Source organism: Cottoperca gobio, chromosome 14, assembly GCF_900634415.1.
Source record: "Cottoperca gobio chromosome 14, fCotGob3.1, whole genome shotgun sequence".
Lineage (NCBI taxonomy): Eukaryota > Metazoa > Chordata > Actinopteri > Perciformes > Bovichtidae > Cottoperca > Cottoperca gobio.
The window spans coordinates 3117981-3262159 of record NC_041368.1 but is presented as its reverse complement, the minus strand read 5'-3'; the positions used below and the strand labels follow the sequence as shown (position 1 = coordinate 3262159).

The 144179-nt window shown below is 42.9% G+C and overlaps 2 protein-coding genes and 1 long non-coding RNA gene across 6 annotated transcripts in view; 2 read left to right on the top strand and 1 right to left on the bottom strand.

The window, feature by feature from the left end:
- usp25 (ubiquitin specific peptidase 25) overlaps positions 1 to 4591 on the top strand; it is a 34665-nt gene extending 30074 nt beyond the window's left edge. For all 4 annotated transcript variants that reach the window (XM_029447285.1, XM_029447287.1, XM_029447286.1 and 1 more), the window contains 5 exons: positions 411 to 489; positions 642 to 721; positions 1048 to 1171; positions 2661 to 2853; positions 3745 to 4591. In XM_029447285.1, coding sequence (XP_029303145.1) covers positions 411 to 489; positions 642 to 721; positions 1048 to 1171; positions 2661 to 2853; positions 3745 to 3917 — 649 coding nt within the window. In that variant the 3' untranslated portion in view covers positions 3918 to 4591. The remainder of the gene's footprint in view (positions 1 to 410; positions 490 to 641; positions 722 to 1047; positions 1172 to 2660; positions 2854 to 3744) is intronic.
- A 23280-nt stretch (positions 4592 to 27871) lies between these two features.
- On the top strand, positions 27872 to 74272 carry LOC115018935 (uncharacterized). Its single transcript, XR_003833428.1, has 3 exons — positions 27872 to 28318; positions 56551 to 56604; positions 69735 to 74272. It is a non-coding gene; the product is annotated as an uncharacterized LOC115018935 (long non-coding RNA).
- Positions 74273 to 117132: 42860 nt separating this feature from the next.
- Positions 117133 to 133622, bottom strand: wscd1b (WSC domain containing 1b). Its single transcript, XM_029449045.1, has 9 exons — positions 133453 to 133622; positions 131720 to 132352; positions 126646 to 126760; positions 125373 to 125557; positions 123474 to 123595; positions 122895 to 123069; positions 122249 to 122413; positions 121942 to 122142; positions 117133 to 120036 (listed from the first exon to the last, which is right to left on the bottom strand). Exons 2-9 carry the CDS (start codon positions 132108 to 132110, stop codon positions 119684 to 119686), a joined length of 1707 nt encoding a protein of 568 aa, XP_029304905.1. The 5' UTR covers positions 132111 to 132352; positions 133453 to 133622; the 3' UTR covers positions 117133 to 119683.
- Between the last annotated feature and the right edge of the window lie 10557 nt (positions 133623 to 144179).

The following is a 144179-nucleotide window of genomic DNA, read 5'->3' as shown; positions in this document are numbered from 1 at the left end:
AAATCTTAAGAGACTCGTGTCCTATAATGACTTTTTTTTTTTAATACTGATAAAAATATCAAGATCTCTTCCCGATTGACATTGTGACGTTCATCAGGGTGTGTAATACTCTCTCTTAAAACTTTTCAACTATGCTTGTTGGCCTCAATCCATATTCATGAGTGAAAAATTGATTTCTCCCTTCTCCGCTATTTTGAGCAAGATAATTAGATTTATGTGTGCATGTGGCCTCAATAGGAGCCTCCGGAGGAGTGTTTCACTTCTCCTCTCAGCACTAACGAGTGATTCATTAGGCCATGTGAAGGCCTCGGGGCAGGCTGGACTGTTTCATCTCCTGGAGTACCTCACAGTGACTCATCATCTCATCGCTAACACTGGTTCCTCTTCCTGTCTCCCCTCCTCCCCCACAGATGTAAGAGCATTATGAATGTGGCACGTGCCAAACTGGACCTAATTAAGCCCGAGGAGGTGAACATGGATGAATATGAGGTCAGCAACATTGTCTTCTGAGTAGATTTGAGTCTTTCTAGTCTTTTTCTATTCTTTGCTGTGACATAGTTCATCATTAAAATGTAACATGTGGATATTACTTGTTGGATTTGAATTTAAGTGAGCCTACGGTAACTTCTGTTCTCACACAGATGTGGCACCAGGCCTACCGGAATTTCCGTGAGACAACCATCTCCATGATGACCGGCTTGGAGCTCTTTCAGAAGACAGAGTATGATGACACCTTTCTGTGTTTCTATGTGATATTGGAAAACATTTAACTTAATCTCGGACTATTTTGTGAGAGCTTTAACTCGTATGAGTTCAGTGTTGCACAAGGCAATTTATTTTCAATTAATTTCCCTTCTGTAGCGTGCAGCAAATGTTGAAATATCACCTGCAGAGGGCAGCAACTTACCGTCTGTGCAACTCCTAGCTGTGTGGTTGTGCAGGGAGTTCATCAAGTTTGTTCTGTGAAATGGTTTCCTTCATAAGTTCTCAGTACAGCTTTGATACTATTTAATCTGAATGTAACATCTGTTTATCTTCTCTTTCCAGTTACATGGAGGCTCTGATGTATCTGATTTACTCGTACCAGTACAACAAGGAGCTTTTGTCCAAAGGGCTGTACAGAGGGCACGATGAGGAGCTTCTTGGCCATTACCGCCGACAGTGTTTGCTGGTGAGCCAATGCATGAGTCACACAGTGATTTATTTTAAACGACTTGTCAATACTACATTAAAATGAGTGGATAGGTCTCATTTCTTCGTTGAAACAAAGGGCCTTACCTCTCTGCAAGGTCTGTTTGTGTCCCTGTGATCTCTTCTTTGTCACTCCCTTTCCTCTCTATCAAACTTCCTCTGCTAAAGTGACTCAGCAAAACTAACACGTCCAGACATTTCCTCTTCAATACTAAGCTGCGGTACTATAATCAAATTGCTTTTGTTGAGATATTGCTTTGGCTTGCTTGCAGCCCACAAAAGATTCTACTGAGGGTTTTTCATCTGATACTGCCAGATGAAAATCCTTTCTGTGTTGTGATGTGAGCCCCTTTTCATTTCACCCCCACCAGGCTCCAGGCTGTGCTCTGCTATTATTGGTTAGGGCTGAGGGTATTTTAGTCTGATCAGCCATGTACTGGCCTTAAGCAGCCTTCTCGCTGCTGCACTCAGTAACCTTACACCAGCATTGTGCTCATAATGTAATCATTGGAGTGGGAATAGGAAGCAGGAGAGCCAGCAATTGTAAACACATTAGCATGAGACACAAGCGTGTCCTCAGCTAACCTCAAACCTCAGCTCATCTTAGATCTCTGGCCAGAACCTCTGGCTCCGTCCGCTCAGCTGTTTACCTTCAGCTCTTGTTTTAATTGAAAACACTGCTAACATTGACACAGTTAATGTACTTGGATGTTTTTGCAAATCCAGCCTCGCAGTCCCAGATTCCAATCTTGCTTGCAAAAAAAGCGTGTGGTTCCTCAGAGAGGAGGTCGGGGAGTTTGCCTGTGACAGAGAGGAGGTGGTTTTGGCCCAGAACAGGAAGAAAATAAGCTCAGGACTCACTTCAGATTCCAGGCTGGAGGATATTCTGTGATATTAATGATGTCTGTGCGATAACCTCGGCTGTCTAACACTTCTCTATTAGAACAAATAAACAAAAAAAAACTTCACTAGGAAGAAAAAAGTAACGAGAGTGAAATGCATGTAATGTAAATTGTAAAAATGAAAACACATGTTATTGTTTTCACTCCAAACAATCTTAAGATGGATAAAAACAATGATGAAGTCAGCAAAGTGTCTTCTTTGTTATTTCAAATGTTTTTAGCCTTTGTAATAATAATTTCCTTGAACAGGATATTCTGCGCTCTAAAAGCCTCGAGGGATTCTAGATCTGAGGGAGGCACTGTAGTCTCAAAACTTAGAGCATGATTATCCTCCAAATCCAAGTAAGACAAAGAATAATAATAATATAAAACCCATTAATATTAACTTGGTGGGTGTGGGGGGCTTCGGGTCGGGGCTATATATCAGATATACATGGAATTAATGTTGATGACTGTATTACTGAATTGTTTCGTGTGTGTGTGTGTGTGTGTGTGTGTGTGTGTGTGTGTGTGTGTGTGTGTGTGTGTGTGTGTGTGTGTGTGTGTGTGTGTGTGTTTCCGCCACAGAAATTAAACGAGCAAGCGGCTGCCATGTTTGAGTCGGGAGAGGAAGCGGGGGTGAGCACAGGCCTCGGCATCATGAACGAGCTGGTGGTGCCCTGCATCCCTCTGCTGTTGATCCATGACACTGAGCGGGACCTGCTGGCAGTGGAGGACATGAGGAACCGCTGGTGCTCCTACCTGGGCCAAGAGATGGAGCGTGAGTCCCTGAGAGAGAAGCAACAGACGTATTTCTGGAGAGTTGAAGTCTTAGGTTACTAGTACATTCCCTGTACCCCTGCCAAAGATCTCCATAATCAGGCCACTGCTCCGTTCACACATTAGAAAGACATTTCCATCGGGAAATCTAAATGTTTTATCTAGAAAAACACACAGACAAGTTTTCAAAATGAGATGATTTCAGAGCTTCCCTGCCATAATTGCTTTGTCAGTAAAAGTCATACCTCTAGGTCTAACCTACAAGGCATGTTGGCAACACTTTAATAAGTAGTTTACACAAAGATTCAATAGTGTTTATTAAGCTGCAGTATTTTTAACTTCTCATATAAAGACATGTTTTATGTAAGTAGACCTGTTTTATTAGGTTGTTCCAGTTGTTTAGTAATCCTTTTGTAAACACTTACATTTGCTTACAACTACATTATAGTGTGTTATAAACTAGAGCTGCAACAATTACACTATTAATCGATTAGTCGGTGATGGGCCGTAACGATTTGTGTATTCGCACTGAACACTGGGCAAAAAATAAGGAAGTGGAAAAAGGCTTTTCAGTTTTCCAGCGTTCACATTGGACACAAAGCAAATTCTTCGTGCAACATATAACGTCGATGCACAGGCGCACCTTCAGGATTCAGTTTGCCTCAGTATCAGTCCTCAGACAGTTCCTAGCCTCACTTCAGGAAAAGCTGTGTTTTTTCCCTATTTGTTAGTTCTACAATCTGTTTCTGTTGTGGAACATTGTTTCATACGACTTGATAATATTTACCCTGTGATTTCCGTGTTTAAAAATCCGATGTTTAGCACATTGTGATGCAGGGCCCATACAGTTAATCATTTACTATCCTTCTGTCTTTCCTCCTTCCGCTGGCAGCCAACCTCCAGGAAAGGTTGACCGACTTCCTCCCCAAGTTACTGGACTGCTCGACGGAGATCAAAAGCTTCCACGACCCTCCCAAGCTGCCCACCTACTCCTCCCTGGAGCTGAGTGAACGCTTCGGTCGCATCATGGCCGCCCTCGGCAGGGTGCCCACTGAGGGGAGATGAGCTCTGAGGCACGGCCAGACAACTCTCCCTCGTCACAGGCACACATCCATGGACCTCTCTTAACCTATGCCTTCCTTATACATCCAGGGGTCTCTTGCTTCTAGCTGTTATTCCTCTGTTACTCTTTTGCTGCTATAGGTTTTATCATTATAAGTATGATTTCATTTTTATTTTAAGCAAAACACAACGGGAAGTAGGATGGACTGTTGGGAGGGAATGAAGAAATGAGAGTGGAGGATGGAAGAACAGTGGCAGTGCAGTGGTTGAAAGCCAAGCACGTTCTGCTTCAGCTTTGAAGAAAAAAAAAAAAACATGTATGAGGGTTTTTCATAGTTTATTATTGTTGCTGTTGCTGTTTGATTCAAGCTTCCCCAACCGCACTCATAGCCCTTTCTAAAGCCCCCTTCTCCCCTGCTGCTCTGCCTCCAGTTTGGTACAGTATTAACACGTTTTTGTTTTATTTTTCTAAGGAAGTGAGGAAGAGAGCCTTCAGATTTATCAGCGGCTCAGAGTATCTCAGATGGGTCTCATGTCTTTGTGGACTGCACCAGAATGAGATGTTTTAAGTGCTGTGGTAGACGGCCATGGACATCCTGTGGCTTGTTAATAAATCGAGAGAATAACATTTTATTTATGGCCCTTTTAGGCCAAATAAACAAATCTTTTTGCCTGATGTTGATTTGCCCTTTGTTTGCACAACAGTAACTTACTCTCACATTATTATTATTATTATTATTATTATTATTATTATTATTATTATTATTATTGTTATATTGACAATGCACATCTTTTTGAGAAATTAAACATTACCTTTCATTTGCGACATGACATGATGGAGCTCCTGGCAGTTTGCATGGTAAGTCGAGGTTCTGTGTCCCGAACACTCAAACCTGTATGTTCTGCTTTAATCCAGCTGGTGCTCAGCTCTTTAGAATCAGACTTTCATGAACTTGGCCAAAGTAATAAAAAATACTCAATTTTAGCTGCTGTGAAATGGGGTTTTTAATGATGCAATTTTGGACTCATTTCCAGGAACACTGATCACTACAAACAGCCCATGTGATGAAAGCGCCAAGCACATTTCAGAAGCCCCTTTCATAACGTTGCTACCAGCATTGTGCAGATCGTAAATCATAATCATCTTTTAAAATTCCTTTGACTATGCTGTGCCATGTTTGTGTACTCCAAGCTATAAATCTGAACCATGAAAACGTGTCACTCTGGAAGAATCCCCTCCAGTATGTGTTACATGGCACAGCTTTGGTTATGTGCACACATCACATATTCTGAACCTGTCCAGTCATGACACAAACTGATGTGTTACGATGTCAGTCTCTGCACCTAGATGAGACCTGGACCATACAATGCATGTATGTTGTGTCTGTTGACTGAAGGAGGTTGACTTGAGTTTGGAACAACAGCTGTCATCGGATCATAAAATAATAAAACAAACTTTCGCACACTCAAATAACTTTGATTTGGGATGACAAGCTGCTTAACGGTCACCTTCTGTTGACAATTTACAATTGCTTGAGCATTCCTTCACATACCAGTGTCACACCATCAGCTGACGGCTTGTCTGCTACAGTTGTGCCTGCCCACTGGCCTCTTTTAATTGTATATCTATGTGGATGGATGTTGCCTGCACACAAGCTGTTAAAAAAAAAAAAACTAGTATTGTACACATTGTTGAAACCCTGGTACATATTGACTTGATCCTGCATAAGAGCTCTTTTATGTATAAACAATATTACAAAATAAAATATATGTAAAATATTATAGGTAAAGGTCTTGCGTTAAAAATCCTACAATAGTAGAGAAATACAATCATCAAATAGTATCAAAATTAAAAGTACTGTGACTGATATATTATTATATATATTATTAGATTGTTATACTGATACAGAGTCTAAGCAGTATGTTACTGCTGTAGAGGTAGAAATAGTTTTAAATACTTGATGTAAAATGAGGTCATTTAGAACACTTGGTCCCGACCCGAATTCTGCAACAGAAATCTGTTCTAATTATTTAGATTAGACAGAAGTTTTGTTTGTTTTTTTTACATATTGTTGTTATAATTAGTGAAACCCAGTGAGACGTTTAGAGTGGAAATCACTATTGTGGTGTAACTGCTAACAGCAGATGGATGTGTTAGTGGCTCCACACAAGCCAAACATGTTGGACACTGATTCATTCAATAATTTGTCGTATTTTATGAGCTTAAAATATATTTTTTTCGTAATTATTAATTCAAGTATCTTAAAAGTAACTACAACATCACCCTCTCAATTGTAGCTGAGTATAAGATTAAAGTACTTTATTCTTATACTTGACTACAGTACGTAAGTAAATGAAGTTTTAGAATGTTACTTTTCACCACTGCATAACAAAAAAGAGTAAAAGTCCTCACTGACAAAAAGGCATCAGAATCCTCCTGTTACAATGTTTTGTACCACAATGTACCACACTAAGAAATACACAACTGCAAAACCAAAATACAATATCTGTTTGGTTTTCTATGGGAAAGCAAATACACTCAGGATACAGAGGTGTTTTCAACAGTTCCTCATTACTGCCATTTGGAGAGTTACCCTAATGCACATTTACATTGTCACATCTCTCTTTACACCTTGTGAAAAAGCCTCACAATCCTTCCTTAGACACGTTTCAGCAGATTCAACAAACGCATCTTTAGAGTCTATTACTGAGGCAGCAGGCTGGAAGCCTTGTTGACTGACAATGCAATAGTTTGATCCTTCATTGCCTTTGCATCTCTGACACCTGATACACATCACTATCCATGTGCAGAGGAATAACCTCCCTCTCTGTTTATGAGTGTTCAACCTGTCATAAGATCCATGTGCATTGTCCTTGTTTACCAGGGGGGGTGCGTGTGTAACCATCTTTGAGTTGGCCTTCAGAGAGGCTTTCAAGTAGACTTGGTTGCATTGCAAATGTTTATGGGCCAACAATTATCATCGGCAGCGGCATCCCATAATCTTGCTCATTATTTCTATTGACTTGAAGTGGTGCATGAAGCCAAATTAAGTGATGATTATAGAGTAGAAACAGTGGCGGTGTACAGTCCTTGATACTCGTTGAGAACAGGCTTAATGTGTGGTTCCAACAGGACCCACATTTAAACCCCACAGACCCAATTCACGTGCAAAAGAACAAGCCGACTGAATCCTCATGCTGACCACTTTGTACCAGATAAAAATAATACCATGAGTGAATCTTTCCCGAGGCAACAGGCTGTCAGACCTAAACAAATGGCAGCAACACAAACTGACATCAGACCAGTAATAATGCCTAATTCCCAAGCACGAATGAAGCAAGCGACACTTCATGATGCTCAGACAGGACATGAATCATCAGAACCGAGCTGCAACATTAACATCACATTGTGAATAGGATGCAACGATAGAATGACATCACTGCATTGTTGGTTCAGCAAAATCTAGCATCAGCTCTGCCTGCGAGAAATATTCTTGTGTTGGATGATGATCCTCCGTTTCAATCCTTTATTAGAGAGCAGTACACCAGTGGTCAGCCATGAGACCTGCCAGCATTTACCCTCTGGTCAGGAATACCAAAGAGCTAAAGACCTTCTGCTGAACATTTTGGAAATCAGAACACAATATGTTAAAGAACTGCAATCATTTTCTCTATTTATTCGAGGTTTTCCAATTTATACAGCAAATCATGTACATGAATGAGTTGGACATGCCATCTAACCTCAGAAATGTTTTAATGAAAGTTCCTTATAAATTAAGGGGAACATGGAGAAATGTTGCATGTGATCTGCAGGAGCAAAGGGGATGCAGAGCAGTGTTCACTGACCTTGTGACCTTTGTGGAGAAGCAAGTTAAAATTGCGTCTGACAAACATTTTGGTCTTATCTAAGCGTTACAACCCACCAGCCACAGCAAGACCTCTGATGCTAGTAACCCAAAGAAAAGGGAAGCTCTTTTGCCACCAGTGAAATAAGGAAATCAAATCTACACGGACAATAAGAATAAGTCTTCTGCACAAAAGTTTATTTTGTCAACTAAACAGTCACTCACTGGATAAATGCTCACACAAGATACATTTCATAAATTAAATTGTGTAGGGGCCGCTGACAAAGACAATGCCGTCTTCTCCATTGTAGCAGTTCAGGTTAAAAGCTAGATGTATAATAAAGTTGTGCAGACATACGCATTCTTGGATCCTGGGAGTTCAGGTACGTTCTGCACTGTTGATTTGGCAAAGAGACTGGGCCTGAGGGGCAAACCAGCCAACATTTGATTGAAAACGATGGGTCAAAAGAAGATTGTGAATACCACAGTACTGTCTGGTTTGGAAATGTTTGACATGGACATGTACAATTTCCCTCAGTTGCCTAATGTTTTAACTCAAAAGACTTTGCCACTATCAAGGTTGAACATTCCACAGCAAGAGGACGTTGCAAAACAGACTTACCTGAAGAACATAAAGCTTCATGATGGATGTTGATTTGCTCATTGGAACTGATGCACCAAAAGTAATGGAGCCTTTGGGAGCTGATTAACAGCCAAGGTGAAGGACTGAACACAGTCCGAATAAAAGTCAGCTGGGTAATTAATGGACCACTTTGTGGTGGAGACATTACTGCATTGACATTTCAGAGAAGAAGACCCTTTCTTACCAAGTAATGGCAGTGTTGCAGAACAGCGGTTCCAAGGCCTGAAGAGGAAGTTTGATAAAAATGTCATGTTTAAGGAGGAGTACGCCTCATTTGTCCGTGACATGTTGGTCCAAGGCTATGCTGAAATAGTACCCACTGATCAGGTGGAACACGGTGATGGAAAAGTGTGGTATATCCCCCATCACGGAGTACATCACCCCGCCAAAGGAAAAATCTCCCCAACTCTCTTCTCATGCGGTTCAGGAAAGAACCTGTGGCAGTCATGACTGATATCCATGCCATGTTTCATCAGGTACAGGTGCCTGATAAACATGTGAACTTCCTGTGCTTTCTTTGGTTACCTCTTGGCAACACTGACCAGGAACCAGTGGAATACCGAATGTGGGTACTCTTGTTTGGAGCTGTGTCTTCCCCAATTTGCATTAATTATGCCTTGAGGAGAACCGCAGAAGACAATGAATATCATGTTTCCTTCTGAAGGCAACAGCACAGTTAATAATAATAATACATTTTATTTGGAGGCGCCTTTCAAGACACCCAAGGACACCGTACAAAATACAAGAGATAAAAACAGCAGGACATTGGAAGGGAGAGCAAACAAACAATACAAGAGATAAGGTGGAGACACATGAAGAAAGCAATAAAGAGAAAGGGGGGAGGGGAGGAGAGTACAGGATGATTGATACTACAGAGAGTAGGTCAGTTTGAACAGGTGAGTTTTGAGTTGGGACTTGAATTTTGTAACAGTTTCGGACTGTCGGATGTGTGGAGGGACGGAGTTCCAGAGCTTGGGAGCAGTGCAGCTGCACCCATGGTGATGAGGAGTGATGTGGGGATTGTTAGTAGACCAGTTGAGGATGAGCGGAGGGAGGGGGAGGGGGTATACTCCTGAAGGAGGTCACTTAGGTAGGTGGGGTGAGTTTGTGAAGGGCTTTGTAGGTGAGCAGGATGTTTTTGTAGTTGATCTGGGATTGAATAGGGAGCCAGTGAAGTTTCAGGAGAATGGGGGTGATGTGTTCAGAGGATTTGGTGTGGGTCGTGATCCGGGCAGCGGCGTTTTGGATGATTTGAAGTCGGTTGAGCAGTTTGGTTAGAAGGCCAGAGAGAACAGAATTACAGTAGTCGATCCGTGATGTCACAAAAGCGTGGACCAAGACTTCTGTACTGGATTGGGACAGGGACGGGCGGAGTCTGGAGATGTTGTGCAGGTGGAAAAAAGCAATGCGGGTGATGTTCTTTATGTGGGGTACAAAGGAGAGGGTGCTGTCCAGAGTGACACCAAGGCTCTTGACTTGACTGGAGAACGGTACAGAAAAGCCAACGATGATGATGTTTGGGGCAGTGGAAATTTATGCTTTGGATAAAGTGCTTATGGAGCCGATGAGAAGGGCCTCGGTTTTGTCGCCATTGAGTTTCAAGGAGTTCTGGTCATCCAGCTCCGAACGTCTTGTAGGCAGGTGGTGATGGATGTGGGCGGGAGGGCAGTGGTGGGTTTTGTAGAAATGTAGACCTGAGTGTCATTGGCATAACAGTAAAAGTGAACATTGTGGTGGCGGAGGATTGTGCCAAGGGGAAGGAGGTAGATAATGAACAATAGTGGACCCAGTACTGACCCCTGGGGGACACCCTGTGAAACAGCAGAACACCTGGACCTGTGGTTGCTCAGTTATACATATTGTTGTCTGTTGTAGAGATAAGATGAAAACCAGGCAAGTGCTACACCAGAGATCCCAATGTCAGCCAGGCGCTGGATGAGAATCTGGTGGGAGATGGTGTCAAAGGCAGCGGTGAGGTCAAGAAGGATAAGGATGGTGAGTAGTCCAGAGTCCGCTGCACGGAGGAGGTTGTTGGTGAGTTTGACCAGGGCTGTTTCAGTACTGTGGTTGGGGCGGAAACCAGATTGAAAAGGTTCATGGAGGTTGTTTGTGTCGAGGTGCAGCTGAAGTTGAGCAGCAACGACTCGCTCAAGGGTTTTGGAGATGAAGGAGAGGTTGGAGATGGGCCGGTAATGGTTTAGGTCAGCTGGGTCAATACCAGGCTTTTTGAAAACGGGCGTAATTGCAGCTGTTTTGAGGGAGGGGGGTACAGATCCAGTGGTGAGGGAGGAGTTAATTATTCTTGTGATCATGGGGGTGATGGAAGGCAGACAGGCTTTGATGAGGATAGTGGGGAGGGGGTCGAGCTGACAGGTAGTGGGTTTGGATTTAAGGATGAGCTTGGAGATGGTCGATTCTGTTGCTAGTGAGAAGCTAGAGAGGGTGCTGGTGAATGGTTGGCTAGTGGGAGCCATCCAGAGTGGATCACTTGGGGAAGTACAGGATGAGGCCAGCTGATGATGGATGGTGTTGATTTTGGTGTTAAAGAATTGCAGGAAGTCATTGCAATGGTCGGTGGAGACATCTGGAGGGAGAGTTGTAGCAGGCTGAAGTAGGTGGCTGACTGTTGAGAAGAGGGTTCTAGTGTTATTTTTACCAGTGTTGATGAGGTTGGAGTAGTGGGAGGATTTTGCGGTGGAGAGAGCGTTCTTGTAGAGGTGTAGATGTTCAGTGTAAAGTTGGATGTGCACTGAGAGTCCAGTCTTTTTGCACAGCCGCTCGAGTCGACGACCAGTGGTTTTTAGTTGTCGAAGGTCTGCGGTGAACCAGGGAGCGGTGTGAACAAAGGAGACTGTGAGAGTTTTGAGGGGGGCCAGAGCATCCAGGGAAGAGGAGAGACAGTCATTGTAGTGACTCACCAGTTCAGCAGGGGAGAAGGATGGGGGAGGACTGGGGGAGGAGTTAATGAGGGTGGTGAGATCCGTGGGGTTGATGTGTTTAATGTTTCTGAAGGAGATGGTCTGTTGCTTTTTTATGGTAGATAGGGGGGCGTTGACCTTAAAGGACACAACTTTATGGTCAGAGATGGGGAACTCTGTAACAGTGAGGTTAGAGGGAGTAAGACCAGTGCAGCAGATTAAATCCAGTATGTGACCTTTGTTATGTGTTGGGAAGTTAACATGCTGTGTGATACCAAGACATCCCCACAAGTTAACCATAACTTGTATGTGGATGACTGCCTGAAGGCCTCAACCTCAGGGGAAGATGCAGTTCAAATTGTAAAGGTCTTCACTGCAATCTATAACAAAGGCGGATTCAGTCTTCAAAAATGAGTGACGGACAGCCCTTCCATATTGACGTCAATCCCAGGTGACGTCAGAGCAACTTAAATTAAATAACTAGATTTAGAGACCGACCAGGTGCCTATGGAAAGAACGCTTGGACTGCAATGGTGTGTTGAGTCTGACAAATTCCGGTTCAGACCTTCAGTTTGGGAACGGCCACAGAACAGGAGAAGGATTTTGTCCATGGATACAAAGTGGATCGCTACATTAAACCCCAGGACTCTGGAACATCTCTAATGGCACAAATAATTATTATTCTCATGCCAGTCAAGTTGCTTATGGTACAGTGGCTTACCTGAGACTGAAAGATGGTGATAATGTGCATATTTTATTTCTTCTTGTAAAAGCCAGAGTTACGCCTCTGAAGCAAATCACCATTCCTCGTCTGGCGCTCACAGCTGCAGTTCCAATGGATGAAATGCTTCAAAAGGTGCAACGGTGGCAGCTGGAAAAGCAGGGCCGATAGCACTACTGTGCTCAAGTATATCAGTGATGAAACTCAACACTTCCATTCCTTAGTAGCCGACAGAGTATCTAAATCTGACATGGATCCAGTTGGGATTTGCGATGATGACCTAGAGGTCAAAAGAGAAGCAGCAGTGAATGCTATTGACAAGCACTCGGAAGCTTCCACAGAGCACCTCAGCAACCAGTTCTCGTATTGGAGGAAACTTAAATTGTCCGTTGCCTGGTTTCTTAAGCTTAAATAAGTTATTTTGTTTCTCAGCTGAAAAAGAAAAGAGTTCAAAGCTACTGAGAGTGACAAGGAGTTCTGAGTGTGCATCTGAGCTTCAACACCACACAGAGGGAAAAGCTTGACTCAGAATGAAGCAGAAAAGGCAATAATTAGTTTTGTTCAGAAACAGGTTCAAGAGCGAAATTGCCTCACTAAACCTAAACCATGGCCCGGGTAACGTCTCCAAAGACTGCAAGCTAGATCTTATACTGGAGGATGACATACTCAGGGTTGGTGGTCGCTTGCAAGAAATCGGCACTACCACCAGAAACCAAGTATCCTGTTATCCTTTCAGAAGACCTGCATGTTTCCAAGCTTATTTTACGTCATATCGTATAAAGGAAAATGTTTTTTTTTACCAGGGCAAGAGAGGCTGCAGAGGCCATTGTTCTTTGTTTTGTTTGCTTGCTGGAAATGTTCACATAAACCACAGAACGTTGCCTGGACAATGGACTTCTTTCCTGAGTAAGATTCCTTCCCTGGTGCCTCGGTGGCCGTTTGATTTTGAGTTAGTTTTTTGTTTTGTTGTTTTTGTTTGAATCAAATCGCAGCTACATCATCCTGACTCTTTTATTACATACAGTCCAATTTCAAGTTTACACTTGCCTTTTATGTCATATATGAGTTTGTTTGCTCATATGTTGTCTTTTTTCATTGTTCAGATTGTTGTTGTCAAATATCTGACGGTTAGAATAAATGAGCTATGACTGACGGCCTTGTTTCTCACACTCACACAACCCACAAATGTTGCAGGTAGCATCATGCACCCCCACCCCACTGTGCTACTGCAGCAAGCTGTGCAGTGCCAGGCAGTGAAGCATTTAAAGCCGATAGTTGGCAGAAGAAACAGTACACAATCTTTTATCTCCCTCCTCCAAAGTTAAATGACTCATCATTCAGTTGAGTTAGCATTTTGTGGTTGTCAAAGAATTTGTACTTTAGAAATGTGCAAAAAATGAGTGTGTTGTGGGAGCTCACAGCCTTCTGCAGCTGCAGTTGCTGATTCAGGCAAAAGCCTCTCAGAGCACAGACCGTTCCAAGTTCACGCTGTTAGCAATTCGCAGTGATTAGAAAGCAGCGGAGGGCATTCTTTACAAAGCCATTCTGAACACATATTTAACATCTTTGTTCGTGTGGGTCTTTAATCCCCTTGAACTGAATATCAATTAACAAGCACGTCTTTATAGTCAGGTTAGAGAATAGCTGATGGTAAAAAAGGGAATTTTAAATGCCTGCCTGTTCACTTACCACTTAATGGTGCCTTCGTAGAGCCCTGCCCTTGTTGGGCTGTGTTTTATGGTCAGATGAAAGTTGTGCAGGGAGAAAAAAGCCATCTGGGCTCTGTGCCAGGGGCTGGTGTCTCACAGCAGCTACTGCCTCACACCGGGATGTGATGAGAAAGTTGGTGGGAGAAGGGGTCTGAGGTGAGGAGGGGGAGCCTTTCAAAGTGCCACTTCCATGGAGATGCAGCTGGACCAAACAAGACTTCCATCAATAGAACCAAACAAAAGGTGAGATGGCTGTCTGACTGCCTCATTACTGGAAGCCCAGCAGCCGCCATGAAAAAACTGCTGAGATCTGCTTCTTTGGGCCGTCAGTGAAGGCAACGCTAATCTACTTGTGGTGTTAATGAGTGATGTTGAGCATAAATCTTTTCTCATGGGATTGGCTATGTTGTTGCTGTTGTCTCGGTTGCTTGGGAAATAAGCATCCGACTGTGGGCAGAAGGCTGCAGTCTGTGTGCAATTTTCCTCAAATCTTTTTTATACTTTTGAGTTAACGTCACTACTTCCTCCTTTTTCAGTTTAAACACATTTTCTTCCCTCAGCTAAACGTTGTCAGGGAGTTTGAAGACGAGGGGAAGAGAGCCAGTGAGGTCACCTACTTGACCATCCCTCTCACCACTCCTTGTTCTCTCTTTGTTCTCTCTAATCATAGACACTGGGACTCTGAAAAAGCAGAAAGTGCCACCAATCTCCTTTCCAAACACACAGTGTGGCACTGTGTTTATGATCTGCACTCAATCAGCACATGTGGAAAGGACCCGACATGTGTTTGCCCCGATAAGACTGCAACAGGATGAAGTGCTGACATCACAAGATGGTCACAGGAGATTATGGGGTTGTAATAGGTAGTATGTAGAGCATAACCTGGCTCTTCATTTGACCAGTGATGAACACATATTGATATTTTTAATGTGTCATCATTGTGGAGACATCATTTCTGTGTGATGTGATCTAAATAGAGTTATCAGGACAAATACAAACAAGCTTAAGAAAGAGAAAGACAGCTTTGATATTGTGTTTACATGATTTGTTTGATTTTGAGTGTGTGGAAAACTGCAAATGCGTTTCCTACATTTTTATTTTATCACCATTTCTTTCAGGAAATTACTTTTAATACAAATTCAAATAGTGGCAACTGTTACATATTTTTGAAATGACAGTATTTACATAAAAAAAAACTTTTTTAGTGTTTTACAGCTGCAATACAATATATACTTGGTTGTAAGAAGGTCCTGAGTAGTCTCGATGAGGTAACGCTTAAGTGCTATTGAATGCTTTTCTTTCAGAAGCGACAGAAGTAATGTCCTGAACACAGAGTGAAGGAAACGAAGCAGGAGCACTAAGCACTCCCATGAAAAGCACTCCACACATTTAGCATTCAATTTCCCATTTAGGCAAAGTCACAATCTGCAAAAAGAGTGTCTTGGCTTCCAGTTAATGAAGAAAGGGACTGATGCATTTAATATGTGAAGAAGCATTCACTGAAACCCAAGGCCATAAATCATTACCTTAAGCCCTTTCAGGCCAGTTTTCTTCTTTAATTTGGCCTCCCTCCCGCAACTTGTGGGCCAGATCACTGTGAAACTCACTAAGAGCATTGTTCCTTCTGCCAACTCAGTTGGCATATCTAGTTTTATATAGAACCCTCAGGCTGTTTGGCAAGAGGAGAGAATAAGAGGTGTTAAAGGTATTTACGATGTTGTCCTCAAATAACCTTTTTTTGTATCAACAGTTAACACTTAATTTTGGCAGTAACTATGAAGAAGCTGTCAGTATAACTGATTTTGGTTGGAATAACTGCCAGCTAACATGTATTCATTATAGTAGCTTTCAAACAGACTGAATTCCATGAACGACGCACAATGTTTGGGAACTAACTAAATGACCATTCTGTTAAAGGTTCAATGTGTATGAATTTAAACTTAAACCATTAATACAATGAAATATCATTATCATCAGAATATGAAGAGGTAATAGTGTTGACGTTATTTCAGAGACGTCACTGTGTTGTGTTGCAGAGATATCTACTGAAGTTAGCATGCTAACAGTTAGCTGCGCTCCGTCCAGTCTGTAATACCATTTGTTCCTCTAGAGGTGATAGTGAGTCACTGTAGCTGCAGTCTGCTTGACTACAGAGGGAGAACAAGTACAGCTGTCTGACTCGCTTGTAAATATGATGTCCCGTGTCTGTTTTATAGTTTGTTGATGTTTATTGGATTAATCAAAGTGGCAGAAACGAGAAAACTACCCGCACCAAACTGCAGACTCCCTGTTGATGCCGTTACACAAGTCCACCAGGCTGCTGTGACTGCAGGGCTTATTCTAGCTGAGCTCAAGTCTCTTCGGCTGCTGACTGGGGCTCCGTCTGACAGAGGCAGCTGCTAAGGGCCAGCTTGGCTGCTCTCTCTCCTCCCCCAGCGGGCTGCGCCACCACCGGGAAGATGATACGAATATGCAAGTAATTTCCTTGTTTCTAACACTTTGGATTTAGTCCAAACAGTAACGTGACACGGACTGCAGCCCCCGGTTAACATTAGTTCCCAGTAAAAACAGTTGGATCAGCTGTGGAAATTATATATCTTTATTCATACGTCAGTCAGTGCAAGCGCCAGTGCATGCGTTCTTCAGTGCGTGCGTCAGTCAGTGCGTGCGGGCTAGTGAAGAGGTTTAACAAAACGCTGAAGAACATGGTCCGTAAGTTCGTTCACGAGACTAGCCGTAATTGGGACACATGGTTAGACCCTCTGTTGTTAGTAATGCGGGAGGTTCTCCCTTTGAGCTGTTGTTCGGCAGGAAGCCACGGGGTGTTTTGGAGCTGGTTAAAGAAAGCTGGGTGGAGGGTTCGACCACAAGCAAAAATTAAGTTCAGTACTTCATGGACCTGAGAGAAAAACTCCATTCACTGGGACAGTTATCACGGGAGAATTTGCTCCAGGCTCAGGAACGTCAGCAGTGCCTGTATAACAGAGGGTTGCGACGAAGGAAATTTACACCGGGAGATAAAGTGCTTGTATTGCTCCTGTCCGCTAGCTCCAAATTACTCACTAAGTGGCAAGGGCCCTTCACTGTCACATGGCGAGTGGGGGATGTCGTTTACGATGTGGTGTAATCGGACGGGGGGAGCAACACAATTTTACCACCTCAATCTCCTAAAAGCATAGAGAGAGGCTGCCCCGTTGTGCTTGTGTGCAAACCTGATGGGTCAGTGCAGTTCTGCATGGACCTTTGCAGGGTGAATGAGGTGTCCAAATTCGATGCAAACCTGATGTCCCAGGTCGACAAACTCCTGGATTGGCTGGGCACGGCTCGTTTTTTTTTACGACACTGGATTTAGTGCTACTGGCAGATTCCCCTGTCTCCAGAGTCCAACAAAAAAACGGCCTTCTCCACTCCGTATGGATTGTACCAATTTCTGACGCTTCAGTTTGGGTTATTTAGAGCCTCAACTACCTTCCAGGAATTCATGGACCAGCTGCTGCGGCCCCACTCTGCATATACTGCTGCCTACCTGGACCTCAGTGAGACGTGGGAGCATTATATGCAGCAGGTGGGGGTAGTGCTCGAGTCACTGAGGGGAGCGGGGCTCACGGCTAACCCGAAGAAGTGTGCGGTTGGACGGCGGGAGATACGGTATCTGGCGTACTACTTGGGTGGTGGGCAACAGCTACAGCTAGAGAAGACCACAGCCATTTCAGCCTGTCCGGTGCCCAAAACTAAAAAAGAGGTCAGGAAGTATGAAGGGTGCCAATGCCCGGATCACTCGTTAGTATCTGGCGTTACAGCCCTTTAACTTCAGAGTGGTCCACAAGCCGGTTAACCAGATGGTCGTGGCAGACTTCCTCTCTCACTCGGCGGAGAGAGGGGGGGAGTCGGCTTGCGGCCGGTGGAGCCCCGGCCTGAGTCAGGCGGTGGGGTGTGGTCACGGCACCGCCTGCTGGGAAGAGTCGGGAGTGGCTCAGCTGGGGATCAGACTGCTGGACAGAATCAGGTAATCAGCAACACAATATAAGCATGATGGTAACCTGGTTCTGATCTCTTGCAGTAGTCTGAGTCCTGGAGGGCCAATGAGAGGCTCACAGCCACACCACCCTGAAGACACCCAAGCTCTCCCTGTACGGAGAAGTGTTGTTGCAAAATCCATCCAGCTGACACCCTCGCTGTGAGAGTCTTGAAAGATAAGAGACCGAGCAATGCAGGAGAACAAAACAGGATAAATAAAAGACGAGATATAGGGAAGAGTAAAGGAGTGCCGTTACACAAACCGATTGTGAGGACGGAAGAACATCAGTGCATATTGGATGTATGGTCGAGCCACAAGCCTACCGTTCCCGGACACTGACAGCCTCTGAACGAAATGACCATCTCCACTCCAAAAAGCATAACGCACATATTCCGAGATTATCAGTATAAATTGCCTACTTTCACTGTGTTTAGTGATAATAATCCACTTACTTATGTCCTTTCAAGTGCCAAGCTCAATACAACTGGATACAGATGGGTACTAGAGATTGAGACTCAAGACTTCCATTTTACCATACGATATCATTCATGTAAGTCCCTCGCAGCACAGGCAGACACAAGCGGCTTTCTTTCTAGAGGTGTATTTGAGCCAAACGAGACTTGAGCTGAGACTTTAAAATGATACTATTATTTCTACTAAATGAAATAATGTAACTAACAAATGTAACTTAAATACAATCTCAACTATGACATTAATCGTAAAAAGAAAAATTATAATTAAATTACAACATTGTAATGGCTACAATTACCAATTTACACAAATCTTAATGTAGGATTACATAGACAATGGTTGTTCCAAGTAAACACTTCAACTTTTCAAAGACACATTTCCTGTTAATAACAATTTAACATAGAGCAAAACAATAAACGCCTTAGTCTGCCTCAAGCGGAGTAACAACCGTCTGTACTGTTCTGGTTGTTTCCCATTGTTCCCATGTGGTGTCACTAACCAGTAATCTTAGTTTTCTGACCCTACTATCTGATCCTGGATAGACTTCTGTGGTTCTGGCCGGCTTCCATTCATTGCGTGGTTGCCGATCAACTTGTAGAAGGACGATGTCGTTGACTCTTTTTGTGTTGGCTCTCTGTGGGCATGGCCTTTGATGCTTCCTCTTATGACATTTCAAGAAGGTTACTGCTTTTCCTCATTCTGCACACTTCTATGATAGGCTTGTCAGTAATTAATGTATCCTGGGCTTGCTTTATTTATGGTAAATTTGACTATAATTTATGTGTATCAAAATAAAAATGTTGTTAATTCGCCTCATTTGATTCTAGCTACCTTACTTATATTAGCTAGTGAAATATCTAATATACTGAATACTGAAAATACTGTAATAATAATGCATTTGTAGAAATTTGTGTGTGTCACTGTCAGGAAGGTATTAGTTTACTGTGCAACAAGTTAAAGCTATAGTCAGTTGTACACAATGTTATTAGTGCAGGGATGAAACATACATTTTGTAAAGAAAAACACAAAGTTTGGGATCCTTCCTTTCCCTCATTTGGAGCTGACATCACACTAAACCAACAGAGTCAAGCTGCAGTTAGCAAATGAATCTAATTTTTTCCATTCCCTAATTTCACCTCACTAAAAGGAGTATTTTTGTTGATCAAACAGATGAAATGCAGGGGCCTCCTATCTTCTGCTGATGAAATGTGTCTGTTTTGTTTTGTAATAATGAAATCATCTGTAATTTTTAAAATGACAGAATGGAGAAGTAGATAAAGTGGGGCAGCATAGCTCAACATAAAACAATTGTTCATTTTATTACATTGTCCAAATTTGGCAGGCGTGTCGATGATGCTGTATATTGGGAACTGGATTTTGAGCCATCACAAACTTACATCCTGGTGGTTGTTGTTCCTATCCCATTGGATACACTTGCAATAACTAACATATTCTAGATCCTAATAACCCTGAAAACCAAATAAAATACTCACTCACAAATCTACACAAATCTACACTGTAATTGGTCATATCACATGTTAATTTTGATTGATTATAAAAATAATAATGCATAAATATCTTATTATTTAATGTGTATGTTAATAAATTGATTGCTGCATGTTGAATAACACTACCTATATTGCCAAATAAGCCGACTGTGGCATGTGGCCACACTGACAGGTTCAGACATAAACCGGCCCGTCAGCTGGAGCGGTCGGTCGGCTTCAGCCTCTGCGAGCAGCGTTCTTCTAAACGACAAGAGAGCACTGACACCATCAGAGGGAAATGATCAACACACCTGTCTGACAGCGTCACCATCTGTAACCGGTGAGTTACACATGTAAGCACATGTTGAACAGTTAAGTTAAGTTAAGTTAAATTAAGTTAGTTAAAGACTGATGACCACATAACAGTCTTTTTTTAACCGGCTTTGTAAGGTTGCAATGTGTGCAAATGAACTTTGGCTTCACTCCGTGTAACCGGAGCTATTATTTAGAAAAGTACAGACATACAGTATATATGCGTATAACATACTAATAATTATGTAGAATGTTGACGTCACATTGATAAATATAGTAACTTTAGTAGCCCTACTACTAGTAGTAGTAGTAAAAGAGTATAATTATTAGTACAATAACTATTCTTTGTGTGCAAACACGTGACAAAACTGTGTAACGTATGCGTGCGACGCCATGTTGGATGATATACAAATCAAAAATGGCGTCTAAAGCGAACTACTACAACAATACAGCTCCGACTTCTTCAAAGTATTGTGACTCTCTGGAGTCCTCTGCAAAGGCAGGATTCAGAGAAAAAGTCCAAATTTGCGGCCGTGACCCGTACACGCTAAAGCCGTCGGATTATATTGAGGATTTAGATTCATTACCGCCGATTGAATATCCGGATATTGTGAACTACCTTGTGCTACAAACGTCGTGGGCAACCAACGCACAAATGAAGGCATACAAGAGCTTAGATGCTTATAATGTCTTTGTTTCTGGCTGGGTTGGTAGTCTTCTTACCAAACCACTGAAAGATGACAGGGTGCTCGTCCATGCCCGTGTAAATCACTCTCAAAGAGCTCGAGATACATCGCTCAAGCCGTGCTTTGTGAGTGAGAAGAGCGGCGATGTTATCCTCGCTAATGTAAACATAGCTTTAGCATGAGCTCTTACCAGATATAAAGTGGACTCCACACACACGGGTGAATTGTGCTTTGTCTTCTGTTAAATCCTCACGAGTTATGTTGCTAAACCACCGCTTACGGCGTTTGGTAGACAGCAATTCATCCCTCTTTTGTGGATCGTTGTTTTTGATGATTTTAGGAAATCTAAAGAACCGTTTCTCTGGGTCACGAGTAGCGTTATGACCACAATTATACACAATTAAAATGTATTTACACAGATTTCTTACATCCTACTGTTACCTTTTTTTGTATTTTTCATTTTATAGCAGTTACTTAGTTACATTACAACAATACACAGAAAGTAAACCATAGAAAACGTCCTCATCTGTGCATGGTTAAAATATTACAACACTATAGAGGCACATACTGTCACGTACCTGCATTTATGACAAAGGACAGAGAGTAGAATGAGAACTCTTCTTGTCGGGCTTAACAAGTGCAACATGAAAGGTCAGGCGTGGCTCAGTGATCTTCACTATTTTTTACATGAGAGCCACATTGACGGGACAAAGTCAAAAGGAGAGCCACTTTCTTTTCCACTCATAAAAAGCATGTTGCTTATTAATCTGTCATCCCACCCAGAACATACAGTATGCAATGTAGTCAACCAATGCATTAATTAAAAGCAGGATTACCATAATAATAATAATAATAATAATAATAATAATAATAATAATAATTACTAAATTACCTTAATACAATTCTGCTGAAGCCAAAAAGCAGTGTTTCACAATGTCTGAGACTGAGGTTTTTTTGCCCGAGCCAAAATCCATGCGATCTCAAAAGATGCCTCAGTTAATCGTTCAGCTGTATTAGTTGTCCTGTGTATGAACCTTTGTTTTCCAGAAAGAGAAGAAAGCTGCTCTATTTTTTTTACTAATTTCACTTTCAGGTGCGTAAGTTTCGTAGAATTTTGGATGGGTCGTTTAGAAATGCGGCTCCAAATGACTTCTCTTGAAACCAGAGCGGGTTGCACATTAAACACGAAGGGTTCGACTCGTGGAGGAAGTTTAAATATCTTGTTTATAGTCTATATTTCTATATTACATCTTTTATCAATTACTATTATATATTATTATTTGTGTTATTTGTAGGCTAATAGAGCAAACAATTTCAGTGGATTATATGTAATAGCCCTGCTTGTTTTTAGTGTTTTTATGAAATCTGTGTTGACTCCATAATCATATCTATCACCCCTTTATTTAGCCCACTGCCACGCGAGCCACCAATTAAAGCTTGGTGAGCCGCAGGAGGCTCGCGAGCCGCGCAATGAGTAACACTGCTGTAGAGGGAGAGTAGGTTGCCAACAAATCGAAAGATCGGTGGTTCGTTCCCGACTTCTCGAATCTGCCTTTCGAAATGGGAAATATACTAAACCCCAAATTGTCCTCAAATAAGTTTGGCACCTTGTATGGCCCTGCCATCAGTGTCTGAATGTGTGAATGTTGACATGTAGTGTAAAAGTGCTTTGAGTGGTCGGATGGCTAGATATGCGTTATATAAATGGAAGTCCATTTACCAGGTGCACTCTCATGGGGAGCTTGAGTCCGACCACCACAGAGGTAAAACTTTGGAAAGCCATGTAAACTCAACACTTTTATCAGAACAGCCTTCTGCATTTCCTAGGCTGAGGGTAACTTCGCCAATTTGGATAGTCTGTCCACAACTGTGAAAATGAACCTTCTGAGGGGGGCAAATCTGAAACGAAGTCAGGGGGAGATGTCGGACCAGGGGCAAGATGGCAAAAGAAAGGGGACGCAGAAGAACAGATGGAGTGCGATGAGAGACCTTGTTCCGGGCACACACCAGGCAAGCAGCCACATAATCTCCCCCCTCCTTTTCCATGGCAGGCCACCAGAAGTGCTGTTTGATGAAAAACACCCTGATAATTAATTAGCATTATGAACCAGCAAGTTTTGAATTGTTGGTGCCAAATTGGTTATTTTCCCAGACCTGTATCCTGAATCTTAATACTGGGCATCGCACTTGAACCAGCAGCCACCACATTACTCGTTTGTCCGGTTTTAATTCTCTTTTGATGTGATGATCCAAGATGGAGGCGGAACAGACGAAGCCGCCCGGCGTTTCAGTTTAGTTCTCATTAACCAGCTTTGCCATGTTTCGTCTCGTTACCCCAAAAAACACATGAAATGTCTAGTAAACAAACACAACGTGTGCAGTGTGCCATCATGTTGCCGGCCGCCTGAGCTCAGCAGTAATTTGTGAACAATGTTTAAACGTAGAGAAATCTGTCATTTTAATCAAAGTAACGGTGCGTTTCATTTGGTCACCTGTAATGGCATCGTCCCCGTTGCTGCATCGTTGTGGTTGTCTGCCAGAAAAGTCATGAATGGACTTTTATCCAGTATTAAGCCACATTTGTAGGATACAATTGTTAGATCATGGTTGTTTGTTCACTGGGGAAACACTGACTTTTAAAGTGAAAAGGCTTATTTAGTATTTTTTACCGGCTTCACCCCCCGGGCCCATTTGTTTTGGAAAAGAGGAGACCTCTGTGGAGAATTCAGCTCCCGGTAAAAAATATCCTGAAAGATTGGATCTGAAGTTATCCGAGAAACAGAAAGAGCATTCGTTAGCCTTTATTTATTTATTACATATTGTACGTTTAACCCTTCTGATGTAAAAAAAGATAATTGCAGACCTGTCTCTCTTCTTTTATTTGTCTTCACTCAACTCTCTGGATCCTGTTCTGGGTCTCTTCCTCTTGTCTCTTATTAACTCACAACTCCACGACAGCTATGCTGGTGTCCCTGGTCTGAAACGACGGGTTGGGTTGACTTGGCAGGTCATTTCCTCATCATTACTCCCCTCACAGTCCACCTGATTCTCCCGATGCCTTGCACTGTTTGGGGGATCACCAATGCCCAGCACATGTTCCACCCGCTCTGGTTCAATCGCTCAGTGTTTTTGGAAAATGCAGGCGAATGTGTTCACGTAGATGTCTGGTTGGAGTGGCCGGATGAAGGCCTAGAGAGCAAGCACTGTGTTTCTGCAATAACAATAAATAAATCTGCCTTCTTTTCTCTTGAAAACAAACACATGATTTCTCTTGTTGGAATTCCAATAGATGAAAAGCAGTGAGAACATGAATGCTACATATCTTACATTCCTTAACAATTCCTATCTTGCTAATGTAAAATAATATATGTCTAATTATTCCCCCAAAATGAAAGACTTACGAGCATGTAGACAGGACTGAATCTATTCTTTGCTGTTTTTGTAACAGACGTGAAAAGGAGACTTCCACCGACTAGTAGCTGAATAGATGTGTCTGTGTGTTACCTGTGGAGGGCAGCAGCAGGCTTTAGATGCATCTAGGCTGCATGTAGTGGTAAAAGAAGAATAAGAAGGAGAACAACAGCGTGAGGGTGATGAGGAAAACGTGTTACAGTTACGACAAGGGCTAGTTTATTTATATACAATATAATACTGACATATTGAGTTTTAGAGGATCCTGCAAGTCTAATGTAGGTTAAACTCAGCCTCTTAAATTAATCCCAATAACCACTGGACAAATAAGACTTATTAAATTAGAGACCATTTCAACATTTAAAGCATCAAGTTTCAAGTTTCAAGTTTTTTATTTGTCATATGTAAGTTAACACAGGGTCAACGGTACAATGAAATGTGACTGAGAGAGACAGCATGTCAGCTCACCTGTCAAAAATAAAATAAAATATATAAAATATTTTGAAGAAACTATATACAATTAAGTGCTATATACAATTTAAGTTAAAACAATAATAACAAAAACAATATAGCTTATGTACATGAAAGGACGGGGGGGTTGTGCAGTACTGTAAATAATAATATGTATTTATATGTATGTAGTGCAGACAGGGAGAGGGTGTGTCTGTGGGTGTTGAGAAGCTTGATGGCTTGGTGGTAATAAACATGGGAATAACACCAACTTTGTCCTTGATACAATGTTTGCTGATATCAATTGATCAGTTTTGCAACAGACATGTTGACTTTTCATAAAAGGAAAAGCACATGTGTAGCTAATCACATTAATTATGTATCTGTTCTATCTTACACTTTTTTACACTTTTTGGCATGTCACAGTGAGAAGAGGACCGGTGTGAGTAATACAGTTTCAGGATGCAGGTATTGTGCAGGCTCTTACTGGGACACTTGAAAAGAAAGGAACCATTGTCCTTCTGTGCCTCTGTGGTGGAGGGCAGTGTAACGTGTAGCCTGGCAGATACTGGATGTTTGTGGCCGATACTGATATTGATTAGCGAGTTAAAAAAACTAGAACATTTTCTAAAAGATGAATACATAACACACATTTTTCTTCTTTGTATGGATTGTTTTCACTGAATTGTGACCAAGATATAAACTGAGTGAGACATTTTACAATTGAAAAATTGCAAGTGTAATGGTGACACTGCTGACCCCAAACCTAAGTTCGTGCATTTCTGTACATCAAATGTTTGTTACTTATTGGCCAACACATACGTTGATGAATATTTACCTGTAATATGCTCATTTTGACCGAGATATTGGCCTATTTATGGATCTATGATCACATTATCCCACTTAAGGTGTGGCAGGTCATTTGTTTCTCAACAAACTGTCCTCCCCACAATGTATCATGGGGGTAGCAATAAGCTAAAGATCTAAAGAGCGGTAAAATGAATGAAGCATCATCATCATATTTTTATTGTGTATGAAGTGATTATAGGACAGGAGAAGACTACCACAGGGAGACAGACACATAGACACATGTACAAAGTAAGACCAGGACAAATGACTAAAACGCTGTAACAAGCAAACATATTTACAAAGAAGTTTCCATCTTTAGTGAACATGCCAAAGCCTTTTAGTAGAAAAGAATGGAGAGCTTTGTTCCTGCTTAATATAGGTATGAGAATCAGACCATTCATCCAGTGTCCATTGTTCATCGCTGTCACTTTGGCTTATAGGTGAATGGAAGTGACTGTCAGCAATACAATACTGCAGAAATATATGCTTTTTGAATAATTCAAATAAGCCAGAGGAGGCAGCTTAAGTCAAGACAGAATGAGGCCCAGGATGGCATCCTGTGTATTCTAACTGTGTGCACAAACAGGGTTTCTAATTGATTTCTTAATAGCTAGTCTGGGAGATCCACCAAATTGGACAGGCAATCCAAAATAATCTAATCAATCTTTATTCCTTTAACAGAATGCAGTCACTACTGTGAGACGTCAGTGGTTTAATGAGAATGGAAGTTTATATGAAAAAGGCAGGTATTTCTTTTTTTTAAACACATTTTGAAGATGCTCAACAAATCTGATCATCAGATCTAAGAGATACACAGATGTGACAACCGGACAGAAACGGTGACTCAACAGTGACGTTTCAGTAAAAATGAAATAACAAGATCAGTTATTAATTTACTGACAAGCAACATAATTATTTTTTAAATAGTGACTTTTGCCCATGTGAGGTGTACACATGTTCTTTTTTTCATTATAAAAAGACATTAATGTAATTAATGACAGACAGACAGACAGACATTACTTATAATATAATTATATATGTATAATTACCTTGATTTCCTTGTAAAGAAAACATGTTAATTCTGCAATTTTTTTAGGTTTTGTAGAATGTTCAAGATGTTATATACAAAATATATACAAAACTATATTAACAGTATATATACTGTTACTATATTTGCATTTGAATTTGACAGATGGAGACAGAGAGAGAGGGGGACCCGCATTAGCTGGGACACTTGAATGCATTTGAAGAAAAGGTTTTGACATGCAGAGCAGCCACAATACTTGGCCGTGACTGGCACACAGTACCAGCTTCTCTTTTTCAAATGGCGCAAACCTGCCTGATTGGACAGATTCAAAAACTTGTTTCAGCAGAGCGTCCAAACAAAACCCCATCCAGTTGTGTCAGATGTACTGCCACTGAACTGCCACAATGGAGCCATTACAATTTTCTTCTTCATAGCATCATGCATGCGGTCTGTGAATGTATTTCAACCGTGTCATATGACAGAAGTGTCTGGGGGTTTTGTGAGGTCTTCCTTCTGTCCATTGATTTCAGTTTTATCATTCATGGTGTTTTAATCGTGAAGCTAATTCCTACAAAGAATTTTAAACAACAACATAATATATAGATGTAAATATAATGTGTTTGTCTATAATGGGACAAAGAATGCCTCTGAGTCTCCAGTATGATGGCACACATACATGTGACAACTTCTTCAACTTCAGTCAGTCAAACAATTCATTTAGGAAACCACAAAATAATGAATAAATAATTATATTAACTACTAACTAAAATGCATATAAAACCAATGTTAAGAATAGGGGTCAGTAATATTCTCTCCACATATAAAGCAACTTAATGCAATTCCTCTTGTGAAGTGAAGCCAGCAACTGTGTGGCTGTAACAGTCAGTGTGACATTGATTGTGACTACAGTGGTGTAAATGTCCCACTGTGTTGTCACTCTCAAGGTACAGTTATGTGATCTTGTGAGGAAAGACAAATTTTAGCATACACAGACATAACTAAAGTTTCCCGTCCCTCCCTCACACACACACACACACACACACACACACACACACACACACACACACACTCACACTCACACTCACACTCACACTCACACTCACACTCATACACACACACACACACTACGTCTGACCTGGGGGTCAAGGTGCAGTGACTCTGAGGGTTGTCTAACTGGGCCCCTTGAAACTCTTGCCTTGCATTCCAGCGCCCGGAGGAGGGGGTTGTTGCAGCCGGGCAAATTACCAGAGAGAGAGAGACAGAGAGAAAGAGTAAGAGGAGAGAGAGAGAGAGAGAGAGAGAGAGAGAGAGAGGGAGAAGAGGGGGAGAAAGAAGCTGGAAGGTATTATACACTTTTTCCTTGGCTTGTTCCCTCCCACTTCCACGACACAGTAAGGGAAACGCTGAAAACCTGCTATTCTCCAGCTGCCTCGGCCTTCTAACTAGCTCACTTGTTTTCTTCCCCTGCTGTTCCCTTTCTGTGTTTCTCTCTCCCTCGCCCTGATTCTCTCTCTCTCTCTCTCTGGGCTGTGTGTAAGAGGATCACTTTGTTTCCGTTGCCTTTTTCCGCGGTGCTGCAGACACACATGGAAGAGAGGATTGGGTTTGAGGAGATACTGATGGGGGTGCACAGCTGCAACAGTCCCCTCCATCTCCACACCGGGACTAATGCCCCCCACCCCTCTATCTCTCTCCCTCTCTCCCTGTGTGTTTGACTCTCCCTCTGTCGCACTCTCTCTGCTTTCTGCCTCTCGGAGGGGTGGGGGGTGCCATATGGGAGCTCAGTAAAATGGAAGTGGATCAGAGATAGAAGAGAGGAATCTGTCATTGGTGGGCTCGGATATTGGGTTCTATGTGGTAAGTGCTTCTCTCTTTCTCTCTCTTAACACTTTTTGGAAGTTCTCCCCTGTACCAAGAATATTCATATGCCTTAATGATTCCTCATTGCGTTTGATTCAAGTGTTGACAGCAGTTACCTATTTTGAGTTTCATTGTTGGACTCGCAGTTCTGTTTTTGAGCATCACAATGAAGAGTCCTTTTTCTTCCCTTCCTTTGTTTCTGTTTCATTGTCACAATGAATGTGTCGGCTCTGGTGATAATCGGGACTCATTTGAATTTTCTTAAAGTTTTGAGGGTCAAGGTAGAGTGAGGAGGGAGGTGGAGTGGGGGAAGGGAATTTGTAAGGGTCAAAGAGAATGGCACTTTGCCCAGGCAGCACAATGCCTCTGAAACTTTATTAATATGATATTGTCACTGCAACATGTGCCTGCATCAAAACCTAGACATTACTGCCTGTTTCTGCTGCCTTGTAGGAGCTTTGTTGCGGAGGCCATTTATTCAGCCCATGAAATTGATCAGTTGCTCAGTGCTCTCACTTCTTCATGAGCTTGGAATATTAAAATCTGGGTTGAGTGCAATTCTGAGACATTAAGCATCGAAGTTTTGATACATTACCATCTGACAAAACTGTAAAGCACTTTTATTGTCTCATATTATATTTTACAACTTTACAGAAATGACACCATAGATGCAAACAATGACATTCAAAGAAGAGAAATCATTGTTCACTTATGTTTGACAAAGCAATGAGACAGAAACGTAAGATTACAAAGTTCACAAAGTCTCTTGTAGACAAATCCATGTTCCAGACTTCATCAGCCCAGGATTCATTGCTTCATGAATCCAGATTGTGTGGATAACGTTGTTAAAATGTTGGGTGTTGCAGATTATTAGCAGTTGGTCTCCGTAGAAACAGGTCCTGGCACATGTTGCTGACTGAGGCTGAATGAGTCCATTATGATACATGTAAGAGATACAGCTTGAGCATATAGCCATTAAAGTTTGTTTGTATTTGAATATTTATTGTAGATTTTTTACAGTGATGTTGTTGATGAGGAATTATTGCCAATAACAGTCCCTGTACATTTAAATTTCATCAGGTTCATGATTTATTATTATTTATTATTCATAATAAAGAATTAATGATTTTATTTAATACCTTTTTAACTATCATGTTTGTGGTTTAGTACACACAGACTACCCAGTCTAATCCCCCAACAAACTTGTCTTTCACTGCATCTCACACACATCTGTGAGTGAGTGAGGGAGTGAGGGAGTGAGTAAGGGAGTGATGGAGTAAGGGAGTGAGTAAGGGAGTGAGTGAGGGAGTGAGGGAGGGAGTGAGTAAGGGAGTGAGTGAGTGAGGGAGTGAGTAGGGAATTATGGAGTGAGGGAGTGAGTGAGTAAGGGAGTGATGGAGTGAGTGAGTGAGGGAGTGAGGGAGGGAGTGAGTAAGGGAGTTGAGTGAGGGAGTGAGTAAGGGAATTATGGAGTGAGGGGAGTGAGTGAGTAAGGGAGTGATGGAGTAAGGGAGTGAGTGAGTGAGGGTGAGTGAGGTAGTGGATAGTGGAGTTATGGAGTGAGGGAGTAGGTGAGTGAGGGAGTGAGGGAAGTGAGTTAGTTTGTATTGGTGGTGTAGTGGTGGGTGAGTGAGGGGTGCGTTCTGGATTTTTTGTGTGTCTGGCGTGCGGGGTCGTGGGAGTGGGTTTGTATGGGGTTAGGTGTTGCGTGCGTATTTATTTTATGTAGTGGGTGCCGGGGGTGCGTGCTGGGGTTAGTAGTGGTGCGGGCGTGCGTGCGTGCGTGCGGGCGTGCGTGCGGGCGGGGGTGCGTGCGGGCGTGCGTGCGGGCGTGTGTGTGTGCGTGCGTGCGGGCGTGTGTGCGTGCGGGCGTGCGGCGGCGGGCGTGCGTGCGGTGTGGGTGCGTGCGGGCGGGCGTGCGTGCGGCGTGCGTAGGGCGTGGTGTGTGCGTGCGTGCGGCGTGTGTGCGTGCGGGCGTGCGGCGTGCGTGCGGGCGTGCGGGCGGGCGTCGGGCGTGCTCGCGTGCGGGCGTGCGTGCGGGCGTGCGTGCGTGCGGGCGTGCGTGCGGGCGGGCGGGCGTGCGGGCGGGCGGGCGGGCGTGCGTGCGGGCGTCGTGCGTGCGTGCGGGCGGGGGTGCGTGCGGGCGGGCGTGCGTGCGGGCGGGCGGGGGGTGCGTGCGTGCGTGCGGGCGTGCGTGCGGGCGGGGGTGCGTGCGGGCGTGCGTGCGGGCGTGCGTGCGGGCGTGCGTGCGTGCGTGCGGGCGGGGGTGCGTGCGTGCGTGCGTGCGTGCGTGAGGGAGTTCGTTAGTGAGGGCGGGCTGGAGGGAGGGACGTGAGGGACTGAACTCCTTTTAGGAAACTATAAACTTCAGAGCTGTGATTTAGGTCTCAGCTGGCAGTTTGAGGTTTTGAACTCACTCCCTCGATCCCGTATCTCTGACTCATGTGTGCCTCCCTCGCTACCTCTGTTCATTAGACATCTTAGTAACCGGCATTAATGGACTTCTTTCTCCTGTGAAAGGTAGTATTCAAAGCTAAACCTGGTAAATGTAGTGGTGGCTGTACATATGTATTGTTAGTCTGCTCTCTGTGTACCATAATGTATTTCACTAAGCATGCTGAGAAGCTTCTGGATTTTAGTCACTACCACTTCTTTATAAATACACTCACTGCTGCACAATCTAGTTCTCTAATTTGGGCATGTGGGTCACAATCTAATGAAGCAGCACGGCACACCTTCTTAATGAGGACTCGTGAAGTTACTGTGAAAAAGTGGTAGTCTTGGTTGAGGTGGATCCTGCTTCAGATATATTACGTGACAATCTATAAAAGCATAAACTGCTTGCTCAGTACTAGGAAATAGAAGACACATTTGTGGATCAAGAGTTTCAAATATTTTCTCTCACACTTAAACAAATCCAAAGACTCAAAATGAACTCAGGAACATATCTGTGTAGTCTGACATCCCACAGCTTTTTGTGTTTAGAATATGGAGAAGAAGTTAAGAACAGTTCTCACATTCTGAATAATTCATCAAGAAGAATCTGTGGTTTTGTGTCCAGTAATGTAGGATGTTAGAGCACCAGAATGTGCTGTTGTGTATATTGTTTATACATTTAAATTGGAGGGATATTTATCCGTTACATTTCTATAAATCATGAAGCACAATTGCTAAATGATTAAGTAATGTGTGAGCCTTACTAAAAACAAACAGTGAGTTCAGGTGCTTTAAGAAAAGGACTGGGTCACTATTAAGTCACTTGGTAGGGTACAGTTCATACTGGATTATTTGATTCTGCAAGGAATTTCATGTTTTTTATTAATAATGGTCATCTGGTGAATGTCTAAAGATCATCTTAGTGTTTTGTTTTTGTTAATGCAGAAGAAGACATGTCGCAAGATAACCTCCCTGACCTCCACAGCCAATTTTAGCCTCTCCCTCTGGTTATAAATTAGCCCGGTTGCTGTTTGCAAGCAGCGAAAGGAAAAGCTCACTTAGTAGCAGTGATTTATTAGTTGTTAGCCTCCTGCTGCCTAGTGAATGACAGAGGTGCCATTCAACATGAAAACGCAAACTCCGAAAGCAGGCGGGATCTGACTTCTACAGGAAATAGGAGGTGGTTTCCTTTTCTGCCACTCAACCAAGAGGACAAATACAATGATTTACCTTTTAGTATTCCTTCCAAGGAAGTATTTAGTCATGCAGAGAGTGTGTTAATAGTGCCACTTCCAACTCCACATAAGTTGTTTGATAGCCCAGAGGATCTGTGAAGACATACAGGGAAACAAGAAACGGGAATGTAAAAGTACAATTGTGTGAAATGCATTTAAAGGACCTTAACACAACCACTGTTGCCTGCTGGGGTTCTTGCAATCCATCTGCTGTTTCCCTAAAAAGCCTTTATTTTATCACGGCTGCTGGCCTGTATGCTCTTTCTTCAAAGACACTGCTTTGCATGTGGTTCACTCTGTGACTTTGGTGGCACATGTGTACACTTAGAGAACCCACGCTGAACGGAGCATCCATGTCCAGAGTCATTTGAAACATCGATGAGTAATCCATCTCTGTAAATTGAGTTGTGCTTACTCCAATTACGACCTAAATGCAAGTATGATAACTTTGTTACGATGTGTGTATGTCAGTCACAATAATCTCAGTATTGCCTTACTCGGGTTGTGATCAAATGACTAAAAAGCATGTAAACACAATACGTGACCATCCTGTTTGCCTGTCCTGTCCTGTGCTCAACACTTTCATACGTATTCAGGCAGAAAACCCTTCAAGGAACACTTTGAGTAGCAAACCTCAGACTTCTATCTGGAAAGCTATTTCTGCTGTGAATGTGAAGAACATGTTTTCTTATTGATGCTCCTCAGTTCCTCACAGACAGTAGACCAATGGCAAACACAAGTTACACTCCTGAGACTGGATGAAGGTATTCCTCTTGTTGAGTTTTGCTGACTAATGTGGGCACACAGAGTGTGACTGGGAATCCATGATAACCCTAACCTATGCCAGGAAGAAATAAGAAGTGAATAATGAGAATATCTTCTCCAACAATGCAGCTGTGCATTCAGCCCAAGGAGTACACAACCCAGCAGCCTGAGGACTACATAGTGTCTCTTCTGAGTGGACAGATCTGACAGGCACAATCATTACGTCCTCAGAAAGACCTCTTCAGGATGAAGAAGGATCAAGCTCCTGCACAAAGCGTACTCCCAACATCACCATCCATATGATTATGCTCAACCAAAAGGTCCACTCCATTTTGGCTGGCAAAGGAGATGCATGATGTGCCATTATAGGCTGGGTTTATGCTGCTCAAAGTTAGATTGGTTTAGATTGTTAACAGTAGCCCTGTGTAAGGCTGCAGATCAGTTGATCAAAGATCACATCATCGTGTTCTTTAAGGGGTTTGCCTTCTGCCAGGCTGTGGCGAGCACGTGAGAGAACCACGTTTCTTCTCCGTGGTTGAAGTATTTGAGTTGTCTTGTCTGGATTCCTTGTTTTACCTAAAATACTGTGAAACTGTGGAAGAATGAGTTGTTCTCACCTTGTGCCCAGTCAGAACTGTGGGATGCACTCACACTCAATGTGTGGTTTGCTGGTCACTTCTCTGAGTCACTTCCATTGACTTGTTAACAAATGTAAAAGCTTCTGTTGTCAATAACCTCCATAAAAAGTGAAATACAGAGACATCATTTTATGTAAAGACAGTACCGCAGTGATACCTCAACATGCATTAAGAAAAACCAAGTGTGACCGACACCATGATATGTCTCTGAGGGTTTTAGGTGGAAACAAGTTAAACTTTATTCATATGGTGAAAGAAGGTCATGCCATTATGGGTCATTAGCACAACTTACTTTGATTAATAGTATCAAGGACAGATGGATGAGAGATGTCATTCAACACTGAGATAATGATGACAGATGATATGCATCATAAGTCAGATTCTTTATTGAATTATTAATGACTTGAGCCAAGTCCTGGGCCTTGTCAGTTGAAAATAACGCAGCTGTTTATTGTTTTCTGTACCCAATGGCTACATTTTCAATTAAACCTTCTATTACCATATGAATTAGAAAAGTACAACAACATGTTGGTCTTTGAACTGATATAAAAAAGAAAGACAACTTAGTTACAGCTTGCATGCATGCACACGCACGCATACACACACTCACACACTCTCTCACACACACACACACACACACACTCACACACACACACACACACACACACACACACACACACACAGCATTGAATTCTAGCACAAATGCCCCCCAATGGATTTGTTATAAAGGGGGTGATGTCATGTCTGTGATGGAGACTGTGTGTCCCTTTACCAGTGATCCATTTCCTATCCAGCTGTCCTTAATGACACAAAGCAGAGAGAAAGAAAGGAAGGACAAAAGAAAGATAGAAAGAAAGAAAGAAAGAAAGCATACGAGTGGGCGTCTTTTTCTCCCCCTCCCGACCCACCTCCAGACAACTTTTTATCTGCCTTTAAAACGTTCCTATGATAAGTGAAAGGATGCTAAAATCTCATTTTCTCCTGCTATGTGAACATCTTATTTTAGAAAAATGCTGATCTTTGTTTGTGCTTCGGTGCATCTAGTTTACATATTATTACACATCCGTGTGTGTGTGTGTGTGTGTGTGTGTGTGTGTGTGTGTGTGTGTGTGTGTGTTCGTGTGTGTGTGTGTGTGTGTGTGTGTGTGTGTGTGTGTGTGTGTGTGTGTGTGTGTGTGGAGCCCAGTGTTTCTCTACACCATTTTCAACAGCTCAGCTTCTTTAACTATCTCAGTCTCGGTGGTCACATAGACGTGTGTGTGTGTGTGTGTATGGTTGGGGGTGGAGGGGAGGGGAGCCCATCCTCGGGCTCAGAGGCAGACTTCCATACATCTAGTAATTCCTCTTTGAGGGCAATCCAGTGTGGTGCAACGGGGTTGTCGCGTCCAAGCTGTGCTGCGAGGAGGGGTGGAGGTGCTGGATAATGCAGACACAATGGTCTAAGGCAAACATTAGGAGTGAGACAAAGGACACTCCACTCAGGTCACAGGGGGGCCAACTCTTCCCATTATCTGAGGAAGTGATCTTAACTGAAGGACGTTTTAAACCCATCGGCAAATTAGGGGCTGAGCTGAGTTGCTCTGTGTGTTGGGTCATGATCAAAGCTGTTTGCAGAGGGCGGCTGTAAAGCAGAGGACAGCAGTCACAACACGACACAACACACTGAGCATGCTATCATGACCATGTTATCATTGTCATGGTCGGGGTATTTACTCATGGGAAGCAGAGGATAAGTTCTTTCTCATCTACACTAAAAACACCAAAAGCCTCAAATGTCGGAGGGTCGGCTCAGGGTTCCCACACCATATGCATCCACTAAAGTAGCCACAATGCAATAATGCTATCTCTATATTCAGACTTGAGGTCAAAGCTTAGTTTAGGAGGGAAAATGACTTCAATGATTAATTGGTTTTCAAAATAGTTGCCGATTAATTTTCTGTCAATTAACTAATGTATTAGTTGACAACTGGTTTCAGCTCTACGAGCCTCTTTAAAGCTCAGCGCAGGTCAGCTTTTAGCTTTTAGCTGAACAGCCTGTCTAGTTGTGCTCTCATTTATTACTTGAAAACAAGGCATCAATTATGTGGTAATTACACGCTCTTAAAGCTACTGCTTAACTGCTAGACATTATGAAGATTTGTTTTCTTGTCTCTCAGTAAACAAGCAATTTACTTTAGGGTTGTTTAGCCACTAGGAAACAATATAATCAAAACAATTAAAGGTTTGTATCAAATTAAGAAAAATCACTTAAGATTAAAAAAAACCAGAAGAAACAAATGTAGAGTCAGAAGTCTTAGAAGATTTCAAGATTTTAAGAATCTTCAAAATGGCTCAAGTGACTGTCTCTGAATTCACATGTGGTTGTCCAACTGCGTGAGCTTTTCTTCTATGAAACACTATGCGTGTTTGTGTGACTGAAGGGCCATTATGGGACAGGCTTTTAAGGGAGATCTGGGAAGTGGAAACCTAATACTGCCTGACTGCTGCTCTTGTGTACATGAACCCCACAGCTGCTGGAGAGAGGGAGGAATGAGGGAGAGAAAAGGGGAGGAAGAGGGGAGGAGGGGGTAGAGGGGAGCGTGGTGCGCTCAGTAAATAGTTGTCTGGTTTTGTATTGACCAGTCTGGTGCTTAGGCCTTGGGGACTGTTAAATTTGCGATTGAAACTGAAAGGATTATGCTCCCAAAAGAAATTAAACGGGAGCAATGAATAGATTGTGACTAAACAGCTTTTTTTCTTCCTCTTGTTCCTTGTTCTTCCACCGGCCTTCACTCTTCTCCAGTTAGACAAGGTTCTATTTTTCCTGTCAGAAACTGCTGCTTTTCATGTTATAGGTCAAATGATAAATGCACTACAGTGGCATGACAGTTTTATGTCGTGATAATGACACGTCTTTCCGAGACCCTTAAAAAACAATACACTTGTTCTCTTGTTGACACCTGTCAAAGTATTCGTTGGCGTCTGCTTATTAAACTGAAACAAAATCCAAAATCATTTCCGCATGTTAGCTCTTGAAGGGTGTAATAAAATGTGTTTGAATGCAGATGTGGTGATTGTTGGGAATTGATGTCTCGTGCCTGGACGGCCCAGAGGGAAGAGAGATGTCTGTCTGTGTGTTGTCCTGCTGAAGTTGCTCGTACGTATTACAGGTCAGGAAGGAACATACTGCACATGCCTGCAGAGAGAATTAATTCTCTTTCCATCCTCATCCAGACCTTTGTCAATCTCCCCGTAACCATAGTGTCAAAAAAATCTGCTTCAGACGAAATCGTAACACGATCCCCTTGTAATGACTTCCAAAGTCTGTTAAGCAGGCCAGCTGAAAAAGGTGGCTGTAAGGGTAATGGACTGCATTTTCACACACACACACGGTGCTGACTTGCCGAGTGATAGCAACTCAGGTTCAGTGTCTTGCTCAAGAAGACTTGGAACAGGGGGATGCGAACCCTGCGACTGATGGTCAACCCGCACTGAAGCGAGGATCTCTTGTGAGTTAACATCAGCCTCCATCTGCACGGAGCCTTTGAACCAGCTGAACTGTGAGCCTCGAATGTATCTGGTGGATGATAGAGGGGTGATGTCATGTTCTCTCTCACTGTTTGTGTAGCTGGCAGAGGGCGGCGTGCTGCTGGAGAGGTCGCACACTATGACTCAGTTGAGACCAGAACAGCCCAGTCGGACATCGTCCAAAGACTAGGATCAAATCAAGACTCCCTTCTTTTGTCCCTCCACATTCTTTTTTGCGGGTTTCTGGTTTTCTCTTTGATTGTGTTTTGACATGATGATTTATAATCTTGCACCAACATTTCATGTTCTCAATCTGTTTGACTCTTGTAACTTTTTACACTGAGCACTCTTTGTAGATAAGAATATATGTCTTATCTACAAAGAGCGCTCAGTGTAAATAAAATCTGGTTGAGATCCCTCTTTGTGATTATCATAATGTAAATACAGGAGGGCTGTGCACAGGTGGCGGCTGCTGGGCTGATGGTAACCAGACTGGACTGATGTCTGCACAAGGAAAACAAATCTCTGCTGTAATATCACAGTCACTGAGACATCATTCTGCACAAAGTATTTTACGGCAGATATCACAGTCACCTAACGTTCATTTTCATTGTCGAATACTGTGCCAATTATTTTCTTGATTCATTGTTCTGTCTATAAAATGTCAAATAATTGAGAAAAATGCCTGTTAAAATGTCCCACAGGCCAAGACGATGTCTTCAAATGTCTTATTTCTCTTCTTTTATTTAACCAACCAAAAGATGTTCAGTTTACTATCATGGTCATCATAAATGGGCAGCTGAGGGTTCCCACAAAATTTGCATCCACTACTGTTTTAAATAGGAACAATGAAATCACTCCATCTCTATATTCAGAATTGGGGTTAAAGCTTAGTTCAGGAGGGAACAAGATGATTAAACAACTAATTGATTAATCGACTAATCCTTGCAGCTGCAGTATATCACAGTGCAAAAGTAATGTGCCAACTCCAACACAGCACGCAGTCAAGTTTGTGAAATATCCTCAGGTTATGTACAGTGTGTCAGTGACTGGTTCCAACAAATATCACCCGTGTGGTACAAGGTGGCGAACAGGGGAGGCCAAATCCCTGCATTCTGATTGTCTATTTCAAAATAAAACATGTCCACACACATCTGGCTGTAGCGCTGTGTGCAGAGGCAGACACTCCTGAGCCGTATGATTCACCGTGCTTTACTTGTGAAATGGAGCCGTGTCAGAGAATCATTACTCTGACAGGGACTTTTTGGACTGGAGCTCACTGACTGAATTTACATGAATGCACTTACTTGCACATTGGATAGTTGAAATAAAATTACTCAGCAATGTTGTTGCAAAATAGTGGGCTGTTTGCCTTTCTCTGTTGTGTAGAGCTCAGATTTGAGGTCCTATTACAAAATAAGCAAAGCTGAACTCTTTTGCCCTGAACAATGGAAACAGATCCTACATCCACATAAACTCAATTGGTATCTATGTTGTTTCATTATGATTGCTGTTATAAAAAGTGAAAGGTCCTGTCCTGTAACTAAGCTAAATGAATGACATGCATATAACCCTTTCTTTCTCATTTTAATACCTTGTCACATATGGAAGGTTTTTTTTTCCTTTTTTTTCTGGTTACTATTATCAGAAATATCAAATTGATTTAATAATCAGAAGGCAAAGATACCAACAATACAAACACAATATGATTATGTTTTATAAAAAACAATATTAATAATATCTGCTAAATGAGCATCAGTTTTCCATGTTTCTCCATATGTACTGAATATTATATTATTATATATACCTTAAAAAGGTGACACAAACCCATTCTGATAATCTAAAAGGTCGTCTCCTGCTCACCGTGTTACTCTGTTCTGCTCCCAGTGAAGCGTACATCTGGATGTGTGTTGTATGTGTGTGTAGCTGAGGATGCGCTGGTCCTCAGGTTTTGGGCTCCTGGTGCTCACCAGCACTTATAGACATCGCTGATGAGCTTTAGGGCGCTCTGTCTCCCCTCCCCTCATCCCTCCTGGTATTACATATCCTCAGCCTACCTTTAACCAGCTAGACAGGACTGCGGTTTGTCTCCGGAACAATAGCATTGTGACATTGTCTGTGTGTATAAGGAGACACACGTCTGTCTCACACACATGTACGAGCACGTGATGGCGTGGTGTTGATGCTGCTCAGCTGCAGCCTGGGCCTGCCAGGTAGCAGAGAGAGGATACAGGACATCCAGGCTCTGCAGAGCTCAGCTATTTCTTCATTTTTACTCTCATGTCTTTTAAATCCACTGCTGTTTCAGAAACATGGCTTCATGCTTCTGGGGGTTGCTCGATGCGTCTGTGCATCACGTTCATTGCCGTTTCTGAGCTTCCTGCTGTTTGTCTTTCAGGACAAACCCTTTGTCTAGCTAAAGCCTTTATGCAGTGGCTGTGAAGTAGCTGCATAGAGCTGTGCTTGTGTATATGTGTGTGCTTGTCCATTCATGATAAAGCATTTCTAAATATGTGTAAGCAATTGTGTTTTGATTCATAAGCTGCTAGGCAGTAGCGTTGACCTTGGCTGGGTTTAAATGTTTGTGGAGAGGAGATAGAGAGAAAGAGTGTGTGTGTGTGTGTGTGTGTGTGTGTGTGTGTGTGTGTGTGTGTGTGTGTGTGTGTGTGTGTGTGAAAGTGTTTTTCCCCTTTTTTTATTATTCTATCTAAATGTGCTTATAAGACCAATATGTCTGTAATTTGCAATGGGGGTGGATGTAGAGTATTCCCTGCAAATGTGTGTTTTCTCAGCCTGCGGAGACTCTGCATGGGACAAGGATCTTGCTTGTTTTTTCCTTTAGCATATTCCACATTCATATGGAAATAGGGGGCAGAGGAGGGACAGACTCTCACATCAACTTGATCTGGTCATGAATAGTTGCCAGTGTTTGCGCTGACCCAGTGCTGTCTTAAAGGCACTGCCCAGCCTCTGCCCCCAGACCACAGAGCTGAGAGCCGAGCACATTTTCTCCTGCAACACACATACGCAGCTTACACTAAAGATGAAAAAAGCAGATGCTCATAATTGCACTCACACAATTAGATGCACTTCAGCACTTGGGAACAGTGAGCGCTGTCTCCTTCTCTGTCACTCTCTCACAGACAGCCATGCTAAATCCCAGAAAGACGCCAGTGTTGCAATACATTCTCTCTCCAATCCTTTCTTTATTTTATTAACCCCCCCCCCCCCCCCCCCCCCCCCCCAAACCATCAAACCCAGAAGCTGGAACTCATTTAGCAATAAAGAGGAAGTTTGACTGTTTGTTTTAAATCATGTTTTATTTTTAATGCATTTTATTGTTGAACTGGACAGACAATTATTTAATACGCAAATAATGAAGTACTTACAATTTTTGGATGAATGAAGAATGACTTTAAAATATTTCTACATTTTATTAGAAAAGCTGCAATTAAAACAGAGATAGATATTTAGGTTGGACCATCAAACAATGTTTAATGTTATTTTTTGTGGTTTTGTATGAGTAGATAAATACAGATTTATTAAAATGGTGCATTGCATAGCAGATCATAGCACCCTGCTGTCTGTGAATTAATATTGTATTTGAGGAGTCCCGTCTCTAATACATTGTGAGTGTGTTTCCTTCTCGAGCGTCTCAGAGACAATGGGCCTCCCAGACCGCACCGCTGCGGTTGGATCTAGCAGCAGGGATCCATCAAACAAGATTTGTCTCGGTGGATATGCTGGTTTTGTCCTTCAGGATTAGCGCCCACCACCCATATTCAACCCTGCGCTGAGTTACTTTGCGTTTTATTCATCCAGACAGTTACCAAACGTGTGCCTGAAGACTTTCGATTCATTTAGTAACAAATAAGCATTTTCTTTTGTTTCCAACCATTTTGAATGTATCTCTGAAATGTGGCTTATTTCAGTGATCCAATCATTTTACTAAATGAAAAATACAAAATATCATGAAATAAATAAAAAGTACAAACTCGTTTTTTGCTATTCGATTTAATTCAATATCAAATTGCTGTTTTAAAGTCAGGAGAGTATTTCAAGAAAACAGATTTTTGTTAATTTCACAAAGATTGCAGGACTTGTTTGACATATAACACAGTTTCACATTTCTCTGCATTTTGACAGTCTTTTGTTTTTATTTAGTATTGAATAGATTGAATAATATTAATGAATTAATATTCATTTCAGCAACATTTGTCGGTCAAATTTGCCTTCATAAAATTGCTTTAAATATTGTTTTACTTTTATTTTAAAGTGTGTGCTTATCTTGCTATTTTTCGGTTTTGTTACATTTGGAGAGTTCTTGGTTCTGTTCAGTCAGAACATAACATCTGAGCTCAAGCATGGTATGTTGTCCCTCAACTTATATGAACAATTGTTCTCAGTCTATGAAAAGAGCAGCCCGTTGCAGGCGGGCCTCAGTGTGTGTGTGTGTGTGTGTGTGTGTGTGTGTGCTGTTTTGTCTCTCCATTAGCACCCATTCAACAGACAATGAGTTAGAGAAGCAGACGATGGGCTTGTTAACACACATGCATTAGTGAATCAGTGTGTGTCTTTGTGAGGGAGGGGACACTCCTCTAGTGTTATGACGGGAGTCTTTCACCGACGATGCACTCCACTCCAACACCACAAGTGTCCGACCACTGAATAGGGAGGATTTGTTGCTCTACACCTAATTAAACAGTGCTTGACGCAGTGGTTATGGTGAGGGGCCCTTTGTTCCAATTCACCTTCCAAAGCTTAATGTTTGACTTTGGTGACAGTGATGGTGCGCGCCTGAAACACAAACACAGGAGCTGCCTCTCATGCACAACGATCAGAGCCGTGTGTGAGCTACACGAGTGTCCACTGTTGTTACAGAAGCCAGATGTAGTAAAATAGTGTGAGCCAGATCATATATATTTGATTTAATCATGTACAGTTGAGGTTACATACTGAAGAGACTTTCTATTATTGTTATTTTTATTTGGTTCTGTTGATGTTGTGTATTGTGAGTGAGATGTTTTCGAGTGTTGTCTTGTCTTGTATGTGGACACCAGGAAGAATAGTTGTTACTGCGGTAATAACTAATGGGGATCCTAAATAAAATAAAATAAAAAACACTGTTCTGTTGCTGTGGGGATTGACTTTTGCCTTTTTTAAAATTAGATGTCATCGTATCCCAGGTCCCTCCTTGACCACAGCTACAGAACAGCAGTGTGTAAAGACTGCGATGAAATTTGTTTTTTTTCAGACATTTCTTTGCTTGGTTAAATTTTTTATTTAGTAAATTATTTATTTAATGGCATAATGTCTCCCAGGATTTTCCCGCCTTTGAATTGGTGAAGTCCGTCGCCCTGACAACCCTAAAATAATTTCATTAGTTAGGACTTCATGGGCATTTTAGTGTCTGGTGAAGGTCTAAATGCTGTTTGAGGGACATTTTTAAGACCCTGACACAATTCTGAGGAGGACTGCATGGACCGTGTATAATTTTTAATCGTAAGAGATCACCAGTAAATGTAACTGCTGACTTTAGTAAATTCTTATATTCATATCAGTCAAACTCTAATTACCAAAGGCAGTAGTCAACACTGTCTGTCCTCTCCTCTGCACATCACATGCGAGTTGTGCATATATGTCACATGTTTGCTGTCTTCCAATTCTGCATTCATGGAACTAGGACAGGATCAGTTCAGAGACGAGGGGGGGGGACCTCTCATCCCTTGCAAATGCTCCTTTTTTTTGGTGAGCTTCGCTACGTTGTAATGATGCGTGAGTGCTGCTGACACTGGGCCGTGTCTCCGCAGCAGCAGACGGCTGCCACTGTTTCCAGGCAGGATGGTGGTGATGATGGTTTATTGTATGTCCCAGGGAACATCTGCCAAAGTGTTTGGGTGTATGTGTGTGTGTGCGTCTGTGTGTGTGTGTGTGTGTGAGATGTAGAGAAATCCAACTTATTTTGTATCTTTTAATAGATTTATGCTCTTCCTGTCATTTAGCTACAACCTAAATGCAATTAATAAAATATGAACACCAGATCTGTGCGTCTCAGTTTGGGATCCTCCTCTGCAGTGCACACGGATAATTAGAGAGGATGGAAAAAAGACAAACTTCATTAAAAGTCATTAGAATTGTATTTCTGTACTTGTATTAAGAAATAACCACAATCTGGAATTGGTCAATAACAGCAATGAGTTTTAAAATGATTTTAGCTGGACGATATAAACAAAGCTCACCTGTTGTATTTTATTCCCTGTTGACCACCAAGCCCATCATTTTATAATTGTATTTTCTATATTGTAAAATATATCCTCATGCTCGTGTGTAATATGAGACAGGAAGGTTGAGCGTGTCCCTGTCGGTGTGTGAGACGTCTCCTCACCCTCCACCCCCCAGCTCCACCATTGTTCCTGCTACAATCAGCCAGCTCTTTTTACAACGGGCCGCGTTGCCGTTAGTACATCACAGTTCTGTTTGTGTTCTTGACCAAAAGGATGAATAAGGTTCTGCATCATTTTGCGGGACACTTACTTAATTCTTATACTTGTTTATTGCTCTATCTCCATTTTTAGATATTACCTTTTAAGTAAAATACATTTGCACAAAAAAACAAAAACATTAATATTAAATAATATCATTAATTATAATTACATTATAATTAGAATCTCTTTAAAATGCTTACTCTTTTTTATTTATGTTTTTTTAAATACTTTTGGTTCAAAATAGGAATGTAAAATGGCAAAAAATGCAATTTCATGAATTCTCCAGTTTTATTACAGTGTATAAATATATAATGTACATCTGTAAGACATTATGGTTCTGGCATAACAGTAGCAGACATAAGAATTATTTAGATTAGTCAGAATTTGTGTTTGTTTGTGAAGATTTGTTTTTCAGGTAATAATCTCAGTAAATGTTCATCACATTAAACTCAAAGTCAAACTTAATGTTGAAATGTTTGTACTACTTGTCCGTGACATTGCTTAACTGTCAGTTTAATTACATAATTTATTTTCACATAAAGCCACATTTTCTCTTCCTGCCGTAGCCTTTTGGTTTTATGTTTTTGGATGTGGCTCGTGGGAGGCAGGCCTGGTGCTCAGTGTGGGAGCAGCCTTGATTGTTGTGCGAACACAATGCCTTTGCCTTCTTACTTCACTGGTTCCTTTGCTTTCCTTCCTCTGCCTTTGAATTTGCTCATTTTCTGCCCCGTTTTGTTCCCCCTCCTGCCCCCTTTGATTGGCCTCTGCATAGCAACTTGTCAGACGGAGCATGGAAGCTACAACTGCTCCTCTTTACAGGCTTTGCTTTCTAAATTTGTTTCTAATATTTAGAATTTGTTTTCCATCTCATTTGATTTTGTGCTGTATATTTGACTCATCATGCAACAAAACACATGTGATACATATGTATTACCGAGAACACATCACATCTCTTTTCAACATATTCAGCCAAAATATTAAGAATACGTTCATGATGATGTAGAAATGCATCGATGGGCTGACCTGGCTCTGTGAACATTTCTAAATTAGATTCTGTACATTTATTTTCAGTCATCAGTCATGAAAATGTAATGTTGCTGTTTTCTTTCTACATCAGTGTTAATGTTAAATAGAAAGTGGAGGGTGCAGTCACAGAATAATGTGTCCATTAAACAACAAAATGAGTTTTGGGTTATGAATGAGATTAAACTAATAGTCACCTTGCCAGTGGCCTTGTCCCTTATTGAACATTATTGATATGTTGACATTGATAATCTCACCTTTTACTAGCTGCCATCGAAGCGCTCGTCTGCCGTCTCTCTCACGTGCACGTTTACTCACCTTTAACCATTGACTGCAAAAACACACACACACACACACACTTTATGTTCATTTAAACACACGTCCTTTTATCAGCCCTGAAATAATGATTATATTTAAGTCATTGTGGTTAATGGCCAATACTTGACAAATTAAGTGTATTTTCACTCTAAATTATAATTATGATTATGCATGCGTCATATTGTCTAAATTTAAAATATAAGTTTGGGTCAGATGCAATCATTTATGCATTGATCTTAATTCTCTAGATACAGCTTTTAGAGATTAACGTTTTTACCTTATTTGCCTTTTTTTGTCTCCTTATAAGATTTCAGTATTTAATACAAAGGGTTCCAAATTATTTTTCAATGTAACAAATGCATTAAAAATGTAATATATAATTGCTTCACACATGGAATTGCTCCTAATGGAAGTTGCTTATTTCTTGATTCATAAGTCAAAAATTCTGTTGAGTTTTTTTTGCAGTATTACATCATTTTAGTTTTTTAGATGTGTAAATTTGTTTAATCAATAAATACAATACAAAAAATATAATGTAATGTAATGTGTAATGTAAATGAAACCCATCAAATGAATCAGAATGATAAATGCTCCAGACCTCTTTTGTGTATTAATTGCGTATCAAAATATCAGGCAGCGGAATTTAAAAATGAAAAAAAAGGTTTTAAATAAAAATGACATTCTTACAATTAGTGAGAAAATAAATCACAGCTCTGGGCCCAGAACACAGACCTGAGAAGAGAGAGGGGAAAAATGCTTGCTAAGCTATCCGTTTCACACACACAGGGACAGAAGGTTCGATATTCATTCGATCGATGAATGAAAAGGCACAATGGCAAAATCGGACGGGCTCTTTTTCAAATCCACGTCTCCAATGTCCCCCCGCCACCCCTCCACAGTCTGCAGTCGCTGGGCGGCTGGTGTGGCAGGCAGAGAGAGAAAGAGAGAGAGAAGAGAGCAAGGGTTACATCAAGGCTGCTCCCTGGACCGTGCAAACAAGTCTAGACCAGTGACCTGTTCAATGGCTCCTTTTGAGGAGTGGGGCAAGTTCGGTCAGAGCGAGGAGAAAGGCAGGCACAGCCTCTTTTCACTGCCGAAGCAGCTCACAGCCTGCGATCGACAGGAGGTAAGGAGGGCTGGGAGGGCAGGCATCTGCTTCCATGGTTACGGGCCGGGTATGGGGACCCTACTATTGAGGAAGCTCCGTTCTCATGCTCCCACAGAGGCAATGTCACGCATTTTAAAAATGCGTCAGGCCGGGCCGAGGACCATATCCACCAGCGGCAGAGTCTCTCTTTGAGAGGGGGAATAAAATAATAGTACGTCATTTCGAGGAAGGAAAAAAGAGTAGGGGGGACGCTTTGGGATAGGGGTGGCAGCATGTGCTCCAGAAAGAAAGAAATGCGTCACAAGATCGTGCCAAATCCTACTTCAAAGTAAGACTTTTTTTTCTTTTTTTTTTCGTTGAGTTACTACGATGTTCTTAAATTAGCTGGGTCTACATTTTGAGCTGCTTTTGTGCTGAAATTGTATTGTTCTGTGGAAGTCAGTGGCACCGATGATTTATCCTCGGAGGGAGCAAAGGTCAAGGTTTATGTGGGGAACTCTTTTGTTGACAGGCAGATATCATCATAATGAGGATTCTCTCCAAACAGCAACTTTCGTGTTTTAAGCATAAAAAGAGGGGATATGGAAATGATCGGGTTTTACTTTTTCACAGGAGTTTCTGAGTTTTTAATTAGCAGAAAACTGTAAGCTGGTGTTAGTATCTAGAGGAACTTTTAACAGATCAGTTGTAGCAAACTGTGCATAATTGTTATAATAACAGAAACTGTGTGTGAGGACTTTGGATTGCAAATCTGGCGATTGGAGGAGTCACATCTGTCTGTTTATTTGTTGATTTGTTTGTGTTTAGGCACAAGCTGTGTGTGTGTGTGTGTGTGAGTGTGTGTGTGTGTGTGTGTGTGTGTGTGTGTGTGTGTGTGTGTGTGTGTTGAGTTGAATGGATGCTTTGGGCTTTTCTTCATGAAGGAGGGGTGTGTTGGAACGTTGAATTTGGTCATGCAGCTGACGCTTTACCCCCTAACACACTCCAAACAGAGCAGACAGATGGCCGGCCCTCAGGAAGGGCTCGGGGCGTTGGATTTGCTCTCAGACCGTGGGAAAGTCTTTGGCTGAGTTCACCTGCTCAGGGAGCTGATGTGACTGGATTAAACAGCAATGAAAGAAAGGAGAAAGGAAAATTTACAAGGATGCTGTGCAAGTGCGAACATTTTTCTCATATCTTGTTTAAGAGAGAAAATGGTACAAATAGAGACCCATTCAAGATTTACTATTTGAATTTAGATTAATTTTTTTAAGAACAGCAAACATGCCCTGTAAAATATTATGTTTTAGTGAGTGCAAAGGGGACAGGGTGGATGGGTTCATTCTATTCTTTGCATGTGTGTTTGTAAGCCTAATTGGAAACAGCTGATCCACAGTTTGTTGGGACGTTAGACATGATGTTTGGCTATTTCTCCCCCTGCTTTTGATTATCTCTGTCTCAGAGAGACGGCCATGTGCACGCTGTGATTTATTGTTACAAAAAAAGAATGGGGCCGTTTGTCAAGCTTTCATCTGATGGATGCTAAGATGCATTCACACTTTCATACTCGTAAGAAACCACGGGCCTTGCATTTAATGGGTCATTAATTATCAGTTTGAATGTGCAATAAAACTAGACGGATAACTTCTCTGAAACATTGTTTGTTAGCTCATTTCAGTTAGTGTGTGGATGTTGGAATGTATGCAGATACCACTTAAAGGTGTGCTGACAAGTGTGAAAGTCCATTTTAAACCATACAAATTAATTATCAAAAAAACAAAATCACTGTCATAAATGGAATAATGATCAGCGTAGCATGAAGTCCAGACAGGTAGCTCTTTATTCACCACTCGAGAATTCTCTCTGTAAATCTGAGTGCAGATTTCAGCAGAAGAAGAAGAAGCATCCTCACCTGTACTGTTGATATATCAATTCATATTCTGCCTGAATGAGATATTACCGTGTTGCTGTAGCCACGTCTGTATACTTACTTTAACATTTTGAGGATGGTGTGTGTGGGTTCTGTGTGGGTTTGAGATTATTATCCAGTTCATTGTCACTGACTTTAATCTATGACACATTTTAGAAATATGTGTTGCTGTTCTTTTAGATTATTCTGTCTGATTTAACTCTGGCACTGATTTACTGGGAAATACAGAACAAGCATTTGACAAGTATCTTTGTGCGCTGGCCAATAATTGCATAGTTGTCATGTTTATGACACCAGCCCAAGCGTCTCTAAATGTCGATTCCTAACCTCGATAATCCCTGATTGCTGCCACTTTGATTGCCATGCTCTCAATGAAATACTCCATTGCAGTTGTGCTACAAAAAGGCATTATCTTTCATACAAGTGGAGTGCATAAGAGTTCAATTTGGCTACGAGTCAAGTGCTCTCCATCTGAGAAGGCCGTGTGTGTGTGTGTGTGTGTGTGTGTGTGTGTGTGTGTGTGTGTGTGTGTGTGTGTGTGTTGTTGGGTGGAGGGGGCTGTGGAGAACTACTCAAATGTGGTTGTGCGCAGAGCAGTGTAGTCAGTGTTTTGACATGAAATGTGAACTTGACTCTGCGGTGCCCAAGAGACCCTTCAGGACGTTTGCAGGGAGCAGTTCAGTTGTAGGTGTCTCGTGCTCTTTAGATTTATCCAAAGCTGTCTTATTTCTGAGGATGATTTGTGCCATAGGGATTAGGTCATTCAGTTGTACATTTGACATTCACTTGCACCACATTCCCTGCCAGAGCAGAGACGATGGGACAATGCAAGCAATGATTTCAGACGACACGGTCGCTTCTGTCTCTTTTTTCTCTTTCTCTTTCAGCTCTAAAGGTGTTACTCAGACTAGCTAAGCACTTTATTCAAAGAGATATGATGCTTCAACTTCTTCCCTTCTAACTGCATGAATGTGAGCTCACCTCAGGCGCTCACTAATGTAAGCTGCAAAAACGCTCACAAAACACACTTGTTAGTAGGACTGCAGAGCTATGTAACATGATGTAGATGGAGCTGCTCTCCGACAGTGGACCGACACTAATCAGGTCACTAGAGCTGTGCCCCACTCACTCATACACTGTATATAAATACACACTAAGAGACGTTTTGTGCTCTGACCTCGCTGACCTGTTCACATCATGGTTTATTTTTATAGAGGTAATTTGCCATTGGCACGATGGTTTGGTTTCAGAGGCCCACATCATTAATCATGGAGGGCATTACTGCAGTGTAATTACACTTTCTCTGAGTGTACCCGCAACATTTCCCGTGTGTGCGCTCTCTATCTCTGTCCATAACACAAATACACTCACAGTCGGGATGTAGTCAGCTACACAACAGCACAAAAGATAGTGCCTGCTCTCTGTAGCTGAAATACTGCATAGTGTGTATCCACTCCAGAGAGTCATTAGAGGTATAATATCCTCATATAAAATGCAAACGTCCGTATCCTTCTTCAGCACATCTGTGATCAGTGTTGGTGTGTACTGACTACACTGGGACATCCTCCTAAAGAATGTCGTTTGAAGGTGTTAGCAAGAAATTAAGACAAGAGTTGACAATGATTGAAACCACAAACACCCAAGGAAACAAATTAATGTGTTTGTGTGTGTGTGTGGGGTGGGGGGGGTTAGAGTCAGTGGCAGTGCTGTGTAACCCCTTTAAGATCATTATTCCACACAAAATGCACCCCCGGGGAGTGTGACACATTTGTGAATGGGCTCTTCCACAGGATTTAACGGGTTAAGAGCAGACAAAGGGAGCTGGGAGCATGTAGCCCAGCAGGGGAGAGCCCAGTGGAAACACCAGGCTGCCTTATAATCCGGGCTCTGTCCATCCCGCCTGACTGACATGTGCTCTGTAAGGCTGCATGGCTTTGGGGTGAGAGGAGCCACATGTTTCCAACTGGAGCACATCCCTGCAGAATTCCCACCACCAGCTCACACACACACACACACACACACACACACACACACACACACACACACACACACACACACACACACTTCCAGGCCATGTGAGGATATGTTTTGCTTTTGTACAAGCAGACTGAGGAAATAATCATTTAAGTCAAATGCTTTAATTCCAAATGGATGAACATGATCTTTGGACCGATGCCTTACTTTATTGTCTTGACCAGCTGCATGCGCATGTTGTAAGACCTGATCTATCATACATACTGTGTATAGAAGTATCATACACTATATTCTGGGTCTACATGTGCATATGGGTGTGGGTATTTACTGCAGGCCATCGAGGCCTAACAGAATAAATCCGGTACATGAAGCAAAGTGTCTTTTATCTGTGCTACATTCATTTATTTTATAAATGTAGGAAATATTTTCACTTTCTTTATGAGAGTTTTGGTCAGTAACCCTATTTAAATTCCAAATTTCTAAAATGTATTGAGTTATTTATTAAATACAAATGAACTTTTGCTTATTTGTTCCAAATATTTTCTTTAATTCAAACCCATAAAATATAACTTGATAAAAATGACGTGTAAGAAGACGATCTTACATCAGCATGTTACAAATCTTCTACTTCGTGAACACTTTTTATTCTTGGAAATAATAAGGTTCTTCCTGGGTGAAGTGCAGTTTGTACACATCAAACATTAACCAAAGCACATGTGGGTAACATCCTCTAAAGAAAAGTGATTATTTAACTTCATTTCAGTTCCAAGCTCCTCGTCTTAACGTAACGCTTGATGATTATATTATTTTGCTCTCATGTTTTCTGGATGTTAAAAGGCAATAAAATAATTAAGAGCAGTATTTACTAGTATCTTACCAGGTTTTTTGAAACAGTTTGGTTTCATAAAAAGTTCCATGTTGCAAGTTGTTGTTTGACCTGCGTGATGCACCGTGGACGTCTTTAGAATTTAGAGCTTGTTTCTGGAGCCAGACGGTGCTTATGAAGTTAGTTACAAGCTAATCATTTTCATTGGAAAGCAGTGCTGACTTACCTGCTGATTCACCTGCAAGTCACCTGCTTTCTAAGCCACAATAAGAGCTGCGGACACTTTCCTCTATCTAGTACCCAACTGTGAGCAAAAAGCATCTGAGCTCAAATAGCCATTTAAAACTCATCATTAAATATAAATTCATCTCCTTTTGCTCATGAGTTGTTGCTCATTGACTGGTACCTACTAATTGTGTCTGATTGTTCTGTGCGCCTAATTAAAGTCTTGAACCGGCAATCATTTTCACATAGTCCTACGCTAATGCACGTCATTTGGTGTTCTTCTTCCCATTGTCAGGCGATTGCTTTGATAATAAGAGGTTTGGGAAAGCATTTGTTCAGGACACGCAGAGAAAAGGTATCATTACGATAACTGCCTTTTCCGCCTCCTAAATGAGAACTCATCGCTAATGTAATCGATTATGGTTGGCTTCTCTGAAAATAGCCTGTGTACAATTATTATAATGTTCTGAGTTCCTTTGAAACAGACACACCTGTCGCTAAGATCTTAGCAGAAGAAGGTCATTTCGTTTGCCAATGTTACTGATGTGAGGTATAACCAGAACACAGTAGAGAGTGTGTCCTGATTCCTCCAGTAACCTTTAGAGATGTAGCACTGGTCCACTGTTTGTGAACCTTTTTTCATTGAATACTTTAAGAGATAATTAATTAAATCATAATTGTGATGGCGTAATCTTTGGTATCTCTTTCAGTGTTGTGTTTATGAGCCCCTTGAGTTTTACCTCACCTGCTGTTCATCCTCTGCTGGTTTCATATTAAAGCATCTCTCCTAATGGCAGACAGCATGAATAACAGCAAATGTTCAACTCATAACCAACATACCTATTCACATGAGCATATAATGAGCAGAGACGTCCGTTTGAATTCTATCCGTCTGGTGTTAGATGTAACATTGCAAATTATAATATTAAAGCGCCTTTTAAACTACCTTCCAAGCAGGCGCTTCCTTAGGGGACAGTTTTAGCATCAGTATGTATTTTAAACTGATCTGGAATATTTTATTTCTAGCCATGAAAATACAGAGCATAAACAGTGGATCACACAAAAACGTTTAAAAAGCTGACTGAGACTGACCACTGGGTTCTGTAGAACTGTAGTTCCTTAACATCTTCGTACAGCGACTGTGTACTTTTTAAATGTATTTGATTTCAGGACAATTCTAACCTTATCTCTGTATAGGTATAAATCCACCACTATGAAAATACCAAACTAAGCCTATAATTTCTTCATTGTTTTGGTTAATTGCCTGAGCTGCCTGATAGGAGACAGTGGTAATTAAAACACAAGGCCAGGTCATGAGATGAGCCGAACACACAATAAAAAGATTCCAGGACGGAGGTGCCACACAGTCCAATCCATTTTAATTGTTGTTTGATTTCATCTGAAAATGCCCAGGTCAATCAAGAAGATGCATTCCACTGGCTGTGTGTAATGTCATATTCATCGATCCTTAGAGGTTACTTTATGCACTCGTGTGGATACATTTATGTTTCTGAGACTCCGGCGTTTAGAATTCATTAGGTATTGATCCGTTTAAGCGACGCACGGTCTGATAGCTGCCTCGTCTGGAGCCAGGTTATCAATTCAGCGCCATTGAAAAGCAGATGCCCTTTTACTGTGTTATTGTAATGCATCAACATTTGATACCCTAGTAAAAACCTATATTTATATTGCAGTGTGTCTTTAAATTAAGATGCAGCCTTTCTAAATATTTACCCCAAAAGACACCCTTTCTGCTCAGTGATAGAAAAATTATGGGGTTTTTCTGCAGTTTTTGTCTTGGAAGCTTTCTTGTTTGGAGGTTGCATGAGGTTTGGTTGTCTCTGCACAACCTCTTCCTCTCTCTACTACTCCCACTGTCTGATGCCCTCCATTCGTCCCTCCCTGTGCTCTGATTGGTTGTCGGTTAGTCAGCTGCAGCCAATAAGCCTTGGTGAAAATCTCAGTGTTCAGTCTGGTGCTAGGCAGCAGAATCAACAGACAGGTGGGTCAGGCAAAGTCATCGCCCCGGCTGGCTGCACGGCAAAGCCCTGTAAGCTTTTAAAGCAACATCACACCCTGGGTTACCAGTCGCAAAACATTATTTCTGTCATCCTAAACTGTTTAGTCAATATGTGTGAGCGTCAACTACTGTCTCCTGAAGCCACAATCAGACTGTGTATAATGCTCAACAGAAAGAAGCTGGAGTTGCTTTTGCACCCAGTTAAGATTATTGTTCTGTTACAGTTGTATATCTGTCATATTGCTTGCCGTGCATAGATTACGTAATGGTATCACAAGATGTATCTCAAGCAACATCTGTAAGTGTTTTTGCACCTACTGTCCATGTCAACAAATTATATTTGTTCTAGTATTGAAGTAATATTTTTTTCTTTGTGAATCCTGTTTGCTAGTGGCTGAGCAATGAGAAAGGCTCTACGGGGAATCTGTGTGCAGCCTCAGCCCTCTCCTTTATTGAGTCAGGAGTTTTTCTTTTCAAATATTCAAAAGAACTCAGGTTACACAAAATATTATTTGAAGAATTTTAAATTGATTGTGTTAATCTATCCTTGGCAAGTCAAGTCACATACTCAAACGCTAAGAAAACACTGGATGGGTTTGTCTCTCATTAAACTGAACTGTATAAACTTCTGCCTGGATTAACCTGTTGATTGTTTTCTGTCGTGGTTTGAGGCGACATTAATGAATAGAGATTAGAGCTGTGAGCCAGGATGAACAGCCTGTCTCTGTGGGCCTATGGAGCACACGTCATCTTACTGCAGAGTTCTGGCTGCCAGTGTGCAGGTCTTGGTAAGAATGTGTAATGTGTGGACTTTTAAAAATAACAATTATCAAGTGAACAACTCCCGATCAATGCAACACATGTAGTGTCACTTAAAAGTGGTTTGTCTTTCACAACAAGGAAATTAAAACATTTGAACTCAGATTTGTGAGTTTTGTTTATGTTACTTATGTTTGCTGTTGTAATAACAGGGTTATTCTTTCATACTACCACAGGCTTATAAGATGTAGCTGTGCACATGTGTGTTTTGTGTCCAACTCTATCTCTCCTTCCTCCACTCACTATAGATTTTTCACATATTATGTATTACCATGTTGAGTAGTCTGTCTGATTTTTTCATCCCTGTCTCATGTGCAATGCTATATTCAATGCTCAAGGGAAGTCCCCCCCCCCTCCATTCTCATTTGAACTTTGACCCTGGCCTCCTGCCTCTCAGGATATGAAATGACCCTCTCAGTGGGTGAATGTTTTGGAACTGTTTTAGATGAGTCTGTTTGTAGGCTGGAGCAGATGAGCTCAGAACGCCATTTTGTTAAGAGATCTGAGGGCAACTATGGATTGCAGAGAGAGAGAGAGAGAGAGAGAGAGAGAGAGAGAGAGAGAGAGAGAGAGAGAGAGAGAGAGAGAGAGAGGGGAAGTGTCCTCGAGCAAGACACTGAACCCCTAACCACGATGAGCAGTGACCTTGCATGCCAGGCTTTGCCATCAGTGCATGAATGTGTGTGTGAATGGGTAAATGTTGGCATGCCCATTCATCGTTTGATGACAAGTCATGTGTCTTTAGACAACAAGGATGTCTCGAAGTGGAATCTCTGTACAAAACGTTGGTATGAGATGGAATAGATATAGTGTGTGGTGGTTAATTGCTATCTTGTCATATAGCACTGGTCTCATGTATTTAATAAACAGATGTGCCAATCATGGAGTGTGATGAAAGGACTCATTAGTGAAGAGCACAGAGCGCCTTTTCAAGTAAAGAATCGAGAGGTGCAGAGTGCCAGTGTGTCTCCAGGATGTCTCTATTTTTGCAGCTGAGGTGTTGCTGCACTTGATATAATAAATGTAACATGTATGCAACGCCAAAGTTGTTGTGCCTGCATGAACAAACTTTGTAATTAGACGAGGTATAGTAATGCTGTTTGCGTCAGTGCCTTTACAACCATAAAAACATTATTTTTACTTTGTTTGATTTTTCTAAATGATCTGTGTGTGATGTCTCCAGCGCCTCTCCGTCCCAACACTTGGGTGCTTGCTGTGCATGTGTTTACTCATGAACAGAGTTTGGCAGATGCACAACAGATTGGTGTCAAATTGAGAGAGAGCCAGCGTATGAGAGGCTCTCGGGAAGAACTTTAATCTCCTCTAGTTGATGCCTTGCTCTTTAGTGAGTCACAGGTCCATGACCTATGCTTGTGTTGTTGGAACAAACCACCTGATTGTGTTTACCTAGTGTTCTGTTCAAACTGCAGAAGTATGCAGCATGGGAAAACACGTTTGTCCGCTGTTGATACACGAGACTAGTAGTGTTTGATATATTATGAATCTGATTTGTGTTTGCTGAAGGGGCTCACTGTATTTCAGGCATGTCCAGATGTATTTAAATCAGGAAGAACAGTACGAGATAACCATCAGTTTGTCGTGCGTCCATTCTTTTTTATTTACTGTAATTTTTGGCATCTGAGCTGAAATCTCAAGCAACCAGCACGCCCATAGAGTTGACTTTGGAAAGCACTAAGCATTCCTGCTCGACACCATATTAGCCCCTACTTCCCCCACCTCAGGGTGCTGGGAAGCCTGCCAGGTAGAGGTTGCCATGACTCCTAACACCCCCCCCGTCCCCCGTCCCCCGTCCCATACACACACACACACACACACACACACACACACACACACACCCTCCCAAGCCAGAAGGTGCCAGAATTTGGGAGGGAGCAGGCTGGGCTCACGTTTTGATTTAGACAAAAGATGTCTTCACAATGTCAGCAGAATACTTACTGGGAATGCTGTGGCTTTCTGGTAGGAAGTCATGTGATCTCTCTTGCCAAGGTTTTGTAATGGTGCCAGGCGAGAGCGAGAGAGAAAGAGAGTAAGACACACAGAGGGGGAAAAGGGGGAAACTGTGAATAATGATGCCAGCAAATCGTTTTTTATCCAGTTCTTTCTTTTCTTGTTCTTGTTTGTTTCGGAGAAAATGGTGTACAGCGTACCGCTGAGCTGAACTTGTACTGTCAGTGAGCTCAGTTTAGCAGTGCCTCTTGGTCTTTCCTCTCATAACCAAAAAGCTAAACTAAACTAAATCAAAAAAAGCAACAGTCGCTGCTCACTGCTCACAGTATAGATAGAGACAGATAGGGATAATACATTAAATTGGAGAGTATAAATCTGGGTAAGTGGCATTTTCACTCTCTTCTCACTTCAGACAATCCATTTGTCGCACTGCGGCCGTAGGAATATTCTGTTGTTTGTGGCTCTCTGGCACTGGCACAGTTAATGGTAGCTGACCGTGGCATGCTTGATTACACTGGCATCCCTCTCAGGCTCTGCTCGCTGCGGTCTTGGCTAAGTTAAGCTAACCTCTCACCACAGCCACATTGCTGCTGTCCAGGAGGAGGTCTGCTATGGCAATCCTGCGTCTAGTTTGGGATAGCAGTTCTCAACACAGTTATAATTGTTATTATCATGGACTTAATTTTTATATCTGGGAACTGCTGAGGCATGCGATGCTACCAAACCGAGGCACAGCAACTTAATTGTCGTAATTTGTGTTGAAATGTCCCCCCCCCCTATGTGGATCTGGTGTTGTGGCATGTTTTGTAACGTAATACTCCTTTTCCTTCCTCACCTTCACAATACTCATTGGTTTCTAATGCAGTTTACTGATAGTTTCTAGTATTTCACAAAGCACTGTCCCTGTTCCTCCATCCGTTACGTACTGTTGTGTGTGTGTGTGTAAAAAAAAAACATTTTCTTGTTTTCACAGAGGCAAACTCAAACCATAGCAGCGAAACCCCCGAGCAAGTCACTTCCATGAAGGGTAAGTTATCACAATCCTTTCACCATCTGTTTGATGAACTTTAATTTTTTGGGTGAATCTCAACAAATGCTGCAGTTTCTCTAAATGCCAGATGAACTGAACTCAGAGACCTTTTGCTCCAGACTTTCTACTCACTGTCACTGTACACAAGGCAAGACGTTGTGACGTCAAGTCTTGTTGCTTCATTGGCTCTTTCTAAATGACATCGTCTGATATACGTGTTCACTTTTATAGTTCTTTGTCACATTATCAGAGACTACAGTGCACAGACTTCATACTTTATTCAATTATTTTGATACTTTGGCCATAACCATTTGGCACAAACCCGTAGATCCGATCTTGTGGCAAATCTGACAGCACAAGCTCGCCTCTGTGGGTCTTTGTCATTGTGGTGTGAACGTCGTCTTTGAACCCTTTTTTATTCTTTGCTTAGATAACGTAGCGTAGGTGATATGAATGGGTGTAATATACACTGTATATTAATCCCAGTACATAGGAAAAAATAATGTTGTTCTGGCATTCAAACAATGCACAACATCTCTGTGAGTTGAGCAACATTAAGTTAAACCTGACATATGATGGTGGTGATGCTTTGTGTTAGATACGCAGGATAAAGAGTCATTTGGCTATTGGATGATATACTTTGTATAATAAATAGAGAAAAGGAATCCTAGTTGAAAATGTGTGCATCCGGGTTGAGGTAGTAGGTTGTATGGTTTAGAATCACACCCTGGGAGTTAACTGTACAACCTTCTAGCTTTCCTTGGAGTACACGTATGACATCAGTCTGTACAGAAAATAGCTTTGTTTATAATACAGTATGGGATTTTCAATAGCATTGCATTTTATAATGCCTCTATGTAGTGTTAATGGTCTTTGTATTAATGTGATCTTTGCCCACCTGAGGATCTCATTTCATAGCTGACCTTTAGCCATGCTCAGCCTGCCTGCTGCGGCTCAAAGCCTTCAATTAGCGTTAACTTGACGTATGCTGTATTTTTAGACATAATGCATTGTGGTTAGTTGGAGTAGCCGCACTGCATCGATTGCATTATGGTAACTGCAAAACACACAGAAACAAACAATTGCGCAGTGTACTTTTCCTCCGTCCATCTCTCTTCTTTCTCTCTCTCTCTCTCTCTCTTTATATATATATGTATTTATATATTTATATTCATAATAAATCCGACTCGTTCTGTTGAATATGTTTTTCCTGGTGACTGCCATGCCCTGTGGTTTTACAGCATTGCGCATTACATTTTAATATTTTCCAACAGCTGACTCAGGTTTGATTATTTCTCAAGTATTTAGTGGTTTAATTATCATACCTAAGATACGTAAAGCTGCCTCAGCAGACCTCAGCAATGTTCAAGGTTTCCCAGCCGGGGGAAAGCTGAATGTTTATATGTGGTCTCCGGGTCTTGTGATATATTGTCCGTAGTTCCATACAATAAGCATTTGTGATACGAGGTCTAGTTTCAGGTTTAGGCTTGACTCTGTTACACTGAAGTGTCTGTTTACTGTAGACTTGTCTACTGGGCTGAATGCATCTGACTTCATCTATGTCTGTCTCTAAGCCATAGCTTGTAAAATGAGTCCAAAGCCCCACACAGAGAGAAATGGTCCCGCAGATCAGCTCAAGATTTACCACAGTGTGTTCCTCTTTAGGGCAGCTTGATTTGAAAGGCAACCCGAGTAGGTCACATTGTTGTATATAGTTCTTTATCATTGTGACAGTGTTTTTGTTTTTTTTGATGGATGACATTGCTTTTGCTGTGTTTAGAGCCAGGACTGAGTGAACAGTGAAAACTTTGTCATTTATCTTATAAGCTCTTTGATTTTAGTTGGTTGAGATTGCCTATATATGAATAGTGTTTATTACTTAGAGTGTCCACTGAACTTATGAGGCCAGATGTCTTATTAAGCAAAATATATATAAAATGTAAAGGAAACAATAATCTCTAAAGACTATATTTGTTCTTCCCTTTGGCTAAAGGACATAGACTTATAATAATAACCAACTGCGGCCAATAGTGAGAAATGTAAGCCACACTCCCAAAGCCGTAGAGCAAAGCAGTAACTCAACACACAGACCAATGAATTTTAAAATCATCTTGGACCTGTGGACAACGCTGGAAAAGCCTGGATGTGTTTCCTATGAGTGCAGAAATGGAATGGAATTAATTGGAAACAATCATTTTCAGAAGAGTAAAGTAATTCAATCTGGAGTGATACTAACACCTTTGTTAAAACTGCTCAGCCTCAAACACAGTCATTGTCATCAGACAAGTTTCTGTGAGGGAATATGATGCCGGTAAATCCCTGGAAACCCAAGAACTCCTTTTATCTCCTAATATCAGGAAGCTCACGCCTCCTAATTCGACCCAACATCACCAGAGTTCTCATCACACAGAGGGAATATCATGCTAGTCAGCTTCCAATAAAAACACTAGGCAAGACCAAATGCTTTATTTAATCAGAAATATATCGTTTATTTTACAGTTTTGCTAAAACAAAATATTTCCTCTTCCTTAGCTCTCACAAATTTAACAGAGCATGGAGAGTTTATTTTAAGAACCGTGATTTGTTCCATCTTTCCTCACCTCTGAACCCCAGTGGTTTCTCCAGATGTGTCGAGAAAGCGTTGCTGCCTCAGCACTCCCCTGTCCAGCTGCCCCAGCAGCACAGCTACAAGTTATTGGTTCCAGCTGGGCCTTCATTTATGGGATGGTTGAACAAATAAATGATGGGATTAGATAGGGGTGGTTCAAGTTTGGTCTCCACTGCTATAACAAACCCTTTGAGAGGTCAGTTGGCCAGGAGTCTCAAGGTTCTTCAGCTGACTTTAAGAATGAATAAAATAGATATTATCTTTATTGATTTTGGTTTGCTAGAGTCCAAAGTATGTACAGCAGAAAGTGCTCGCAATGTCATGAAGCTTGATCATGACTGTAACCTTTACACCACATTTCCTTCAATGAGAAACAACACAAGCAGTCAAACATATACCTGAACTGAACTGTGCGCATTCTGGACAAGCAAGTCATCATCTTTCTCATTTCATGACATTCTTGTTTTAAAAAACATTCTTAAAAACACAAAGTATGTGCAGCTTAAGTGAAATAGACACGGAGAAGATTCAGAGCTCCTTATAGCTCCAGCTAAAGTTAACTCCTTTGTTAGTAAAGCTGAAACACACAGTGATGCAGTGTTTGTGATCACATTGCAGATTACATTTTACTTTTTTGTATAGACATCTGGAGAACCGTATTGAAACAGGTATTGACCCAGCAGTCAAGGGTAATATACTTTCTGATACTTTCTCTTCCCCAAGTGTTCAAGAGCCATCCAGATCTATCACAGGGAGTGACACTCAAAATACTTGTCGAATCAACCAATTGCCACTCTTTAACTGCTGTGCGTGCAGTGATTGGCTTTTTGTTCTTGACGTCACTAACAGGCGGAAACCTTAGTAACAAATCGTCTGAGACCAGAACACTGTCATTCTGGCCAAACTGCTACTTTAGCCCCTAACTCATAAAATCTCACTTCCCTATTAAAGTGAGCAGCCTCAAGCCCTATGTCTACCCGTGGAAATATATTCCCTTAATGTGTTTGGGTTAATGGCAAATGAATAATCATAACACACCGATGGCAGACGGGGGGTGTCATTGATCTGTCTGGAGTCAGCCCCTCTCCGCCTGCTGCATCAGCCACTCTCCCCCTATTGATACGCTCTTGCCCCTTGACCCCTGGGACAGATCAATGCCATTGATTTGAGAAGGGCAGGGACAAGGGCAGGATCTGCTGACTGGCCCGACAGCTAGTGTGACAAGACATGATCGTCATTAATGTCCCGCTGGCTGGCTGGCTGGCAAGGCGCTGTGCATCACAAATTTCCTGGCTCCTGCTCCCCTCCCCCTCCACCTGCCTCCTCCTCCTCCTCCTCCTCCTCCTCCTCCTCCTCCGTTCTCCACCTTCACCCCTCCTACTTCTGCTGCTCCATGTTCCCATTCTGTGCTGCTTGCACTGACTGAGATAAGTCCATTGTTTGGATACCTGTCTGATGCTTGCCTGTCATCTGTGGCACAGATATGCATCTCAAGGCTGCGTGGAGATATTTTGAGCTTATTGCAGATAAACGAACGGTGTCATTGCAAGTGTCTGCTGCGTAAAGTCTCTTGGCTCATTGTGCGGGTTACTTACCAATTTCAATGGAGCCAAACCTATTTTGGGTGCTTTGAAAAGCTCTGTCTTGGTACAAATCAAAGCGAGTAAATTAGAATGTGCAACTCTGTCAAAACAACTTGATACAGTATTCTCTGATCGATGGCAAATCCCCCCTCCTAATAAGATACCTACGTGCCCCGATTCCTGATGCTGTTGCCTTGGAACGTTACAGAAACTGGATTGTGTATCTATCTATCTCTAGCTATTGTACGCCATTTGCTTTTGTGGACCAACTTCATCTCACCAATGGGTTATATTTCCAGTCTAGACACTGTGTGTGAGTGTGTGTGTGTGTGTGTGTGTGTGTGTGTGTGGGGGGTGATGGGTGGGATGCAGCGACAGCTCCAGACTCTGCAGTGACACGGCTGTAATGGAGCTGATTGATCACCTATATGGCCGCCTGCTGGCCCCGCTGGCTTTAGCATACAGCAAACTCCCCCCCCCCCCCGTCTCTGCGTCACCAGCGCCATCACAGAGCCAATCTGCGAAGACCCACCATCCCCCATAGACTTCAACCTGGCCCCGGTTTTGACATTGGCTGCAGGATTTACTTCTACACCTCCTCTGCTCGCCCTGCTTCTGCACGTTTCTGTAGTATAGAAATGTACAGACGCATTCACCATCTTTGATGAAGAGACACTTTCCAATTTAGTCTTCTCTGTGTTGCAGCAGAGTTAAAAAGCTGCCGTTTCCATTTGGATTAAAGGGCATAATCAATCAATGATAACATTTGCAGATCTCTCTCCCTGCCCCCTCTGTGTCACACAGGGTCATAACCCTAATCTATCCAGGGTGTTGAGGGTGATTAAACTCTGAGATTAGAACAAGCTGTCAAGGGTAGATCTCATTCAGACAGAAGGAGAATAAGAAAAATGTCTTCTTTTTTTCTTGTTTTATTTCCTACAGCCTTGCCCCAAAGTTTAGATATATAAAGAATTGTACACTACAAGAAAAAAGGTTTATCGCATTTGCACATTCTAGAAAACCACAATTAAATTAAATTCATCCCTGGAATGTAAATGAACTTGAAATGAAACATATTTCATGTTCCCTTTGTCAAGTGTGATCCTGCAAGATGGTATGCATATGCATATGACATGTACTGCCTGGCAGAGAGACTCGTGTGTTTAGAGCTAGACACTTTATACATATGTACGTCTGCACATTTAAACAAATGCAATTATTCACAAGCCGAAACTATATTAACCGTCCCATATGACTCTGTGACGTGTCTTGCTGCTTTCAAGCCTCAACATTGTGAAGTGACTGTGACTGTGTTCATGCTTGCAGTGACCATATCACTGTCTGCCTGACAGTTTGTGTGTGTGTGTGTGTGTGTGTGTGTGTGTGTGTGTGTGTGTGTGTGTGTGTGTGTGTGTGTGTGTGTGTGTGTGTGTGTGTGTGTGTGTGTGTGTGTGTGTGTGTGTGTGTGTGCGTGTGTCTCGCTTTTCTTTTTCCCGCGTTGGGTATCTCTGTCTTTTGTGGGGGGACATGTTTGTGCTGTCAGTACTGTTTGTGTGTTTTCTGTCTCAGATGACTGTTTGAAATTTGGATCACAGGCTTTATCTGTTGATTAGTGTTTGTGTATGTGTTTGCATGTGAGAGTGCAAGCTGAATTCATGCTACAGTCCATATTACAAGACGATGGGATCGCTAGTGCATCCTCCTCCATGGCCAACCAGTTCGCTGCAGTGTGTCTATGTGTATATGTGTGTGTTTGTGCACGGCTGGAAAAGAGAAGAAATTGATCAGCACAGGGAGGAACGTGTTCACCAGCAAAGGCTGGATGGAGGGTGTGTGTGTGTGTGTGTGTGAGAGAGAGAGAGAGAGAGAGAGAGAGAGAGAGAGAGAGAGAGAGAGAGAGAGAGAGAGAGAGAGAGAGAGAGAGAGAGAGAGAGAGAGAGAGAGAGAGAAAGAGAGAGAGAGAGGGCTGTCGCTGCAGACTCCTGCTGCAGTATCTCACTTTGGGCAAGCAGCTGCAGACAGGGTGTAACAGACAAGCGAGACAAGCAGACAGGTACAGACCTGGTGTAATGGGAGGAATGGGTGGGGGTTGGGGGTGTGGAGAAATTGGTAGAGGGCAGTAGATGCTGGAGAGGCAGGGCTTGGGGGGTGGAAGGGTCAAATGTGGGAGGGGGGTGGGTGAGAGTGAAAGGTAGCGGGTTGCGATGGCGGCTGCAGCTGGAGGAAGCTAATGTTTTTGACTTCTTTTTTTCGTCATTGATGGCAGCCCATCTTATTGGACCTGTGGCGATAAAGGAAAGAGGGACAGGTGGAATAATAAAAGTAGATGACAGTGTCACGACATGGCTGATGTCCTAGTGTCTGGAGCAGGGAGGAGAAGGAGGAGGAAGAGTGGTGGTGGTGGTGTTGGGAGGGAGGGAGGCAATGGTGGGTGGGGGGCGGTGCGGGGTAAGATGCTGAGATGGAGCTGACAATGCAAGTGCTGTGCCGGGGGGGAGGAGGCGGGAGAAGAGGCGTCCCACCTCACTGACCTGCGTCTGGCTGCAGCTTCCCGCGGACACCTCTGCTTCACCCCCCCCCCCCCCCCATCTCTTTCTTTCACTCCCTTTTCCCCCTTCTTCTACCGCTGTCCTTTTTTCCCTCTGTTCTTGTTCATCTCCAGCTCCAAGGCGAATAACAAAAGGCGTAGTCGGTGGCAGACAGAACAGTGAGTGTGCGAGGCAACACGTCGGGTGGTGCGGAGCATTCATTTCCGGAAGCCTCCACTTTGCCTGGCGTTCCCCAGAGAGAAGGAGACAGTCAGAGACATCTATCCAATGTTTTTTTTTTCTGAGGGGGAGGAGTTGTGAGGTGGGTGGCAGGATTGGGGGACAGAGTTGAGGGGGTGGGGTGGGGGCAGTCAGTAGTGTGTTTGGGTACATGACAGGCAAAAATTACATGGGAACATTTTCAATATTAGTTTGTATTCACTGCAATTTGGCATTTTATGGTAATTAATGTTTGAATTCTTTGGTTCCAACTGTGCCCGAAGCTTTTCTTTTTTCAGTTTGATAGAGGCTGTTCTGTGTCTGACTGAGGCTTGTTGCCTTTGACACTGACAACTTATTTTGTGCAAAGCTAACCGCCATCGCGGCAGAGTTTGGCGGGTATGTTGTAGGGTCTGGCGTCGAGGGTGTTGCTGTCAGTGTGGAGCTCTACCTGTGTCCTCGTCGATGATATCTGAGCCAACACTATCGGTGCTTGTCCCTGTGGTGTAAAGCCCGAGGCTGAGCCTAGGTGGATCTTTGCGTCTACCAGTCAATGCAAACAGACGGATGGTCCAGCAGACGAGTCCGGGTCCAGGCATCCTGGAGGAGACAAATATAGAGTGAAGATCAGCCGATGCTCTTTAGGACAAAGAGGCGAGTCTGGCTGCTTGGCTGGGCTTCTTTTTTCTTTTCCAGCACAAAGGCTAGTTAGCACAGAGCAGGCAGCGCAGGCTTGTCTGTTTGTCTGAGCCTCTGCTTCTGCTTCTGTCTGGGTGCTGCGATGAAGATAATTTAGTTCCGGCTGCCTTAAACGAATTAGCGGCTTTGTCTGCCTTTTTCATCTCTGTTCTCTTTTGGTGCCACTGTAGTTGTCTTGTGGTATTTAGTGTGTGTAAGCATTTGTATGAGGATGTTTCTCCCTTTGTATGTTTTTGTGTACACCATCAAGCTCAGCCTTATGAACATAATAAGTTACCTGCAGTGGAGGAAAGGATGAACATGGAAACCTTTTTCTCTGTCCAGGACACAGCCAATTAGATTTTTTGATCGCAACCCATATCTCATAAAATACAGACACTCTGTGGCTGTGGGTGCCTTTGGGCAGAAATGTGATACGTTTAAGAGGCATTGGTTGAGGAAAGGACAGTGTGTGTGCATGTGTGTGTGTGTGTGTGTGTGTGTGTGTGTGTGAGGGAGAGAGAGAGGCAAAGGTGTCAGTGCCACTCAGTGCTCTGCAGCTGACTGCGGCTCCTCAGTATACTCTGTCGTACTTCACCTGCTCCCTGAGACCCTAACTTGTGAGCTCTCTTGACAAAAAATCACGGGTTAGGCTCTTGGGACGCGGGCGGAGGGCACAATCGACTTTCTACCGAACGTTCCAAGGAATGAAGCATCAACTGATTTACTGTTAAAAATGTATATATGGTAGGGACGACGTAGGGGAAGAGAGAGGAGAAACATGAAAAGGAAGTAGTTGAGTGAAATAAAGAGCAAATATTTGTAGGATTTTTGTTTGTCACATCATTTATAAAGTGTTAAGTAATCTGTAGCACTGATGGGATTGTATATGTAGGAATGTGCATGTTTGGTATAGCCAATTGTAAAAATTAAGCAAGATCGGCATTAATGATCGCAGCAGTGTCATCGCTATAAAACTGAAACACTTGTCTACACTGCACAGTGCTGTCGACTGACATTGTAATCTCTCTTTGTGTCAACATATTTGTTTGAATACCATTCGAGCAACACATGATCTGATTAGAAATGGCAGAACACCAACCACTCCTAACTACCACACCCAGGCTCGTGCTGATTAACCTCTGTCACCAGCTCAGCAAAGTATCGCAGAGACCCAGCCAATATATTTGATCCTCCATTACCAAGGCTCTCCACTCCAGCTTCATTGAGAAACTATTGTCACGTCAGTCGCTGCTGGTTCCAAATTTTAAAGCTACAGACTGTAATACACACATTTTACAGTTTTACACATATACATAATTTCATTATGTTCAACATTTCTCAGCAAACTGAAAATATTTGACAGTAATAATATATCAATATCAATATCAGAATGTAACATCTGATCATCTGATATTTCCCAGAAAAAGTTTAAAGAGTTTTTAAAAAAAAGGAAATTTCAAAGTGTTTTCCTACTAATTTACAAATATACAGAACCAAGAATGTTGTCAATTATAGAGCAGATTACATGTTTTCTAAACAAATTAATTTAAATAGAAACTGAAACTGTTAAAAAAAAATGTGCACACATCATGTTTATGTTTTAAAGAATGTATTTAAATTGACAGTAAATGGCAGGAGACAGAAAATGTGTGTTAAAATCACACACGAAAATCAGAGAACAGAAATCTAACATTTAATTTTACATTTATGTATATAAATAAAGGAACATACTTTAAAAGTATTTATTCAGGTCCACAAGAATTTTCTTGCTTTCTTAATTCAATAATTTCTGTTGAAATGTTCCATTGTCGTGAGATGTCGCAACCAAATTGATTAATATTTAAACTGCGGGCCTAGGACAGACATTGTAATTCAGCAAGACAGGTTGGTAAAAAGACCAGATTTAACATTGAATATGAAATGAAAACTTTGGGCTGGTCTCGTATGAACACGACTATAGAATTGCAATTAAAATAAATTAGGCCTGCTAGGAAAACTGTTCTTTTCCTTTATGCTCTGCAAAGGTGTGATTTCATTCACCATTACAGCTTGACCAGACTTTCAGTTTTTCCCAAGGCAGCATGCTTTTCTGAAAACCTAATTTCTGTTAAATTACCCATATTAAAGATGTAGTTCAAAACAATTGATTTTCTCTCTAATACTCTCCTCTCCATCTCTCTCCCGGTCTCCAATCTCCAGTCTCCCTCTCTCCCTAATTATGTTTTTTTTTTCTTCCCATCTCCCCATTTGGTTTCATAGTGAACAATGCTGATGCCAACTAATCAGTCTTTGCCTATGCCACAGAGCCCCCAGCAACAGCTGAAGGAGTGCCGTGCCCCATGAATACCAAACAGCCCGGCACAGAGCGACAAGTGCTGAGCAGTCAGACGCAGCACAGCTAGAGCGGAGCTGGTGCCCACAAAACAGCCAGACAGTTTTATTAGGGTCTGTCTGACACGCAGCAAAGTCTGGCAACACCCGAGCCCACTGATGAAATCCTCACTGCCTCCCGAACAGTAACAAAGCAGCATGCTCAGAGCAATCCGCCAAGGATCCAATAAATATCACCCCGTAAAAATCAGCTGCCGGCTAGTTTGTAAGTCAGCTGAATGGGGAATATAAACTTTGTTCAAAGTCAAACTAGTTCTCAACGAGCAACTTCTAAATTGATCCCTTTTGTGTCATCTTCACATTGCACTGCCTCTGACACAACAGGGAACAAACAGCAGGGAAGTCTCCGCAAGCATTTTCTGTAAAAGCTGCAATTTTATTGACTTGTTGGTTATGAATTAATCTATGAAATGTGAATATATTTGACATAAAAATGGCTTTGCTTGATTCTGGAAATGCTCATTTTATGAAATATTCAAATTTTGCTATAATAAGATGCAGTCATAGAAATTCTGGAAGTTGTTGTCAAGGTCAAGTTACTTAACAGCAGAGTGCAATCGCAGCTTTTAATGTCCTTCAATAAAAGCAGTTATGTACTGTGTTTACTCAGAGCCGATCAAATTATTTTACTGAAATGAAAATGTATAAATAGGTACAATTGAGACAGAAACAAATTACTGCAAATTGAGCAATAAAATTAAAAGATAAAATCTATTTAAAAACTGAGTTCATGAAACTGATCAACAAGCAGAAATTGACCTTGACTAGTGACGAGTGCAGTGCCTCGTCAAAACGTTTTTAATAATATGAATATGGGGAGATACATTTGTATCATTACTAGTTCTAAATAAACAGCATTCACTGTGGTTTCCATGCGCAGCTGGTTACTGCAGGAAAGATTGATTCAGACCTTGAATATGTGTAGATAAACCTAAGGCTCCAGCTGATGGACCCGAGTGTGTGTGAGAGATTACACTCCATTGTTCAGAGGTGGTCATGTAACACACTGCGCTGAAACATCGCTCCCAGATAAAAGTCACAAGGACAGATTAACATTTATCCCTCACATTTGGATTTGGGTTCGAGCTGACAAGGAAATCGCTTGGATTTAGTGAATTAGCTAGTTTTATTTTTGATTGTCAGGTTGTGTTGTCTGGTGAAGCGGCTTAGTGTTCAGTGGATCTTATCGCAGCGGGGGGGGGGGGTTGCGTCAGGTATGCCTGATAGCGGAGCAGCGTGAAATGTAGGGGGGCAGGGGTGTGAGGCGTCTGAGTTTCCAGACACTGCGGCAGGAGGCCAGACAGTCACCTGAACACGCACACACACGCACACACACGCACACACACACACACACACACACACACACACACACACACACACACACACACACACACACACACACACACATACATCCACATTCAGCTGACCCACCCCCCCCCCTCCAAAAGTGTGTATTAAAGCCAATTACATTTTCTTTTTAATTCTATCGGGAGTGTAAATCGTGCCACTCATAATGTAATAATCCCTGTGCATCAAAAGCACGAAAGTTTCTCTTTTATTCTCTGGGCGACAGGGATGAGCGATAAACTCCATTAACATTTTCAGATTACAGTAAGTGCTGTGGGAGGTGGGGCTGTCTGTTGAAGGGACAGTCGAGCCGCGCTGGGACTTGAGGATTTTCACAGCGGGCCTGTGGGCACAGAGCAGGAGTCTGGAAACTGGGGCTGATGATTGAAAACCAAACAACAAAGCTCAAAGGGAGCTGACTGACGGGCTGGCAGGCCAGAGGTCTCAGCACAGCCGACTGGAATGCTCTCACACCTGGTTTGTGAGTGTGTGTGTGTGTGTGTGTGTGTGTGTGTGTGTGTGTGTGTGTGTGTGTGTGTGTGTGTTTGTACTGCCTAAAAGGCCGCAGTATTTAAGGGTGTATCCCCCATCCGTGCTCCGCGGGTCCGGTCTTATCTCCCCTTCTCTCTCTGATCTGTGATTCACTTCGGAGGCGTTGCCAGGGAAACCTGGTATCTGGCTAGCAGCTTGATGGAGTGATTGAACTGTAACTGGCTGGGATAATTATGCTCTGTCTTGCAGGTTGGCCATCCAGTGGCTGGGACTTGAATGTGACCTATAGCTGGTCTAGCATTGTCGCCACAGGCAAAAGCTTTTAACCCCTTGGCCACCTGACAGTTGAACTGCAGTAACTTTGGCAGATGTTCCCGTTCAGATGTTCTATGACTCTTCCTTTTGCACTAGAGCTGCAGTCAGTTACTGTGTAAACATTTGTTGACTTTTGGTTAGATGTAAAACCTCTCACTGTAGCAGACACACATGTTCAGCTGTTTGCTTTGTGTCCCTCAAAAAGGTCATGGCCACAAATTCCTGGTGGGTCCTTAAGTGCATCCGCTCAGCCCCGGCAGATGGACACTTGGATAATCACAGTGTGTTTTATAGGCATCACCACTAAAGAGTTGATGTTTCATAGATACATGCTGCTACATTTTGCTCTCAGTCTTTCTGAGGGTTTTCAGGAAACATGGTCATTTTCTATTATCCCACACTTAAGTAAATAAAATAAATTGCTATCATCATCCCTTCTTGTTTAGAAACCCTGATAATTGTTTGTCTCTCTCCGCACTAAGACAAATCACAACTTTTGCAACAAAAAGTTCAAAACCTTACTTTCTAGTCTTTTTCTGTGTGATCCATTTTGTGAGCAGACGAGTGGAGGGCAGCGTCTGGGTGTATGACTGCCTTGTTTTGCTTGTGCACTTGCAGTATTAAAGTGAGTCAGTAAAAGTGTCACAGTGCCGTAACAGACGGTCTGCGTGAGCTAATTAGCCTGGAGTCATTTGGAAGCTGTTCAGCTCTGCCCAGGTGCCCACTGTGCACAGAAAGAGAGCAGACGACCTTTTACTCAGCTCTGTCCCACTGCAGTCACTTAAAACAGTGATGGATGTTTCCCTTAACACCCTACCAGCCCTCGTTCCCCTATTCTCTCCACCCTCCCTCTCTTCCATCTCACCATACCCCCCCCCCCCCCACCCCCCTCTGCTCCAACTCCACTCTCCCCTTATTTGTCCCATCTCCTCTCATTCTTGTTTTTCTACCATCCCTTTACAGGAAAAGGAAAGGTGGGGGGATTGAAGTGAAGTGGAGGGGGGGGCGTTTCCTGCCAGCAAAGAGCAGACTTAAGATTACCCCCCCCCCCCAGCTCCTCATTATATGCAGTGGCTGGTGCTCAGGTGACATGGCCGCTGGATCCGTTCCCAACTGCAGGAACATCAGCAGCGTGGAAGAGAGCGAGATAGCAGGTAAGGACAATGAAAACAGGCGGAAGAAAAGAGGGAGAGAGACAGGGAGGGGGGGAGGCAAGGCAATGGTTTCTTTTAAGGATTTAACACCCGAACAGACACACTCTTATACACTTCACACTGCTGTAATACACACACATCTCCAAGTTCAAGCCCAGCCTCCCTCTCAAAGCCAGTAGAAGTGTGTGAACAAGTGATCATGCATTTTTGTTCGTTAATAGCATATTTTCGTTTTCAAAAGATATTTATTCATAAATACTGCATATGTTTCTTGTATGTAATATCTTAACAGTATATTAATTGTAGATGGTACAATATATGCTTTTCATATTGTAAATAATGTGATTAAAATAAATGACTCTGTTGAAAATGTTCTGTGTCTGGTTATTTAGATTTATAATGTTTTATTCCACGGAAGCAAACAATGAAGGAATCCTGCAGTTTCCCCTCCAAACACTTTCATTGTTTTCACTTGTGAGGTTTTCATTCTCCTTGATTTGTAGGATATTGGCTTTATTACCAGAGGCAACAAAGAGAGGTGTACTTGACAAATACTCATACACTCTGCAAGTGTGTGTGTGTGTATGTGTGTGTGTGTGTGTGTGTGTGTGTGTGTGTGTGTGTGTCTGTGTGTGTGTGTGTGTGTGTCAGAGGAAAAGCGCATACGAGGAAAGAGTAAGAAAGGGAGGAAAGAGAGTCCGTGTGCACTTTTGTTCTATTTGTGTGTGTGTGTGTGTGTGTGTGTGTGTGTGTGTGTGTGTGTGTGTGTGTGTGTGTGTGTGTGAGAGAGAGAGAGTGTTTGTGAGCATTGGGGGAGCAGTGCGGCCAGGCTGCAGATATCATCCATCTCCCTGTCACCGGCCCAGAGGCTGCTGGGAAAGTGGCAGACAGCTCCCCGGCTCTGACAACAGAGGCAGCATCCTAATTTTCCGACACAGAATGTTAAAAAAAAACCTGGGCTGCTCCTCCCTCACCACCCAGTACAGATAACCATTAACCCTACGATCCGGGAACAAACCATGGAGCTCAGCCGGGCCACCGCTGGCTGGAAGTCATATCAGCTCCCATCATTCTCCAGCCGTGACTGTGAGCAGCGACACTTGACATGAACTTCACTTTAAACATTATAATAAAGACTTTCTCGTTAAAGCTGCACATAACAAGGAACGCTAGAACATTTGTACATTTTTCAAGGCAATTTAATTAAGAGGTCATTTTACTGACTGATACTTGATAACATTGCAGGGATTTCATTTGTAAAGTGCATTTTCAAAATAAAAGTCCTCCTGGCTATAGCTGTTCTAACGGGATTACATGCTTTCTGGTAAGCCATGACTAATTGTGTTACAAAGCTGTTGTCTGACATTCTATAGCTTTTATTGTGTGTGCCAGCATTTCCCATCTCTCCAAGTGTTTTGTGTTTCTCATCTCTGTTCCTAGGCATCAAATAAACATTGGCATGAGGATTAAATTAGTTACTCACGAATGTTTCATGTGTGTAACTGTTAGCAAGTCTTTTCCTGCTTAAGGAAATTAAAAATCCTTCAAATCTTTTCTCACATAGAGATGAAGTCACACGTTAGTCTCACAGTTTTTCTGAGCACACCTCTGAAAATATATTACAGTGGAGAAATCATGTAAATAAATGAACATGGGTATATTGTGAGTTTCCCAGCAGAGGGGAAAGTGAGAATAATTCAAAACATTTTCAATGATTCATAGATATAATTGTGAATACACTGTGGGTACAGTTATGATGAGTAAAGTTAATTTCACTCAAACATGCAGCTGTTTTAAAGCTGCCTGCCAATGTTTTGTAAATGTGTATTAACAATTAATAAAGTCTTTTTAACATAATAAGATTTGTTCATGTATGTAATCATATATAAATAAATATGATTACAGCAATGTTAAACTGTGTTTGTACACCAGTTATGGATGCAGACAACAATGTACATATATCTTCCTAAGAATATATTTGTGTATTATAAACAACTAATTAATTGTTATAATACTGCTTATAAATGCTAAGCAGCTAAAGTGTTTGAATTTTACTCAAATAAATTCTACTAATTTGCAGCCACAGGTGAAACACAATACATGTGGATTTCTGTGAGGTCCTCTTCAGTAATCATGCTGCATTTGTGTTCTTTAGGTAAGAGAGCCGACGGGCCTCTGACTGCAGTTCAAACTGCCATTCAGCTTGAGTCTTGAGTCTTGAGTCTTGAGTCTTGAGGAATGAGGTTCACTTTGATTTATCTTCCTGAATCCTGGTGTCACTAATAAGTAAAGTACAAAATGATACATTTACTGTTAAATAAATCAAGAGAACTGTATGACCTCATTCATTTTTTGCTTAAATAAAAAAAAGCACAAGAGCATAAAACTTGCTGGGTTTGTCATTTGCGGTGTACACTTCTATGTTTGGCTCGCTGTAAAACATGAACTCCATAACTAAGCACACATGTGAAAACACTTATGAGGAGAAACCAAAATCTACAGTCAACTACAATTACTGTGTCTGTAAATCTTCAAAGTGCTTCCAATATGAGCGCTGATTTTTACCAACTTCACATGAACACAGCATGAGCCATGCTTTTAAGCATTATCACACACAGTAATAATTGTGCAAGACGTGCTGTCCTCATGTTAACATGTCAAAGAAACACATAATCAAAACCAAGTGACATTGTTGTTCTTTTATTTGATTGTATTTGTTGTACCATGTTTGTGTTGTTTTCTTCTAATGGGCTTTAAGTCTCACAATAAAGATACACTGAACTAAATTGTGTTCTTGTACCAAACAGCACCTGATAAATGAGCTGCAGTCACTAACCAAATGCCAACTGTTTACAGCATCTCAGGATGAAATAACCGGCTTCCCCTTAATTAACAGTTTCCACATAATACTCCCCCCTCCCTCAGAACTGCTTAGGTGCAGCATTGTACATGAGTGCTTTGGATGGAGCTTCCCAGCTGTTTTGAAATCCCTGTGACTGTGAGTAAATCACAACTTGCAAACGCTACGCTGAGCTCAAAGAGACATCTGAAGACTGGGAATCCAACCCTTGCTGGGCACAAAGACGACTTTGATTTCTGATGAGTAAAATAAACACCGTGCTTGTACATGTTACTAGAATCTGCTGAGTCTGTTTCTGTACATTGCCTTTGGGAACCCACACTGAGAAAAAAAAAACACAAGCTTCTCTAATAGAGTATGGCTGAAAGAATGGGTTTAAGTCATCAACAGATGCACATTTGCTTTTCAATTTTCACATGCAAAAGAAAAATGTATGTAAAAATTCAAAATTGTAGTTTAAAAAAAATGTGTTTCAAACTGATTGTGGAATGAATTAATGAATGATGTATTTTTGAAATGTCCCATACCACATAGGATTACATGGCACACGATAACACAACATATAATTAAAGATCTCCAGCTCTTGGCCTTCATGTTCCAAAGAAAATTAGTAATTTCTGTATATCACATACTTTCCATGTTTCCTAAATCAAAGAAAAGCTTTAGAAACACAATATAAAAACCGATAATGCTTAGCTATGCTAGCAGTGTGGCTTTATGTTGGTCAGTTGCTCCATCACTGTGAAGGAATAACTGTTGGATAGATGCCATGAACTTTGACACAGATGTTCATGATCCTCAGAGGACATAGGCCTATGTGCTTTTGGGTGAAACTATTGGTTGGCTTGTCATGAAATTTTGTACATTGTACTCTCAAGAATAAGTCTTGCATCCCTTAACTTTTCATTTTGTTCCATCATCAGGTCAACATTTGAAGTTGCCTATTACTTTGGTTCTGGTAAAAGCAATGACATTCCCATCAGCCTCAGCTGTACATTGTGTTTTGTGATAATTAGCTAATGTTAGCATGCTAACACGCTGAGATAGTAAACATGGTAAACATTATATGAAAAAACATCAGCATGTTAGCATGCTAATGATAGCATTTAGCCCAAAGCACCACTGTGTCTACACATGGCTGTAGACTCTCAGCGCGTCTTCTCATTGATCAAGTGTAATAACTTTCAGTCTTTTCATTATTTTAGCATCTTCCAACAAAAATCTTCTTTTTTAGTTCTACTGAAAAATGTCATGCTTAGGTCATGATATGAAGGACAAAAGAAAATGTAATTCATTTAACCACTTAACTCATCTTGTTCATCAATGCATCAATGCCAACATAATGCTCTGGTTCCAGATAGTAAGATATTAACATCTCCGTTGGACACAGAGATGCTAGTATCTTATGATGTTCTGTAGTAAATTCAGTTTTGTTTAAACTGGTCTGAGCTTTTTCCAAATCTCAGTAGCCTTTTTTTTCTTTTATATGATAACAAATAATAAAATCTGAAAAAATGTTATATTGTGTAATTAATGTATCTTATCTTATTACTTTTTTTTTTTATGTAAACACCCTACTTTTCAAAATTCTATAAATCCCCACAGCCAAGCAGCATAGTCCAACGCAGGGCAGACACAGACATGGAGGAGGCAATTCATTGAATTTAGTTTCATCTATTATAAATCCCTACTAGCTGCTTATTATCCCCATTATGTTTGTTTTCTGTTCATACGTAGAGCTGCCACTTCTTATAACATTCACCTGTGACAGAAAACATAAATGAAAACTGAAAATGCATTGATCACATGTAATCCTACATGTACATCCTGGCTGGATACACTACAACACATACAGTTCATCCTCTACATTAAACACACACACACACACACATGTATGTATATTTTCAATTTATTGATTCATCTTTATTTCACAGTCTCACACAACGATGATGGCGGCCACGGCTCGCCACACAGCCAGGCGAGCGTGCATCTGGTAGTGTGCTTCCATGCACAATGAGCAGCACATTGCAGGAGTAGAAAACTTGAATATACAGATGTCTCCGTCAACTCACAGGCTCACTGGTGCCTGCACACAAGACAGCAAACATACAGCATTGCTGCTGCTGCTGCTCAGGCAACAGCCTGTCAGACAGACATCCATCAGTGCTGAGACGGAGAACCACTGCGGCTCCGACTCCATGATGTAAATGACAGGAGAGGACATACTTGTGTCAGAACTAGCTGCGGGAACAGAGAAGACAAAGCTGCCGTGTGTTAAGGAGACTTTGTATCATCTGTGAGAAGCTAGTCCAAGCCTTAACACAGAGATGGAAACATTTCAGGCTGGAAGAGAGACTGACAGCTCTTCATACTAGAGGCTTACATATTAACTAAACACATGTAGTTTCTCTCTTTTAAAGAAGACTACGTTCACTGTCCTCTCCAGATGTTCCTCGGCTTCATACAATGAGAAACCACAGCAACGATGAGTCAGTGATGTTATTTCTCTGTGGTCTAACATCCTCAGGTCTCATATTCATGTTCATTGTCAGTTGATTGGATGAAAGACCTGCAGTGCTGCCGTATCGCCGCAGAGAGCTCTGGCGCCATCTGGAGGTAGATGTGGGGACATTACAGTTAAACGTCACATTTATATCACCAATGTCACCATCCACCCTCCGTCATTGTTTCTAGATACATTATTGCAGTCATTCCACAGAACTTACTGTTTAATTCAATTAAAAAATATATATTTAAAGGAGTAGTTCTCCATTTTGGGAAATATGAAAGATTGATACAGTTTCACATCTGTCCTTAAAATACGCTACCAAGTTCAAGTTTCAAATTTCAAGTTGTATTAGTCATATGCAAGTTAACACAGGGTCAACAGTACAATGAAATGTGTGCGAGAGAGACAGTATGTCAGCTCAGCAAAATCATCAAAATCAAATTATATATATATATATATATATATATATATATATATATATATATATATATATGAAATATTTTTAAATAAGTACTATATACAATTGAATTAAACAATAATTACAAAAAAAACGTATGTACATATATGAAGAGAAAATATATAAGAAGTAAAATATATTTAAATATATTTATTTAGTGCAGACAGCAAGTGAGTGAGTGTGTCTGTGGTTGAGAAGCCTGATGGCTTGGTGGTAGAAACTGTCCCTGAGTCTGGTGGTGCAGCCAGGCTCCTGTATCGTCTGCCTGACGGTAACAGGGAGAACAGTCTGCTGGGTGGCTGTGGTCCTTGATGATGCTTTGTGCCTTCCGGAGGCACCGCTGTTGGAAAATGTCCTGAATGGAGACTGTTGCCAATGATGTGCTGTGAAAACTGATGTGCCTCCACCACTCTCTGAAGCAATTTGCGGCTTTGAGCAGAACAGCAACTCAAAAGCTCACTAATGTAGATGTTTTATCTAATTTGTAAAAATGTTTTGTGGGCTGTTACATGCCAGACTATTTCATCACCAGGTAACTGCCTGGAGACAAGTTTCCATCTTTTGTGCTAAGCTCAGCTAACCAGCTGTATCCTTTTATTATGCATATAGATATGAGAGTGGTAATAATACCCTCATCAAACTCTCGGCAAGACAGTGAATAATTGTATTTCCCATCATTTTAAACAATTTCTTTAACATTTTTAAATGTTTAAGAAAGATAAATTAATCTTATCTGTTGTACAAAGGTAGACAAAAGAGAATTCTTATTTTAAATGTATTTTGCACAAATGATAAAAAATCAGTTTCTCCAGTTAAAAGAATATTTATTTTCTTCAGTTTACCCTGTGAACAGTTTTCAAAGGGACTTTTTCTCTGGAGGAAAGTAGTTTGTTCAAAATTGTTCATAGTGAAGAACCTGCTGTCGATCCACAGCAGACATGCTGACATTACTGATGGCTATTTTCTATTCAAGTGATCCAATAAGCCATGGCAGTGAGCCAGTGGCCCAGCATTACAGCACCCTGAAACTAAATAATTCAGTCATCATTCATTTTTATTAGTTACACCTGGGCTTTCCCACTGCAACAAAACAAAATGTCTTCAGTGAAAAGCATATGTCATCCAGAGAGAGGAACAGGGACACTGTGGAGAAAGATGGTGCTCCTGCTTCTTCTCACATACCTACTCCCACACAGCTGTTCAGGGTGGGCAGAGTAGTACCGACAGTTATGTGACCTCACCAAATTCGATATACTAATATAATAATAATAATAATAATAATAATAATAATAATGAAACTTAAATAAAACGTTAGTGATGATAATTTTGCAAAATTGCGACAGCCGAACAGATGCAACAAAACTAGCAGAATAAGGGAGATGTCAATCAAACACATGCACACAGCCCTGAGAACAAGTCAGATCTTTAGTTAAGAAACATGCCTCCTGTGACTGATATATGATTATATATGACATTAATAATACTGGTCCATCAAGCAGTATTCGACTGTTGCAACTAGTGATGGAGATATTTTATTTACAGTTAGCTCGTTTGTGGGATGATTAATGAGGTAGCACTAAAGAAAGAACCAAAGTGCTTTTTCATTTATTTTACTTTGGACTGAATTCAGGAATTCAATGATTCTTTGTTGTCATTTTGAAACATAGGTTTGCACAATGAAATGCAGCTGTGGATAAGTCCATCATGCTACACTCAACAACATGACAGAACACAACAAACTCAGTAATAATTTATTCCCGATAATCTGGCCCGCATTTCAAACATGGGAAACATTGTCCATCAGCAATGAAATATTGGACAGTTTTACCTCTTTGGGCCTCAACAATTATTTATTAGAAACATCTGAGAAGTTTAAACGTATTGTATTTCATAAGCCCAGCGTACATGTAAAATCTGAAAAAGTAATCCGAAAGGTAACCAAGAGTTGTAGTACAATTGTACAATAATTGTGGGCATTGAAGCATACAGTAGAGAACATGAATATACACAAATAAAACACCTCAGAATAAATGACAGACATCCTTAAAACCTGATCAATAAACTCAAACTGTCTTGAAATAAGAGAAAATATGTTTTTCTATGTGTTACGACCCAGCTCGAAAAGGTAATCAACATAAAACCAGATGTTTCTTGGTAAAATAAAGTTATTTATTAACAGTAACTTAGATGGATTTATACAAACAATAATAACTTAGTAAACAAAAGAGCAGTTGCAATGAGAGACCGTTTACACAACAGGATGTCTTTGTCAAGAAGACTTGCTTTGTCGGCACTCACCGCATTGGAGAAACACTTCCTTAGTGTCGAATGGCGCTCTCGGGTCACAGGGAGAGTCGGGCCATCAGGAGGCCAGTCTGGGCTGACTCCAGCTCAGAGACAGCTTCAGGAAGAGATGCAGCCACAATCTCCCCCTCTTTCTCTGTCGCAACTTCTTCTGAAAAAGTTGGCATAAGCACAATATAAAATAAAGATATCATCATTTTATCAACATCATTTTTATGCGGCTGTGCACGTGTGATTACACAAGTAGGAAACACTCTGAATGTGGCTGTATTACCTAATTTCCCTCTGCAGACTGAGAGGCATCCAACACTTCCAGCACAGGAGTCACTGTTCCACCAGCAATATCCTCACCCTTTACAAATACAATACCCTTAATTGGCAACGCGGGACAAGCATCGACGGGGAAGAAACTGTAGGTGTACCGGCCACAATGCCACATAAAACAGAACCAAAGGCAGACTGTGCCGAAAACGACAACACAGAAGCGACCATCACCGACTGAGACGGACCGCTAATCAGCACAACTGGCGGTTAACGACACGAACCCATCAAATACAAATGGTTTGAAACAGGTATCAAAACTGTCACAATTGCTAAGATTAGTGTTTGTGCACACTTCCACTTTAGTTAATCCAATGCTCTTCGGTTGTAACCAACTCTGCGGCCGTCGTGGCTCTTTGCGTTTAAAGATCAGACCGTAAGCAATGTCCAGGTTAGTGACAGTGAAACACTCCTCCTCTTTTTTATCACTTTGTAACTTTGTAAATGTACCTGTTGTTCATTTAAATACACCACAATTCGATCAGGGAAACATTTCGTAAATTCCTACAACAAAAGTAACTCTCGTAGAGAATTGAAATCGTTTGCTTTACATTCTGTTTGCCAAACAAGGTTCCCTTTCCCCTGGTGAACTCAACATACGTCTGATTTGGGGCTCTGTTGTGATTTAGAATGTTTGCCTGTATGCCTCGGGGACAAATTCATAGGCACGCAGAATGGCAGCTTTAACAGAGTCATACTTCAAACTGTCCTCCAAGTGGAGTGCAGCGACAGCTTCTTGGGCTTTGCCTTGAATGTTACACTGTGTTAGAAGAGGCCAGACCTCAGGCGGCCAGTGCAGGGCTGAGGCGATGCGCTCAAATGGGCTATTTCACCTTCACGAATTGTTTGCACCCACACAATGTGTTTACTGATATCAAAAGCATTACGGTTTAGTTTGGTGCTGGAAGTGGAAGACGTACCCGCTGCATGGACGGATGCACTTGGTGAGCACCTGAGACTGGAGCTCCAGCTGACGCAGCCTTACATCTTTGTCAGATTCAATTTGATCTCAAGCTGGTACTGCAGCTGTGCTCGTCTGTTCTGTGCTTTTTCCTTTGGCTCCAACTCGAGACATATCAGGTGAATCAACAACACCCCATTGTACAGAATAAAAGTGCCATCACTTCACTGATAGAGTATTTACCTCAATAAGTAAAGCAAATAGCTGTTCAAAGATAGATCAAGCAATGAACCACTCCAAGGAAATTACATTGTCAAACATATACTTTTTGTATATATATACTGTATATATATATATATATATATATATATATATATATATATATATATATATATACAGTATATATATATATTGTCGACTCAAAGACTATTGGAGTTGTTAGCAGAGAAGAGTTCAGTCAGGAAGGCTTTTCTTTTGCATCCTCAGGCCTGTAGTTTATTTCTCACACATCCTGCCTTTCACTCCTCTCACGCACGCTCACTCATAATATCCTGCTGTCTTTGTCTGGGGCTGTCTATGGTGATATCAGCTGTTCTCATCAGCTGGTCACATCTATCTATTAGCTGGACTCCATGGGGGAGTTTATGTTGCTGTCGCTCAGGGCAGACGCCCCTCGATTACAAATCTCCCCCATAGAGGCTAAGCACCAAAGACTTTCTGTCAAGACCTTATTATCACACATGCTCTGTTATAACACTTATCTTTACTTCATTCACTTCTCTCTACTGATTTAAATATTGTCCAAAATGTTATCACTTCATCATTATATCCTATTCGACATATGTGTGAATTTGTCTTTACCATATCAAGCTTCCAAATAACAATAATAATAATATATAACAATACATACTAAAATGCCGTGCAATAATTATAAGATCGAATGTACAGAACAAGAGAGTAAAAGTTAGGTATACACTAGAATGTATAGTACAGTCCATGATTACAAATGAAAATCAGTGAGTTGGAGGAAGTTATGCAGCCAATACGGACCCCAGTGTGGGTTGGTGACTTCAATGCACATAACCCTCTTTGGGCCAGTAGAATAAAGGATGATAATGTGAACACTTAAGAGGAATGTATGGACAGTGTGGCCTAATATGTTTGAATGACAGCAGACCAACAAGGTTTGATCAAAAAAGAAAAACGGTCCAAGGCACTCTTCCGGCAAATAGTAAAAAACCTTTATTCAAACGGTTATTTCATATTGGAATTTTAAAAACATAGACACAGTTTCAAATATAGCTGGGTTAACAACCCATGTGTAGCGCCACAAACAGCCTTCTTTAGGGTGTAACCCTGCAAACGCATGATAATTGTAAACACCTGAACAAAAAAAACAATCAACTCACCGGTGGCCAGGGCAAAGTGTGACCACTAGGTGGCTCCTCCTACATGCATAGAAGGTCACAAGATAATAAGAAAAAATAAAACGTGAACAGAATAAGAAAACATGAATATAAAGATGACAAGTGAAAAAAATATATAATAACAGTATATCATCCTTTTTAATAATGACACCAGGCCACATACATCAGAGCAACTACAAAAAAATATTGAAGTCAATTTCTTCATTTAGTCCTGGATAAGCTGTAGCCTTCATTTGGTGTACATAAAACGTTTCTCTGAGCAGACATATGTTCAGTCCATCACCACTCCAAATGCTGTTAATGATGGTTTCTAGACCTTCAATCACAAGGCTGTCTGGATAGCTGTTATGGACTTTGTGAAAGTGCTTAGCCATAGGGTAATCCATATTAGCTTTTCTGATTGCATACTTATGCTCAGGGACTCTCTCTTTCAGTCGGCCTGTGTAAAAGCATCCACAGGTATAATAATAATAAGGTCTTACACCTTATTAGTTTTAAAGTCACTGAATTGCTAAGTGCTTTATATTAGCACAATGGTTGCAAAAGCCAGGGAGAAGGCCAGACACTAGCCTGTCCCATAGTGTGGGGGCCCTCTTGAAACTGACCTCAGGTGGAGCATGATGAACTTCCCTAACATTTTTTTTTTTTTAGGTCAGATCTAGAGGTAAATTGGGCTTTTGTGTAAGTATCCCTTGTTTTCTAGCCTCTCTGTGCAAATCAGTCTGACAAGACGGCAGCCTGTTTTCAAGCTCTTGTGTCACAAATTCGTCAAACACGATGAAATTGGCCAAATGGTATATTGTCCATAAGCCTGTTAGGATGAAAACTATCTGCTTTAAGCACAGTATTTGTGTCTGTTTCCTTCTTATATACTGTAGTGTGGAGCTTGCCTTCCTCACCCTTAGATATATATATATATATATATATATATATATATATATATATATATTATATATAATACCTAATACACAATTTTATATTTCTGTTTTGAGTTTTCCAAAAAATAATGAAAGAGTAGAAGTTCCTCCTAGTCCAAAACAATAAAATGTCGTCAATGTACTTCCCCCACCATTTTATCTAGTCACTAAAGAGTCAAAACACCTTCCCCATGAAAATACACCTTTCTTCATTTCGAAACTGTTAGTTTGATAAGGATGGTCTTTTTAGCCTCTTCAGACCACAAGACCACATCTGGCCTCAAGGTTGTTTGGACAACATAGGGGAAGTAAAGCCTTTTTCCTGGGCCCATTTCCCATGAGTGCGCCATTTGCAGTTAGTTGTTCTTTGTGGCTGTTGGCTTCTGTTCCTCCCTCACATATCTGATCGATTGTAAGGATCTCACGTTGGTTGGTCTCCTTTCCGCCTCTCCTGCTCCAAGATGTCAGCGAGCGTCGCAAGAACTTTGTCATGCCGTATCTGGATACCTGTATCTCCCTTGTGTGAGTGCCATTATACAACATGCCACGATACGTGCCATAATGCCCCAACAGAAAGGAGATGCAGAAGAGTTCCAGCTTTCATAACTCCGCCCATGTGACTTTCCTCTTGGAGAGGTTCCATTTTAATAGGTTCCTTGGGATGCAACCTCAAGAGCCTTTGATCTCTGTTGCTCTTCCTCCAAATTCCGTACTTCAGCCTGAATCATGGCTCTCCTCTCCTTTGTATGTGATTTTCTCCACTGTTGGAAATGGTTGTTTCCAAGGCCTTGTGTTCCAGTGCATTGATTTCCAATGATGTCCCGAAGCCTCAACAATCAACACCAAGCCTTGAATTTCACTGGTAGTCCTGATTGTTCAATCCTTCTCAGCCACTAGACCATTTCCCGAGGCAATTGATTAGAGGCCATTTCGTCAATAGTCTACGCTATTGATGAAATGGCCTCTCCTTGGATTTGCAGCTTGAACTTGTTGGCAATTTCCCTTTATTGATTAACATGCTCCTTGATTTCTACGGCTTCAACTTCATCCTCGCCCATGCTGCCATGTCGCCAAGCATTGTTAGGACCCACCTTGCCTTCACATGAGTTGTCGTCATTATAGTGAGTCTGTCCCAATGCTAGTTTTGACCCTCTGGCTTCTTTACCAGCAGCAGCTACGAGGAAGTTCATTTCCATGATGAAGAGGATGGGGAAGATTGCCACTGAGTTGTGAACTGGGCTAATTTGAATCGTAGCTCGATACCACCTAAAATAGCTGATTATCATCCCCTGGATGTCATGTGGTATGTGGTAGTAGTGCTGCACGGAGGAGGGCGTGAGGGATTGAGCCGTATGCTTTAGCCAAATCAAGCCAGACCACTGTTAGGTCTCCTCTGCTTGTCTCCCGTATCATCTGGCTGAGGACTCCAGTGTGTAACAAGCACCCGGAGAAGCCTGGAATCCCACATTTCTGAAGAGATGTATCGTTGTACGTCAATATCATGGTCAATATCTAAGTCACACTCAGTCACACCCTGTCACACTCTGCCATACTCTGTCACACTGTATGGATGTATGTATGAAGGCAGCTGTTGAGCCAAAGGCTTTCATTTTGGGGTTTCTTTTAGGAAGTTTTTCCTTGTGCGATGCAAGGATCTAAGGACAGAGGGTGTCGTAACCTGTACAGTCTGTAAAGCACACTGAGACAAATGTATAATTTGTGATATTGGGCTATACAAATAAATTTGATTTGATTTGATTTGATTTGATTTAATATGGAAGTCTGAGAAGCTAACACTGAGCCTGGACCCACCTGTGGCCGCCCCTCCGAACGAAGATTGTACAACATACAAAAAGTACTGATTTTGCTACGGTCCAGGCAGGGGCGGGACTCCATTTTGATGGGCACACCATGCAGTCAATCACATGCAAGGACAGACTAGAATCATATCACTATGTGAAAGAAGGACGGAGGGCAGACGCTCCAAAGACAGCGAGTGTAGTGGTACAGGCCAGGTGCACACAGAGAGACAGAGAGATGGGGGATTTAAATGCAACAGCTCGGGAGAAAGTGAAGAAATTAGCAAAAACCGAAAAAGAATCACTGCACTAAAGACTTTTATTATTAATAATAATAATAATAATAATAATAATAATAATAATAATAATAATACATTAGACTTGTATAGCACTTTTCTTGTAACTCAAAGACGCTTTTATCTAAAGTGTCATAATGTTAAGACTTTAGCCTTTATTTATTTGATCTGTTTGCTGTGGTTCTGTGTTAAGTTGTTAATTTAAAGGTTTGATTAAATGTTAAACAATAGGAACTGTGTATTTTTTTTGTAACGAAAAAAAAGCATAGAAATAAAGCTTTTATGAAAATACTGAATGAAAAATTGCTTACGAACATACAAACCATTTATAATTGCTAAATTAGGCTAAACTTAGAAGTCTCAGAAGAGCCATTTGGGAGCTATAAGAGCCAAAAGAGCTGAATCTTTGAAAAGAGCGGGACCTCCCATCACTAGTATGAACTGTCTGACTCGTTACCATGGGAACCTAAATAAAAACACGCATGCCATGATTGATCACTGGAGAGATGCTGTAATCAGTCAGGAACATACCAATCATGGTATTGTTTTTGTTGTGCGCGATTATTTATACTTAACTAAAAATATTGAAGGCTTGAACATTGCTTCCTCTTTTGTCCTGGGTTGAATGTGCCCCTCTGACAAAACACTTGGCCCCAGCCAGGCCCCCCGAGTGATATTGGTCTATAACCACCACTGCAGCACAGCACGGAGCATGGAGCTCCGACAGCAATTCAGATCAAATTCAAATCAAATCAAATTTATTTATATAGCTCAATATCACAAATTATACATTTGTCTCAGTGTGCTTTACAGACTGTACAGGATATGACACCCTCTTTCCTTAGACCCTCGCATCGCACAAGGAAAAACTTCTTAAAAGAAACCCCATAATTAAAGGAGGAAAAATGAAAGAAACCTCAGGGAGAGCAACTGAGGGGGGATCCCTCTCCCAGGGCGGACAGACATGCAATAGATGTCGTGTATACAGGATAAACAACATAGTACAAATACAACATTTGACAGAGATGATGTTGTGTTGAAAAAGAGAAAGTATGGATGAATCCAGGAAAATGTCAAAAAGGACCAGGGCAGCAGGCGCAGCCACGATTCTTGATCCTGACGTAAACTTTATCACTGGCAACCTGCCACATGAGAGACAAAGAAACTCTGGGGATGATGCCCCGGATGATGAGTTAGTAACATACATTTACATCAATGCATACAGATAGAGAGGGAGGGGAGGAGAGAGAGCATTTATAAGATATTAAATTATTCTTATAAACCATTCATTAGGGTTAAGTAAGTAACTAGTTGGTAAAGTTATCTGCTGGCAAACTCAAATAGAAAAGATAAAAGAAATTAGAAACGTGTGACGAGACAACAGCATTCAAAGTTACACTCATTTATTCGGATCCCAAAAATGTGTTTTATGCTCTTGTGGACTGAAATGACTGAACTGATGACTGCAGACAATGATGAACTTTATTGAAAAGTGCAAAGGATCAGAAGTAAACAATAAAAGTGCAAACTGGTCGTCTTTTCTGTCACACTCAGTCACACCCTGTCATACTCTGCCATACTCTGTTACACAGAGCCCCACAGAGCCCCACAGAGCCACACAAAGCCACACAAAAGTCACACACAAGTCTCACAGAGCCACACAAAAGTCACACAGACACGATACATGGTGCACATCAGCTCGTCAGCAGTGATACACTGAAGAAGAATTCTCTCACACACTCAGAGACGGTGTGCGAGAATTCTTTTTATGACATCAGTTAATATTCTGGAATGGAATTGTGTCCATAGAATTCCATATGAGGCAATATACTTTAAAACTACTGTATGTTTTGCAAAGGGCGGCACTTTGCTCCCGACATACACGCACACACACACGCACACGCACACTGTGCATACACTTACAGTCAGAGACAGAGCGGAGGAAAGGAGAGGAGGGAACTAAATAGAATCCGTGCCAAGCATCCCACACACCACACGCATTCAGTGTTGCCAACTTGACAAATTTCTCGCTAAATCTAATGACTTTCCAAACCCTCTTGGTGATTTTTTTTCTGTCAAAGGCTACTAGTGCAAATCTTTTTCTGGTGTTATTGGAGACTTTTCTGGTGTTTTGGAGACTCTGACTTATCATTCTGCAGTTACCGGCTGCTGCCGTGATTAATTTTTTTTCTAAACATAATATATATTTATAAATGAATATGTTATTTTATATATATATATATATAACATTTATATCGGGGCTGTCAATATATCAGATTTTCATTACATAATTATCGTGGCATTATTAATACAGGTAGATCAGCCTGGTGTTCCGGCCCTCCACAACAGTCCCAGTTTTCATGAGGCCCTCTGCTAAAATGAATTGCCCACCCCTGCATTAGATGATATAATGGGCCTTATTTTGAACCTTGGGGAGAATGAAAAAAGTGAGTATTTGTCACAGTCTGCTCCAGTACTTCCTACCTCAGCCCGGTACTTTTCCACACCCTGCCTCCTTCTCACCTCACCAGCCAGCCACTCCCACCTCATCACCTCACCTTGGGCTCAGGCTGCTACCAATTAATCAAGCCCTTATTTAAGCTTCTCCCAGTCACTCACTCAGTGCCAGATTGTTCTCTACTCATGTCAGACTTTCCAGCGATTACCCCCGGACTGATTTCCTGTTACCGACCCTGCCTGTCTCCGAACTACCCGCCTCGTCAAATCCCGGAATACCCACCAGCCTTCTGTCCCCGACCTCGAGCTCGGTTTCCTCATCTCTGAACCTGGGTTACTTATGTCTGAGTAAGACCCTCTGCTGTGTGAAATCATCATTTTGCATTAGGTTACTCTGCATGTGTCCTGGGATTTCCTGCCTTGCAGCAGAGGATTGACCGGGTTCCTCTGCCGGTCCCAGTTCCGGCCAGTGCCCTGGATGGCCACCTCCTGGGGACCGTCACTCACCAGACCATGCCTGTTCGGATGCTACTGTCCGGCAACCACCACGAGACCATCCGGTTTCACCTTCTACGGTCTCCTCCTCTTCTGTTGATTCTGGGCTACCCCTGGCTCCGCCGCCACAACCCCAACATTGACTGGGTGACAGGGGCCATTCTGCGGTGGAGCCCTGCCTGCCACAAGGTGTGCCTGAAGCAAGCCTCCGCAGCAGTCCGTCCACGAATTTATCGGGGGTGCTGGTTGAATACCATGACTTCCAGGAGGTATTCAGCAAGGCCCGGGCCACATCTCTGACCCCGCACCGTCCATACGACTGTACGATTGAGCTACACCCCGTCATTGTCAACTCCTCGTGGTCGCCTGTATTCCCTGTCGGCACCCGAGAGGGAGGCCATGGAAAGTTACATTAATGACTCTCTGGCTGCTGGGATTATCTGTCCCTCATCCTCACGGGCAGAGGCGGGATTCTTCTTTGTGGAAAAGAAGGACAAGACTCTGAGGCCGTGTATTGATTACAGGGGCCTCAATGACATCACGATAAAGAACCGATATCCTCTTCCCCTCATCTCCTCCGCTTTTGAGTTATTGCAGGGGGCTACCATCTTTACGAAGTTGGACCTTCGCAATGCCTACCACTTAGTTCGGATCTGGGAGGGAGACGAGTGGAAGATGGCTTTTAACACCGCCTCTGGACATTATGAATACCTGGTGATGCCTTTTGGCCTCACAAACGCCCCAGCGGTGTTCCAGGCATTGGTAAATGATGTTCTTAGAGACATGTTGAACAAGCAGGTGTTCGTATACCTAGACAACATCTTGACTTGATCTACTCCCGTACCAAGGGGGAACATGTGCATCATGTCCAGGCCGTCCTTCAACGCCTGCTTGAGAAGTCGCTGTTTGTAAAGACCGAGAAATGTGAGTTCCATACCACCTCTGTCTCGTTTCTGGGATACATCGTGGGACGGGGAGCATGCAGATGGACCCTGCCAAAGTCTCCGCGGTCACCTCCTGGCCGGTTCCTGACTCGCGTAAGCAGTTACAGCGGTTCCTGGGGTTGGCAAACTTTTACCGAAGGTTCATCCGTGGCTACAGCACGGTGGCTGCCCCACTCACAGGCCCTCACCTCTTCAAAGGTGCTGTTTCAGTGGTCTCCCTCGGCTGAGGGGGCTTTCTAGAACCTCAGGTCCCGTTTCACCTCTGCTCCCATCCTGCGAGTTCCGGACCCGGAGAGACAGTTCGTGGTGGAGGTGGACGCCTCCAACGTAGGGAGGGGGCATCTTGTCGCAGAGGGCGGCCGACAACCAGAAGTTTCACCCCTGTGCCTTCTTCTCTAAAAGATTTTCCATTTGTAGTCAGCACAAGTCGTCTCACCAAGCTCCTGCCGGCCTTCTGCTACCCCTACCAGTGCCCCATGGTCCCTGGTCCCACATCTCTCTAGACTTTGTTACCGGCCTGCCTATGTCCAATGGTCATACCACCATCCTGACTATAGTTGACGCCACTGTTCGCCGCATTGGAGAAAGAGGTCTCCTGTCCATCCGTCCAGGCTTTCATTAACGGCTGCCGCCGAACCTGGACCCAGGCTAGAGCTACTCTCCTCCTCTCGACGGACCGGTACGTCACAGCTGCCAACCGCCGCCGCACCATCGCCCCCAAATACCTAGTGGGCTAGAAAGTGTGGCTGTCCACTCGGGACATCCCGTTACGGGTAGAGTCCAAAAAATGGCACCTCGGTTCATCGGCCCGTTTGAGATTCAAACTAAAGTTGCCCCATTCCATGCGGATACATCCGACCTTCCACGTTTCCAGGGTTAAACCTGTCCACTTGAGCCCAATTGGCTGTTTTGTTTTCCAGGTTGAGTTTGAAAGGGTTAGAAAAAGGCTTTCAAAAGAAATATAATTAATTTTAGGTTAAGGATGATTAATAGGCTTGAGTCGAATATGGCTGCAGCTCCACCTCCTCAGCCTCGAGGAACGTGTATTAATATGGCCAGGCGGAGTGGACTGACATATTCTTCATCTCTCGGCCAGGTTTCAATTTAAATCAATCTGATTACCTGAAACGGTAAGAGGTTAAATCATTTACTAGTTGATTGAATTATTTCCAGCTTTAGATGACAAAGATCTTTTTTTTTTAGAGTCCACATTTAACTTTCCTGTTTTGTTGCACTGGTGCAGAGGTGGTGTTCATTTTAAGTGGTGGTTGGGCTGACACAGTCACTTTGGGGTTTAGGATGGGTAAGTGGGAAAAACCTGTTAGAAACATGAAGCGGTTGGTGGTGAACCCTGGGTTTCTTCAGTGGGGCAGAAACAATGGGAAAATTAAAAGAAGGGCCGTCATTACTTCTGGATACAAAAGAGTGTAAAGACAGAGCATTGCTATCTAAGCAATGAGAGATGGAGTGCTGTCATTATGACCAGACTAAGAATATTACTTTGTGGATCTAGCGAAGATGGGCAAGCATGAAGACGGACTGTGTAGCACCAGGCAGGAAACAACAAACTGTTAAACATCTTCTTATGGAATGCAGCAGTTCTTGAATTCATCGCCGCAACAGGCTTAGACCTTTTGAAATAGACCAAGGAGAGGTAGCAATGTGCATCTGGCATCTGGACTGCATACAAAGAAAAAAGTCAGAGCCAGGCTGCTGTAAAATAGTTTTTAAAAAAGTACGTCCTATGTCTTTTCCTAAACACTTTTTCTTTTACGTCGATGGAAAATGTCATGAGGTCAAGAAAAGATGTGAAGGAGAATTCAAAGGGACTCAGGAAAAGACAACCGTCTAGCATTTCTGTAGACTAAAGATGCTGCTCTACAGGTCATTTTCCAAGGTAAGTATTGATAGTTTGTGTAGTGATTCCATTTGTTTTACCAAAGTATTGAAACACTACTTTTTTATTTAAAAAACCGTACATAAGAAATATTTCTTTTTACACAGTTTCTGCACAGCAATTGGGGTATGTGCCAAGTTTGATGAACTGTGAGCTGTACATCACGTTCATCATTATTAAAATGAAAACTTACCTGTTTAATGTCTTGGTTAATGACCCAAATGTTGCTAATATAATCTGCAGTGGCTGTGTGGAGAACCACTTTGTTTCGAACCTTTCAGTAACTCTTCTATGAGAGGTCACTTCTAACAGCCTTTAATAGCTAGACTGTGTCTCTGTAGGAATGCAGGGATGGATCATGTTAAGTTGGGTTTCACATTATTACCGGACAAGAGTCCCTGAATATGTGTTCTGCCTGAAAGTCAGTTATGAAATACTGCACTTGTTTTTGTTTCATAGAACAGTTTGCATTCATGGTAAGAGTGTGGGTACCTCTCATCTGAACCTTTTACACATGCTGGTGGTGCTAAAGGGAATTCAAAGTAAAAGGTCAAGGGTTTTCCATTGGAACCGGAGCTCTTGAGTCTTTTTCTTTTTGTCTCACTGAAATGTGATATTCAAATGACCCAGACAACAACAACTGGCTCACTGTAGCAACAGTCTACAGCTCCGTGCCCGGACATGTTATCATAAAGTATTACATTACCTGTCCAGCTGGTCCAGCAGATGTTGGATGTGACTTTAAAAATAATTCAATAATTCCTGCTACGATCCAAAACAGCAGACAGAGAAGGTTAACAATAAATTAATTTAGAAGAAGCTAAAAACAGATTTAAAACAGGTTACAAATCTCTTAAGAAATAAATGTTCCAGCATAAAGAGTCAAGTGTCCAATCCAGCCAAGTGCAGTCCTGCTTTAGCCGCAAAACATGTGGGGCCTCTGGTCCCTCGCCGCCTCATGACATTACATTACATTACATTTTACTGTAAATGTTCTGTCTTTGCTAGTACATTTTACTCACTATTGCATAGTCCTTTTTACTTAGACTACCTTTGCACCTAATTACAAAAAATTAAAAAAATGTTTCAGGTTTTAAAACATTTAAATGTTGCTTTTCTATACTTTTATTTGAGAAATATTTAATTAGTGTTAACATAATATGTATTCTACCTTCATCACTACTCTAGTAGGCATTTGTTTTATTATGGGCTTCTTTGTATTCAGTAAAACAGTTTAAAAAAACAAAACAGCACCTTTGTTTTGAACAATGGTTCCAACATAGACAGTGTGGTGCAATAGACGACACTGCACCTCAGTCTGAGTGAACTGAGTGCAAACATTTTTAAGAATCTGATCCTGAAGACAACATTGACAGTGATCAACCTCAGTAAAATGAAGATTTAATGTTTAATGAAATATCCAAATATATTTTAAAGTGCAATGGCTTTGTACAAAATTAAGTTCAATGCCTCACATATCCCTCTTTTAAATGTAAGAGAATTACACAACATGTAGTTATACGGTGGCCCTGAGACCTCAACGCAACTCAAGGAAACTCAAATAGACAAAACACAAGGAAGTGAAGAAAACTTCTTCACCAATTTCAGAACATATACATAATTTAGCTGCAAATACACAAAGCACAACCACATACAGAAAAACTGCAACTGCCACGTACAACATATGACACCATTTCAAGGGAACACTAAAAAGTGATGCACACGGCCGGGACATGCTTGGTGTTGCCATGGGTTGTGACTTAGTTATCGCATTTTGCTATCTGTAAGTGGAATTGGAAAATTAGCTAAATAGTAAAATTTTTGGGGGGACAGCCAGGCGTGTGTTAGTTTTCCTGGAAATAGTTTCCATCACTTGTGCTACAAAAATGCTGCCCATGTGTTGTCAAATTGATGAATGTTTATTCTTAAGTTGCAGTGCGTTGAGGTCTCAGGGCCATCATAGAGTTCTCTTGTTATCACCACCCAATCTGTAATGCCTCAAGTTTTTAACCTCTTCCCGTGTGCAGGCCCGCCTGCGGTACAATCAGCTCCTCAAGTACACTCAAAATCAGAACTTTGAGCCCACTTACCTATAAAGCCTTACAAATATCCTCTTTTCAGCAATATCTTGAAAAAGACGCTCCTAAGGCATTGCCAGATGTCCACACGTTCTTTTCCGGTAAAAAGATATCCACTGTGAACATCGTCACATCGATAAAAGTCCATGAACAGGTGTTGCAATCTTTGAAATCAGCTGATCGATTTTTACATTGTGTGTCATAAACATCCATCCATCCATCCATCGTCTACCGCTTATCCGGGATCGGGTCGCGGGGGCAGCAGCTCCAGTAAGGAACCCCAATCTTCCCTTCTCCGGGCCACATCCTCCAGCTCCGACTGGGGGATCCTGAGGCGTTCCCAGGCCAGTGAGGAGATATAATCTCTCCACCGAGTCCTGGGTCTTCCCCGGGGTCTCCTCCCAGCTGGACGTGCCTGGAACACCTCCCTAGGGAGGCGCCCAGGTGGCATCCTTACTAGATGCCCGAACCACCTCAACTGGCTCCTTTCAACGTAAAGGAGCAGCGGCTCTACTCCGAGTCTCTCACGGATGGCTGAGCTTCTCACCCTATCTCTAAGGGAGACGCCAGCCACCCGTCTGAGAAAACCCATTTCGGCCGCTTGTACCCGTGATCTCGTTCTTTCGGTCATGACCCAGCCTTCATGACCATAGGTGAGGGAAGGAACGAAGATCGACCGGTAGATTGAGAGCTTTGCCTTCTGGCTCAGCTCTCTTTTCGTCACAACGGTGCGGTAAAGTGATTGTAATACCGCCCCTGCTGCTCCGATTCTCCGGCCAATCTCTCGCTCCATTGTCCCCTCACTCGCGAACAAGACCCCGAGGTACTTGAACTCCTTCACTTGGGGTAATGGCTCATTCCCTACCCGGAGTAGGCAATCCACCGGTTTCCTGCTGAGAGCCATGGCCTCAGATTTGGAGGTGCTGATCCTCATCCCAACCGCTTCACACTCGGCTGCGAACCGATCCAGTGACTGTTGAAGGTCACAGACCGATGATGCCATAAGGACCACATCATCTGCAAACAGCAGCGATGAGATCCTCAAGTCACCGAACTGCAACCCCTCTCCTCCACGACTACGCCTCGATATCCTATCCATGAAAATCACCAAAACAGGATTGGTGATAAAGCGCAGCCCTGGCGGAGGCCAACATTCACGGGAAACGAGTCCGACTTACTGCCGAGTATCCGGACACAACTCTCGCTTTGGGCGTACAGGGATTGGATGGCCCTCAAAAGTGACCCCCTCACCCCATACTCCCGCAGCACCTCCCACAGTATCACCCGGGGGACCCGGTCATACGCCTTCTCCAGATCCACAAAACACATGTAGACTGGATGGGCGTACTCCCAGGCCCCCTCCAGGATCCTTGCGAGAGTGAAGAGTTGGTCCGTTGTTCCACGACCAGGACGGAATCCGCATTGTTCCTCTTCAATCAGAGGTTCGACTACCGGCCGAACCCTCCTTTCCAGTACCTTGGAGTAGACTTTACCAGGGAGGCTGAGAAGTGTGATACCCCTGTAGTTGGCACACACTCTCTGGTCCCCCTTTTTAAATAGGGGAACCACCACCCCGGTCTGCCAACCCCTAGGCACTGTCCCAGACTTCCACGCAATGTTGACGAGGCGTGTCAACCAAGACAGCCCCTCAACACCCAATGTGTATGTGTGTCATAAACAGTCATAATGAATATCTCGTGCGCTCATCACGGTTCAGACACGTCCTGGTTTTAGTGCGGGCTCTCAGCATTAGATTGACTCTTCATTTGAGCCAATCATTGGCTCATGAAGGTTGTAAAAAACCCATCGAAGCTTCGATGGGTTTTTTACCCAAGAAAACGAGCGCCTCTTTCGTTAGATGAGTCACTTCACTTGGTTTGTTTTTTCAAATTAACATTTATTTCCAAAATAATATTTATTATTTATTGTACAGAAAAAAATACAAAAGAACCATAAAAATATTAGAATTTTTTTTCTTTATACTTCACTTACTCTGTGTGCTTACTACTAACAGGGAATATGGGTATATAAGTTATTTATAAATAAAAATAATATTTATTAATAAATATTATAATATGTACATATTGCACAGTTGGTGTACGCCTGGTGTTACTCTTAGACAAACCTGTCTAATAAATAAAGTTTTTATCCCTTTTTATCTGAAATGTGGTGGTGAACTTGATAACACTTGGTTCTATGTGTCTATTGTGTATTTCAGCTCGGGACTACCAGCTATACCCATCTTCAGACATCTTTTTCAACAAAGAAATTCTGGCGGAGTGTATTTTCTTCAAATTCAGTATATTCAGACCATTATTACTGCCAGAAGCACTTAGAGTGATTCTTCACTGTTTTGCAAGAACAATAAGAGAGTTATCTTATATTTTCGGGTAAATTCGCCCACCTTCTAAGATTAAACATAATATTCAAAACATGCAGTTGTACAGTGGGCTCAGGCAAAACATTTTAAAGAGGACACTGTTGCTAGCCACCATAACTACCAAGTATGCCCTCTGAACTGCAAGTTAAACAAAACAAATCAGGATCAGAAACCAGCTTGCAAACACTTGAAACGCGCTCAAAGTTTGTTGTGCAGAGTCTGGACTTTGGCAGACATCTTCAAGAAAGAGCTTCTGGAATACTTTGGTCGGTAACTTAAGTTCATTGCCTAGATGAAGCCCATGAGCAGAAAGCCTTTGCCACACATCTACATATCTACACATCTACACTTATCAAGAAGCTCAGTTCCCTCGATGATGACGGACACATGGGTAGGAGAGTCCTTCGTGTGCTGCACTTCCAGGGAGGACAAAGATCTTCCCGACATGCTCAGCATCGTCCTCTTTGACGATGTCTTTGCTCAAAAAATGTGAATCTCTGTTCAGATACACTATACTGGTCATGTTTCCTTTGAAGCTGCTGAATATGCAAGAGGTGATTCATTGGGTGGTCATTCAATTCAGTATTTAAGTAACTATTGATTTTACAGTTTTCTTTTTCCTCTTACCATGTGGGTGAATTTACCCAAGAATACCTAATAACGACACCCACAGTAAATTGGGTGAATTGTACCATATGCATGGTTTTGGTCTCATTCAAAAGATAACCCTCTTGTTGTTCTTGCAAAACAGAATATCAGAATATTCAGAATAACTCCAAGTGCTTCTGGCACTGAGTAATAGTGGTCTGAGTATAATGAATTTGAAGAAAATAAACACTGCCTGAATTTTTTTGTTGAAAAAGATGCCTGAAGATGAGTATAGCTGGTAGGTAAGAGCTGGAAAACACAAAAGGAACATAGCATCAAGTGTTACCAAGTTCATGTTAAAATACCAGATAAAGGGACAAAAACTTAACTTATTAGACAGGTTTTTCTTAGAGTAACACCAGGCGTTTCCAAACTCAGCAATTTGGAGATATATTTATTGATAAAATATTATTTATATTGCTCATAAATAACTAGTATATACTCATATTCCCTGTCAGTAGTAATGACACAAAGTAAGTGAAGTATAAACACAATGTTTGTAAAATTAATGTGCTTTTTTTGTATTTTTTTCTGAACATTGAAGTAGCTATCGTCTTGTTAAGAATTGAATTGGCTCAACGATACGCTAGTTATCGGGAGACTCTGTTGCTCTAGGCTCGGTTGCTATAGGCTCGAATTGTAAACAAAAGAACAGGGGCTGGCACTTGACACTCATTGGCTATTGAAGGCTGTAGATACAGCATGGAAGCTCCGATTGGCTCAAATGAGGTGTCAATCGAACGCTTGGAGTCCAGACTCCATTTTGGAATCATGGTCTCAGCGCGGCAGGCACGGGAAAATAAAGTTTTTTTACCCAGTATAAACGGATATCACACACATCGACCAGCTGTTCTCAAAGATTGCAACAGCTGTTCATGGGCATTTATCAATGTGACGATGTAGACGATCAATATATTTTTACTGGAATCAATGTATTGGACCTCTGCAATGACACAGGAGTGTTTCTTTTGGATTATTACTGATTACAGGATTATGATGAGGCTTCATGGGTGAGTTGGCTCAATGTTATGATTTTGATTTGGAGTTTGCTTGCTAGTTTGAGGCGCTGATTGGACCTGCTGTTGTGATTGTGATCTCGAGATTCTGAGCTTTCTAATGATGTATGGCATTGGGTACCACATCCAGCATGGTGGACTGTAAATAACACAACAAATACTTGATAATGTTTGATGAGCTTCTCCGTAGACTCGCTAAGGAACTCCAACAAGCAGTAGGTGCAAAGATACAAAGCAGGATCAAGCTGTGCAAAACACTGTTGAAAAATGTTTAACTTAAAACATTTTATGATGTGCCAAATGAAACCCAGGGTTAGCTAGGGCAGAGGGCAGTCCGGCCTGATCTCAATGACCTGAATGCAACAACTGAAAAGACACTGGCTTAATAAACCCTGTAGATAAAGGAATTCAGCAACAGCTAAAGCATCTATTCTGTGGCTACTTCTGTACTATCCATGATTTACATGGCATGACTGAATTTCAATTGTGCCCGCAACCCCACCTCCTCGTCGGCCTCCTGAGCGGCTCCGTCGACCTCGAGCCTGGCCTCCAGAGTGGCTCCGCCTGCCTGTAGCCCGACCTCCTGAGCAGTTTGGTCCGTCCCCAGCTCGACCTTTCCGCCGGCCTCCTGAGCGGCCCCGCCTGCTTCACCGGTCTCGCCCGCTTCGCCGTCCTCCAGAGCGGTCCCGCCTGCTTCGCCGGTCGCGCCCGCTTCGCCAGCCTCCTGCCTGGGCTCCAGAGGGGCTTCCAGAGCGACCTCCAGCCCTGCCTCCTGCGCCCCTTGTTACTCTGTATTTTTGCTAGCTTTTGTTAATAAAGCTCTCTTTTTGTTAAAATCGTCTGCCGTCTTGCAATTGGGTCCTCTCCTGAAACATACATGTGTAGTACACAGCGAGTGTAGTTTTGTGTGTATACCTGTTCCATTTGGGCCCAGTAGAAGTTCCTCTGCAGCAGGGATAGTATCCGTCCCTCGATCTCCCGCTCTAAGAGCTCCAGTTATCTTCGCTGTTTTAACAGTGTCATTACTGGCAGTGGAAGCAACAGTCTCTGAGCGGCATCAGGTAACTCACCTAGCTCAAAGTACCCCCAAATTTGGGAGAAGACAGGGTCTTTCCCTTGTACTAGTCTACAACAGTCAGGGTTTCATCCCCAGCTGGCAAATGCACGTCATCTATAGCTATATGAGGCAAACAACAGCTTGTAGATTCCAGCGGCTATTTTATGCATATGAATAGGATACATTAATGCAGTGGTTCCCAAACTGGCACAGCTATTACAAGGGGGGCGCGGCAAGGCTTGAGCCCTGCTCGCATAACATGGACAAGTTGGTGACAGGGCTCCCTGGGGGGGCGGATTGGTGTCACGCCGGATTGAATGATGCAGAAGCAAGTGCTTGAGGCTACAAAGTCTTTTCTGGAGTCTTTGAGGTCTTCGCTGGAGGCTGACATGTGACAAGGTAGCCTTGCCCTGAAGCTTAACATGCTTTATCGTCTATTTTACTTTAAATGGGACATTCATTTACAAAAATGAACAGCATGCAGTAATGAAGAAGACTTCAAACAAGTGATTGAGACCATAAACTCATTAGGAAAATGAAAATGAATCTAATTAGAAAGGCCATTTGTGCATTGATGAGTATATAAAGTTCCCTGATGCTGCTGCCCAGGCCAACTATAAAGTGCAATTCTATGAATATGGCCACTTCCCAGGAGTGATTGGCTGCACAGGACTAAATGACTCTAGACCCGTTGCCCTGACCTCTGTGGTAATGAAGTCCTTTGAGCGCCTTGTCCTGTCCCACCTCAAAACCATCACAGACCTACTCCTGGACCCCCGCACTTTGCCTACAGAGCCAACAGATCTGTAGACGATACTGTCAACATGGTCCTCCACTTCATTCTCCAGCACCTGGATTCCGCAGGAACCTACGCCAGGATCCTGTTTGTGGACTTCAGCTTTGCCTTTAACACCATCATCCGAGCTCTGCTACATGACAAGCTCTCCCAGCTGAGGGTGCGTGACTCCACCTGCAGGTGGATCACAGACTTCCTGTCTGACAGCACGAGAAGCTAGGGAAACATGTCTCTGACCATCAGCACCAGATCCCCCCCAAGGCTGCGTTCTTTCTCCTCTGCTCTTCTTCCTGTACACTAACAGCTGCACCTCCAGTCACTGGTCCGACAAGCTCTTGAAGTTCGCGGACGAAACCACCCTAATTGGACTCATCTCTGGCGGGGATGAGTCGGCCTACAGGTGGGAGATCGACTGGTGACCTGGTGCAGTGTGAACCACTTGGAGCTCAACGCTCTAAAGACAGTGAATATGATAGTGGACTTCAGGAAGAGCCCAGCCACACCTGACCCATTCCCCCTCTGTGACTCCCCTGTGGACACAGTGGAGTCCTTACGCTTCCTGGGCACCATTATCGCCCAGGACCTGAAGTGAGAGCTGAACATCATCTCCCTCATCAAAAAAGCACAGCAGAGGATGTACTTCATGGGGCAGCTGAGGAAATTCAACCTGCCAAAGATGATGATGGTGCACTTCTACACTGCCATTATCGAGTCCATCCTCACCTCCTTCATTATGTGCACTGCCGCCACTGACCGAGACAAGGTCAGACTGCAGCGTGTCATTCGCTCTGCGGAGAAGGTTATCAGCTGCAATCCCTATAGGACCTGTACGTCTCCAGGACCCGGAAGCGTGCAGGTAAGATTGCAGCTGACCCCTCTCACCCTAGACAGACTTTTTGAGTCACTTCCATCCAGCAGGAGGCTGCGGGAGGACCAAAACCTCTCGCCATAAAAACTGTTTCTTCCCCTCTGCAGTTGGCCTCATCAACCAGAGGCCAGAGACCCCCGCTGACACTTTCTCTCCCTCCCCCCTCTACACGTTACATTAATGTAATGCTTATATTGCACATTGTCTACAGTCTATATTTTGTCCCTTCAGTCTATATTTTGTATATAATGTTAATTTTTGTATATAATTGACGATTAGCACCTACATACCTGTTACTTCCCCAAGGGGGACAATAACACAACAACCAATGATTGAGCGAGTCAGAGTAGGAGTGAACGTGTGTAATTGTTTATTTGCTCTCAAAACTCTCAGAACTCTCAAAAGTAAGAGTGAGGAAGGGACCAAATGGTTGAGCTAAACAAAATAAATATAACAAAACAAGGCCTGGCTATTACTGTCCTTTCAAACAAAACACAAACAAAAGCCCTCACTAACTGATAGTAGTAACAAGTGGTGTAAAACACATACAGAGGTAAAAAGCTAAAGAAGAATGGATCATCTCTTTCAGATATATCAAACACATCGACCCCACAGATCTCACCACCCTGATCAACTCCTACCCCATCCCTCTCCCATCCTCTTCCCCTGCTGACTTGGTGAGTCACTACAATTACTGTCTGTCCTCCTCGCTTGACGCCCTGGCCCTCGTCAAAACCCGCACAGTCTCCTTTGCCCACACCGCTCCTTGGTTCACTTCCGACCTTCGACGGCTCAAAACAACTGGTCGTTGACTTGAACGGCTGTGTAAATCCACCTACTACTCCAACCTTATCAGCACTGGCACCGGTAACACAAGAGCCCTTTTCTCAACAGTCAGCCACCTACTTCAGCCCCCCAGAACCCTCTCTCCTAATATCTCCCCTGAACGCTGCACTGACTTTCTGCAATTTTTCAGCTCCAAAGTAAGCAACATCCACCTACAGCTGGCCTCATCAGGCGCCCCCTCAACGGACCCACTCTGGATGGCCATCACGGTCCAACCACCCACCAGCACCCTCTCCAACTTCACTCCAGCATCAGAAGCCACCATCGCCAAGCTCATCTGTAAAGCCAAATGCATCACCTGCCAGCTTGATCCCCTCCCCACTACCCTCGTCAAAGCCTGTCTGCCGTCCATTTCCCCCATGATCACTAATATAATTAACTCCTCCCTCATTTCTGGAACTGTAACCCCCACCCTCAAAATGGCTGCAATCACACCCACCCAATGCTGACCTTAACCACTACAGGCCCATCTCCAACCTTCCCTTCATTTCAGAAACCCTTGAGAGGGTGGTTGCCTGCTCAACTCCAGTCCCACCTCGACTCAAACAACCTCCATGAACCCTTCTAATCTGGTTTCCGCCCAATGCACAGTACCGAAACAGCTCTGGTTAAAATCACCAACGACCTCCTCCGTGCAGCTGACTGGGCTGCTCACCATCCTCATCCTCACCGCTGCCTTCGACACAATCTCCCACCCACTACTCCTGGCACGCTTGGCTGACATTGGGATCACTGGTGTTGCACTCTCCTGGTTCTCCTCCTACCTTACCAACCGACAACAGTTTGTCCAGCTGAAGAACCACAGGTCAGGGTGTTCTCCTGTTTCACTGGGTGTCCCCCAGGAGTCAGTATTGGGTCCACTCCTATTCATCCTTTACCTCCTCCCCCTGGGCACAATCCTCCGTCATGGCATCCACTTTCACTGCTATGCTGACGACACGCAAGTCTATATCTCAACCAAAAACTGAGGCCCTACTCATCAGCTCCAAAAACACCCTCTCCAAAATCCTAACCACCCCACCCCCAAACATCATGATCGAAGGCTTCCCTGTATCCTTCACCAGCCAAGTCAAAAGCCTTGGCGTCATCCTGGACAGCACCCTTTTGTTTGCACCCCACATAAAAAACATCACCTGGACTGCCTTCTTCCATATCCGCAACATTTCCAGATTCCGCCCATCCCTGTCACAATCCAGCACTGAAATCCTGGTTAATGCATTTGTCACATCCCGGATTGACTACTGTAATGCTATCCCCTCTGGCCTACCCACAAAACTACTCAACAGACTCCAAATCATTCAAAACTCACCTCCTCCAGGAATACACCCCCTCCCGCTCCCTGCGTTCATCCTCTGCCGGACTCCTGACTGTCCCCACCTCCCGCCTTATCATCATGTGAGCCAGGGCTTTTAGCTGCACCACGCCCAGGCTCTGGAATTCTCCGCCTCCACACATCAAACAGTCTGACTCCATTACGACTTTCAAATCCCACCTCAAAACCCACCGGTTTAAACTGGCCTACTCACTCTAAATCAACTTGTTATCACAGATCCTCCTTTCACTCCACACTCTGTCTTGCCTGTTTTATCTATGTCGGTTTGACTAATTTGTTTTCCGTCTTTGCTTTAGCTGTTTTAACTTTTAAATGCACTGTAAGGCAACCTTGGGTGTCCTGAAAGGCGCCTCTAAATGAAATGTATTATTATTATTATTATTTTTATAGGTGGCAACAACCTGCTAAACTAGTGTTTCTAACAAAGAAGTCTCTACATGAATGAATATATACAGGGTACCCCAACTTACCTAAATCCACAACCTCACACACATCATTAAAAACACTTTATAACCGCTCTAAACAATGCACAATTTGTTGGTTGTTGTTGTAGTAGTAGTAGTAGTATACGTTATTGCTGTTGAGTTGTTGATATTGCAATTGTATTGGATCATTATGGAGCCAGCCAGGAAGAGAGGTCGTTCTGACATGTGGGAACACTTCAATCTGATCGCTCCTGATAAGTAATGTATGCTGGCTATTTAATATGTGACGTAGTAAAATGATGTATATGATTAGTGTAGCCATTAGGCTATAGCTTTATAGATTGAAATTGCATTTTTATTTACAAATGACGTTCTCTACAGGTCCAGTGCTTGACGTGTTCAACTGAACTGAAGTATCATGGGAATACTTCCTCCATGATTAGGCACTTCACTGTCAAGCATGGAGCTGCTGCTGTTAACCAGGGAAATAGAAGTGGGTATATGTATTTTATTCTTCTTCTTATCATCATCATCATCATCATCATCTAGACACACTAATACAATATGATATAACTATTCCATGACTCATAGCCTGCTTCATTTAAATGCAATTTCACATAAAAGCTTATTTTCTTTTATTCCTTTGTCTTTATTTATTCGTCTTAGTGGACCAGAAGCGAGAGCTGGATGAGGCGCTTGTGAATATGGTGGTGAAAGACTCACAGCCATTTTCCATCGCGGATGACTGGCTTCAAGGAGTTTGTGGCATTAATTGATCCCACATACACTCTTCCATCCAGACGGGCTCTGAAGAACATGGTGGTCCTGAAATATGAGGAGGAGAAGGCCAAGGCCAAGGATGTCATGCAGAGGGTCGAGGCTGTGAGCCTGACTGCTGATATGTGGACCTCCATTAATATAGACGCATATCTAACAGTGACGTGCTATTATGTAGATGACTCTGCGAAGCTGGCCAAAAAGCTTTTGAGAGTGCTGCCTTTCCCTGAAGCTCATACAGCTGCAATGAGATCTCTCATGGAGGAATGGGGCACTGAAGGCAAAGTTACCTCGATTGTGACAGATGCAGGAGCTAATATGTTTGCCTCTGTCAGAAGTTTAAATCTAATACATGCACTTTGCTTTGCTCATTCACTGAATTTAGTGGTGAAGAAATCTATTGATGCAACTCCTGGCCTACAAGACCTACGCACAAGGGCACGGAAAGTAGTCACATTCTTCAAAACCAGCACAACAGCAAAAGAGAAGCTCAGAGAAGTGCAGGAGCAGATGAATTGGCCAGGAGGTGGACACGCTGGAACAGCACCTTCCTCATACTACAACGCCTTTTCAAAGAGAGACAGTCAGTGGGGGCAGCTCTTGCGACGCTAAGAACAGACATGAGACCTCTGAGGACTATGAAACAGCCGCTGCATCCCTGCAATTGCTTGGCCCCTTTTACCAGGCAACAGTAGAACTGTCCGAAGAGAAGAGTGTCAGGGTCTAAGGTTATCACAATGAAATTTTTTTTAATGTTATTCTTGTATGACACAATGGGAAAAAGCTACAACACAGCTAAACTCCTGGGACAGAACTTAGTGTCAGTGATGCAAAACAAGTTTGACACTATGGAGAACCAAACAGCATTGACCCTTTCAACACTGGGTCACAATCCTAGATTCAAAACAATTGGATTCTACAATCAAGTACAGGCACCAGTAAAACAACTGACAGCACAATGCTCACAATTGATAAGATACACACCTACAGAAGAACAGCCCTCCACATCAGCTCCACCAGCAAACGGTGAAAATCCATCATCCACAGGTAATGTTATAAATAGGTAATTGATCAAATGCAGGACAACATCAGTTCAAGTAAAAAAAGATACAAATTAAAACCGTTTAGTACTGATGATTACAGTCATGTTTGTCTTTCAGGTATTAACCTTTGGGAAACTCTGGACCGAGATAATTCTGAAGCAAGGAGGGCAAGGAATGCCACTGCGGATACTACAGTGGAGGTGCAGCGGTACATGACTGATCCACCGCTGGCAAGATCAGAAGATCCACTGGCTTACTGGCTGAACCATCAAAATGTGTACCCTCATCTGTTTCAACTAGCAAAACAATTTTTATGCACCCCAGCATCATATATTCCTTGTGAGCGAGTATTTTCCAAATGTGGGGAAGTTGTGAGCAAAAAAAAGAAACCGGCTCAATCCAAAAACTGTTCCCCATCCCACATAATCACCCCCTGCCAGTGTTACACAAGCACACCCAACCTATGCCATATCTTCCCAGCACGCTCCTCAATAACACAATGCACAATTTCATTAATCTTTATTTGTAAATAGAACATGATATTCAGTCCTAGTGTGTGTGTGTGTGTGTGTGTGTGTGTGTGTGTCAAATAATTTTCAAGGCAAATCCGCTGCAGCCTTGCACTTTGCCAGTAGAGGTCACTGTAACTGACACTTCGAGTAATGAACCCATTTCCGAAGCAATTGGCTGAAAAGCGTCAGTGCTTCATAAAAGCTTCATTTGCCCTTCACTAGTGGCAACAACCTGCTAAACTAGTGTTTCTAGCAAAGAAGTCTCTACGTGAATTAATATGTTTAGGGTACCCCAACTTACCTAAATCCACAACCTCACACCACACACACATCATTACAAACATAGAATTGTATAGAATTTGCTTGGTCAAAGACGTCAGCAGCAGACCACAACGCAGGCTGAAGAAAGCAGGACAGCTCTTCCTGGTCCTCCTTTATGGAGGGCCCTTCCTCCTGATAGGCCAGCCAATCAGGTAATCAACACCTAATTAGAGCACAGGTGAGAGAAGAGGGGGAGGAGAGAGAAAAACTCAGCAAGATCAAAACACAACCTGCCTGGCACCTAACAATACCACAGCAAATTCCTTGTAGGTGAAAACTTACTTGGCAATAAAAAAGATTCTGAATCTGATTCTGATGTGATTTTGGAAAAAAATTATTTGAGAAATATGAAATAATTATAGTATGGTTTTTACTTTCTATAATTGCATGGTTGGACACAATTTGCTTTAGTAGTTTTTTTCATATTCAATAAAATTTTTGGAAGGTATTCTTTTTGCATCTGCCATACTTCTGTCTCTAGATTCAAATAAGAATTGATGTTTTTGAATCCATTCCGGGTTTTCATGAGCACCATTACACCAACATCATGTGCTCATACTTAACCTAATGAGGCTTTACCAGGGTGTTCTCGTTTAGTCTTGCTTACCTTACTCCAAGACTCTATAGTCTGTGACTAACTAAGCCAAATTTAAGCCACTTTTATGCAAGCTTCTTAAATGTTTTAGATTAACTAGTCCACATTAAGGGCTATTCCTGGCTTAATCTAAGGTCTGTCTGTGAAACCGCCTCAATGTGGTTTTAGTGCATGTTAGGGCATGTGGGTCCTTGTTTGTCTCCCACTCTGCACCGCACTCATACGGCTGTAACCGCTGATAACGATTGTAGGTTAACACTGCTCTGTCAGCACTGTTGCTGTTGTTTGCACTGTTTTTCGCTGTTAGCAGCGTTAGCTGTGAGCCATGATATAATTACCCTAACCCTAACCATCACACTCCTCATGCCTAAATCTAAACACGTTCAGTTGGTACAATTTAGCATCTACCTGTTGAGAAATGTCAAAGATGTGATATGAATTCTGTATTGAGAACCTTTAATATAAATGTACATATTAGTTTCCACATCTGAGTTCAGGCTTTTTGAACTATTCTTTTTTACATGTGGGTTTTACATGTAGGGGTGGGGGAAGACTCTGGACTAGGGGTGAGCAATTAATTTTAGCAGAGGGCCTCATGAGAAACTGGGACTGCTGTGGAGGGCCGGACCAACAGGCTGATCTACCTGTATTAATTATGCCACGATAATTATTTAATGAAAATCTGATATATTGACAGCCCCGATATAAATGTTATATATATATATATATATATATATATATATATATATATATATATATATATATATATATATATATATATATATATATATATATATATATATATATATATATATATATATATATATATATATATATATATATATATATATATATTGTGATGTCATGAGAGGCAGGGTCATAGATGGGAGATACAGTCCCTCCTTGTGGATGCAGCAGGGATTACAAGTTGCTGCCCAGCTGTACCATATCAGCTGATTGCCCTAGTACAGCAGCTAAAAGGGGGGAAGGAGACAGAGAGAGGTAGCGACAACGCCTGAGGTGAAGAGAATACAACTAGAGAGCTCCCAGAGGAAAGCTCCCAAACTCTCAAGACATCACAATATATATAAAATAACATATTAATTTATAAATATATATTATGTTAAAAAAAAAAAAGAAATCCCGCCACCCGCTGCTCGTTGAGGACAGTAACTGCATAACGATAAGTCAGTCTCCAAAACACCAGAAAAGTCTCCAAAAGTCTCCAAAACACCAGAAAAGTCTCCAGGAAAAGATTTGTCACTAGTTCGGAAAGTCGCTAGATTTAGCGAGAATCTTTGTGTGTGTGTGTGTGTGTGTGTGTGTGTGTGTGTGTGTGTCGGGAGCAAAGCCCCGCCCTTTGCAAAACATACAGTAGTTTTAAAGTATATTGCCTCATATGGAATTATATGGACACAATTCCATTTCAGAATATTAACTGATGTCATAAAAATAATTCATTGCTGATGAGCTGTGACTTTTGTGTGGCTCTGTGTGGCTCTGTGTGATTGTGGGACTTCTGTGTGACTTGTGTGTGGCTCTGTGTGACTGTGGGACTTCTGTGTAAGTTTTGTGTGGCTCTGTGTGGCTCTGTGTGACTCTGTGTGACTCTGTGTGGCTCTGTGTGACTCTGTGTGGCTCTGTGTGACTCTGTGTGGCTCTGTGTGGCTCTGTGTGACTCTGTGTGGCTCTGTGTGACAGAGTCTGGCAGAGTGTGACAGAGTATGGCAGAGTGTGACAGGGTGTGGCTGAGTTTGACAGAATCTGGCAGAGTGTGACCAGAGTATGGTAGTGTGACAGTGTATGACTGAGTTTGACAGAGTATGGCTAACTGTGTGACAGAATCTGGCAGAGTGTGCCAGAGTATGACAGGGTGTGACTGAGTGTGACAGAAAGTTTTATTGTTTACTTCTGATCCTTTGCACTGTTCAATAAAGTTTATCATTGTCTGCAGTCATCAGTTCAGTCATTTCAGTCCACAAGAATTAGCATAAAACACATTTTAGGAATCCGAATAAATTAGTGTAAATTTGAATGCTGTTGTCTCATCACACGTTTCTAACTTCTTTTATCTTTTCTGTTTGAGTTTCCATCCATCGTCTACCGCTTATCCAGGGTTGGGTCGCGGGGGCAGTAGCTCCAGTAAGGAACCCCAATCTTCCCTTCTCCGGGCCACATCCTCCAGCTCCGACTGGGGGATCCTGAGGCGTTCCCAGGCCAGTGAGGAGATATAATGTCTCCACCGAGTCCTGGGCCTTCCTTGGGGTCTCCTCCCAGCTGGACGTGCCTGGAACACCTCCCTAGGGAGGCGCCCATGTGGCATCCTTACTAGATGCCCGAACCACCTCAACTGGCTCCTTTCAACGTAAAGGAGCAGCGGCTCTACTCCGAGTCTCTCACGGATGGCTGAGCTTCTCACCCTATCTCTAAGGGAGACGCCAGCCACCCGTCTGAGAAAACCCATTTCGGCCGCTTGTACCCGTGATCTCGTTCTTTCGGTCATGACCCAGCCTTCATGACCATAGGTGAGGGTAGGAACGAAGATCGACCGGTAGATTGAGAGCTTTGCCTTCTGGCTCAGCTCTCTTTTCATCACAACAGTGCGGTAAAGCGACTGCAGTACCGCCCCCGCTGCTCCTATTCTCCGGCCAATCTCTCGCTCCATCGTCCCCTCACTCGCGAACAAGACCCCAAGGGACTTGAACTCCTTCACTTGGAGTAAGGGCTCATTCCCTACCCGGAGTAGGCAATCCACCGGTTTCCTGCTGAGAGCCATGGATTCAGATTTCTAAGTGCTGATGCTCATCCCAACCGCGTCACACTCGGCTGCGAACCGATCCAGTGACTGTTGAAGGTCACAGAGCGATGATGCCATAAGGACCATATCATCTGCATAGAGCAGCGATGAGATCCTTGGGCCACCGAACTGCAACCAGTCTCTTCCGCGACTACGCCTCGATATCCTGTCCATGAAAATCACGAACAGGATTGGTGATAAAGCGCAGCCCTGGCGTAGGCCAACATTCACTGGGAACGAGTCCGACTTACTGCCGAGTATCCGAACACAACTCTGGCTTTGGGCGTAAAGGGATTGGATGGCCCTCAGAAGTGACCCCCTCACCCCATACTCCCGCAGCACCTCCCACAGTATCACCCGGGGGACCCGGTCATACGCCTTCTCCAGATCCACAAAACACATGTAGACCGGATGGGCGTACTCCCAGGCCCCCTCCAGGATCCTTGCGAGAGTGAAGAGTTGGTCCGTTGTTCCACGACCAGGACGGAATCCGTATTGTTCCTCTTCAATCAGAGGTTTGACTACCGGCCGAACCTTCCTTTTCAGTACCTTGGAGTAGACTTTACCAGGGAGGCTGAGAAGTGTGATGCCCCTGTAGTTGGCACACACTCTCTGGTCCCCCTTTTTAAATAAGGGAACCACCACCCCCGGTCTGCCACCCAACACCCAGACAGCCCCTCAACACCCAAAGCCTTCAGCATTTCTGGACGGATCTCATCAACCCCTGCGGCTTTGCCACTGTGGAGTTGTTTGACTACCTCAGTGACTTCCATCCATCCATCGTCTACCGCTTATCCGGGATCGGGTCCCGGGGGCAGCAGCTCCAGTAAGGAACCCCAATCTTCCCTTCTCCGGGCCACATCCTCCAGCTCCGACTGGGGGATCCTGAGGCGTTCCCAGGCCAGAGAGGAGATATAATCTCTCCACCGAGTCCTGGGTCTTCCCCGGGGTCTCTTCCCAGCTGGACGTGCCTGGAACACCTCCCTAGGGAGGCGCCCATGTGGCATCCTTACTAGATGCCCGAACCACCTCAACTGGCTCCTTTCAACGTAAAGGAGCAGCGGCTCTACTCCGAGTCTCTCACGGATGGCTGAGCTTCTCACCCTATCTCTAAGGGAGACGCCAGCCACCCGTCTGAGAAAACCCATTTCGGCCGCTTGTACCCGTGATCTCGTTCTTTCGGTCATGACCCAGCCTTCATGACCATAGGTGAGGGTAGGAACGAAGATCGACCGGTAGATTGAGAGCTTTGCCTTCTGGCTCGGCTATCTTTTCGTCACAACGGTGCGGTAAAGTGACTGTAATACCGCCCCCGCTGCTCAGATTCTCCGGCCAATCTCTTGCTCCATTGTCCCCTCACTCGCAAACAAGACCCCGAGGTACTTGAACTCCTTCACTTGGGGTAATGGCTCATTCCCTACCCGGAGTAGGCAATCCACCGGTTTCCTGCTGAGAGCCATGGCCTCAGATTTGGAGGTGCTGATCCTCATCCCAACCGCTTCACACTCGGCTGCGAACCGATCCAGTGATTGTTGAAGGTCACAGACCGATGATGCCATAAGGACCACATCATCTGCAAAGAGCAGCGATGAGATCCTCAGGTCACCGAACTGCAACCCCTCTCCTCCACGACTACGCCTCGATATCCTATCCATGAAAATCACGAACAGGATTGGTGATAAAGCGCAGCCCTGGCGGAGGCCAACATTCACGGGAAACGAGTCCGACTTACTGCCGAGTATCCGGACACAACTCTCGCTTTGGGCGTACAGGGATTGGATGGCCCTCAAAAGTGACCCCCTCACCCCATACTCCCGCAGCACCTCCCACAGTATCACCCGGGGGACCCGGTCATACGCCTTCTCCAGATCCACAAAACACATGTAGACCGGATGGCGTACTCCCAGGCCCCCTCCAGGATCCTTGCGAGAGTGAAGAGTTGGTCCGTTGTTCCACGACCAGGACGGAATCCGCATTGTTCCTCTTCAATCAGAGGTTCGACTACCGGCCGAACCCTCCTTTCCAGTACCTTGGAGTAGACTTTACCAGGGAGGCTGAGAAGTGTGATACCCCTGTAGTTGGCACACACTCTCTGGTCCCCTTTTTAAATAGGGGAACCACCACCCCGGTCTGCCAACCCCTAGGCACTGTCCCAGACTTCCACGCAATGTTGACGAGGCGTGTCAACCAAGACAGCCCCTCAACACCCAAAGCCTTCAGCATTTCTGGACGGATCTCATCAACCCCTGCGGCTTTGCCACTGTGGAGTTGTTTGACTACCTCAGTGACTTCCATCAGGGAAATTGACGATGATCCCCCATCAGCTTCCAGCTCTGCCTCAACCATAGAGGGCGTGTTAGTCGGATTCAGGAGTTCCTCAAAGTGCTCCTTCCACCGGCCGATAACCTTCTCAGTTGAAGTCAGCAGGGTCCCACCCTTGCTGTACACAGCTTGGATGGTTCCTCGCTTCCCCCTCCTGAGGTGCCGGATGGTTTTCCAGAAGCACCTTGGTGCCGACCAAAAGTCCTTCTCCATAGCTTCTCCGAACTTCTCCCAGACCCGCTGCTTTGCCTCTGACACGGCAGAAGCTGCCGCCCTTCTAGTCCTTCGATACCCTGCAACTGTTTCCGGAGTCTTCCCGGATAACATAACCCGGAAGGACTCCTTCTTCAGTCGGACGGCTTCCCTGACCACCGGGGTCCACCACGGTGTTCGAGGGTTACCGCCCCTTGAGGCACCTAAGACCTTGAGACCACAGCTCATCACCGCAGCTTCAGCAATAGAGGTTTTGAACATCGCCCACTCAGGTTCAATGCCCCCAACCTCCACAGGGATGGCTGAAAAGCTCCGCCGGAGGTGTGAGTTAAAGGTCCCCAGGACAGGGGCTTCCTCCAGACGTTCCCAGTTCACCCGCACTACCCGTTTGGGTTTACCAGGTCTGTCCAGAGTCTTCCCCCACCCCTTGATCCAACTCACCACCAGATGGTGATCAGTCGACAGCTCCGCCCCTCTCTTCACCCGAGTGTCCAAAACATGCGGCCTCAGGTCAGATGATACGATTACGAAATCGATCATTGACCTTTGGCCTAGGGTGCTCTGGTACCACGTGCACTTATGAGCATCCTTATGTTCGAACATGGTGTTTGTTATGGCCATTCCATGGCTAGCACAGAAGTCCAATAACAAACGACCGTTCGGGTTTAGATCAGGGAGGCCCTTCCTCCCAATCACGCCTCTCCAGGTGTCTCCATCGTTTCCCACGTGTGCGTTGAAGTCTCCCAGCAAGACTACGGAGTCCCCTACTGGAGCCCCCTGCAGGGCTCCATTCAGGGTCTCCAAGAAGGCCGAATACTCAGAACTGCGGTTTGGGGCATAGGCACAAACAACAGTCAGAGTTTTCCCCCCCATAACCCGAAGGCGTAGGGAGGCAACCCTCTCGTCCACCGGGATAAACTCCAACATAGCGGTGCTCAGCCGGGGGCTAGTGCGTATCCCCACCCCGGCCCGACGCCTCACACCTTGGGCAACTCCGGAGAAGAATAGAGTCCAACCCCTATCCAGGAGTACGGTTCCAGAGCCAAGACTGTGCGTGGAGGTAAGCCCCACCAGATCCAACTGGTAGCGCTCCACCTCCCGCACTAGTTCCGGCTCCTTCCCCCACAGAGAGGTGACGTTCCACGTTCCCAGAGCCAGCCTCTGCTGCCCGGGTCTGGTCCATCGAGGTCCCTGACCATCACTGCCACCCATGTGACAGCGCACCCGACCCCAGCGGTTTTTCCCATGAGTGGTGGGCCCACAGGATGGATGGATGGGAGGCACCACGTAGCTTCTTCGGGCTGTGCCCGACCGGGCTCCGTAGCAAACCCGGCCACCAGGCGCTCGCTGTCGGGCCCTCCCTCTGGGCCTGGCTCCAGACGGGGGCCCCGGGCTTCCTCCGGGCAGGGTCTCTCCTTTCCTTTTCCTTTCTTTCATGAAGTCGTTTTTGAACCATTCTTAGTCTGGCCCCTCACCTGAGACCAATTTGCCTTGGGAGACCCTACCAGGAGCACTAGGCTCCAGACAACACAGCTCTCAGGTTCATAGGGACACACAAACCTCTCCACCACGATAAGGTGATGGTTCCCAGAGACTTCCATCAGGGAAATTGACAATGATCCCCCATCAGCTTCCAGCTCTGCCTCTACCATAGAGGGAGTGTTAGTCGGATTCAGGAGTTCCTCAAAGTGCTCCTTCCACCGCTCGATAACCTTCTCAGTGAAAGTCATCAGGGTCCCACCCTTGCTGTACACAGCTTGGATGGTTCCTCGCTTCCCCCTCCTGAGGTGCCGGATGGTTTTCCAGAAGCACCTTGGTGCCGACCTAAAGTCCTTCTCCATAGCTTCTCCAAACTTCTCCCACACCCGCTGCTTTGCCTCTGACACGGCAGAGGCTGCCGCCCTTCTAGTCCTTCTGTACCCTGCAACTGTTTCCGGTGTCCTCCCGGATAACATAACCCGGAAGGACTCCTTCAGTCGGACGGCTTCCCTGACGGCTTCCGTTCCCAGTTCACCTGCACTGCCCGTTTGGGTTTACCAGGTCTGTCCAGAGTCTTCCCCCACCCCTTGATCCAACTCACCACCAGATGGTGATCAGTTGACAGCTCCGCCCCTCTCTTCACCCGAGTGCCCAAAACATGCGGCCTCAGATCAGATGATATGATTACAAAATCAATCATTGACCTTTGGCCTAGGGTGCTCTGGTACCATGTACACTTATGAGCATCCTTATGTTTGAACATGGTGTTTGTTATGGCCATTCCATGACTAGCACAGAAGTCCAACAACAAACGACCGTTCGGGTTTAGATCAGACGTTCCTCCCAATCACGCCTCTCCAGGTGTCTCCATCGTAAGACTACGGAGTTCCCTACTGGAGCCCCCTGCAGGGCTCCATTCAGGGTCTCCAAGAAGGCCGAATACTCCGAACTGCGGTTTGGGGCATAGGCACAAACAACAGTCAGAGTAGGGAGGCGACCCTCTCGTCCACCAGGGTAAACTCCAACATAGCATCCACCAGATCCAACTGGTAGTGTTCCACGTCCCCAGAGCCAGCCTCTGCTGTCCGGGTCTGGTCCGTCGAGGTCCCTAACCATCACTGCCACCCGTGTGACAGCGCACCCGACCCCAGCGGTTTTTCACATGAGTGGTGGGCCCACAGGATGGATGGATGGGAGGCACCACGTAGCTTCTTCGGGCCATGCCTCTGGGCCTGGTTCCAGACGGGGGCCCCGGGCTTCCTCCGGGCAGGGTCTCTCCTTTCCTTTCCCTTTTTTTCATGAAGTCGTTTTGAACCATTCTTAGTCTGGCCCCTCACCTGAGTGCTTCAATGAGCTTGAATAGCTAACGATACAAATGTTATAAAATGAAAGGACCTTAAAACGTAACATTTTCGCTGAAATTAAAGGTTAAGTTACGGGATGTTAGCGGCGATGCTAGTTAAGCTAGCTGTTTTGAGCTGCTGCACGATGCAGCTTGGCTGCCGCCATCCGGCCTAAATTAGCCTTAGGTAAAGTAAAACTTTTAACACCTTAACTTTCAAACCTACGAGTTGTAAATGTTGATTTATATTTTACACAGATTGTGGCGGTTGTTTTTATAATGTATAATTCATATTACCTGCTTGGTTTTCTGTCCAGTGCAATCGTTCGGATTGATTATACATATTTTATTATTTATAATATGTGTACTTATTTTGCAACTTAATCTGCTTTTGTTTAGTGGTGTATAGCTAAACCTGCTCTAACATTTTGTTTTAGGGAGAAGGAGACGGAGGCAGAAGAGAGGAGTGCAGGGAGAGGAGGAGAGACTCTCTGCTGGAGAAACTTATTGACAAATGAAATGTAAACGAATTGAAATAAATAACATATACAATGATGAATATACTGTGTATTTAATTTACATGAACTATAAATGAAAATTAATAAAAATTTAGTAAATTATTGATTAATTGATTTCAAGGTTCAAGAAGAATTTATTTAGTACATATGATTTATTAATTTAGAAAAGGGATTATTTAAATAGAAAATGACCTATCAATGTATGGAAATTAATGATTTAATTATTATAAACAGAAAAATATTATAAAACAATGTAACATTTACAGTATATACAGATAAAGTTTGCTGCTGGACTTGGATGGGCTGCCACAATAAAGCCCCTGGTGTCTCCTGATGCATCATCTGGGGGGTCTCCAGAGTGTGTATGAGATGCCCCTCCATGTCTAAAATACATTATGCGCCGGTGATATCTTCAATCAAGATTGGAAATAAAAAAATAAAAGTACTATCCCTGGGAAAAAATGGTAACCGGTGGTTGAGGACCTCTGTGTTAAAGGGTTTGGGGAGTTTTTCCTTGCCAACTTGATGGGGGGGCCTTTTAAACATGGTTTTTGTGTGATTTAAATAAATATTTCAATTAACTCTGATTTAGGGAACAATTAATCTCTCTCTTCTTCTCTTCTTCTCCTCTTCTTCTTCCCTCTCTCCTCCCCTCCCTCTCTAGCTGTATGCATTGATGTAAATGTATGATACTAACTCATCATCTGGGGCATTATCCCAAGAGTTTCTGTGTCTCTCATGTGGCAGGTTGCCACTGATAAAGTTTAAGTCAGGATCAGGAATCGTGGCTGTGCCTGCTGCCCTGGTCCTGCCAGACACCAGGAAGCCTTTTTGACATTTTCCTGGATTCATCCATACTTTCTCCTTTTCAACACAACATCATTTCTGTCAAATGTTGTATTTGTACTTGTACACACGACATCTATTGCACGTCTGTCCGTCCTGGGAGAGGGATCCCCCCTCAGTTGCTCTCCCTGAGGTTTCTTCCATTTTTCCTCCTTTAATTATGGGGTTTCTTTTAGGAAGTTTTTCCTTGTGCGATGCGAGGGTCTAAGGATAGAGGGTGTCGTAACCTATACAGTCTGTAAAGCACACTGAGACAAATGTATAATTTGTGATATTGGGCTATATAAATAAATTTGATTTGATTTGAATTTGACCTGAATTGCTGTCGGAGCTCCATGCTCCGTGCTGTGCTGCAGTGGCGGTTCTAGACCAATATCACTCGGGGGGCCTGGCTGGGGCCAAGTGTTTTGTCAGAGGGGCACATTCAACCCAGGACAAAAGAGGAAGCAATGTTCAAGCCTTCAATATTTTTAGTTAAGTATAAATAATCGCGCACAACAAAAACAATACCATGATTGGTATGTTCCTGACTGATTACAACATCTCTCCAGTGATCAATCATGGCATGCATGTTTTTATTTAGCTTCCCATGGTAACAAGTCAGACCGTTCATACTAGGGATGGGAGGTCCCGCTCTTTTCTAAGAGGCTTATGGCTCCCAAATGGCTCTTCTGAGACTTCTAAGTTTAGCCTAATTTAGCAATTATAAATGGTTTGCGTGTTCGTAAGCAATTTTTCATTCAGTGTTTTTATAAAAGCCTTATTTCTATGCTTTTTTTTTGTTACAAAAAAAATACACAGTTCCTATTGTTTAACATTTAATCAAACCTTTAAATTAACAACTTAACACAGAACTACAGCAAACAGATCAAATAAATAAAGGCTAAAGTCTTAACATTATGACACTTTAGATAAAAGCGTCTTTGAGTTACAAGAAAAGTGCTATACAAGTCTAATGTATTATTATTATTATTATTATTATTATTATTATTATTATTATTATTATTATTATTTTTGGTTTTCGCTCATTTCTTCACTTTCTCCTGAGCTGTTGCATTTAAATCCCCTGTCTCTCTGTCTCTCTGCGTGCACCTGGCCTGTACCACTACACTCGCTGTCTTTGGAGCGTCTGCCCCCCTTCCTTCTTTCACATAATGGTATGATCCTAGTCTGTCCTCGCATGTGATTGACTGCATGGTGTGCCCATCAAATAAAGTCCCGCCCCTGCCTGGACCGTCGCAAAATCAGTACTTTTTGTATATTGTACAATCTTCGCTCGGAGGGGGGGGGCCACAGGTAGGTCCAGGCTCAGTGTTAAGCCCCTCCCCCAGAACCGCCACTGCCGTGATGTCGGAGCTCCGTGCTGTTGGAGCAAAAGTCAGGGGCATCTAGGAGTGTGATTAATCTGCGTTAATATTTTTAATGCGTTATTTTTTCTTTGTGTGTGAGAAAAGAAAACTTGAATTTCACGGGGCATCCCTGGAGTAGATGTTACAGGCTAAAAAGTGTGTCCTCACTGCCAGAGGGCCACTTTGCACCGCCCCCCCCCCCCCCCCCCCTTCACGGAGCTCCGACAGAACCCTCGCAGAGCTTCGACAGGTTGATTTATGGACATTGACTCGCGGGCCGCACAAAGTGAGGGCGAGGGCCGCATGCGACCCGCGGGCCGCCAGTTGCCCGCCCCTGCCTTAGATCTTAGTTGCCAAATGAATTAAGGAATAAATATCATTTGAATACTGAGGGGTGAATTAACGAAGCGGTTGTGCCATTTTTGCAGCAGCTAAACCTGCACAAGACCATAATAATGTAAATTCTCAAACCACTAAAATAAAAATATTATTATTAATATTATTGTTATTATTATTATTATTATTATTAGAATTGTGTAGGTTTGCATTTTGAGGAATACCTCTGAACCTTGGTCAGGACTTGTGCCTTCTTTGCCACATACATATTTGCGTTCAGACGCAAATAAGTGCAAATTACATATTAGCTGAAAGATTTTATGGGCGTGTTTGTGCTGTAATATCATGAGCACGAGATGGTTTGTGAATCGGACCTTGTGACGGGGCAGGCACAGTCCATAGTTCTAAAAGTTATGTCGTTGATCTTTAGTAGAAGTTGTGTCTTTAACTTGATACATGAAAAGAAACTCCGATGTACATTTCTGTCATGTCAACCCCCTCTACTACATTTGGAAAAAGTTTACATTTTGGTTGATAATCCTTTTCGTAGAGGATTACACACACTCCAGATCTTTTGGAGATGTATTTGATATATTATTTTGATTCATAATAACACAGAATGAATACCGAGACCATAACTAAAATATATGTTATCAAATCATTCATGGTGAACAATGAGTTGATCATAACCTAGATATGCAATCTGTCCCTTGTCACATGCTTCCTTACATTTAGGCTTCAATTTCACTCGTTCTGTCTCACATTGTCTGTGAAATCGTCATTGATGAAGATCTTGGTGCCGTGTTTTCCTCTTTCCTTTCTTCGTTATCCTTAAATCTATGCAGCTTTACCGCAACTGACCTTGCTCCTCAAATGTTCCCTTGCGATGTACATATTCAACCTCAGTTGATACTATCCGACTAGCACTTGTTTAGATTATGTAACATGCCATTATTAACTCCTTTCTTCAGGGACTCCATCAATGATGATGTTAACTCTCCAGACTCTCAAATTATCTTAAGACCGGTGGCATGGTCAGACAGTCTTTTCTGAAGACCATCTACAGCCTTTTGTAAGAATTGCAAACTGATCTTGATGTCCTGTAGATCTTTCATGATATTGCCTTGTCCCTGTGACAGCATGACACCTGTACAGACCAATATGACAGCCCTGCAATGAATCCTTTGTGAAACTTTAATATTGAGTTATTTTGGTATTGTGTCAGAGGGGGTTAATTTACCTACATGGTACATTTACCATGTTGCAGAGGCTCTGTTGTTTTTCCTTTTGCAAAATAAACACTATCCCATACAACTTCTGATTCTTTAATGTTCAAGGTAATCCTAGATCAGTCATTTGTTCTTTTGAAATACAATTAATGAAAGCAGATTGAGGTGTACATGCCTCACTCTAAAATGTTAATGCTTGTGTCTGAAATTCAGCCATCAGGTGGCACTATTTATCCAAAAATAATTAAAGTGGTTGGTCTGGAAATCTACAATGTAGATGTACTAATAGGAACAAGTGAGAGCAAAGTTATTTTGCTCAGATTTGTACACGTTATTTTAGCCTCTGTTTGTGCTTACAGAGAACACTGGGTACACACACTATCTGAACATCATCCTTTACAAACTGCCTCGGTGTGAAGACTTAACAGTTAAACACACAAACCTGTTGAGAGTGCAATATTGCCTCACCTTAGTCCATTAAAGTGAAAAACATTTAATGCGAGTTCAATGACTTTAATCAATTAAAAAAAATGCATTTAATGAAATAAAATACTTATAGAACCAGCTGGATTTTACAGTTTAAAGCAGTTTCATTATGATCAACATATCTATGGAAAGACTAACTTGTTACATGAAGAGTCCTTTCAGCCACATGTAGCAGCTTTAAGGCTTTTATCTATCAACATTTCCAAACCTGTAGCAACTCACGGATTACTACAGAAATTCAGTATAATCTGGGTAACGCTAATGCTGTCGCTGTCATCTGTGTTAGTTTGACTTTTATTTTTTATTAACATGGGTGTATGCTAAAAACACTGTGCAGTGAGGTGTTGTTACAATGCTGGCTGCTGGTGGAGAGATTAGAGTGTCTCAGCTGGAGATCAGAGAGCTGGACGGAATCAGGTAGCCAGTCACACAATATATATATATGTGGCGGTGACCTGGTTCTGGTCTCTTGCAGTAGGCTGGGACCAGGAGAAGGGACGTGTGTGGTAAAGAACGGCCTGAGGATTTTTGCAGAGACCTTATTGGAGCGTGGTGTTTTTATTTTGCCTGGAAAGGCACCATTAAAACAGTTCTTATTTATCAAACCTCCTACTCCTTTCAACATTTTATCTGGATGAGAGCAGGTCTGTCTCACATTGGTGCCTGAACTGGGACATGACAGAGGGAGAAGCCTCACTGAGCCGGCTGGGGCAGGTGCTCCATCTCCTGGCCGCAATGCAGGATAGTACCTTACAACGGCAACAGAGCATCTCAACGTGAGGGCCATGCTCTCCTGCAGGAGCTGCTGAAATGACCGGCCACTTGGGAGGGCGAACCAGTGACCAGCCCGGCGCATGTCGCCATGCAGAAGATAACTACCGAGTACGACCCGGAGGCATATCTGGACATTTTCGAGGGCATGGCAAAGCTGACCCGTAATTTCCATCGTAACCCCATATCTGGTCATCTAGGGTATGACAAAACACTACACTGGATCATGGCCCGATTTTATTGGCCGGGCGGTGGTTCACATTCACATATTATCGCCCGAGTCGGGATCCCAAAAGAGATCTTGACAGACCAAGGCATTGTTATACGACACTGGATTTAACCAATCTGCTACTGGCAGATTCTCTAGAGAGGAAAAAAAAAAGCCTTCTCCAGTCCATACGGGTTGTACCAATTTGTGACTCTTTCGTTCAGGTTATTTGGAGCCCCAGCCACCTTTTAGCGGCTCATGAACCGGGTTCTGTGTCCCCACTCTGCATATGCTGCTGCCTACTTGGATAATATCATCATCCACAGTGAGACGTGGGAGCAGCATATGCAGCAGGTGGGAGCAGTGCTCGAGTCCCTGAGGAGAGCGGGGCTCATGGCCAACCCGAGGAAGTGAGCGGTTGGGCGGAGGGAGGTTCGATATCTGTTGTACCATTTGGGCGGTAGGTGCCATTTCTGACTGCCCCGTGCCCAAGGCAAATAAAGAAGTCAGGAGGTTTTTGTGGCTGACCGGCTACTCTGTTCATTCCGGGGTTTTCGGAGCTGACCAGCCCACTGACAGACCTTACCCGAAAGGGTGCCTCAGAACTGGTCCAGTGGACAGAGCTGTGTCAGCTGGAGAGTTAAGCAAGCCCTCTGTAGGAAGCCACTCCTGTATTTTCCTAACTCTTCCTTTTGTCTTGAAGACAAGACAAGGGGCAGTTTTGTCCCAGGAGGTGAAGAGGGTCAACCGCCCTGTTTTATTACCGCATGGAATGCTCTTTCAGTCTCTAGTTGGACCATGCCCAGCTCCAGTGGCTACAGTGCATGAAGGATGCCAATGTTCAGATCACTTGTTGGTATCTGACTTTCTCTCGCGCTCAGGGGGTGAGTCGAGGAGTGGAGATCAGACAGCTGGACGGAATCAGATAATCAGTCACACCATATAAGCGTTGTGGTAACCTGGTTCTGGTCTCTTCCGGTACGCTTGGACCTGGAGGAGGGACGTATGCGGCAAAGCGTGGTGTTTTTGTTTTGCCTGGAAAGGCTAAAGTGCGGCACCATTAAATAATTTCTTATTTATCAAACCTCCTTCTCCTTTCGTCATTTTATCTGGGTGAGAGCAAGACTGTCTCACAAACATATATATGTACTAAAGTTAAATTATAAAGAGCCACAGAAAACGAATTTAAACCCAAATGAGTCCATCTTGGATTTACCCACACATAGTTGTGCACTTTGCTAGATAATCCCAACTCTGCAGGTCAACAAATCATCTCAAATCCTCTCTGAGTATTCATCATATTTGCAGCTCTCAGAGAGGCAGTCCTGGCCCTGAAGCTTTCATTACTGATTACCATCAGCTTTCATAATGAATTGTCATGTTTCCTCCAGTGACCTCCAGTGTGTTTTAAAGAACTCTACAGCCATTCACAGTGCGTCTGTCTTATCAAAGAGCCAGATGGTCCATTTACATTAGCCAGTGTGTGCATGTTCCCCACAAAGCAGTCGAGGAAGAACTTATCTATCGCAACACCCATCTGGAGCAGTCATTTAAAGGACTAAGTATATGACCTTTTCAGATCATCATCTGGGAAGGTATTCCTGAGGAAGTCCGCTAAAGTTTCTGCTCTGCAGTGCCTGGTCAACAGTGTTAATGAAGGGATCAATCATCTGTCTCATGTCCGGAGTGAATGGGTCAAAAGAGGGCCGCTGGGCCCCCGAACGTTTGAAATGCCCATCCTGGTTGCTCTGGGCACAAAGCAGCCTCTCCTCAGTCATAGAAACGTTTAAAAAGGCTGTTATGTGACTGAGCTGAGGAAGAAGAGCATTCTGCAGCTCCTCATAATGCACCACCAGCAGACGACGTCCAAACTTCAGCCAGCTCAGAGCGTGGGACGCCCACCAGGGTGCGTAACTGGAAACAAATTCTGGCCATTCTGCAGGTGAAAGAGAGCAAAGTTGAGGACATTTATGCCTAATTTCTACTGCATGCTTCGGCTCGACTCAAATCAACTCAATTTACATTTTTTATCAGGTCCTTTGCTCTGTTTCGTTTTCCACTGTGGATAGCACCCCCTCAGTGTATGTGGGATTCTCAGCAGATTGCCATAGCGATGCTACAAAATCATCTTCAACACAACACGGCTAAGGTGTAGAGTGCGGCATAGTGTAAGGAGTAGTGTACTTAGTGTTCAGCATAGTTTGAGGCGTAGTGTACGCCGTAGTATAGGTAGGTTACATTGTAATATGCATAGTCTACGGCGTAATGGACAAGATTGTTTGCTTTCTTTTCTTTTCTGAGAACTCTGGGTACACAAACCATCACAGCCATCATGGCTTTTTGTACATAGTGTATGCCGCTGTGTATGTGGTGTATGCTGTAGTGTACGTAGTGTGTGGCGTAGTGTACGATATATTGTGTGCAGTGTACGCCGCAGTGTGTAGTTTACACTGTACCGTATGTAGTGTGCGCCATATTGTACGTAGTTTACACCATAGTGTGTGTGGTGTAAGCATAGTATATGGTGTAGAGCATAGGTCTTCAACAGGGGGTCCTCGACCCCCAGGGGTTCCACGGAGGTACTGCAGGGGGGTCGCGAAATTGTATGTAGATAAAGCTATTTTTTTTTTAGCTTTATTTATACAGGTAAAATCTCATTGAGACACAGGGTCTCATTCTCAAGAGAGACCTGATAATGTTTTTTATTGACTTTTTGTTTTTGCTTTGCGCATTCACATTCCCTCCGCTGTACTTCGCGAAGGGCGGCGACACTCTCCTACAGTCAGAGTGGAGGAAAGGAGAGCGGTGAACTAAAGGAAATTTGCGCAGTAAATGTAGGGGGTCCCTGCTCCACGCTACACCAGTTTGGGGGTCCTTGGCCTGAAAAACGTTGAAGACCCCTGGTGTAGAGTATGGCCTATTGGCTGTAGCTTGGCAATTAAAAAAATGGTTAGTTTGTGCAGGATGTCCTGTGTCGCGACAATCAGTGGTCTGCAGTGTTCTCCACCTTCCAGTATCAGCTCAGCTCACTTAGAACCTCAATTGAGATGGTACCAAAACAGGTAGCAGGTATCCACAACTTTTACTAATTGAACACCAAAGAAGAACAAGTCGAGTTGAATAGAGCTTTTCCGTACCATGCAGTAGAAATGTAGCATTAGACAGTAGCTAGTTTCATCAAGCATTATGTGATTTGTGAGTATAATTGTTAGATCTTATACTAACTATTGAATACAGGGACATGATTCCCTATGCAATATGCGTGTGATGTGTAGGAAATTTCCTTCTTTACATCTCAGATTTCAAGACTTTGATTTGGGACCAAAATTAAAGAATGTTACATTTGTACAACTTTGGAGCACAGAAAATAAACTAAGATACGGACGTCATGCCAGGATACTGCAAAGCACCTAAAGGGGTCAGTTCTCCCAAACCACTACTACTAGTACAAAACAAGCAAACACAAATTTGATTTGACCCATAATTATTTTTTGGGCAGGTTGGCTTTATTAAATTGGCAGTTGAGAGATGGAAAATGACCTGCAGTTTCTATAGGTCTTTGGATTACATTATCCAGAGCTGAGGCGCATCTCTCCAGGGGTACGCGGAAGTGTTTAAACGGAGAAGGGGAAAGAGATGTGAGGCAGAGATAATGAGTGAGGTGAAAGGGACAGGTGCAGGTGAAGTTAGCATTATTAATTGTAGTTTAGTTATTTTATGTCTTTACGCCTTCGCTTCTAATGACATTTTACTTGCTTGAGCTAAGAGAGCTGAGAATGTCATTGCCATCTCCTGCTAACTGTAGTTGGGCATAGGACAATAAAGAACTGGACTGTATTACCTTTGCTTTTCCACTGTGCATCTGTGGCGTGTCCTAAATGTCCAGCACACTTGCGGTTGAATTCAGCCACGAGGGAGTGGTAAGGGTTTCGAATCAGCAGGATGGCAGAATCGAACATCTCAATCTCTTTCTGACCGCTCTCGTGGGTCTTTACACTTATGCTGCGACCACTCTTCCAGTAGTCCTTCTCTCCTTTGAAACCTGGCACCAATGAATAAATGAATGGATAATGGTCAGCTGCGAGGCAATATTTCACAGAGCACTCACTCAAACACTCCTTTGAACAGTGGTGAGGTGCCCTCCCCACCTCTGTTGTACAGTGTGCCGTCAAAATAGAAGCTGCCAGTGTAGTAGCCAGTCACGAGCTCAATCAGGTGTCGTACCCAGGTGTTGCCTGCACCAGGAAAACTAGAAAGAGCCACCAGGGAGCTGGTTCTCTGAGGCAGAAACATCCTCTCTTTGCACCTGGAGTCTAGAACGAGAAGTTATTGTCAGTTTTAGTTACAAAACTAATCAGAGCTACACCAGATTGAATTATATCAGAAAGTGTGGATGCAGGGAGCCCAAAAACAATTAATTTTCAGAACAAAAGTAACACAAATTGCAGCCTGGTTGCAAGAGTGAAAAAACTGACTTATTTCCTACTACTGATTTCCAGTCTGATATAAGTTTGGGTTGTGAGACTGTTTTCAAGGGCAAGTATTTCAGTATCTCTCCAAAGGAACAACACAATATTGTCGGGGAATAGATTAGTCTTAGTCGTGGCTGAGGATGTTTTACAGATCCCTTTACAAGAGGAAAGAGAGAGGGAAACTTTTAGGGAGGTAATAATAAAATTCTCCCATCTCCCGCTACCAATCACAATGAAGCTTTACATCATTGGAGTTTCAAACAAGATGTTGTTACATGCCGACGATTGACAATGGGTTGTATCTGTATAACAAATATCTCACCAAGCACAGGTGTGTGATACACCTGGTAGTGGTCGTGTTCAGAGGCCGCTGTGGGGGTGGAGTTGCTGGTGTGATTCAGCCCAGTGTCCCCCACACACTGCTGGTTGAGACTGAAGAGAGAGGACGTCCACGTACAGAAACAGTGGGGCTTCCTGAACACAGCCAGCGTGAGCTCCTTCAAACCAAAAACACAAACGCTCACCATGTATTATTTCTCTATCCAAAGATTTACATTCTACCCACGAGTGATGTGTCAGCTTAGTCCAGCAGGGAAGTCTGCATAACTTCATGCTTCATTTGTGTTCATTTTTTCTCACTTTTCCAGTTACAGAAGGTCAAAATGCTCAGTGTCAAAGCACACAGGCAGACACTGCAGTAAAGAAAGTTCTGCACATACATGCACACACACCACAGTGTGAGAATCAATCACAATGCAGTTAACATTGCAACATGATATGCAATATTTCTATATATATTTCGCTGCGGCCCCTCGTGTGATCTCCGCTTATACGCTACAGAAAGCTTTGTGCAATAAATTGATCCTCAAGTCTGTCATTTCTCCAGAGGACTAATTCAAACCTTATCTGTGCAGATCTCAATGCAGGACTGTGTGGTCAGGTTGGGCTGAAAGGAGTAGATGGGGAAGGTGCTGATGGTGCTCTTCTGCAACTTGAAGCAACCGCGGTAGTGTACATTTCTGACTGGAAAAAGAAAAATACACATGAGAAAATGGCTGCACACTAGTGGCAGGATAACAACAATGGATTCTGAAGGATTCCCCTGCATAACCAGCATTAAGAAGTGGTTTTCATGTATTCACTGATGAGGGCAAATAAAGGATTTACTGAGAAATTAATTGTCAGATTAAAAAGAAAAAACTGAGTTATTTGATATAAGGGTTGAATACAAATGATCCGTCCCAAAGTGTTTCTGCCCTAATTTCATTCCCATACTTAACTGAATTCTGGTGTATAAAACATTCATAATTCAGCTGCAAATCTTCAGAGACACTGAACCCTCCATCATGAATATTAATACTGTATATGGTATAAAGCCTTTATATAATACATTTGACCTTGCCAACATCAATGATGTGGTGCATATCATAAAGAACTAAATAGTTTCTGCTATGTGGAATTTTCCTCATAGCTACTATTATGAAATGTTTTACAATATAAAGACTAATGCACAATTCTAACAGTGGACTTACAAAAGGTTACGAGTTCCTTACATCTTGTTCTTTTAAAGGAAATATACAGTATCCTAAATCATGCCACATCACAAGCAATCTGTGCCCCATGCAAACAACGTGTACTCTGTGACACACCGTCTATAAACTCCACAGTTGCCGTCTCAGACAATATTCTTATACACATTTTCTCAATCAAGTGTTAAGTTGCACTAAGCGTGATTTTATGCAAAAATGCCCCTGTTTAATCAGCCTAAATCATGAAGTGGTACTACAACAAAGCAACGAGCCCCATCACTCAGATGAACAGTTTGACTCGTCCTCTTTGCCCAAATTATTTTACATTATGAGCATTTTTGTCATGAAAATCATCTTGCCACAAAAGAAGTAATGAAGTGAAATCAAACAAAGCTCAAGACATTGAAGATGACAGACATCAAAGATAGAGGTGGTGATTGTTCGTGGATTTAGGCGGATTGATTCATATCAAAGATAAATCTTTAAAAAACAAGTTGCAAAAATTTGTTTTTTAAGAAAGGTCATTTCATAAAAATATGTGAAGGCTCTGTGTTTCTGAGCAAACTGGACTCAAATATGAATAAGTCGTCCATTTGTTGTGGACTATTTTCAGCCACGGATTAACACACATTTAGTGCTGTAGTGCAGTGGCTTCTGCAGCACCCGGGGGGGGGTATTGCAATGTACAGTAAAGACAGTGTGACAGACAAATATGTATGCACAGTATATTATAGCACTAAGACTGGGGATGATAGCTCACAGTTGCCGTAGTAATGCATGACATGAGTTGCACGTTAGACTGTCGGAGCAGCGATAGAAAGATGTTTCTTTTACTCAGCCTTCATCACATTTGAGACGAGCAAAATAAGTAAGAAGAAAAAAGAAGAAAAAAAAACTTTGTTTACAGCTTTTTGTAGAGAGGGGAAGTTAGCTGCCATCTGCAAATCTGCCTAGCAACATCGCCTAAACTGTTTTTAACTTTTCCGGAGAGATTTGAGAATAGGCCCATCTCAATCCCTGCTTAGTAAGATCATATACAGTATATCACATATTTTACGTCAAGCTGAAAATATGTGTGTGTGAGTGTGTGTGTGTGTGTGTGTGTGTGTGTGTGTGTGTGTGTGTGTGTGTGTGTGTGTGTGTGTGTGTGTGTCTTTCTATTTTTAAACTGTTCTTTTCTATGGGGATTGCCATATTAAAAGAACATAGAGCAGCTTGTGCAGAGAATAAATAGCAAAATCTTGCGTCTTTCCTGAGGGAAGTTGACTCACATTTTCTGTGACCTGGCAGCTGCTCCTCCACCTTATAAATGGAGAGTCGGCCCACACCTCCACAGGGAGACCCCCTCTCACCCCGACACACCAGACTACAATCCTCCTCAGGAGCCCGTGGGCTACTGATCCGGTTTCCGCAGTGGCATTCAGCTCCATACTCCAGACCTGCAAATTGGTACCCACTAGCCACACCCACACACACACACACACACACACACACACACACACACACACACACACACACACACACACACACACACACACACACACATACACACACACACAGATAGCAACACAGTCATTGCCCTAGCCAAGAGCAATGCACAACCTTAAGCTATTGCCCTCAGGCTAAGCCATCCCGCAGGACATCAGTTAACATTTTAAACTTATCATTTAACTGAAACTTCCCAGTATTAAAGCTACAGTGTGGTCTGTCCCCTGTGATATTTGTCAGTGCTTCTCCTTCTGCCCTCATCTGACAGTTATGCCATTTTCTAGCATTACTGCGGTCACCCTCTGATCTGCACTTTACATATCAACGCTGTTGTGACTCATCCTCTCTCTTTATCCTCCCTCCTTGGGAAAGACAGTGACCTCATTGAAATACCTTTTCATATATGTCCTTTGAAGGGTCCTCGTAAATTGCCTTGACTTTTTACTTTTACTCATCGCTCTAATTAGCCCACTCAGGTAACAGGCATGACTGCTTGCTTCTGGATGGGGGATTGGGGAGGGGGGCTCAGTAGATGTGAGCTACAACTCAGTCTGACTGCCTCCATCTGTCCTCTGCTGTTCTGTTTCAGCTGGGCTACGCTGCTTCCTCACCGGTGAGATATTAAGAGGAATAATTCAAGAGGGTCATTCCTTGAGTTTGCTTTGAAAGATCCACCTGCCTCACCACGTTTCCTTGCAGCTTTGGACAGTCATTTCAATGTTGCAAATTCAGTTGAGAGATTCACACCACGGACACAGGAAAGCACATATCCAACCTCTGATTTGTTCACTAACTACTCATTCAGCTCTTTAACACATACACACCTCCCTCCTTCCTTCTTCTGCAATAGATCAAGCCTTCTGTCCTGGCCTGCTCTTCCCTCTCCCCTCTCTCTCCTCTCCCTCTCCTCTCCCTCTCCCCTCATCTTTTACTGTCATTCAGCCACCTGGCTCTCCGCTGGCTTTAAACACAGGAGGCATTCATGGAGGAGACTGAGATCCAAAGCATTCACTCAAACAGCAGGCCTTCTGTGGTCCCTTCACATGAACGCATTACCTTTCTGAGCAGGTGTCTTGACACAGAGAACTGGTCATTTTGCGCAGGTCATAAAGCATGGTTCCTCCCAGGGCTCGATCGCTGGCATTGTGCAGAAAGCAGCCCATGTAGGTTCCTGCATGTGAGAGAAAACCATTGAGACTGAAACATTCCACTCAGCAAGTGCCCGCACAATGGAAAAGTGTCAATTTTAAAAGTGTGTTTGTGTTACAACAACATTTTGTGCTGAAATGATCAGTCACTTAATTAATTAGTCGGTTAACGGAAAAATGTTTTGACTGCAATTTAAATAAAAAGTGAATTTAAATAATTAGTCAAGAAAAACTATTAGACATTGTTTGTTTCTAGCTTCTCAGATGTGAGGCTTCTTTAACATTGTTTTATGGGATTGAAAATGGAATATCTTATATCAAACTTATGTCAAACTAATTTACAGTTTAATCGCTCAAGAAAATAATCATTAGCCCAAACAAAACATAAATTACACCAAATATGAAGTCAATATTTATGTTTATTCTTTATTCTAAGCATGTTTACCAAAGAGAAGAACAGCACTGACAACCTCCCCGAACAGTGCCAAAGCAGCCTCTGCATCATCACTTACTAGTCATAATATCCAACTCATTTATAACATGACTAGGATTTATTGATCACCCATCCAATATCAATTATTCTTATTCCTACATTACAGTGAAGCTATTTACTTGCGCTGGAATGAAAACCACTCCTGTAGAAAGGAAAATGTAACGCATAAAAGGCTACGACAGACGATTATGATGTGCTGACAAGATTAAGGCTCCACATAAAATGTCACCCAAATTCAGTCTTTGATGTTATCCTTGTCTTTGCCACATTGCTACATCAAACTAAGCTCAACTGACACATGAAAGTCTTCTTTATAAACATCAGTCTCTGTGTGAAGGGTAACATATGCATGTTTTGTGTGAGCAGAATTCATTTACATCTCACCCTTTGGGTCTGAGAATATTTAATTTTTAGGTTTTATGCTAGATGTTTTTACTCATTCAGGAACTAATGTATGTTGTGAACAGGGAGGTTAAAGTCTTTGTTGGCCAGTGTGTGCATTCAGATCATTTCTATATGTTGGCTTTTAGGTTTATTTCACAAGCCCTTGTATGAATTTGTATTCATAGATGTTTTAAAGGCTTCAAGGTCACTGATGATTCAGCTTTTTTATGTCTACTACCAGCACAAAATTAAACTGATGCAAACTGGCCAAAAAGGATTTAAAAAGTGTTGGCGGAGATACCAAATGCAAGGACTGAAGAAATGTGGCAGCAAGGTGCGCAGACAAGGTAGACGCAAACAATGGACCGTGATATCTCTGGCAGGCCGAACATCACCATATCGAATTTGTGATTCAATCAGTCTGCGATGTCCTCTGAACCCCATCCAGCCTGTTGTGCTGGGCAAGGCTGAGTCACAAGCCGCCTCGGGAGACAAACGCTGGAGAACACCAGCAGCTGCCGTCTGAAAGCACTAAGAGGCCGGGGCTGCCAAAGTCTGTGGTAGAAAGCATCTCAAGAGGCATCACCCAAGGTGAGGCCCCCCCAACCCCCTCATCCACGCAGCGGGGCAGGTCATTGCTTTAATCAAAGTGAAGGAGATGCCCCAGGCATCTGCAGCTGAGGGTTAATGGAGGGAAGCAGCCCACAGGCCCAGACATGATAGAAATCACTGCACTTAGGCCTGACACTGTGTCGCTTTCTTAAACACTAAGACAGATGGCTGTGCTGGAGCTGATTCTTCCCCGTAGGATTAGATGGAGAAGGCTAATAACAGGCATGTGCCACGGGTAGCATGTGCACTGTGTGTGTCCATTCAAGTGGGCTGAAGAAGGTTCACAGTCTGGCGTAAAATAGCCTTACAGAAAGGCTCTCACCAGGGGTCAGAGAGAGTATCATCGCATGAAAAATAGAAAAATAGTTTATTGTGCTTTCCATAGAAATGGTAGTATAACAAAAAGACAAAATGTTATGTGAACATCTAAACGTCTGTAACCTACCCTTACTCATACTATGTTTTTGAATAGATGTTGTACTATCTTTATAATTTAATATCTTTACTCCAAAGAGTCCTGTGCTCACTGTCACATCATTAACTGATGTTCAATTCTAGCATATCTTAAGGAGAATATTAACTTTATATACAAATTGAGATTAAATTCAATATTTTGAAAAAAATAAACATTGACATGATCATTTTCCAGCCCTGAGAGTGTCTGCGGGTATTTCAGGTTGCCCAAAGCCCTAACAGCCATTACCAATAAGGTAGGGCAATGTTTACAGTACATAGCCTGAGAGGCAAGACCCAGGGGGACAGAAAAGTCAGCAAAGAACATGGCATCAACACTCTGTTGCATTATTCAGAGAGACCTCAGTTCTTACTGAATCAAAGCTGAAACAATAAAAATGAGGGGACATGTGGGGGGACATTCCCAGTTGTCTACAACACAATCACTTGCACTTCCTGCCTACCTAAAACTTTGCTAGTGGTACGCCTTCCAAACAAAACACTAGATGGTTGTGAGTTCAATACCAGGCTGCCACCAGTGTACCCCTGAGCAAGGCACTTAACCCTGAGCTGCTCCAGGGAGACTGTCCCTGTACTTAGTTCACTGTAAGTCTCTCTGGATAAGAGCGTCTGATAAATGACCTGAAATGTAAAAAACAAATGTAAAATAAAAATCAACCATCAGAAAATAAAGAGTGAGGCTCCTTCTGTGCAACCTGTCTTACTTTTGATCCCTCTGCACATCTCTGGGTGTGTAAAATGTGCTTTACATATCAAGGAATGTGTGACTCATCCCTGCAAGGCACAAAGTTTCCAGCAGCAGACACGAAGTGGTATGCATCGCCAACTTTCATAATACAATGTTTGAATAGGTAAGACTCATGGATCTATGAATATCTAAAAAATTCAAATGCATTTGCAAACCTTTCCACCGGGCTGTGTGTTATTACTGCTAGGTACTGTGTGTCAAAGTTGTCAGTAAATAAAGATTTTTTTTAAAGTAAAAACAAGAAGATTGAATAGCAAACCTCAGACCTAAATGTATTATATTACAAACACAGGGAAACTAGAAATGCAGGCCTTGCATACGATGATGTTCAATGTTTTCTTACTTTTCCTTATTTGTCAATGCTTTGGAGTCCTGAGTCGAGCCTGACAGGCCGACAAACATAGAGTAACTGCAGTAAAGAAATAGCAAAGATATATTTAAGGCAATATAGCAACAGTGTTGCTATTGTATAGTGTGTCCAACAGAGAGCACTGACAAGTATATCGTTACATTATAAAATGTCGTACTCACTACATCGCGTGTTACACTTGGTTTTATGGAGGGTTCTGTGCTGGACATTTTCTTAGCTGGGAGCAGTGACTTCCTGAAGTCTTCTCTGGTTGCCTGGCAACCCTGCAGCGACCACAAGTGGCACATGGATTAAACACATGACATATACCATGTGAATGAGTGAGCTTTAGATGTGCTGTTGGGGGATGAGGCAGGCTTGCTGTTACCCATTTCCAGTCTATATGCTAAGCTAAGCTCACCAGTTGCTGGCTTCATATTTACTGGATGCATTCACAGCTGCATGGTATCTATCTTCTCATATAACTATCAGCAATAAAGCAAAAAAGTGTGTTCTCAAAATGCATATTGCTTTAAAACATTGATTGTTTGTCAGAATAGTTGCAGATTAATTCATCTGCGAATTTAATCAACGAATGGTTTCAGCACTGAAACTGAGAAATGCACTTTTTGTAGTTGCACTGTCGAGGGTTATGGATCATATCACAAGTAGCGAGCCCTTGCGTGTCCTCTGAAACCTTCAACCTGTTACTCTTATAGGGCATGTGGCACACTAGACCTGGGTAATTTAATTCAGAGTCCAGGGTAATACTTTTAAAAAGGAACCTTTGCCAGATGGCTGTTACTGAAACTGATCTTTTTCCTGCCTCCAACATTTTTCATATATCCGTCATAGTGACTGAGCGGTTATGTAGTGTCTGTTTAAAATAAGGATTAAGGGCTCTTGTGGGATGCTTTTCAAGAATGTGCTGGAAGGACAAATGTTCCACTGCAGGTAATTCCTTTGTATTTATCATTTCAGTAAAATGGCAAAGGCACTGACAGGCACCGGTAAATGATTGAAGAAATCTCCAGGGATATCTTCAAGTCATGGTGAAGGCTCCTCAACAGTGAGGAATTATATCATCTTCATAATTACTCATTTATTATCAAGAAACTACTTTGGAGCCTGCCTGCTTTTCCTTCTCTGGTTTTTAGAGGAGCAGTGAGCACTATCCCTCATCTACAAGACTGAAGCACCCACGAGTAACAACTAAATGTTCTAACATCACGTTGTCTCTTCATTAATGTCAATGAAGCTTGTTGACAGTGCGCCATGGAAGCCCTGTGCAGAGAGTGTAGTACCTTGGCTCCAGGCCATATAAGCTAAAAAGGTAAATCACAAAATAGAAAATAAACTTGTGTATTTGCTCCTTCATATATTATTCACCAGGAAACCCACTGTCTCAGTCAACACATCTTTACCAGGATATTTCATTCTCACTTATCGTACCTTCTGCTTCGATAGCATGATTGTGTTAAAGCTTTTTCACTGACTTTGCAATATCTGCTTGTGTTTAACGGCAATAGAGGTACACAACATTGGCTACAGATATACAAGATCACTTAAAATATCTGAGCAGCCATATTGGAGGTCGCTGAGTTTGAGAAAAGCACACAAGCAGCTGATGGTTTAAGCACAACTGGTTGATATTGTTAACTTCTGACTGGTACACTAAAGAATATAAATAGGAAAAGCCATCACATGGTCACATGTTAACATCAACACTAGCTGCCAGTTAGCTATAGGAAAAGCTGCAGTAATGTTTATGAAGTTACAACTCAGTATTTAAGACCTGGACTAAAGACAGGACAGTGTCAAGTCAATGTGTCCACACTGTCAAACTCTTCAGATTCACTATGATGTACTTATGTATTGAATGTGTTGACAGACACAGCTGTAAGGTCAGTAGAGTTGTGTACCTTTATGTCTGCTGTTCCTGTGGAGAGAGACTCTCTGCTCTGGGCTGTCTGGCAGCAGACTGTGAAACCAGCGGAGATGCAAGTGTTGGACCCCCAGGCTTTGGGACGCAGGCCAGTGTCGCCCTGCCTTGGCTCCCCCTCCGGACACAGGCTGAATGGCGGCCCATCTGGAGCGTGCCCTTATGCCCAAGCCTGCATTCCTGAGGGCGGTAGGAGGTGCTGCGAGGGACAGCAGAGGCGGCAGGCTGGCGAGGTTTGGCTGAGCTACTCTGATGCTGGAGCGCTGTAGGAGCAGGATGCTGCCTGCCATCAGATATGCGATGCCCAGGCAGAGCAGCAGCATCTGAGCCCGCTTCAAGAAGCAGTGCAGTCTGTAGTGGGGCGCCAGCATCCTGCTTACTGTCTCTCACCTCAGTGAAAGGTCATTTCATGAATAAGGAGTGAGAAGATCTGTAACCTACTTACAACTTCATAATTTTGGAAAGACCTGCAGCATCTGGTAGTGTCATAGACATTGTGTGTTGGTCCATCATTTTCCAATAGCAGCATCGGAACGATGGATGTGTCACAACTGAGAGGGATTTAATATCCAAGTCCGTGGTCACCAGCTCCAGGATGATCCTTGGGGGAAAACTGAAGCACAAAAACAGAATAAAACACAAGCAGATGGATGTAAAGCACAAGTCTATGTGAGCACAATCTAAGGAAAGGGAAGAATATGCCTGGTGGATTAAATGCATAGCTCATGTTAACATATGGGCTTGTGTTTCTGTTTTGCAGCAGCTTGCAACACATCCCATGGTGTATTCCTGTAATTCCAGTTTGGTCTGTGTGGTGGCATATCATATTCATCTGTTTAAAAAAAAGGGGGAGACACCAACCTTTACTAATATGGATTTCAAATTGGATTCTCTTTCAATGCAGAGATTTCATTCAATTCCTGCACTGTCAGTTTATATTTATGTGAACATCGGCAATATCTAAATTTCAGTTATCACAGTCAAATGACATCATGTGATAATAATAAAAAACCGTCTGGAGAGCGCATTATGGGAGTTTATGAAATTAGGATTATGATAGCAGTATGCTACTATCTGTGGAGAGAAGTGATGTGTAAAATAAACATGCAGAGATGAGATGTGTTGGCAGTGTGTCATGAAGCCTGGTGCTTTGACAGAAGCGAGGAGCAGTGAAGTGCAGCCCTGACCCACTCTGTGTCTTCTTCTGTCACGATGGTCTCTTGCAAGCCGCTCTTTGATACAGCTAGTTTTACTTCCAGCCTATAGAGGATCCCCATGTAACACCAGCTATGTTTCCACAGCCATCGATAGATGCCGCGGTGGCCGTCACACGGCGTCATGCCCTTCAGATCTACTTTTCATCTCAGGCCTCTCGTGCTCTGTCTTGTGAAGCCGACCTGCCAAACTGTACGCCCCCCACAAAAAAAGTAGGGGTGCGGTAGTGCTCCCGAGGACAGAAGCAACAGTTTGCACAATGAGTCTCAAGTCCGAGTGCCCAAGTTATGTTCAACTCCATTTTTCTTACGGCAAATTATCCTACAGAATCTACGCCTGTATGTGTTGATGTAGACATATGGGGTGTTGAAATATAAATCAATACACCGCAAGAGTAAAAACGCATCACCTATTTAAGAATCCGAGGTCTTCCATCTTAAAACCCCCTCACTGTGCTTCCACCATTTACAGTAGAGGCTATTTGAACATGCAGCTTACCTTCAGCCGTGGACGGGGACACTCGGTATCATTGTATCGCGCGATCACTTATCAGTTTATAGCCGTTATGATCGCTGTTTTCCCCGCTTACTGTCCAGTGAAGGTCTCCTCGACTCTCCAACATTTCCCAGAGCTGGTGTTATATAAGCTATCTCTCTCAGCCAGCCAGTGCTGCTCTCCGTCGCTCTGAAAGGCTGGCACGGCGATATAAAGCACAGGCAGTGTGTGTGTGTGTGTGTGTGTGTGTGTGTGTGAGTGAGTGTTGGTGAGAGAGAGAAGGGGGGGAGCAGCAGCAGGAGGATGGGAAGTCAGTCTCATTTGCATTGGTGATCCAAACGCGTCACAGCTCCTCTACTGAGCAAACTGAAGAATCGTGTCCAGCAGTCCACAGCTTGCACATAAGGGGCCTTATAATAAACAGCGGTTTCACCATAGCCTATATACCTACCTAACGTATCTCCCGACACAGAGATTCATATGCACCGTGCCATTTGACTCTGCGCATATTTGGTAAAGAAAGTACTGAGCAATCGAATACTGCAAGGTCGTTTTTGTCATATTAATGGAGGGCAAGGACCAAGCAAAACATCGGAAGACATTTATTTCGCAGCCATATCTCTGAGGTCCCTTCAGGGGTGCAGATCCTGCAGCGGATAGTTTGGAGATCCCGAACTCCAGCCATTTGTCACAATGGCCGATTTATTGTGCTAATTTATATTTGTTTACTTGGATTCAGCATTGCACATCAGTTTAGCTGAATTACTAAATGAGTGGACTTTGCCATGAGTCATGGATGATGCATCAGTGAACCGACTGTGTTTACGTTTCAGCACCACGAACAGCGCCTCGTCTGCGCGCTCCTGCCATGAACAAGAGGAATTAACAGCGCATAACAAAGCGCTATTTCTTGGCTTATTAAACTTCACATACCGTAAATGGCCAAGTCACAATTACTGGTGTGCCAAAAAATGTCTCTACAGATTCAAGATTCAAAGGCTTTATCGTCATATGCACAACAGCTACAGTGTAGTTGTTGGCAATGAAGTCCCAGGCTCCTCCAAATGTATACAGTATAACTAACACATAAAAAGAAGCAAGCAGAAATACAATTAATTAGTGCAAGAACATAATGGTACAATGATAAAATGCAGGAATAAGTCAAATATATGCTGTACATATAGAATATAATGAAATAAAACAGAATTGAAGAATTAATTGAGAATTTAAATTAAAATGTACTGTACATATATAGGCAGAAGAGATTATCTCACCTCCTCCCTTACTTTCTCGAGTTTATTGTCTGTGATCGAAGGGTGAAGCCAAGTTTCCGTGGAAACCATAACGTTACAGTTCTTATTGTTCCGTTGAAATGCCATCCTGCTTTGAAGTTCATCCAGCCTATTATCCAGGGATTGGACATTTGCCAGAAGAATACTCGGTAGAAGAGGCCGGTTCAGTTTGACAAACCCCAGCTAGGGACCCTCGCTTCCTTTGTCTCCTATGCTCCCCAGGTAAAGCAGCAGTAGGTAGCCAAGGATATCCCCCATTGTTTGCTGGTCGTGGTGGAAGATTGCTGTTCACCAAACTAACTAAGTAGGTTTCGCTTCACTGGGCGCTTTGTATGTTGCGAAAAAAGTAAAAATCAAATTACAAAGTAAAACAATAAAATGCAAATTTGTGGAGAAGCTCAAGACACGGCAGAGGTCCTCGGCGTCATCTTCTTCTCAAAAGATAGAGAGAAAACGCAAGATAACAAACCAGAATCCACTAAAATGAGAATAAAATCTGGTCTAACAGGTCAACAGCTCAATGACATTCTATGTTTAGTCGTTTAACATTTGCTGAAAATAAGATTTTCTCAGAGGTTTATTAAGGGTCAAATTTTTTGGACCATTGTTTTTTCATTTGTTCATGCTCCTACTTGGCAATGGCAACATTATAAAGAAACATTATTCATGGATTCATGGATCATATATTGTCATTCTGCAACACAGGGTTGCGCAACAACATTTATGCTACGCAATAAAAACATGACAATACAAAATAAAACAAAAGCAGTAGTGCATTTATTTAGGTTCAAGGTGGTTGAGCACCAAGCATCATTGATGTAAACACAGAGTCCTCTCCTCTCACAGGAGTCCTGCGACCTCCTGTCAAGTGCAATAGCTTGATCCGGGACGCCACGATGGACGCTGTTGCTGGGTTAGCCCGAGTCTTATTTTATCCATCTTATTTTCCTCCAACCAGGCATCAGCCAGGAGCAGGCTGGGTCTGAAAAGTGAAGCCAATGCGGAAGTGTTCTCCCTGGTAAAGTCTACTCCAAGGTACTGGAAAGGAGGGTTCGGCCGGTAGTCGAACCTCTGATTGAAGAGGAACAATGCGGATTCCGTCCTGGTCGTGGAACAACGGACTGGAGGGGGCCTGGGAGTACGCCCATCCGATCTTCATGTGTTTAGTGGATCTGGAGAAGGTGTATGACCGGGTCCCCCAGGTGATACTGTGGGAGGTGCTGCGGGAGTATGGGGTGAGGGGGTCACTTTTGAGGGCCATCCAATCCCTGTACGCCCAAAGCCAGAGTTGTGTCCGGATACTTGACAGTAAGTCGGACTCGTTCCCAGTGGATGTTGGCCTCCTCCAGGGCTGCGCATTATCACCAATCCAGTTTGTGATTTTCATGGACAGGATATCGAGGCGTAGTCGTGGAGGAGAGGGGTTGCACTTTGGTGGCCTAAGGATCTCATCGCTGCTCTTTGCAGATGATATGGTCCTTATGGCATCATCGGTGTGTGACCTACAGCAGTCACTGGATCTGTTTGCAGCCGAGTGTGAAGCGGTTGGGATGAGGATCAGCACCTCGAAATCTGAGGCCATGGCTCTCAGCAGGAAACCAGTGGATTGCCTACTCCGGGTAGGGAATGAGCCATTACCCCAAGTGAAGGAGTTCAAGTACCTCAGGGTCTTGTTCGCGAGTGAGGGGACGATGGACCCGTTAAGAGGCTAGAAACCTTTTTACATTTCCATTTATCGTCATTTCCATTCAGTCACGTGAGGCTTATTGTTCCTGAGCGTCGGGTTTTGTAATTAAACTTTTCCTTGAAACATTAAGCCTAATAAATTATTTAGAGTGTTCAACAGACACCGTAATCATATTCTGGGTTATTAAATAATAAGCTCAGTCAGAATATCAATACATATTGACGCAAATAACGCATAAATAATATAAATGCATTCTGTCAGTAGAACATGTCTCTCAGCCTCAGCAGGACACAGTAATCCATATGAAGACAGACTGCAGGTTGTTATTCATGTGCAGGTGCTAGATAGACAGGTATCTGCTGCTGCTGCTGCTGCTGCTGCTGCTCTGACACTGATAGCTGTGCCTTTATTAGTATTGGCACAGTGCGCATGTGTGCAGACACAAGCTCCATCAAAAGTCAGACTGACAGCTGTGATCAGAAACAGACGTCGCTTCAGAGAAAAGGACGTCTCATTTCTCTAGAAACACATTTCCTTGTTTCCTCTCTCGCATGGTTGGAAAATATGCATTTGAGGGGAAGTGTGGATAAAATGTAAGAGACTGGTGATGCACTCCCTGTCTCCAGCTCCTGCTCTCTTGCCCCCGGTCATTTACCCTCGAACCCTCCACCAGATGACCTTAGACTCTCTTGCCACATTCCCACCTACACATCTGTTGCCCTTTCGCTCATCAGCTCTGCCACAGCCTCACCTGCATCTCCATCACTCTTCAGCCGCTCCCATTACTAGTTCATCTCTTTGTGTTCCTTGTCAGATCATCCTCACTGCAGTTTCTTGTTAGCTGTCTGCTGCCTGTTTGTTACCAGTTACCTGTTTGCCTGTCACCTCTTGCCTGCCTTCTTGTTACCTGTCTGCCGGACCAACTGCATATCTGGACTCCTGTCACCTTTACGCTTTGTTTCATTGAAACATTGAAGTGACCATGCTGTCTCCTGGTCTTTCTGCATTTGGCTCCAATCCCTGTTCAACTATTCACAGCACCGTGACATCCTGAGCCGGACTGAAATACTGAGCGCTGCTACAGCAACAAACCAGCAGCTCGGGTTTGTACTTGAGATTGAGATGTTGAGAATTTGCACAGCTGGAAGTGTTTTTTTTCTTTTTTTTACACTCTTCCCTGAATTTCCACAGTGAAATGTCCTTGTAATTGTTGAATTCTCCCAGAAGGCAAACATTTTCTGCTGGAGTGAACGGAGCGGAGCGGTTTGATGTGGTAACTTGACCATGTTTATTGTCTGTTTGAAAGAAGTCTGTTATGTTGTTATGAAATATGTTCACGTATAGTTCTTCTCATGTCTTTTGTTGCCGTACCCGCTTTAACGTGAAGCACATTGAGTTTATCTGTAATGGAATGTGCTTCATGAATAAAATCCTCTTGTCTTAAAACAACTGTGTGTTGTGTGGACGGTATTTTGCAAGCTGCTCCCTCACTGGTACCCTCAGTTGACAGGTGCCTTGCTGTAGATGTGTTTCTCATCCAGTTCAGACACTGTCTCCCACTGAGCTTAACACTCCTGTGATTATTGCAATCAGCATTAATAGTGCTTGGCCTCACATTTTCCTCCTGTGTTGATACTGTAGTGTTGTAGTCTTGTGTAACTCACCCTTTGCACAAACAGTTGCAAAAAAGGGAGCTTATCCCCAGTAGTCTGCTGGGGATGACAGAGTAAATCCACATCAGCCTCCCTACAGTATTTGTTTTTATTACTTTTTCCCTTCACAGTATCCTCATCCAGCTCTCTTTCACCCCCTGCTTGCTTTTTCAGAGGATGGAGCCATGTGCCTACAATGCAGTCAATTAAACCTTATTCATCCCTTTAGGTCAGCTCACACTCAGACCATTGTAGATACAGAAAGCTGGAGCTGTCAGTCAGCAGTCCAGACACCAGAGCTCATCTATCCCGCCTCTGCCTTTCTGTGCTGCCTCACAGACATTGATCACCTCAGACAAGACAGAAACACCTGCTGCTGTCTCTATGCAGCACAACGCCTCAGCAGTCTCTCCATCCTCTACATCTGCTCCGCTGCACAGTGTTGTCATTCCTCCTCGTTCTCATTAGATAGCAGTGGGATGGAAGAGCATGGTCATGGAGTCCCTTGTTCAATGTCCTACACTTGAGACACAAACTTATCACAGGATAAACAGTTCAGGGTTTTTAATAAAAAAGTAGATTGTAACACAGTTAATTGCAGGGACATTCAACGTGTTTGTAAGATACCTTACGAAAAGTTATTTTTATTTTCAACAGCGATCAGTGCGCCTGCAGAATCTTTAGGTTTGGATTAGAATAACAATGAAAGTGTCGTTAATCGTCTCCTGGTGGAAAGAATAACCCACCCACCTCAACCTCTTCCCTGTGTGGACTTTCTCACTCTTTAGACTACATCACCTCTCCTGGCTCATGATTATGTGGGTTGAATACAAATTATAATGCATTACATTTAGTAAGTATTACGACATAGACCTTAATTATTGAGAGGAAATCTTCAATCTGCCTTTTTGTTTCAAAACAAACATGGAGTATCTTTGCTGACCTGAATATCCCGACGAAGAAGTTGAATTCTTTCATTTCCCATCATTATTTGTCCTCTGCATTCCTGTCTTGACGAACCCTTTTAATCTGGTTTCCTTTCACACTTTCACAGTTTAAGAGAATCTGCAGTCTGCAATCTTCCTCTCTAACCCAATACTGTATACTTCAGCAGCTGTTCTTGTTTTGACCTTCACTGTCATGATTTCCTCCTACAGCTTTGCTGTCTGAAAACCTTGCAAAGTTCATTGAAAAAGCATCCCTGCTGCTGACAAAAAGGGACAAAAAGCAACCCGTTTGAATTTGTCTTGTCTGTAGAATCTAGATTTCTTCTCAGTATCTCCGTGTATTCTGCCCTGCTCTTATCAAATGTCATGTGCATCAACTGTACCACGGATGTTCTTCCTCCCAACAAGCCACTCGCATTTGCTCCCTCATATCCTTCCAATTTGAGGCATAGAAATCTTTTTCCACCATCAGGGGTAGCAACTGCTCTGTTGACCTCATGCAGCCCTTCAGATTATCGCTGCTCATTCACTTCCTTTCCATCAACTTTCACTATCAACTCCCTCTCAATATGACGTGAGATGAAATTAGCCTAAAGGTTACTTGGAGTTCCTCCCGCTCATCTTCTCTGAAAAAGACCCATTTCAGGTCAAACTAAATTGCTTCTTAATTTTCTGTCCAAGACCTCATCAATGTATCACTTGTTCCCAAGTGTTTATATTTATGTATATTTCTGCAGCAATAGCTCCCCTACATTGTTGTTTTCAGGAGGATGTGAATTAGATTGATGCATTATCAAGGTTCAAGGTGATTGCACAACGTAATGCAGTTGTAGTCACTTTATGCTACAACCTAACCGACCTACACCCCCGCCACACAGCCTCCGCTCCTCTGATGCTAACCTGCTGGCTGCACCACTCAGGACCTACATTGTCTTTTATTATCCTCCAAGAAACTCACCTCACCAATCTCACTCATGCTTGCTAGATGGGTACCATTGATGTTCTGGGCAGTTTAAAAGATGTTAAGCTCATCTGACAATGTGGCCACTCACATAATGCCAGGAATATTCATGTAAACATGGTCCAGGATATTGTTTGGTGTGGCTGTGGACATGCTGGTACAATTTAAGTAAAACAGATCTGAGGTTTGTTTGATTAAAATCACCAAAAAAACATCTGGTTGTTTTGTCACTTTCCTATTGTAAACAGCAGCAACAGAAACACTGGTGAATTCTCTGGGCATAAAATATGGCCGACATCTTAACATAGAAAATTTGACATCAGGGAAACATTGTCCATCAATTTAAAAATTTTGAGCACCAAGTCATGTCAAGTTAAGTCAAACTTTATTTGTATAGCACATTTAAAAACAACTGAAGTTGACCAAAGTGCTGAACAGGCACAGAATACAAATTTCAAAAAAGCAAACAACAGGAGAAAACAATATACATACAATAATGGTAAGACAAAAACAAAAGATAAAGTCAAGGTGTCAATCAAGGTCTCAATAAAACGGCAACGAGAAGAAGGAGGCTTTCAACAGTGACTTAAAGATTTCTGCAGTTGAGGCAGTTTTTATATGAATAGTTAAGTTGTTCCACTTTTTCTTGTCTTATTCTGGGAACATCCAGGAGCATTTGATTGGTAGACCTCAGTGCTCTCACTGGAGTATGAGGATGCAAGAGTTCTATAAAGTGGCTCCAACTTTTTTAAACAAGCAATAATATCTTAAATCAATCCTGAAACGGACAGGTAGCCAGTGGAGGGAGGCCAATGCTGGTGATATTTAATCACGTATTTTTTCCATTGAGAAGCCGAGCGGCTGCATTTTGAAATAACTGCAGATGACAAAGACACGACTGTTCTACACCCACATACGAAGAATTATAGTAGTTTAAGCGAGAGGTAATAAAAGCATGAATAACTCTCAAGATCTGTGGGGGAGATATAGTTTTTACCTTGGCTAAAAGCCTTAACTGAAAAAAGTTAGTTTTGACAACTGAGTTTATTTGTTTATTAAATGAAGCCAAGATTCTTAACAAAAGATTGATAATGAGAAGCTGAAGGGCAAAGAATACCAACAGAGTCATCAAATAGCTAAGGTCGTCCACATAGAACGATCTGAGAACGTTTTGATATCATTTAAAAAGTTCAGCAAAGGCTGCAATGAATCTTTTCAAATAGATTTGTACATCATTCACAAAACAATGAAAAGGAATATTATGTTTATAAAAAATAGACCCCGAGGGCAATCATCTCCAATGAGAACAGGATAGGGCCCAAAATGGAGTCTTGAGAGACCCCAGAGGTAATCTGTGTGGGCAGCACTAACTACATTGTTATATGACATCTTCCAAGTGACAGACCTCTGAGGAGCTTTGAATAGCTTGTGTCATAATCACCTACATTAGTGGGATCTATAGGATGGGTTGAATGAATCTAAATGTCACTGTGTGCTTTGCTGTGTGTACATGAGTGGCAATAAAAAGAGGGTTTTGCATCCTCTCAGGCCACATCTGAAGCACACTATGTCCATACTCTCTCCCCAGTCACCTGAACTTGCTACAGCGGGTCTCGCGCTCGACTGCACTCCTTCATGACGTTGTTGTAGGATGCTGTTGCGTGCATCTTCTCTGTGTCCTAGTAGCTCCGTAGCTTAGTTTTGAATTCGGCAAAAGGCATTGGTCTCTCACTTTGCGTGACATGAATAGCAAACAGTTTGAATGATTCTGGCAGTCCCTTCAAAATCATTGTTACTTCCAGCCCATCCCTCAATGACTCCCAAGTGTTTCTCAATGCTGTCTCTGCACACATAACGTATTCAGTCACTCTCACTGCTTTTTCAGTGAAGTCACTTCTGTATAGCCTACAGGCTAATTACACAACACTTACCTTTGCCTGCACAATAGTCACTCAGAATCTTTAGCGCTTTCTGGCCATTGTCCGCCGCTACTTGCATTATCAGCGTCAAGTTTCTATCATCCAGAAACTGGATTAGCTCAACATATTTCTTGGCATTTATCTCTCTGTCGTCTGCTGGTCTTTCTCCTGCATCTTTGCTAGGATCATTAAAATAGTGTCCTTTAGCCCTTGCAACCAAAGATGGTCCAAAGATGGTGTCTCCCACAGTTCATAGTTATTTTAATCTCCGTCAAAAACTATCCGAGACCAACGGCTACTTGACTAGAAGAACTGTCTACTAATGGTGCTAGCATAGCATGCTAACTCTCACCAGACATGCAGTATGTTGCACAGTTTTTCTTGTTGGCAAAGCCCTGCATAACCTCTCCGGGTAATCCTGGGCAAACCTTGTTAGCAGAGATGAATTGTACAGCATTTATGGCGTGCATACCCAGTACTAGACCGACAATAATTACAGAGGAATAAACACACAGTTGGGCATCAGTCTGCTTTGGTTGGAAATCACTTTCTTGACACATGCCCATTGATATACATACACGCCTCTCCTTGGCTGTTATCACTGTCTGTCATACAGTAACATTAAGTCAAGTTTGCCTGTGGCAATACAAAATAAATATTACTTCTCACAATACAGAGCACTTTATTCATATACATCAACAGCCAACAATGAGTCTGCGAACAGTTACGGAGGTTTAAGACTGGATCTGTAAACCCCTCACATTAACAGAAAGTCTGAGCCCAATATTGGTACAGAACTCCCCTGATTGTCAGGAGTGCTGAGTAGGGGATAAATCGTCCACAAACTCCTGTAGTCCGAGCCCAGCTAATACACATTTCTCCCGTCACAAGCGTCTCGGCTGTTACTTGCATCCTCGGGGCTGGAGTCCCACTGCTGCTACTCTTCTCCCTACAAGTAATCCTACCGTTGTTAATGCTGACACTTAGTCTTCTTTTCTCCAATCGACACACATATTGTGGCTTGCACCTCTGCTTGCTGAGCTGACATCTGCAGTTGAATGCCTGCCAACCACATCAATCTCTACTCTTTCTTTTCTTCAACACTATACCATGTTCTTCACAGACTACTAAGAATCTTGGTGTGAAGTCACACACAATGCGAACACCTCCTCCTCTTTTTTTGTTGTCCAAATTCTATTCACCGCTTGTCTGCACTACAACAACTCCCCGGGCTGCCAACAGACCTCTCTCCAGCCTTTACAACTCATACAGAAGGTTGCAGCCTGTCACATTTTCATCCACACTGAATTCTTCCATTATGTCCCCTTCTCACCGGCTCTCTGGCTCCTCATATTGAATTCTAAAGCACAGTATTCTTCTTCCTTTGTTCCCAGTGGTGGGATGACTTCCCCACCATTGACAGGACTACACTCGGTCGCTCCCTATCTCCAAGTCTGATGTCAAATATCTGAAAAAACATCTGAAACATTTCACATCCAGCTTTTCCCCTGTTTCCCTCATGTTCTTGTATCTGATCTGGTTTTTTTGCGATAAAACCTATTCATACATGAGCTTTTTTATTAATTTTTTAAGTCTTTGTTGGTTTGCAGACACAATTCCCTATATATGAACTGTTGGCATGCATGAATATTTAATTTCCACCGTGGCCAGATCTTTCAAACTAAACTTCAATAAATTCAAGCATATAGATTTGGCTGAATAATGTGGGACTTGATACAAGCAAAAGAAGGCTGTCTAATTCATTTAATAATTCATAATAAATATTTATTTAATTTGACAGAATGTCAGCACTCTACTTCAGCTATCGAAACTTTAACGTAACGTTTAATAATTACGGGGCACCACTGATAGCAAAATTAATTAATATAGTCTCATAATCTGAAGTTATTAAGGAGATCACTCGGTGTACAGAGGCGTAAAAACAACACAAAAGCATGTAATCCAGTTATTTATAAATAAAGGATGTATTTACTACCAAAGATACACACACTACCGAATAAACATAAGCATACAATTAATTATGGTAAGGAATGGTGGATGGATCATTTGCCGTTTACACAATTATTAATTTGCAGTAAGTGAATTAGTTGGCATAATAACTGAAAATGTACCCGTTAGATGATTTAAAACACCTGAGAGATTATAAATCTACTATTGGGAGACCCTTCTCCTTAATCTTACCCTATAATCAATCTTATAATGAATACCTCCACCTCCCTACATGCCTTGTAGATTTAAAGTGAGACAGGAT

What these genes read in the sequence shown, in the direction of transcription:
- wscd1b (XM_029449045.1), bottom strand. Translation starts at nt 132,110, where the DNA reads ATGCTGGCGCCCCACTACAGACTGCACTGCTTCTTGAAGCGGGCTCAG. An exon ending in CAGGAACAGCAGACATAAAG is followed by an intron (nt 126,761 to 131,719) that starts GTACACAACTCT and finishes TCTCACATGCAG; the next exon opens with GAACCTACATGGGCTGCTTT. An exon ending in CGGCACACTGTACAACAGAG is followed by an intron (nt 122,143 to 122,248) that starts GTGGGGAGGGCA and finishes CATTGGTGCCAG; the next exon opens with GTTTCAAAGGAGAGAAGGAC.